This window comes from Mustela lutreola, chromosome 9 (assembly GCF_030435805.1).
Source record: "Mustela lutreola isolate mMusLut2 chromosome 9, mMusLut2.pri, whole genome shotgun sequence".
In the NCBI taxonomy this organism is placed as follows: domain Eukaryota; kingdom Metazoa; phylum Chordata; class Mammalia; order Carnivora; family Mustelidae; genus Mustela; species Mustela lutreola.
The window spans coordinates 14,784,641-14,922,750 of NC_081298.1; the positions used below are offsets into that span (position 1 = coordinate 14,784,641).

At 50.0% G+C, this 138,110-nt stretch overlaps 8 protein-coding genes across 13 annotated transcripts; 4 read left to right on the forward strand and 4 right to left on the reverse strand.

Annotated features, from left to right (window-relative positions):
• The first annotated feature begins 8,977 nt into the window (after positions 1–8,977).
• Positions 8,978–11,798, forward strand: SPINT3 (serine peptidase inhibitor, Kunitz type 3). The gene is made up of 3 exons (XM_059133041.1): positions 8,978–9,057; positions 10,962–11,177; positions 11,681–11,798. Exons 1-3 carry the CDS (start codon positions 8,994–8,996, stop codon positions 11,689–11,691), a joined length of 291 nt encoding a protein of 96 aa, XP_058989024.1. The 5' UTR covers positions 8,978–8,993; the 3' UTR covers positions 11,692–11,798.
• Positions 11,799–17,726: 5,928 nt separating this feature from the next.
• PIGT (phosphatidylinositol glycan anchor biosynthesis class T) lies at positions 17,727–26,860 on the reverse strand. Its single transcript, XM_059133034.1, has 12 exons — positions 26,631–26,860; positions 25,901–26,078; positions 23,951–24,078; positions 23,514–23,614; positions 23,314–23,400; positions 22,693–22,780; positions 22,474–22,571; positions 22,218–22,383; positions 21,365–21,565; positions 19,291–19,456; positions 19,104–19,187; positions 17,727–18,384 (listed from the first exon to the last, which is right to left on the reverse strand). Exons 1-12 carry the CDS (start codon positions 26,818–26,820, stop codon positions 18,132–18,134), a joined length of 1,740 nt encoding a protein of 579 aa, XP_058989017.1. The 5' UTR covers positions 26,821–26,860; the 3' UTR covers positions 17,727–18,131.
• Positions 26,861–33,074: 6,214 nt separating this feature from the next.
• Positions 33,075–35,407, reverse strand: DBNDD2 (dysbindin domain containing 2). Its single transcript, XM_059133037.1, has 3 exons — positions 35,269–35,407; positions 34,937–35,074; positions 33,075–33,740 (listed from the first exon to the last, which is right to left on the reverse strand). Exons 1-3 carry the CDS (start codon positions 35,405–35,407, stop codon positions 33,535–33,537), a joined length of 483 nt encoding a protein of 160 aa, XP_058989020.1. The 3' UTR covers positions 33,075–33,534.
• SYS1 (SYS1 golgi trafficking protein) lies at positions 35,276–71,844 on the reverse strand. 3 transcript variants are annotated; one of them, XM_059133040.1, is made up of 3 exons: positions 71,683–71,844; positions 70,002–70,069; positions 35,276–35,415 (listed from the first exon to the last, which is right to left on the reverse strand). In XM_059133040.1, the coding sequence occupies exons 1-3, from the start codon at positions 71,842–71,844 to the stop codon at positions 35,409–35,411; spliced, it is 237 nt and encodes a 78-aa protein (XP_058989023.1). In that variant the 3' UTR covers positions 35,276–35,408. The 3 variants fall into 3 exon arrangements, with proteins under 3 accessions (XP_058989023.1, XP_058989021.1, XP_058989022.1); XM_059133038.1 differs by lacking the exon at positions 35,276–35,415 and adding an exon at positions 67,545–68,798; XM_059133039.1 differs by lacking the exon at positions 35,276–35,415 and adding an exon at positions 69,762–69,819.
• On the forward strand, positions 58,374–65,682 carry TP53TG5 (TP53 target 5). Of its 2 annotated transcripts, XM_059133036.1 has the most exons (6): positions 58,374–58,624; positions 58,892–58,966; positions 59,126–59,256; positions 60,663–61,179; positions 61,874–63,320; positions 64,218–65,682. In XM_059133036.1, the coding sequence occupies exons 1-4, from the start codon at positions 58,577–58,579 to the stop codon at positions 61,156–61,158; spliced, it is 750 nt and encodes a 249-aa protein (XP_058989019.1). In that variant the 5' UTR covers positions 58,374–58,576; the 3' UTR covers positions 61,159–61,179; positions 61,874–63,320; positions 64,218–65,682. The 2 variants fall into 2 exon arrangements, with proteins under 2 accessions (XP_058989019.1, XP_058989018.1); XM_059133035.1 differs by lacking the exon at positions 58,374–58,624 and having other exon boundaries at positions 58,812–58,966.
• Positions 71,845–85,989: 14,145 nt separating the features above from the next.
• SDC4 (syndecan 4) lies at positions 85,990–105,140 on the forward strand. Its single transcript, XM_059133056.1, has 5 exons — positions 85,990–86,136; positions 97,672–97,807; positions 98,903–98,949; positions 99,800–99,998; positions 103,038–105,140. Exons 1-5 carry the CDS (start codon positions 86,068–86,070, stop codon positions 103,187–103,189), a joined length of 603 nt encoding a protein of 200 aa, XP_058989039.1. The 5' UTR covers positions 85,990–86,067; the 3' UTR covers positions 103,190–105,140.
• A 7,037-nt stretch (positions 105,141–112,177) lies between these two features.
• On the reverse strand, positions 112,178–119,872 carry RBPJL (recombination signal binding protein for immunoglobulin kappa J region like). Its single transcript, XM_059133055.1, has 10 exons — positions 119,668–119,872; positions 118,185–118,255; positions 117,899–118,014; positions 117,475–117,649; positions 115,220–115,357; positions 114,740–114,849; positions 114,288–114,440; positions 112,922–113,077; positions 112,698–112,801; positions 112,178–112,610 (listed from the first exon to the last, which is right to left on the reverse strand). Exons 1-10 carry the CDS (start codon positions 119,772–119,774, stop codon positions 112,337–112,339), a joined length of 1,404 nt encoding a protein of 467 aa, XP_058989038.1. The 5' UTR covers positions 119,775–119,872; the 3' UTR covers positions 112,178–112,336.
• Positions 119,873–120,820: 948 nt separating this feature from the next.
• On the forward strand, positions 120,821–133,712 carry MATN4 (matrilin 4). 3 transcript variants are annotated; one of them, XM_059133052.1, is made up of 10 exons: positions 120,827–121,200; positions 123,801–123,914; positions 124,812–125,381; positions 126,109–126,231; positions 128,142–128,264; positions 128,358–128,480; positions 129,769–130,182; positions 130,315–130,467; positions 133,166–133,272; positions 133,370–133,712. In XM_059133052.1, exons 2-10 carry the CDS (start codon positions 123,836–123,838, stop codon positions 133,427–133,429), a joined length of 1,752 nt encoding a protein of 583 aa, XP_058989035.1. In that variant the 5' UTR covers positions 120,827–121,200; positions 123,801–123,835; the 3' UTR covers positions 133,430–133,712. The 3 variants fall into 3 exon arrangements, with proteins under 3 accessions (XP_058989037.1, XP_058989035.1, XP_058989036.1); XM_059133053.1 differs by lacking the exon at positions 120,827–121,200 and adding an exon at positions 123,094–123,208; XM_059133054.1 differs by lacking the exon at positions 128,142–128,264 and having other exon boundaries at positions 120,821–121,200.
• The last annotated feature ends 4,398 nt before the right edge of the window (positions 133,713–138,110 follow it).

A 138,110-nucleotide genomic window follows, 5' to 3' on the forward strand; every position in this document is an offset into this window, starting at 1 on the left:
CATCTTCAGCCCTCTGTCCCCCACCTTCCCACTCCTTCTTACCCCTGTACCCCCAAGGCTCAAGGAGCCTCTTATACAAACTGGACTTCATTTTCTTTAAGCTCAGCGATTCTACTCACTGGCTGTGTGATTTTAGGTTAGAAAATTAACCACTCTGAGGCACAGTAGCTTAGTCAGTGAAGTGAGCAACCTCATAGATTTGTTGAGAAGATTAGAGATGATGTCTATGAAATAAGTAACAACGAATTATATTCAGTAAGTGTTAGTTATTTAAGTAGATATTCGATGAACTTGATAAATTCTAATTTAATGCTCCTTGTTGATATTCAGGCTATAAATAACCCAGGACAAAATTGTCCATGAAAAGCCCTTGAACCTCACCCCAACCCATCAAAGCACAATAGACTCCTCTCCAGCCACCCTCCACCCCAGAGACCAACACAGCCAGATTTTCCAATGGTAGCATAATGGTAGGATGCTTCTCTTTTTTTCTGCATCAGATTAAGTAAATGGCTTCCTTTTAAGGATTGCTATATATAGATTTTATTTTTTTTAATCCACACATATATTGTATGCCAGCTAAAGTTTTAAGATGTATTATCTATTCAGGAATTAGAAAAATAATTATCATATATTTTACATCTGAGTTATCAAAATGTATCTTTTTTTTAGATTTTATCAATAGATAAAATCTATTTGAGAGAGAGAGCATGAGAGGGGAGAGGCCAGAGGGAGAAGCAGACTCCCCGCAGAGCAGAGAGCCTAATGGGGGACTCCATCTGGGACTCTGGGATCATGACCTGAGCCAAAGGCAGTCACCCAACCAACTGAGCCACCCAGGTGTCCCCATAATGTAAAATATCTTGATGAATATTAAATCTTAAGTCTGAATTATTCAATGTGTTTATTTAGCGACAGACTTCTTAACCCCTTCAATAAACTATCAAGTCAATAGAGAGAAATTTCCCATTCAGAGGGCAAAGGGAAAGCTCTCATTTATGAGAAAACATGTACATCAATTTGGAAGTTGTTTCTGTGCACATGAGGGACCACAGTTCTCTATATAAAAGAAATATTTTTCTTTTTGATACTGGAAATCAAAATCTGATAAACATCTGTACTTGAAATCGGAAATGACTCCTATTCAGGTCTGAATGTAAAACTCTTGGGTCTCAGCGGATCAGGGCGGGAACTGGGGTGAGGCAGGATCAAGCAAGTCCAAGGGCAGCTCTTCTGTTTTTTGACAATGTTGATATTTTCTTCATAAAAGGCTTTTGGCATTAATTTTGATTTTCTAAACCACTGTATTCAAATACAACTTATCTGGATTATTAAGCTTTTTGGCTTCTCTTAGATTCTGTGTGAGAGGCAAGTGCCTCCCTCAGCTCACCTCTGGCCCAGCCCTGCTCCTGAAGTGAAGAGTAACTTCTCTCATGGTGGGTTTCATGAGCTGCATATTCTTTTTTTTTTTTTTTTTAAAGATTTTATTTATTTATTTGACAGAGAGCGATCACAAGTAGGCAAAGACGCAGGCAGGGAGAGAGAGAGGAGGAAGCAGGCTCCCCGCTGAGCAGAGAGCCCGATGCGGGACTCGATCCCAGGATCCTGAGATCATGACCTGAGCCGAAGGCAGCGGCTTAACCCACTGAGCCACCCAGGCGCCCCATGAGCTGCATATTCTTCTGAGAGTGACTTGATAGGGACCTAGAGGGAAGGTGGTACCAGGTGCCTGGTTGTGGGGGCTGCCCGGCAGAAGAGAAATGAAAGGGAAGGTTGTGGTTCTACAGGACAGCCTTAACCTGCTTTGTGGCTCTGCCTGGCACTGCTACCGTCTCCTCTTCACCTTTTGATGAGTGAATCAATTCAATCACATCCATTAAGAATTCAAAGTAGAATGGTTTCTCTGTGATCTTTAGGTTGTAGGGTTTGGAAATCTTTATTTTTTTATATAATTTTTTATTTTTTATTAACATATAATGTATTATTAGCCCCAGGGTACAGGTCTGTGAATCGCCAGGTTTACACACTTCACAGCACTCACCATAGCACGCACCTTCCCCAATGTCCATAACCCCACCTCCCTCTTCCGACCCGCCCCCCACCCCACCCCCAGCAACCCTCAGTTTGTTTTGTGAGATTAAGAGTCTCTTATGGTTTGTCTCCCTCCCGATCCCATCTTGTTTCATTTATTCTTTTCTTACCTCCCAAAGCCCCCATGTTGCCTCTCAACTTCCTCATATCAGGGAGATCATATGATAATTGATTGAAAATCTTTTTTTTTCACGATTTTCTTTATCTTCTAAGTTTTCTGTAATGAACACTTAACTGCATTTATTATCAGAAAACAGAAAAGGAAAGATGTTTAATTACTCACTTGAGGAACAGAATCATTCCCAACTAAGCAAGATATTTGTTTTATTCAAGAGAACTGGATAGACCGAGGGAGTCACGTATGTCCACATTCCATCACTGTTCGCCTGGACTATTGCAGTATCCTGCAATATATGGTCTGCAATATATGGCAATATATCCTGCAATATGGTCCCTCTGTCTCTGCCCTTGGGCCCCCCTAGACTCCACTCTCCACTGCAGTCAGAGGGATCTTGTTATCACTTTAGAACTATTGGATTGCTCCTACATCCAAATGCTTAGCAACTCCCTGTCTCTCCTTAGAGCCAAAGTCTGAGTTCTCATAAGGTCCTACAAGACTCTGCACAACCTGCCCACAGGACCTCTTTGTCCTCATCACAATCACATTCCACTGTCCCACCCCACCCGCTCAGTTCCAGCCACCCTGACCTCCTCACTGCTGCTCAAACACACCAGGCAAGTTCTTCCCTCCTAGTCTGCTTCCTGCACTGTTATTCCACCAGCTGGTCACCTGGCACGCTCTCATTTCCCCCCAGCTCTGCTCAAACATCTTTTCACAGAGGGTTTCCTTGACCCGTCTACAGTATGGGCATCGCCTTCTTTATCCCTGTCACTCCCTATCAGCAAAGCACTAGCCATGGCCTGCCCACTGACCCTCTTTCTCTATTGTCTGTCTCCCTCCTGCCGGGCAGGCTCTTTGTTGTGTTTGGTTTACAGCTGTGTCCCCACACCAAGAACAATGCCTTGTAGGTACCTGACAAATATTTGTCAGATGAATTCATCTCCCATCCCCTGTTCACACGGGTACACAGCCACTGAACAGAACGAATATAACGAGATTCCTGTTAATAAAATATCTGTTTGATCACGGGGCACCTCTGTATAATTAGGAAGCTAGCTCTAACATTCTGTATCCTCGGAGGATCACAGAATAATATCAGACACGGGCACACAGGGAAGGGCCTTGGGTTATTACTAATTTTCTAACAGTCTGGGAGAAGCACAGCCTTAGCCCTCTGGGCAAAGTCCCCGAGGCGCTGCATTTCTTGCTCTCTGTCTTCTCTTGCCTCAGGCACAGCAGAAGCTCTGTTCAGCTGCTCCAGGCCCTTCTGTTTCATTTCAACAATGGAGAAATAAAATGATTCTTTGACACCTGACTTATTTTTTCCTTGGGGAAAGGAGACAGGTAGACAAAGTCTTTCAAACTAAGACATCGTAGCGGATAATGGACATCATGGGCCATGAAGCCTTACTAAATCTTTGTATTCATGGTTGGTAATCCTTTCAAAGAACCTGTGTGGCAGGTACCCCCATACAAAGTTAAAAAAATCTGAACATAGGTGACTTGCACCAAGTCACATGGCTATTAAAGTGGTAAGGTCAGGACAAGATACTATTCCAAACCAACCCCTATAACAAAACCCCCGACTTCTGTGGGAAATTGTTAAAATGCAGATAACTAGTAGAAATGCAGATAATAGGACTTTGGGGGCATTGCCCACACCCGTTACTCCCCTGTCCCTGAGCCTCACCCCACCCACCAAAGCACAGGGATTAGTGAGTCTGGGTTTTTTCCCTGGCACCAAAGATGTGCTGTCTCTACCAACATCAGCCAGTTCTCCAACACCAACTGGGCGTCCTACAAGTCTATTCACTTCTGATGCGAAATCTTCAGAGTTAGTACAGACCCCACAGGTTAAGGGCTCAGTCCCACAAGACTGCCCTGTATTCGGGTGCCAGTCACAAGTCCCTGGGACCACCCATACTTCTGACCAGCCAGCTGTAAATTCAGAGCTTCCTTGACCACCGCTGGCCCAGGTTCCATAATTCATTAGAACAACTCACAGAACTCAGGAAAGCACTTTACTTACCATTACCAGTTGATTATCGAGGATAAAACTCAGGAACAGTCAAATGGAGGGCTGTATACGACAAGGGGGGGCTGCTGGGAGGACTCAGAGGGTCACCCTCAGAGCACCTCCATTTATCACCAACCTGGAAGCTCTCTGAACCCTGATATGTAGGAATTTTTGTCGAGGTTTCATTACATAGGCAGAGTTGGTTAAATCTTTGGCCATCGGTGACTGAATTCTCTAAGTAGCCTTCTCCTCCTCCCCAGAGGCTGGGTGAGGCTAGGGGCTGAAAGTCCCAACCCCCTAATAACCTGAGCAGTTTTTATGGACCCTGCACCCTCCAGCAGCCATCCAGGGGCTCCTTCCTGTGGCCATTCATTAGCATCCAAAAGACAGTACCTCCCAAGTGTTTCTAGAGTCTGGGCTGTAAGTGGGACAAAGATCTAAGTTATTTGTTTCATTATACTACTGTGGGGTTCAGGGGAGAGGCAGACACCAGGAACAGGGAATCTCAGAGATGAGGCTCAGGTTCTGGTCGATGAGCATTAGGCAGGATAATGTTTTAAAAGCTGAAAACGTGCTGATCTACTTTTTAGAGTCCTGAAAAGTCCCTGCCATTAAAACTTCCTGCCTTCCCTGAAGACATGCAGAGTGGTTTGGCTCCTCCCACAGAACTGCCCTCCTTTCCAGGCCCCAGCCTCCAAAGGACAGGTGAGCAGGACTTACTTGGGGAACAGGTTACTGATTTCATCCCCTGGGGGGTGCTGGCTACCAGGGGGCTCAGAAGAAGGAGGAGGACTGCCAGGAGACAGAAGGGGATCGTCTTCAAAGCCTTTGGAAGGGCTCCTATGGAAACCTAAGGTCTGACGGAGCTTTTCACATCCCAGCAGAGGGGTGGGGACAGCCGATGGGGAGGGAGAGGATTGGGGAAGGGGAGAACCTGGGGTCAGTCCTGTTCACGGGCTGCGTAACCTCACCACCTCCCCAGGCTTCTGCCTGCAGGGGACAAAATGCTCAGTAAATAGCCTTCTCAAACTTTATCATGCCTGTGAGTCACCTGGGGATCTTGTTCAAATGCGGATTCCTTTCAGCAGGTCTGGGGTGAGGCTGTCCAGGAGAAGCTGCATTCCTTACAGGCTCACTGCTATAGAATGTCCCCAGCTCCAGTTTCTTCCCTCTGAAATGGTCGTCAGAACCACACTTGGGTTCATCAATTAAGAAGTTCTGACTGCTTGGACCAATGGCACATTAAATTCTAAGTAGGCACAAGTCATAAAAAGCCTTCAGGGCAGTTTCCACTTTAAAGAAATCTTCTTGTTGTGCAAGGAATAACAGATCAATAGCAGATGGGAATCTCTGAAGCCAAAGCTGGAAAATTGGTGGGCGTGGGCCAAGCACCTTAGAGCTGTGAGAATGAATGCTCCCCACCTAAATCCAAGGTGCCTGTGCTAGGCTGAGTTGGTCCTGCCCATGTGCCTGACCACAGTAAAAACCCCAGACACTTGGTCTTCCGCGAGCTTCACTGATGGGCAACACTTCAAATGTGTTGGGCTGGGGAAATGAAACACATCCTGTATAACTAGGCTGGGGGAGGGAAGCCTGTACCTGGTTTCCTCCATTCTTCACACCCTATGCTTCTCTCCTTGGTTAATTTTAATTTGTACCCATTTGCTGTAAACTTAACTATAACGACTTCTGAGTCCCGTGAGTCCTTCTCATGAGTGGAATCTGAGTATGGTCTTGGGGACTTCAAACACAGGGAGTTTCCACTGTTATCTCCAAATAGAAACTGAAGTCCAGAAAGGTTAAAGAGATGAGCAGAGGTCGCACAGAATGTGAGTGGAAATGTTGATGTTTAAATTTGTCCGTCTCCAGTGGCCATACTTTTAACAAGTACTAGAGGACAAGTGAAGATAATCTCACACAATTTATGCCTCTTAAGTAGAAAACTCAACAGTAGGGACAGAAAAGTTATTAAAAGCATAACAGAAGAAAATTCCCTGCTCCATCCAAAATCTGTGTGACACCTGTGTGGCTCAGTGTGTTGAGTGCTCAACTCAATTTCGGCTCAGGTCTTGATCTCAGGGTTGTGAGTTCATTGCCTACAGCAGGCTCCACGCCCAGTGTGGAGTCTACTCGTCTCTCTCCCCCTGCCCCTCCCCCCACCTCGCACTCTTCCCCCCTCTCTCTCTCTTTCTCAAATAAATAAAATCCTCTTAAAAATTTGTAGATTTGGGGCACCTGGGTGGTTCAGTGGGTTAAGCCTCTGCCTTCGGCTCAGGTCATGATCTCAGGGTCCTGGGATCGAGCCCCGAGTTGGCGGGGTGGGGGGGGTCGTCTCTGCTCAGCAGGGAGCCTGTATCCCCCTCTCTCTCTGCCTGCCTCTCTGACTACCTATGATTTCTCTCTGTCAAATAAATAGATAAAATATATTTTTTTTAATTTGCAGATTTTTAGCACTCCATACCCCATTAAAAATTTAAGAAGGAAGCCTGGGTGGTTCAGTGGGTTGAGCATCTGTCCTCAGCTCAGATCATGATCCTGACATCCTGGAATCAAGTCCTACATCAGGCTTCTCACTCAACAGGAAGCCTTCTTCTCCCTCTGCCTCCTCTCCCCATGTTTGTGCTCACTTTCTCTCTCTGACAAATAAATAAATAAAATCTTAAAAGAAAAAAAAGATGCAGAATGATACCAAAATAACATTGTTAATTTACTGGATCTCAAAGAGAAGCAAAGAAGTCTTTAGACATTCCGGTAGGAAAAGAGTAACCCCTAAGGGAGAAAAACTTTCAGGCAACGTCTTAGCAATGTTCCATGGCAGAACCAGTGGAGCCAGGTATTCCCAGTTCTCAAGTTTTGGGAAAAGAAAACATAACCCAGGAATTTTTTACCCCATCAAATTTTCTTTCAAGTATTAAGGCAATATGCAAAAATTCTCAGAAAATAATACCTGCAAACTCTAATAGTTACTTTATGTGGTGGAAGTTCATTGTCCAATATGGTAGTCACTAGCCACATATGGCTGCTAAGCATGCAACATATGGCCAGTATGAATCATGAGGTGCCACAAGTGTGAAATACACACCAGATTTCAAAAGCTTAGTATGAAGAAAAGTAAAATATTGATGGGAATGGAAGTTGGTGCGGCCTCATTGGAGAACAGTGTGGAGATTCCTCAAGAAATTAAAAATAGAACTTCCCTATGACCCTGCAATTGCACTCCTGGGTATTTACCCCAAAGATACAGATGTCGTGAAAAGAAGGGCCATCTGTACCCCAATGTTTATAGCAGCAATGGCCACGGTCGCCAAACGGTGGAAAGAACCAAGATGCCCTTCAACGGACGAATGGATAAGGAAGATGTGGTCCATATACACTATGGAGTATTATGCCTCCATCAGAAAGGATGAATACCCAACTTTTGTAGCAACATGGACGGGACTGGAAGAGATTAGGCAGAGTCAAGCAGAGAGAGTCAATTATCATATGGTTTCACTTATTTGTGGAGCATAACAAATAGCATGGAGGACATGGGGAGATAGAGAGGAGAAGGGAGTTGGGGGAAATTGGAAGGGGAGGTGAACCATGAGAGACTATGGACTCTGAAAAACAATCTGAGGGTTTTGAAGGGGCGGGGGATAGGAGGTCGGGGTACCAGGTGGTGGGTATTATAGAGGGCACGGATTGCATGGAGCACTGGGTGTGGTGCAAAAATAATGAATACTGTTATGCTGAAAATAAATAAAAAATAAATTTAAAAATATTGCATTAGTATGTTTATTACATGTTGATTATACATTGCAATGGCAATATTTTGGATATGTTAAGTTAAATTAAGTATTATTATAAGTAGTCTTAGGATGCCTGGGTGGTTCAGTTGGTTGAGTGTCTGACTTATGATTTCGGCTCAGGCTGTGATCTCAGGGTCGTAAGATCAAGTCCCACATCAGGCTCTGTGCTCAATGAGGAATCTGCTTGAAATTCTCTCTCTCTCTCCCTCTGTCCTTCCCCCTACACACTCTGTCTCTCTAAAATAAAAAAAAGATATTTTTAAAAACTAGTCTTACCTCTTCTTTTTACTTTTTAAAATGCAGATACTAGAAAATTATACTGGAATGTATTTCATTATATTTCTGTTGCACAGGACTATAGTAGAATTTGGGGAGGGATTTGCTTCTTTTTACTATTCACTGTAGCTCGATATTTTAAAAATAAGTATGTTGATTTATATAAAACAATAAACTCATTGTTTCTAAATTAAATAAATAAAGCAGTGAACAAAGAGCTATGTTTTCTCTGCTGGGATGTCGAGACAACTAGCTGGAAAGATCTGGATGGGAACCAGTAATAACAGAATGGAAAACAGCTAAGTTGGTTTCTTAGTGACTCTTGTCCAACCCACTTATTTTACAAATAGGGAAACTGAGGCCACCTAAAGTCACTTCAGGTGACTGAGACCATCAGTCCAAGGTCACAGGAACTCAAGTCTGGAGTAGATGAGGCTAGAGACTGGCTTCCAGATGCTGCAGAAACACTGACTTAGGGCACTTGCCCAGTAGCCTCCAAAAAGCCCTCCAAGCCAAGAGGCGAGGCCTCCAGGTAGACACCCACTTCCTCTGGGCCCACACTCCTTGCCCAAGGTGCTTCCTCTTCCAGGTAATGAGAGGCCAGGTACTTCTCTCAATGCAGAGGAATAGGGCCCTTCTGCTTCAGCTGAAGGTATAACTTTAGCCTCTGGCCGGACCCTAGGAGACGGCTACTGGCACCATGAAGTTCAGACCGCTCCTTGTCTTCTGCGTCCTCTTCTGCCTGGTGAACATCACCAGCTCAGGTGAGCTGAAAGGTTAAATAGAGGATCCCTGAGACCCACAGCCTGTGACTGGGGTAGGGGAAATGTAGGGTGGGGAGGATGGCTCCACAGGGCCACCTAGTCACTTCCACCTTGGGTGGAAACCAGGGCCTAGGCTCGGGAAGAGGCTTGTCTATCTGGGGTCAGACCTCACAGATGTCTATTTGATTGAATTCAATCATCACCAAATTTAATTTTTATTACAAAGCAATACATGTGTTGGTCTTAAAAAGACAAACAAGGGGTGCCTGGGTGGCTCAGTGGGTTAAGCCGCTGCCTTCGGCTCAGGTCATGATCTCAGGGTCCTGGGATCGAGTCCCACATCAGGCTCTCTGCTCAGCATGGGGCCTGCTTCCCTTCCTCTCTCTCTGCCTGCCTCTCTGCCTACTTGTGATCTCTCTCTGTCAAATAAATAAATAAAATCTAAAAAAAAAAAAAAAAGACAAACAATATGGAAATGTGTGGTTAAAAGTGGGTCCCCTATTTTACAGAGCCCAAATAATCTTTCTCTTTCTCCTCCCGCCTCCTCCTCCTCCTCTTCTTCTTCTTCTTTTCCCCCCAAATAATCCTTCTCCCCCAGAATCCTACTCCATGGATTCTTATGAGAAAAACAAATCTTCATACTGCTTTAAAAAGGAGGTCAGGTTCTGAAACTTGGCTGTACTCTGGAGGCACCTGGGGGCTACCTGGGTCCCACATTCCCAGAATCTGATTTAATTAGTCTTGGGTAAAACCTGGGAATTTAAAGGATTCTAATGTTCCACCAAGATTGAGAATTGCTGCCCTAATGAAAGACCTTGAATTCCCTTCCTAGAATTCTAGCTTAGGGTTCTCCCAGGAAACGCAGCCTGTCCTATCAATTGAAGATTCCCAAAATGGTACCATGGAGCAGAGTTGACCCATGAACTCATTGTCTGAGGGATGCTATCTTTGTCAGGGAGTGTACACATATCAAGGCAGAGTATATTGTACCCCATGAAGGGATACATTGGGATCCACAGCCAATTAGTAGGGAAGGGTATGTGTGTGTGTGTGTGCGTGTGTGTTTCTGTGTCTGTGTGTACACGTGTCAGATAAATCACTTGTGATAACCAGAGCCAGATGTGAAAGGAGTTAAAATAACAGGTGTTTCGGTAAAATCGATCCATTTCTTTATTTTTTCATTATTCACGGATACTGAAGTTTTTTACTGTAAATATCTTTTTCCTAGTTATAAAAATTGATACTTGTTCATTGACATTTAAATGACACTAAAAATAATTAGAACATAAAAATCATTTGAAATTCCACCACCCAGGAAAATTACTACAAATATAATGGTGAACCACCTTCTAGTCATCACTACATGGGTTTATAGATTTATTCTACATCAACAGGACCATTCTAGATCTTGTCTTTTGAAATTTGATTTTTGTTCCACAAAATTATGAACCTCCCTCCATTTGATCAGCACTATGCTTATCAATGACTATATGTAACCTATCAATCCCCTGTTGATGAACGTCGATACCTTTTCCAAATTATATGCTTTTTTGCAATCATAAACAAAGCTACCTCAACTATCTTGAGTCAGGTTATAAGAAAGTGTAGCACGCAGAGCCTGGGACTTGAAATTGGAACTGGGTTTAAACCCCAGGCCTCAATGATTGGTTTTAGGAGCTTTGGAAGATGATCAAACCTCTCTGAAACTGTTTCTTCATTTGTGGGGTAGGGACAGTAATGTCCGCTCCAGAAAGTCATTTAAATCATGCAAAAAAATGGCAAGCACTAGCACAGTGCTTGGTGTAGAAGGTGTGCTTCTAAACAAACAAAAAAAACGAACAGCTTGTGTCAGTTCCTTCAAAGGACACCTAAGTGACAATACCTGTCCTTCCTCACTCCTGCAGCCCATCTCAAGAAAGGGGCTCCCTGGGAGCTGTCCCAAATTCTGCCTGCCCTGTGCCAGCTCCCCCCAGTGAGGGGTCCCTGCAGAGGCCTCTTCTACCGGTACTTCTACAACGACACGTCCAGTGAGTGTGAGCGTTTTACCTACAGTGGCTGTCAGGGCAATGCCAACAATTTTGAGACCACGGAGATCTGCATGAGGATCTGTAAGCCCCCTGGTGAGTCCTCTTGTAGAAACAGGAGAAGCCACGCTGGTGACTGGGGCAGGGGGTGCTTGCAGGAAGGGAGACGGCGTGGTGGAGGATGGTGGTGATGTCCTGATGATGGTACTGTGCGAGTGATGGGGGCGGAAATAATCAGATGCGCCACCAAGAGGTGCCTGCGTGTTTGGCAACGGGAGTGCTGGGGAGGAGACAGCAAGGATGTGGTTGATGGTGGTTTGGAGGGTGAAGATGAAAGCAGTTTTGGGGAGGAGTGAGGCTTTTCATGTAAGTGGTGGTGTTGGCCACGGGGAAGACAGCTGTGTAAACTTCAAGGGGATGATGGTGTTGACGGAAATGGTGGTGTTGGTGGCGGTGATCAAGGTGGGAAGTGAGAGAGCTGAGGAGGCTCCCGGGTGGTGTTTGTTGAAGGCAGTAGCTGAAGAGTCCGGCTGATGGCTCTGGCCCTAGGTCACCGATATGCCGGCCAAGAAAGAAACTGACTGCCATCTCCATTACAGAGACCAGGTAAAGGACAGCTGAAGACCAAGCCTGCATCCTCCCAGCCTTGTCTGAAAGCTACTGGGCCTCCCTTCCTGGGCTTGGTCCCTGCTCGGAACCCATCCTGTTACCCTCCAGGCCTGGATCAATAAAACATTCAAAGTTGGTGTGGCCTGAAGCTTTCCTATGAGGGCCCTGGGGCTCTCCTCATGAATTGCTCACAACCACCTCGGCTCTTAAGAGTGATCAAACCTGCCTCACCCCCACCCCTACCCCCTCAGGCCTCATTGTCCTGTGCCCTCAGAAGAAGGCTAAGGACTGGGGTGGCTGGGTGGCTCAATTGGTTAAGTGCTCAACTCTTGGTTTTGGCTCAGGTCATGAGTTCAGGGTCCTGAGACCGAGCCCCGCATCGGGCTCTGTGCTCAGCGTGAAGTCAGCTGAGACGAACTCCCTCTCCCTCTGCTCCTTCCCTGCTTCTGCGTGCTCTCGCTTCCTCAATAAAATAAATTTTAATAATATTAGAAGAAGGAGGAGGAGGAGGATGTGGAGGAGGAGGAGAACGAGAAGAAGAAGAGGAGGAAGAGGAAGGGGGAGGGGGTTGAGGACGAAGGACCTGTTTCCTACCACCAGGGACACATGGAAGCCAGACTGGATGCAAATTTGGGGACCTTGCATGTCTGTCTCCAAAGCCCGGCCACCTGTCCCTTGCTGCCTGGGGCTCTGCTGATAGGCCTACTTCCACTCTTCCTGTCCAACAGGAGGTATATCCTAGAGGGTGGAAAGGGCTAGAAAGTCAGGGAATCTTGGTCATTCCGGTGGGAATTTCCCTCCATGCACAGGGATCTTGGAAAAATGAGGATTTTATATATTTATATATAATATATTTAATTGTGGTAAAATATATACAACATAAAATGCACCATTTCAGGGCGGCTGAGTAGCTCAGTCATTAAGCATCTGCCTTTGGCTCAGGTCATGATCCCAGGGTTCTGGGATTGAGCCCTGCTCTGGGCTCCCTGCTCGGAGGGAAGCCTGCTTCCTCCTCTCCTGCTCCCCCTGCTTGTGTTCCCTCTCTCGCTGTGTCTCTTTCTGTCAAATACATAAATAAAATCTTCAAAAACAAACAAAGAAAAAAGCACCATTTTGCCCCTTTCTAAGTATACGATGGAGTAGGTCTTAAGTATACTCACATGGTGGTGCAAGCATTGTGACCATCCAGTTCCAGAACATTTTCAGCTTCCTAAACTGAAACTTTGTGCCCATTAGAACGAACTCCCCTTCCCTGTCCCCTTCTCCAGGCCCAGGTCACGGCCATTCTACCTTCTGGGTCAATTAACTGACTACTCCAGGTACCTCACAGGAGAGGGACCATACAGTAGTTGTCCTTTTGTGCCTGGCTTATTCCAGTCAGCGTAATATTTTCCAGGTACATCCCTGTGACATCCTGTCAGGATTTCCAGAATATTCTGGGAAAAAAAAAAAAAGAGAATATTCTGTTGTTACATAATTTTTGGAATGCTGGATGGCTTCTGCCCTGACCATCGCTGCCACCTACCCCCACAACCTTCTCCTGCTGCCCTACGTGTAGTCCAGCCACTTCCCCTTCCTTGAAAGAGACACTGCTGCCCAGGACCTAACAGAAATACTAGAATCCAGAACCTGGAATTCCCAGACTAGACCCCTGTCTTTGGTGATGTCATTCGTGTCCTTGGTGTGCCCGTCCCAAAAATATATCTACTTGAGAGAAAAGGTATGTTTCCCCCATTCTCTTTCGTGTTCTTAAACTATCTGAGAGATTGAGGTCTGGAAGACTAATTGAGGACAGCCTGTGATTAGTATTTGAAGTTGTGTCTATGCTCTGAAATGTAGGCATTTAAAAAATATGATTATTACAAATAATTTTAAAGTAAAAAATATAAATACACACGCGACTCAAGAATTTAATCAGTTGCTCAGATTGTCGAGATGGGACAGTAACTGAGCACCTTTGTGCGAGTCGTAATTAACCATGCATTTCTCTCCCTTCCCTGGGTTTCCTGGATCGCAGCACTTACTCCAAAGTGTTTTAAGTGTGTTTGTCTCTGCCTCCGGGCCGTGAGCAGCACAGGGACTGTGTGCAATGCATGTTTTGTAAAGAACTTAACGTATAGTAAGCAGTTAACCAGCAAGCACTGAATGAATCAATAATTTGTGATTTCATTCTTAACTGCCTGGGTTCGTAGAAACCACATGAAGCCACACCCAATCCAACGGTCTGTCCCAGACTCAACACCTTCTCCCTCTCTGCTGGGATCAGTCCAGTCTGCTCTTCCTGATACTCTCACCTCCTCGCTGGCCTCCCAGTGTCCGTTCTTACCTCCCACAGTCTGTGCTCTTCACAGCAGCCAGAGTGATCCTTTAAACAGCAAAACCTTTGCTACCACGTGCTATTTTTCCTGTTGGAGGGTAGGTTCCTGGGTCCTTACTGCACCGACATACATGCATGAGTAGGTAAGTAACACACAAAACGGGCCACACACGGACCCATGATGAGAGAATGATGAAGCAAGAATTATTAACCTAACATGCATCAGAAGGCCAGAAAAGTACATAAGCGAATAAGCAAATGCAAATCTGATAGTGTCCTTGCCTCCAGGGCTCTCTTCCTCCTGCCCCAGCCAACCTGTGCAAACTCACCCCAACCCCACCCCATCCCCAGCTCCAGCTACTGGGACTTCCTTGTTTTGCAGACACACTCAGTGAGCTCTTGCCACACGGTGGTTGCTCTGCTCTTTCATTGGATTTCATGTGATTTTCTCCTTCACTCTGCTTGGATCCCTGATCATTCCTTCTTAGAGGTCTTGACCATCCATTTCCTGTTCCCACTGCTTTCCTTTTCTTCGGGACTATCGTGCTACAAGGACATAGTGGGATTGCGCTATATACCTTTTAGTGCAGCCAAGTTTTTTTGTCTGCCTCCCTAGTTAAACTGTAAACACCACACGGCAGGGATTTCCTTTCTTATTCACTAGTGCCTAGAGGAGTACTGGGCACAGGACAGATACCTCACACGTATTTGCTGAATGAGTAGACAGATGGATAACAGAAGTGCCAGACAGACAGGTCAGAGGTTAGGTGAGTAAATGGATGAATGAATGAGCATACAGCCTCAGTGAAGAAGTGAGAATGGTCACAAAAGGGTTCCTGGAAGGAGCTCGAGGTCAGGGACAGAGGCAGGGGGGCATGAAAGGGAAGAACAGGCGACGAGGCAGAGAAGCCGGAAAAGACAAGGCTGATTGACTTTGCCTTCTTCCCCGCTTCCCAGCACCCCTAGCTCAGGACGGGGGACTCCGTCTCTCAACCCAGTTCTCAGTGAAAAACAAACCCTTTTGGGTCCACAAGGCTGAGGCCTCCCTGCCACCTCTCCAGATCCTGGTCACGGGGGATGGGGAAGGGGGTCGAGATCTGGGTGCCCCACTGCTCCTCCCTGAGCCCTCTGAAGGCACCAGGCAGGCCGGCAGTAAACCTCCCCCGGCAGCTGTTGCCAAAGCCTGCCTGACCCCCAAGCCAGCTGTCTCCCAGCCTCTTCCGAGAGGACCAGCCCTGCCTTGTCCCAGGTCTCCTGATACATGTGCAGTGACTGAGTGACAGTAACAGGGAGAGTTGGTCACAAGGAATTGTCCCTGGTGTTGAAGGAAAACTGGGAAAGGAGACTCGTTCTTCTGGGCAGTTCCACTTGTGCAAATCTCCTTCCTCTACTCATTCGCTCACTGCTTTTCCCGAGGGAGCCGTCAGAGGACAGAAGTTCCCTTTTCTACCCCCAGTGCTATGCCCACGGCAGTTCTTGTGAGGGGAAAGTGGACCTCACAATGCCCGGGGGGGGCCTGACTGGCCTGGCCTTCAGCACCTCTGGCCCTCCCCTTGGAAATGCCCAGGCCCTGAGTGCATGGACTAGGGAAGATGGTCCTGGTGCGGGCACAGCAAGAAGTTCAGGGCTCAGAACCCCGATGTTTGGGTGACCTGGCTTGCTTAGCAGTGAAAGGACTGCGTGATACTGGTGCATTCATGCACTCGTTCCCTCGGCAATTACTGGAATGCAGACCACATACCATGCTCTGTTACAGACACTGAAGCCACAAAAAGACAAAAATCCTTGTCCTTATGGAGCTTAATGATGAGTAAACAAGGTAAGTGAGACCCGTGGCATGTTGATGGCAGTGAGAGACATCGAGGCACAGAGAAGGGCAAAGGAGGAGCTCGTAGGGGGCACAGCGGCTTAAACAGGTGTGGCCAGGAAGCCCTCATCCACAGACGGCACAGGAGGGGGTTGGTGGGAGAGGAGCCGGCTTCTGGATTTACTTTGAAGATAGAGCAGAGCGGTCAAAAGAGCAAGCCTGACAGGTGAGCGAAGCATCAAGAATGGCTCTAGGGTTTTTGGCCTGGGCGACCGGGATGGCCAACCACCCGTGTGTGTTGGGGAGAGTAGGGGAGAGCGTGAGGATGCTTGGCTTGGGAGATACTAAAGCTAGATGTCCGTTAGATGTCCCAGTGCAGCCGGCAGGCAGGCAGTGGGAAAAATGAATCTGGAATTCAGGGAGGGGCACAAGACATGGTGTTGCCAGTGCACAGATTACGTATGATGTATATGACATATGTCGTGGCAGCGGAGGTGGTCCCAGTGCCCGCCCAGCTGGGGGTAGAAGGCACAGCCAGGCCACAACTCCATGCTCTCCGGACGTGGCAGGCATCTTGCTCCGGGCGGGAGCCTCAGCTATCCACCCGCCCACTGCATGCTCCTTATTTACACCCTGCCTATTCGTGCCTGGAAGAAACTCAAAAGAAAAGCATCTTGACCAAGTTGCCTTTGCCTGTGGGCTAGATGAGCTCATCACCTCCTTCCTACACACACGTCCCTCCTATGTCCTGGGAGCTCTTGGAAAACCCTCAGAGGCGACCTACCAATCCCATCTATGCTGGCTGTGAGGACGTTGCCAGTACTATCGTGCTCAAGACTCTGCCCTCGTACTCGTGGGGTTTCTGGGTGCTCCTTGCCCTTCCCATTCCTACCCTTGAACTCCAGACTCCAGGCCAGAATAGCCTATACCCAGTCATAATGTCCTGAGCTGGATCCGGTCCAGATGGAAGACAGCCCCTGTGCCTCCGGAGCTTAGAGTTCAATGGAAGATAAAGAACAAGAACAACGAGGGTGAAAGGAACCTGTAAAGGTTAAGTCCAGGGAGCTCTGGGAACAGAGGGAAGGGGCACCTACAGCAGCTTGGTGTATCAGGGAAGACTTCCTGGAGGAACTAACTCTCTGGTTTTTAAGAGTGGTTTTAAGAGTGAACCAGGCAGTAGAGGGCAGTCTCTGGCTGGGGGAACGGGCATTCTAAGCCGGACTCTTATGATGGGAGAGCTGGGAAAGGGATGGGCAGATGGCAAATACTTACTACACTTAATGCCAAGTGTGCCAGAGGCAGAGACAGAAGATGGGGGCGGGGAGGGGCATCTACCTAAGGACCTACCACAGGAATCCAGGGTTTTATAACCAAAACGGGAGGTGGGCAGGGGCAGGCCTTGATCCAGTGGACCTGGCTTCAATGCCTGTGGGAGGTCTAAGGAACCACTCAGAACACAAGCTCATGAAAAGCCTGACGGAAATTCCAAGTCTGGGCTACACTCAGACCAACTGAATTCACAGGCTCTAGACCCCAGAAATCTGCATTATTTTCACAAGCATCTCAGGGAATTCCAGGGCACAACACAGAAAACCAACACATGAAGCTCTTCCCCCTCCCTAGCTCTACCCCTGGTGATAGGGCACTGGTTCCCAGGGCTCCTGAGAGGCAGGAGGATGGTTCACGGTCATGGTCATGGTCATGGATACACTTCTATAAATACTCCCAGCCAAACCCAGGGAGCTCTGGGAATCCCAGTGGGGAGGAAGCAAGAGAGAAGAAGAATTTTTAGCAGTAGGAAGAGGAGATTTATCTGTTGGGGTTTTGGGGGGCAATGTGGGAAGTCTTACGCAGGTACCCAGGAAACAAGCCCTAGCTCCCTCTTCCTGGGCCTCAAGGACAGGAGGCAAAGAACCAAGGAAGCTGCTTTTATTCCACAACCGGTAAGTCCCAGCTACCACAGTGATACAAGTTCTCCACAGCATATCTGGGTCAATCCTGTCCTAGAGCTTTCTGCTGTGATGGAAACGTTTGTCCACACTGTCCAAGAGAACAGCCACGAACCACTTTGGTTACTGAGCACTTGAAATATGGCTGGAATAGCAGAGGAAATGAATTTTTAAATTACTTTAAATTCAAATGCCACACGTGGCTCAGGGCTACTGAACTAGACAGCACAGCTATGCCCCGGCCTCAGCCAGGGCCAGTTTGGTTTACACGCCAACTCTGGAGAGAGCAAGTGGCAGAAAGAGCCCTTGGGGCCACCAGCAGCCCTCCCCAGGGAGCAAGAGCAGCCCCGCTGTGCAGGGGGCAAATCTCAGAGTGGGGGGACACCACGGGCACGCCGGATGAGGTTGGCCAGCCGCTTGGCCAGGCCGCCCGTGCTGGGCTCCTCAATGTGGAAGGTTCTGGTGAGGAGATTGTAGAAGGAGCCATAGCACACGGCCACCACGGTGCACGTGAGGCAGATGACGTTGTAGGGCATGCTGAAGTCCGGCGTGGGCAGGTTCACCAGCAGCGGCTCCGTGTACAGGCGCACAAAGTAGCTAGAGCTGTCCGAGACCGGGTACCTGGGAGTCAGGAAGGAGAGGTTAGGGAGGCAGGCCTAGGATGCTCCCCTCGCCAGCCCACCCCGTCGCCTCGCCAAGCTACACCGGGCCCATTCCCGGTGGGAAGGGTATGCAAAGCCTTGTCAGCCTCTAAGCCTTTTTGAAAGAAGACATCTCCGGTCGACACAGAAACAAGAGGTAACACGGAAACCTGATCAAAGGCGAGCCGCCTTGTGCTGAATGAAGGGAGGGACGGGCCCTGCCTTTGCTGGCTGCTTCTTCCTTAGCCTCTGGTCTCCACCTCGAGGCTGTCTCCTCAGAGAAGCCCTCCTGAATAAGGCCCTAGATTACTTCCCAGCACCCCTGACCCCATTACCCCAGACCAAAATCTCCCCTCCAGCCTCTTTACACGAGCAGGAGAGGGGCAAAGCTGTCCTGTGTCCTGTTGTACACCCAGTACTCTCTGAAGAACCTGGAATTCAATTAGCGCTCAGTGAAATATTCGTGACGAGAAACAGTGAGTACGTGCAGGCTCTAAGTACAGCTCTTCTTGCCTCTTTCTTCTTCTAGAACTGCTTCAGAATCATTTCCCAGAGTCTGGACAAATATTATAGACCACTAGGATTTTTACTGGGATTGAGTTAACTCAGCACATTGCTTTGGAAGGGGCGACACCCCGCCTTGACCTGGTTACCCACATGGCTGCCCACCCCGAAACCGGCAGCAGAGGTCACACTTACAGGGACCTGAAGAGGGGGCTTTCCTCCCAGTCCACGGGCTTGGCTGCCACCATGCTGGGTACAAGGGCACTGAGGACAGATGGGCTGTGGAGAGGCAGAGGGGCATGGGTGTGTATGGCTCCCTCATCGGCGCGAGCGGCATGGCGGGCGGCCGGGAGGCTGGGGGCAGACTATGAAGGGAGCCCACCTGACATAGAAACCGTGGTTGGGGTCCGGGGTGTACTCGGTCCACTTGAGCAGCGCCCGCTCAAACTGAATGGAGACCTTGGTGGCCGAGTTGGCCGGCAGCTGGATCAGCATCTCCAGGAGGTGTGGCTGTAGCCGGTCCTGCGCAGGCTGGTAGTGGACGTAACCTGGGGACAGACAAGGGTCACCCACCCCTTTCTGCGGCCGTCACACTACCCGCACCCTCGTCCCTACCCCTTGAGGCCCGAGGCTCTGGGTCACAGGAGCCAGGCAGGTTCAGGGAGGGGAAGCAGGTTCTCGGGAAAGGGCAGCTGTCCCAAGGGCACGTTCAACCCATTAATCCTATCATCACAGAAACTGGGGCGCCCAGCATCAGGCGCCTTATGTGGCACAATGGGAAGTTCACAGAACCACCAGGAAGTTTCCTGGCCAAAATGTGGAACCTGAATCTCATCAAGTTTCTGTATCTAAGCACCAACACCCCAGAAATGCAGGGGAGAGAAGGCCCAAGGAGAGATTCAGGGTGTAGAACATTCCATTCCATACAACAAATGACCAAGTTTCTTCACAAATAGATTCAAAAAGAGAGAGAGAGAGAGAGAGAGAGAGAGAGAGCTGGAACTACTATAGATCATGAGACTTAAAAGCAAACAGCCCAGTGCAAGATGTTGTTCTTGGGGAACCTGAGTGGCAGGAGAGGGAGAGGACACAGAACTCTGTGCTTTCTGTTCGGTTTTCTCTAAACATAAAACTGCCCTAAGAAAATGAAGTCTATTAACAAGATAAGCAAATGCAATACGAGGACCCTGTTTAGTTCTAACTCAAATAAACTATCAAGCGTTACTGTTCACTGGGGCGAGTGGGCATGATAAGGACGGGCGGTGTTTTGGGGAGGCCCTCTCCCTGTTAGAGACGTAGACCGAAGCACTGAAAGGTGGATCTGACGTCTAGGATCAAAAGAAACTCCAGCAGAAAAGTAACAAAACCGAGAAAACAAATCAAGGGCAGAGATGACACACGGAGCGGGGGAGCGAGAGACGGAAGCTGGCCGCGTGGGAATGTGTCACGCTCCCCCACGTGGGTGTGTGCTTGACACTTTCCAGAGCCAAAGGTTAAAAAACAAACCAGAAAAGCCTACAAAATACGGGCGTAAATGTTCGAGAAGATTCTGAAGGGGACGCAAACAGTGGTGCTGAAGGTAAGGAGAACAGCCCAGGTTGGAAAGTGCAGGCAACGACGGGGTAGTCATGGACAGTGAGTCTGGGTGTTTGGAATGTGCCAGAACCTCTTCCTGACAAGTCCTCTGGGTTAGGTCTCCCTCCACTCCAAACCACAATGGCTTTGGCGCTATGCCTGCCACCTGACAGAAAGCACGCAGTAAATACTAACTCCTCTCCAGAAAAATCGTGGCAAATAAAAATAAATTTTTAAAACAACACCTCTTTACCCCTCCCGAAGAGGCAAAATCCATCTACTCCAGTTTTATCTTTTTGGTTTCCGATACCGTTTTCCTTGCACAGCTAACCCATTCTCCACTGCAGGCCTACCAGTCGGCACAAAAGGACGTGCCCGGGGCACCAAGGAAGAAGGGGCAAAGAAATAAAAAAATCGGGAAATCACTGCTCTCACGAAGTCCTCTTAAGAACCCCCAGTCCTGGGGCGCCTGGGTGGCTCAGTGGGTTAAGCCTCTGCCTTCGGCTCAGGTCATGATCTCAGGGTCCTGGGATCGACCCGCATCAGGCTCTCTGCTCAGCGGGGAGCCTGCTTCCCCCTCTCTCTGTCTGTTGCTCTGCCTACTTGTGATCTCTCTCTGTCAAATGAATAAATAAAATATTCAAAAGAAAAAAAAAATAACTCCCAGTCCTGTGTGTTTTAATTATCTCTGCTTTACAAATTACTTCCAGGTCTGGCACCGTAGGGCTACCCTCCCCACATTTCAAACTCTTCCAAATTCTGCCTATGTGGTTTTTTGAGGTACGTGAGGAATCACTGCCCTGAGAAAGGGGGGTGGGAGATCTGGAGGGAGAACAAGACGGGGCAGGGGAGGGGCGGCAGCTGCGGGCCTTGGCGCTCACTCGGTTTGTTCTCCTTGCCCTTGGAGGTGATGGTGAGAGTGTGCACGTAGAGCCGCAGGTACCAGGGCACGGTGTCCAGCAGCAGCACGGGGAAGGCCCGGTACGGGTGAGTGTTGTACAGAAGCGTGTTCAGCTCCCCGCTCTGCAGCCCGTAGCCACTCACGTATCGCTGGGCGTGCAGGAATGGCACCGGAGGGGCCTCTGTGAAGACGAGTCCACGGTTAAGAGCTTCTAAAGGAAAGGGTCACTCTTCAACCCCGCTTCCCCGCTTCCTCAACATCCAGAGTCTCACAGCCAAGGAGGTGACGGGAGGCCATGGGGAAGAATGTGGCCACCAGAAGTGTGCATCCCGGAATCATTCCGGTCTCCCCCCCTCCACCTCCGACAGCATGACAGAACCACTCTTCTGTACTAAGTACCCATACATGCCGAGCCCTGTGCCCCTCCAACCCAAACCAGGTGCCCTCATGATAGTCTGCACTTGGCCTCGGGAACACTGAATGCGATAATTGTTCCAGACCTGCCTCAATCGACAGACATTACGTCTCCTGAATGCAGGGTATCCTCAGTCTTCAAAAAATATTTGCTAATAATTAAATGAATGTGTGAATAAACTCTGTGTTTTGCATTAATAATCTCATCCAATCTGCTGGGTAATTATGTCCCCATTTTCTAGATGAGGCAGTGAGGTTAGGAACCTGCCCAAGGTCATAGAGCTTAGAAGATGTGGAGTTAGAATCAAGACATCGACTCAGGACCTAGGTCAAACCACATGCCTCGCATCCCAAGCTAGGAGTCTCCCCTGAGACGGAAAGCCCTTAGCCCAGGGCCCTGCCGGCCCATGAGCGCCCACCATGCTCGGGAGGGCTCCGCCACTTGAGTTGGAGGTTGAGGTTACGGGAGTTGTTGATCACGGCTGTGTCAAGCAAGTCGTAGACAGCGTAGGTCTTCCGGGTCCCAAGGGTGACGTCCTGGTATGTGGTGGTTGGGGGCGGGTTCACCTCCAATGTCTCATTGTCCTGGGGGCACAAGGGCAGGGCTGCGAAGTGAGCAGAGGCTCAGACTGGCCTTGGGTGGAGGGGGACGACTGCGACTGGAGGTGCGGGTACCTGGTTGTGGCCGGTGATGTCTACATAGACACGGCTCTCTGACGCCAGGGGACAGGGCTCTGTGAGGGTTCGGGAGAACATCCGGAAGAGGGACCAGTCTGAGGAGCGAAGAGGAGGGTTGAGCAGGGCTGAAGACTAGGCCTGGTCGGCAGACACAGGGCGGGACACAGGGTGGGACCCATGATGGTGGGTAGCCAGCGAGTTGCGGAGGCAGCCTACCTTTCTTCCCCTGTCCTGTGACGAAGGCATCGTACACCACAGAAAGGGTCTGCCTCAGCTCCCAGGAGATGCTGGTACAGCGCGCGTTCTACCACAGGGGCCAGACAGCAGCAGTTGGGACGCACCCATCCCCTCCCCCAACACACCGCTGCAGGTACTCCTACTGGGCTTGCCCCTGGTCTGTCATGCGCCCTCCCACCCATCCACTTGCTGCCATTCACTGCTGAGCATGCGGCCCTGTGCCAGCAGTGGGACGTGCACCAGCTGGAGAAACCGCCACCGCCACCCACAGGCACTGGCACTCCTGTTATTCTCACTTGACAGATGTCGAAATCAGGCTCAGGGAAATGAAACGAGGTGCTCGAGGTCATGCCTGCGGAGTGACCGGGCTGGCCGCTGCACGCACAGCTTTGTCCTCCACCACGATGCCCCATGACACGGATTTACTGAACGCCTGCCAGGCAGCCACTCCATTTCCATGGTGTGTCCCAATGCCCCAAATAATCGGGATCCCAGCTAACGCTACTGGTGTGGCCCGCAAAACACACCAGGCTACGTGCTTCAATGGCATGTTCCCTCAGAGCCGCCTGAGGGCACCTGCCCCCGCTCCCCATGACTTACTCTGCACACAGGACGGATGTGCACCGCCTGGGAGTGGTAGCTGGTGTGGAACAAGCGGTCAGCCTTCAGCAGCACAGACAGGCCTGCCTGGAGGAAGCAGGAAGAGAGGAAGAGTCAGGGCCCCTCACCGTGGGACACCTGCGCAGGGGCCTGGAGGTCAGGCAGGGAAGCGGCGGGTGCTCAGAGCGCTCTGGCCTCACCTTGGAGCTACAGGGCAAGAGCTTCTTCCAGGGGGTGAGGTTCTCCGTGCAGACGACCTCCCGTGGCAGCACAGCGTAGCGCAGGAAGGAATGGTCAGTGCCTGAGGGAGACACAAGTCTGTCTGGGGCGGGCCCTGTGGCCCAATAATTCAGGAGCCACACTCCTAAGACAGTGGGAGAGGACCCCCTCCTACTCGCCATGCAGCTCTCCAGTACCACCACCCTAATGGTGCTGGCTGGGGGTGGGACCCCTCCACCCCTCCCCTCCTTGGGAGAAGGCAAGTTAGAGACAGCATGGTCTCAGGAAGCCTTCCTCCGGGGTCTGCACACCCAGGGGATTTAGGATCCGGCCCAGCTGAAGGAGGAGGAAGCTGAAGATAAAAGGAGGCAAACGTTCGGGCAAGAGGGAGAAGGAAAGGGCCACGGGGCCATCTCACCATTGGCCAGCCCCAGAGGTTTGAAGGAGGCAGTGGGAGTGACCGTGTTGGTAGAATCGATGAAGTTCAGAGAGGCGCAGAAGATCCCCGAGAGGACATTACTGAGCTCCTTCCAAGATTTATCCACACTGGATGGAGACACAAACCCACTCACTGGCACTGGGCTCCCTCCCTCCGAGCCTGCACTTAACAGACTGGCTAGCTGATGCAGCTGCCGTGCCCCCCCTGCCCTGCTCAGCTGCCTCCTGGGTCTTGCCCTACCCACCACTTCCTCCTTACTCTCTTCTGGACATCCCGGCATCCCCATAAGTCTCTGCTCAGGTGACTCTTCCTCCTGCCTGGCAATGCAATACTCACCCCTCTTCACTCACAGTTAAAGAGGCTCCCTCCTCTAGAAAGACTTTACAGCCTTCCACACCCACAGCCTCCTCCTGTGCTGTCATCTGACTATCTGAGCCTCTCCTGAGGTCCCTCCTGGGACATGTCGAGGGAGCGGCAGCCTCTTGTTCTAAGCATCTCTTCTCCTCAACTAGGCTATGAGCAACCTGGGGATGGGGAACAAGTCTGGGTCACTTATGTATATCCTACAACACCACGTAAAGTGCCCACATCTTGAGAGGCTTAGATCAGCCCGCTGATCCACTCTGAAGTGTGCCCAGCTAGGCAAAAAAGACAGACTTTCTGGTGCACACACCCTGGCCATGAAAGTAAGTCCTGCCTCTACCCTCAGGGCGGGAAGTCTTACATCCATAAAGGCTCACTGAACAAGGGAAAACAACCATTCTAGTACCCTACAAAAATATCAAATTAAATTAGAAAGAAAAATATCACAAAAGATTTGCTCTCCATATTAAGTACAGAAAGTATAAAATCAAAATTCTAAACACCAGCACCATGTTATAGGAAATTATGAGCTGAGGGGAGACAGTGATAGCCAGGCAGAGGGGGACGTTGGTGGGGAGGGGGACAAAGGAGTTAGAATTCAAGCAAAAAAGAAAGACTCAGCAAATCTAGAAGTCACAGCTTGCACCTCATTTTATATCATCTTAGCATTGTCCTGGGGTTTTCTGATAACCCTCTGTTCAGAACTTTTCAATTGCTCCAATAGTTAAGCCTCATGTAAAGACTGCAGAGTTGAGGCTTGAAAGCTCTATACAAGCTGTAATTATGTTTCACGTGGTAAGGACAATACTGACCCATGCCGCTTTTCTTACATTTTGAAATTACTGACTGATATTTAAGTTTGCCAAGTTTCACCCTAAAATCCAGATTTCTGGCATCTCTTGAAAATGAGATTACCTGATGACAGTAGGCCTCTATTCCCAGATGGCCACAATCCACTGGGGGTGAGTAACAGCTGTTGTGTTAAGCTCTCTAGCCTGCCAGTCCCCACCACTCCCTATTATGTCCCCCTTTTAAAATCATGTTTGTCCTACAGATTTCTCATAGTGGGATTAAGAGCAAATTGTGGTACAACGTGGTACCTAAACCTGTCCCTTTCCCAAACAAAAGTTAGTCCTCCAGTGCCGAGATCTGGAATCCTATAGGTCAATTCTAGCCCACAGATGTTTTGTTTGGCCCTCATGGTACCATCATCTTCATCATCATCATCATCATTATGTGAATGTCTTTTAAAAGGTGATCCAGTTTGCCACAGACTTCTACTGCCTTACATCCAAGTAAGCTTCAAATTATCTATCACCTGTCTCTGTAGATACATCCATGTGCTACCTGAGGTCTGGAAGTGTCAGGGAAGTGAAAAACACCAAAGTAAAGAATGCCACTCAGTAATATGGTAGTATCGTTTCTTATTTCCGATGCCGCCTTTACCCCCCAAGGAATTGCTGCCTGCTGGAACTGCTGCCCCCCAAGAGCAGTGGCAGGATGACAACACCGGCCGCAGCCACATTCCCTCCATTGCCTGCAACAGGACTCAGGGTGGGCACTCACTCAGTGACGGTGTCCTGGAACCAGACCCAGAGTTCTGCACCTGATGGGGCCTGCAGGAAAGGTGGCCCCCAGTACCGAGTCCTCCAGAAGCCTTGTGTGAATGACAAGTGCAGCTCTCGAAGAGAATACTTGGAGATCAACTGCCCCAGGGCTTTGGGAAACAGCCTATAATGAGACACTGGAAAAGGGGAGTAGGTGAGTGATGACCCTCGAGGGCGGGGTCCCAGCCACCCCAAAGCAGCAACAGACCCTGAGCTCTGAGGCCAGGGAGATCTGAATGCAGGACCAAACTGCCACTCACTAGCGATGTGATCTTGACCAAGTGCCCTTATCTGTCTACATCTCCAACTTCTTCCTCACAACCTCTTACAGAACTTAGCTCTGTGCCTAGCTCCCAGGCTAGACGGCAACAGCGAACAACATCATCATCCGAGTTGTCGACAAAGGGCTCTAACTAAAGGATGGGAGTGGCAGCCCAGACCTGAGGAAGAGCACCTGGTCTAGAAGTCTGGAGGAGTCAGTGCCCCTCTCAGGGCCTTAGTTTCACCACCAGTACCATGGGGTTCTTCAGTAACTATCCCATGTTCCCCAAAGAGCTAGTTTATCCAGCCCCACGCTCAGGGGCCAGAACTCCCCCCGCCCAGGGACCAGGCTCCGCCCCCGGGATCCTGCCTCCGCGCTCCCTCCCAGCAGGTGCCACAGCTGTCTTTCTCCAGTCTCATCCTCTCACCTTCTTCCCGCTGCAAATCGGAATCCCACCGTGTGCGGAACTGGAATGTGGCGGCTACGTCCCCAGACGGCAGCGGGGTGATAACAAGCTCCTCCCGCAGGGTGTCGCGTGGGGGCTCTGCATGGCCCCTGCCCCCCCGCCCCAGGAGCAGCAGCAGCCCGAGCACGGCGAGCGGCAAGGCCGCCGCCATGCCTGCGGCTGCTTCCGCCTCTCAGCGGTGCCCGCCCCCACGAAGGCCGGCCTCCAATAGGAAGAACGTAAGAGAAACGACTTCCGGTGCTATCCCGGAAACCGGGGCGAGGTTACCAGAGAGGTGGCCGGCCTGGGTCGTTCAGGGCGGGTGGGTTTGAGGGGGCACGAAGGGTGGTGGAGGTCTGGCACTACTGGGGGCTGGATTGAGGACCGCCCCCCACCCCACTTTGGGCTATTCGTGTCCATCAGAATGTGCTTAATAATACAGAGCGCTGCCGCTGCCGCTCTGCCTGTGTGATAGAGTTGAGGAAACAGACTGTCTTTCGCGAGGGTCACGTGGCAGGGCTGGTGTATGCGGCTTCCTCAGCTTCTAGGCGTGTCCATTTGCCCATTCCTAAATGGGGTGCAGAGCTTTCCTGTAAAACCCCCAAATAACTGGCCCCTTTATCATGAAATATGTCAAACATCAGCAAAGTTGGAAGAATGAGCCCCCGTTATAATGAACACCTATTTATTTCCCCGTCACATAGACTCCTCCATGAACATTTTACTATACTGGCTTTATCACATTTTGGTCTGTAAGTCCCTCAGTTCCTCTTATGTGCTGATACATGCCAAATTGCAGACATAGTTACATTTCTCCCCTAAATATTTCGGCATACATGTCACTAAAGAAAGCTTAATGTTTGTTTACATTTTGGTGTAAAATTTACACACGACGAAATGCGCAACTCTAAAGTGCACATTCACGGAGTCTGACAAAAGCATACACCCGTGTAAACCAAACTCCTATCAAGATATAGAACATTCCTAAAACCCCAGAAAGTTGGTTAATGCCCATTGCCAGCCGACCCCTGGCCCCTCCTACCTTCCAGAGGCGATCACTATCGATTTTTCTCCACAAAATAATCTGTTCTAGGGGCGCCTGTGTGGCTCAGTGGGTTAAAGCCTCTGCCTTCGGCTTGGGTCATGCTCCCCGGGTCCTGGGATCCAGCCCACATCGGGCTCTCTGCTCAGCAGGGAGCCTGCTTCCCCCCTCGCTCTCTGCCTGCCTCTCTGCCTGCTTGTGATCTCTGTCAAATAAATAAAATCTTTTAAAAAAATAATAATCTGTTCTAGAGTTTCATGTGAGTGAAACCATCATATAGAACGTGTATTTTCTTGTGTAAGAGTTCTTTCACAGGAATAATGTTTCTGAGAACATCCGTGTTCTGGCTTGTATCAGCATTTTCTCTTTATTGCTATGTGGTTTTCACATTGTAAGAATATACCTTAGTTTATCCATTCTCCTGATGATCAACACCTGAATTCTTTCAAGTCTTTATTTTGAAGTCGGTTGCTGTATACCTTATTGTCCATTGGGTAAATAGTTAGGAGTGGTTAAAGGTCATAGATAATGTTTAACTTTTTAAGTAACTGCCAGATCTTTTCCCCAAAATGTATCATTTTATACTTGCACCCACCATATATCAGAGTTTTGGTTGAGCCCTATGGTATATGTAGTGGTATCTTACTGTGGTTTTATTTTGCATTTCCCTGGTACCTAATGATGTTGAGCATCTTTTCATATGCTTATTGGCCATACATATATTTTCTCTTGTGAAGAGTTGAAATCTTTTTGTATCCCCCACGATTTATACTAGCTTGTTTGTCTTGATACTGAGTTGGTGGAGTTCCGATGTTAAATTCCTTCTTTGGGTTTTCCAGCTGCCCTACGAGGAACACATTCATGAAGTATTTTGCTCATTGTCTCTTGGTAAAACTCACAACCATACTTCTACAAAGAGTCAGATTTGGTTTTGGACAGGTCTGCTGAGATATACCCCAACCAACCAAAGAAGAAGTGTCAAAAAATGTCTTCCTGTCATTATGCCCTCATTTTACTTCCAACTACTGTTCTTCTCCCACTCAGCATGGAATAAAGGCCATGAGTTCAGATGTCAGAAAACCCCCCAGACCAGCTTCTAATCCACAGGAGCATGAGCAATCTGAGGATCGCTTTTCTTTTGTAAAATGGATGAACCTCCTTTCAGCGTTGTTGTGAGGACTAGAAATTATGTATATGTAGGACCTAGAATGTAGTAAGTACTTAATAATATTGACCATCATTGACTCAAACAGTTCTTGGAGGTGTTCTCCATTTTGATCTCCATTTTGCAGATGGGAAAACAGCTATAGAAACTCAGATGTTGCCTAAGATCACAGTCCGTCATGAGCCAGGACTAGAGTTTATTCTATTGACCTCAAAAAATAATAATAATAATTTAAAAAAAAAAGAGGAGCTGCCATCATTATGATTATTTTATATTTTTATGCTTTGTCTTCTTTTGAAATTGCCTGTCCCCATCACTGAAGACCCAGCCGCCTCCAGACTTTGTACTGTTTTGCAGTTTTCTGTGCACTTCTGCTACAGTCCGTGTTCTCTTTCTGTTATCTGTGGCCACATCCACTCCTGGGAGAGCTCCTGGTCACCTTCGTATTCCTGTTGCCTAAGCAAGAAGGCCAGCACAGACCAGGTGCTCAAGAATGTGTGGCTGAACAAGTCACAGCACAGTTCATACTGTCCCCACACTGCCATGCTGTTCCCAATGTCAGGTTCTGTGCATTCTTTAGGGACTACAGTGTGCACCTTCCAGGGAATCTTCTCCCAAGCTGTGGTCCCTCCTATTTCCTCCACAGATAGGATTCTAAGGGATGAGTCTGTCTTCTTCCCTCCTCCCCAGAGTCTGTGACAAGCCCACAATAGCCACACTGTGGCTTGGAGACTGAAAGCTGGGCTGCTTGCCTCGGAGCTGGCTCCAGATCATCCTCTCCTCTCCAGGGGCACTGCGTGGCCTCAAGAAATAGTCAGCTGGAGCTGCTGGCTCTGAAGGCTGGCCAAGCCCCTGTGGTTTGGCAGAAGAAGAGATCATTGTCCAAGCAGGAAGTGGTCCTGGGGTCTCCGCTGACCCTAGACTTTTCCAGGCAGAGCTGGGGCTCATGGAAGCTGACCTGGAAGCTCCCCAGAGGCTCACATACAATTTTGCTTCTCCAGACAACTGGAGATCCCTGTCCCCAGGCAGGCACCCTGCCCCAAACCTCACAGATCTTAGCATCATGTGCCTGGAGTACTAAGAGATTTGTCGACATATTGACAGCAACCAAGCTAGTCTAGCTTCCCGTCATTTGCCTTGGAGGGGAATAGGGTGATCCTGGGAGCTGAGAAGCCCGGTAGAGCAGAGATACGGACTTCACAGGCTGCAGCCCAGAGAAGGCTCAGCCACAGTCAGACAGGTGGTTGAGCTTTGCTACTCCAAAGGCAGGGAGAAGGAATAAGGGCAGGGCCATGTCTTTTATGTGCAGCAAAATCAAAAGCAACCCAGAAAAACTGCAAAGTTTCACACGAGACTAAGCCCCGGCCCAGTTTAGTAGATGATCTCAACTTGGACACAGAGGCTTTTAGACAAAAGGAGCACAAAACTCCCACAAGTTTCTCACCAGCGCTAGGAAAAGCACTTCAGAGCTGTCACTTACCATGGCCTCCTACAGGGGTGGAAGCAGGCTGGGACTACGGGAAGACTGCAGGCCCTGTCACTCACTCAGCCTGGGTGGCACAAAGAACTTTGGGATTTAGGCTGAAGGCCACTGATCCCATGGGTTGTGTTTGATGTACAAAGGGAGGTGGAATGGTTTCTTTCTTCTGATGTGAGAAATGACTAGACGCCCTTCCAGGCTGGGTCCTAGAACCCTCCTTTCTCCTTCCACTCCCCCTCCCTCCCTGGGCACGCACACTCTCTCTCACTTACCACCTACACACTGGTTGCTCCCCTCTATTTATTTTCTCAGCCTAATCCTCTCTAAATCCAACACTCCGAGTGCCTGCCTAACCACTAACGTGTCTTCCTGCAGGTCTCGGAAGCACCTCAAGCTCACCATGGCCAAAACCAAATGTGCGACCTTCTTCCAAGACCTGGCTCTGCCCTGCACTCCCCATGTGGGAGAACAACTCTCCACATCATCCTGTTGCACAAGGGAGAAACAATGGTGGCACCCTGACCTCTTCCTCTCACCTACCTGTCAAATCTTTTGGAACCTGTCCCCTAAATCTCTCTCTCCGTTCCTTCCACCGTTCTACAACCCGCCCACCTCCGTGCTAGTCCGTTACCCCGCTATGTAGCTGGCTGCCACCCACTCCTGGTTCCCAGGCATCCAGGCTGGTGCTCTCCAGGCAGCACTCCATGAGGAGCCTCCCCCAATCCCCCCTGCCTCCCTCACTCCCCTTCCTTGACTCCTTATCCTTCAGGGCTCAGCTCAGATGCTATTTTCTCAAGGGAAATGCCCCATGACTCCTCTTAATAGGTTATTAATTCCTTCCTCGCACTGGTCAGAGTTGCAGTTTTGCACTTGGACCCCCACTAGACTCGACTCCCATAAAAGCGGCACTTTCTTTTTTCCACTCTACATTCCTCACTCTGTGTCTTACAGATGTTTAACATTGACATTTAATTTAATAAATATTTATAGAATGAATGTCATTTATTTTTTATAGCCTGCCTCAACCCAGTCAAGCTGATCATTACCATTTATCTCTCGCACGGGAGTCCTATGTTAGGTGTCTATCCTGAGCCTGTCCTCTTCCAGCGTATTCCCTACACCGTGGCCAGAATTACCTTTGTAACAAGCCAATGCAACCACCTGTAGTCCTTCATTAGTTCCCATAAAGTTCAGATTCATTAACGTGGCCTCTAACATGTCAAGTGCCAGTTACCTATCCAAAGACTATTGTCCTCTTGTTCCTTAGAAACATAACCCTGATTTTTATCAAGACAGCAGCATGCTCTACTAAAGGCCCATCCCGACCTCTCCAGTAGCCACGGTGCTTCTGAGAGGTTTGAAAGGTAGTCAGAAATCAGATGCACTGACTCAAAAAGCTTATTGTCTTTCCAAAGGCCAGAATTTTCTTTCTTCCAGGTAATGTTGTGTCCCTGTGTCTATAAAACATCTGTGAGACGTTGTTCCCGTTAGCAAGCTCTAGTCAGTGGGATGAAAGTGGACGCCACTGGTTAGAACTTCCAAGGACGCGTCCTGAAGCGGAAATCGACAGCAGGTTGTGCTTTGCCCATCCCCAGTTTCTCTCCCACTTTCTCCCGGTTTCAAGGACACGATGGGCAAAGCTTCAAGAGCTACCTCAGACGGGAGCCGCCGTCAAAGGGAATTCGAGCCCTGTGGCTGGGACGGCTGAGCAAAAAGAGCCAAAAAGGACCTTGGAGCAGCCACACAGCCCTGCACTTTGGACTTCTTTATTTTTTTTAAGATTTTATTTACTTATTTGACAGACAGAGATCACAAGTAGGTAGAGAGGCAGGCAGAGAGAGAGAGAGAGGAGGAAGCAGGCTCCCCGCTGAGCAGAGTCCGATGTGGGGCTCGATCCCAGGACCCTGGGATCATGACCTGAGCTGAAGGCAGAGTCTTTAACCCACTGAGCCACGCAGGCACCCCTGGACTTCTTTAATGTGAGGAAATAAATTAAGCCTCTTAAACCTTTTACTAGCAGCCAAATTGAAACTTGATATAGGCTTCCAAGTATTTCACGAGTAACCTCGGTCAGTGTCCCCTCTCTCACCTACCTCTTGTCCCCAGTTGCAACAGGGCAGCCCTGCTGAACGTCTCTCAGTTCCTCAGAGCTATTTCTCTCCATTTACCGTCTACCCAGGCTGCTCTTTCTGCTGGGATTACAGCCCCCACTTGGCAAACTCCTACTCAACCTCTGGATCTCAGCTTAAAAATCAGCTCTTCGGGGGCCAGATGAGCTATCTTCTGATACCAGAGTTGTTCTTCATCATGCTACTGATTACCCCGTGAACCGTGGCGTTTACTTGGTTTTCTCCGCCAGAGAGAGAGTCAGGTCCTGAAGGCAGAGGTGCAGACTGTCTTGTTCAGAACTGTTTTCCAGGGGCGCCTGGGTGGCTCTGTGGGTTAAAGCCTCTGCCTTCAGCTCAGGTCCTGACCCCAGGGTCCTGGGATCAAGCCCCACGTCAGGCTCTCTGCTCAGCAGGGAGCCTGCCTCCCCCTCCTCTCTGCCTGCCTCTGCCTACTTGTGATCTCTCTCTCTGTTGAATAAATGAATAAAATCTTAAAAAAAAAAAAAAAAAAACTATTTTCCAAATGCCCGGCACATGTATTCAAGACATATTTCCTGAAGAGCTGGAGGGATGGTGTTGGTTAGACAGAGTGGGTCTGAGATCTCTGCAACATGACACATGAAGGGGAACGGTTGGTGGATTCTTTTTTATTATTTATACTGTGCCCTTTTCCCAAACAGGATGTGGGGGAGCAGGACAGCTGGAGTACCACTACTCAGGGCATGCTAAGGAGCTCACAGCCACTTAGAGACACTGGTTTAGGAGACACTATCAGAAGATGGCAGGATAGTGTGGGGAGGGACGGGTGCTAGGGAGAGCAGTAGCATCTTGTCCTGCCTCATGTCCCATCTCCTCGCCTGTAAGCCCTACCTCAGGGGGAAGCCAAAAACTGGTGGGAGGGTTGTAGCAGGAAAGGTTAGCAGGGAAGCAGGACAGTTAATTCCCAGAGAGGTGCGTTATCCCGCTGTCCTTGCCTCCCCCTGGTGCCGACTGCAAGTAAAGAGTCTGGTCTTCTCCGAAGGGCTCTGGCTGGGCCTACGGTCTCCTGTGGAGAAGAGCCGGCTCGGTCAGTCTGTAGATGGAGCCCACCGCTAGCTGCAAGCTCCAGGCTCTGCCCCTCCATCAGCCCCATCCTCTTCCTCATCAGACTGTGCCAAGGGCGTGTCCGCCCCGCCGTCACTGGAATTTGGGCTGTGCAGGTGGGTGGAGTCGTCAGAAGATGACGAGGACGTGCGGGATGCAGTCCTGTCAGGCGTCGGCATTGGAAGGCTCAACTCCTCTGGGTGCTCATCCAGCCCTGCCCAGAAAGAAGAGATGGTCAGGGCCACAGACAGGGCTTCAGGGCACTCTCGGAGATGGTCTGGCCAGGAGAGGCTGAAGCCCAGAGAAGGGCAGGGGAGTGACCAGCCACTGAGCCAGTCCACAAAGAGCCAGGTCTCTGGACTCCCAGTTCCTTCTACTTCACTACACCATGTCTAGGCCCTAGAGTCAGGTCGATCAATCCGAGTTCAAGCTCTACCGATGTCACCTACTTGCTACCCAGGGGCTATGAGCAAGTCATTCTCCCCCTCAAAGACTGAATCTTCTCTAAGAATGTGATAGGCACCTATATTCCAGAAGAGTTTTGAGGATAAAACGAAGAATGAGTATAGAATATCTGGCTTGCAATAGGCCATCTACAAGGAGCAGCAGTTTAAATAAGAGAATATCTATCTTACTGGCTCAAAAGATGGTCTTCGGACTGACACAACCATGGTCTGAACCCAGCCTTTCCACTTTCTGGCTGTATGACAATGTCTGAGTCTAATTTCCTCCTTTATAAAATCGGGATAATACCACCTGCCCTAATAGGACATTGTAAGGGTTGAGCTAATGGACCATTGTATTAGCAACCTAAAAAAAAAAAAAAAAAGTGCTCAGTAAATACTCATAAAAGAGGACTAAGATGGCTTAAGTTAGCTAATATAAAAATTTATATTTTATATTATTTTAATTACATTAATTAATCAGATTAATTTCACAAACGCAAAATTAACAAAGCCTAAATGGGGCTGGGGCATTCCCAGAAATTTTAGATTGGAAATCTGTCACGCAGTTCTCCTTGGGATCAACTTCCCTAAAATCAAAACAGACAGCTGTTTCACTGGTAGAAACATACATTTTGGGGCACCTGGGTGGCTCAGTGGGTTAAAGCCTCTGCCTTCGGCTCAGGTCATGATCCCAGGGTCCTGGGATCGAGCCCCACATCCAGCTCTCTGTTCAGCGGGGAGCCTGCTTACCTTCCTCTCTCTCTCCCTGCCTCTCTGCCTATTTGTGATCTCTGTCTGTCAAATAAATAAATAAAATCTTAAAAAAAAAAAAAAAAAAGAAAGAAACACACATTCCCAGCCCCTACGAGTACACTTCCCCAGCCCTGCCTTGCAGCCTCACTCCAGAGCCTGCCACCCGGTTCTGGCTAACTGGAGCCCAAGTCCTCAAAGCCAAAGGCCATACCAGACGTCTGGGAGGCTGGTGGAGGGTCCTCACAAGGCAAGAACACATCTGCTCCATCCTGGTCTCCAAGGTCAATAAGTTCTACCTGCTCCAGGGCATCCACGTTCACTTCCATGGAGGAGATACTACCTATGGGGGCTGCAGATCAAGAAGGGGACAAGTCAGGAGGAGGCAGGCCAGAACCCCTCCAATGGTCAAGGATATATGTCAGGTCCAGAGACAGGAGTCTCGAGGGCCGGAAAAACAAAGGGAGGAGGTTCCCAGGATTCAGGACCTATGAGACCTATCCCCCCACCCCACCCCAGTCCCTCTCCCCAGGACTCAGAGCTTACGTCTCTGTGACTCGAGATGCAGGTGGGACAGGGGGAAGACAAACTCTGTCTCCGGCTGTAAAATTTCCTCAAAGAATTTCTGCCGCTCCCGAAGGCGGAGCTGCTGGCGCTCCAGGGCTGCCCGAGGATTTGGGTCCATGTCAGCTCCTGGAAGGTGGAAGAGCACATTCAGCTACGAAGTTGAGCAGGAACACAACGGGAGCCTGGGCTCGGGGAACCTCTCTGCAACCAGCATCCCGGCGTGGCAGCCTGGACACCACCGCACTTGGCCACCTCCTTCCCTCCCTTGAAAGAAAGTCTGTTACTACAAACTTCGAGTCTCAGAGAGAGGCAGGGCTGAGCCTGGCCCCACAAAGGGGATGCTGGTTCCAGGCACGGCAGAAGAAGCTCCTCTGTATTCAGGGAACGGGGCCAACAGCCAAGTCTCACTATCATGGCCTTGTGAGAGGGGTTGGAAGGATTGGTCCAGCCTCAAAGAGGGAGGCACTTCCAACACACCCAGCCTCCCCTCAGAAGGCCATGGAAGACAGTCAGATGGGGATCTCAGGGTGCTCAAGTGTTGCAACTCTGGTTCATGCCCAGCCTTCCAAACCCACAGACTAAAGCAGCCCCTCTCCGGCCAACACCCCATCACCACCATCCCCTCCAAACCCTGCTCTGAAGTCACAGACCTGACTTCCAGACTCAGCTCTGCCCCTAAGGAAATCATCTTTCCAGCCTCAGTCTTCCCATCCGAAAATGACTTACTAGTGCTACCTGCCTCAAACACAACCCAGCAGTTGCTGGAGCAGGTGCTCTGTAAAATGTAAAGCCCGGACACTGTGCTCTTCTGAGCCGACCCCCCACCCCCATCTCTTTCTTCTCCCTACTCCCCAGCCCTTTATTTGAGCACCTCTCTCCCCTGACACATCTCAGGCTTCTATCCCCATTAGTCAGTGAGTAGCAATTGGAAGGGCGGGTCCTGGGTCCAATTTAGACCAGGCCCCCTGGGGACCCCGGGGGTCTCTCTTGCGGAGAGCTTTCCAGAACACCAGAGCTCTGGGCCAGCCCAGGCCCTATACATCCACTTGCATTCACTCCATCTCCTTCCGGCGGCGCGCTCTGAGCCCATCACCGGAGGCAAGGGAGCATCTGGCTTGAGGACCAACTCGTCATCCTCTTTAGCCTGCCTCCCTCGATTCCTGGGACTCCGTGTCGGAGACCCCGGCCCGCGCCACAAGGCGCTGCTGCGGACGGCGAGGGATTCAAACCCAACTGGGCCAGTCAGGGCCAAAGGCAGTGTGCTGAGACCGGGTGGCCGCCGGCTGGCAGCGCGGGGGAGGGAGGCGCTGACGCCGATTCCTGGGAAAGGCTCTCCGAGCTGCCGCCCAGGTCACAGCGCTAAAAATACCCGGGGCCCCTGGGGCCGTCTGCTCCAGCGGCCCGGCGGGGGAGGAAGAGGACGAGGGTGGGGGCACCCACGGGCCGGGGGTGCCAGGACGCCCCCTCTCCCCCTCCCCCTAACCCCATCCATCTCCCGAGACCTGAGGGGCTGTCCCCAGGAGGTAGCAGAGCCAGGGCCGGGGAGAGGAAGGGAGTTGTTTACGCGACGAAAGGCGCTGGAAGAAGGGAGACGAGGTCTAGGGAGCCCGGTGAGCCCCACAAATGCAGAGCGCCCTGCCAGTCTCCGCCCCACCCGCCCTGGAGTCCACGGGAGCGAGAAAATTCCCTAAAAAGGGCCGGGGCGCCCCCGCGGCCGGGGGAGGAGGCAGCCGAGGGCTCCCGGGCGTTCGGCTAGTGCGGCCGGCCCCCGGCCCTGGTCCGCCCGCCGCCTCTGCGCACCCGCCGCCGAGCCCCTACCTGCAGCGCCCCGCGCCCCCGCTGCTTCGGTCGCTCGGCTCCGGCCAGACGGCGGCGGGGGCGTGGGAGCGAGCCGCGCCGGCCGGGGTGGGGCTGCGCCGCCGGGGCTCCCGCGGGACGGCCGGGCCCTGGGAGCCGGGAACGAGGAAGCGGCGGGCGGCGGAAGTGGGGGAGGGGCGGCGGCGGGCACCCGCGCTCGCCTCCCTCCCGGCGGCCTCGGGGAGCCCCCTCGGGCGCGGCCGCTCGCACTTCCAGGCCGGGCGAAAAGTTCCCGGCGCGCATCGTTGCCCCGCAGCTGGCCGCGCGCGTCCGCACTCCGCCCGCTGCCGGGGCGCTCGGCTCCGCACGCTCAGATCCACTTGCTGCACCGCGCTCAGCCGCGCAGCCCCGCCGCGGGGATACGCGCTGGTTCTCGACCCACGCGCACTTGCTGCTCGCGACTCCCGGGCAGCCCCGCGACAAAGCACCCGCACCCGCACCTTGGGCGAGAAGGCGCGGCGGGGAAGGGGACCCGCTGGAGCGGGGAGGGCACTGACCCGGTGCCGCCCATCAGGGCAGGTGCGCCGCGGCGGAGGGCCCGCCTGACCCTGGGACTCACCCGGCAGCCCCGGATTCTGGCTCCGGGACCGCACCGAACCGCCGCCCAGCCTTCCAGCGCGCTGGGCGGGGTGGGCGCCCGGACGGGGCGGGTCAGGGCTGCAGGGGTGGGCCGCCGCGCCGCACCCCGAGACGCCGGCGTGGAGCCAAGTCCTCCAGGGCGCGAACAGGGGCGCAGCGCGTCCAGGGTGGCGGGGGTGGAGGGGCGAGGTGCTGACTGCGGGCCGACAGAGGAAACTCTTACCCGCCTCTCCGCGCCTCCTGCTCAAACCTGGGCCATAAGTGTCTAATCTGGCAGCTACTGTACTGAGATTCTGTGCCCATTCTTCTCCTCCTCCCTCCCACCCATCCACTTGTGCTCACAACTCCAGAAGCCGCGGGGGAACAGGACGGGGTCGGGGGTTTCTGTCGGGAATACCTCTTCCATGGGGTCATTCGTTCATTCACTCAACAAGCATCCGCGAGCAAGCCAGAATTCCTCCTTAGCACCTCCCTGTCCTGTGCTAAATACTCCTCCATTCCTTGTCGATTCTCTGCCCTAAATAACTTTTCAATCCACCATTCCTCGCCGAATCCACTACCCTCTCTCCCTTGGTTCCTCCGGTAGCCTTCGATCTGGGTTTCCCGTACTCGCTCTGGCCCTGCTACATTCCATCCCTCTCCCCTCCCCTCTTCTCCCCGCAACACACAGCAGTCAGTCACCATTTCAAAACCAAGTCTGCGTTCAAAACGCCCCCCCCCCCCCCGCTTAAATCCCTCCATTGTTAGAATAGAAATCTAAGTGCTGATATCTGAGCCGAGTCTTCAAGAAATGAGTTCAACAAGCAGAGAAAGGGGGGGGGGGGGTGGGAATGTGCAAAGGGATGGAGCCATGACACATGCGGGCTTCCCTGTCAGAGGACCAGCCCTGTACAAATAGCCAAAGCACTGCTTCTTCTATTGTTAGTGGGATCTCAAAACAACCCTGTGAGAGAAATACAGCAAGCAAAAAGCAAAAAGTTACAAGCAAAATGTTTAGTTTGTGGGAGGCAAGTGGTTAAGAGCACGGGCGTGGTAGTCTGACCCTCCAGGGTTGCAAACCTAGCTCTGCATCTAGCCAGCTGTGTAAACACTTAATTTCTCTGTTCCTTGATTTCCTTACTTATTAGGTAGGAATAATTAATCCCCACCACTTATGAGATAATTCATATAAAATGCTTAGTACAGGATGTGGGTACTTTGGAGATGCTCAATAAACATTAGGTGTTTCGATTGTAATGGGTTCTGAGAAAGGGAGGAAAGTGTTTTCTTCCGTGAATTTCTGAAATTATAGGAAGTACACCCTAATAGTACTTCTACAGAGTTTGTTGAATATCTGTTGCTATTATAAGTGCTTTGTATATATTAACTTTTAATTGTCTTAACAGTTTTGTGAGGTAAATACTATTATGATCTCCATTTGACAGATCCAGAAACTGACAGACTGAGAGGTGAAGGGACTTGTCCAAGCCATACAGCAAATAAGTGATGGAATTCAAATCCACATAGGCTGCTTCCAGAGGCTGTGCTTGTAACCACTGCTCCCAGTCTGTTCCCCTTCTGTCCTGTTGCAGTTTTCATCTCCCAAGAAATGTTTTAGTCAGTTGGATTCTTATTCCTCATTAATGGATGAAGTAGATTCTTGGTCCCACTTCCTAGCACAGAGGAATGAGGCCAGCTCAGTAGTATGGTGGGTGAGAGCTCAGCTCCCAAAGCCACTTCCTCTCCCCGTTCCGGGCTTATCCCTAGGAACAGAACTCCAAGGATTATTTTGACCTGTCTTCAAGATGGTGACAGATTTGGAACCTCCATCCCTTCTCTTTGTCTGATAGTTGCCACATGAAGGGGTAGAAAGAGAAAAGCATCGAAGCTAGAGATAATTCAGGGGGCTAAGCTGGAAGGGCATCAGGCAAGAGAAAGACCCAGGTAGCAGCCTCCAGAGCAGATGGCAAAGGAAGTGGAGGGAGCCATGGAAAAGTAGATGGCTGAGACTCTGGCTTCCATCCAGGATGCAGAAAGCTGGGAAGTGCATCATTGCCACACTAATCACAATTTAAAAAAAATTGTTAGGTAGTCTATAAAATTACAACTTTCGTCAAACCCATCAGAGAGCTGAGGCTGCAGAGCAACCAATTAACCTGAATTCCAAAGAAGGACAGGAGCCTCCAAGAAGAAATGGGACGCAGGCACTGGCCCACTTGTGAGGTGGGAGGAAGACGGGGCCTCCATGCAGAAGGGTAAGGAAAGTTCATTTCCTTATGTAGATCCAGGTTTTGCTCTGGTATCACATTTTTTCTGCCTCCAGAAAGATCTACATAAAGAAGTAAAGATCTCTGGAAATGAACAGAATAAAGGTAAACAGAAGAGACAGTTTTCTGTTTTTAATCACGTTGTAAGACAACTGACTATCTAAAGACAACCGACTATCTAAAGACAACTGACTATCTAAAGTGGCCACACACTACTCTTTTGTGTGAGAAGTCACGGGGATGGAAAGTGTAGCACTGGGAATATAGTCAATAACTTTGTGTGGTGACAGATGGTAAGTACATTTATTGTGGTGAGCATTTTGTAATGTATATAATTGTTGAATGACTATGTTGTACATCTGAAACTAATGTAAAATTGTATATCACCACACTTCAATTTTAACAAGTAGCAATAGGTTGTGGATAGATAGCATACACTAAAGTAAAATGTATAACAATAACAATAAAAATGATGGGATAAGGAACTGGAAATAGACTGTTGAAGGGCCCTCTGCTATGTAAGAAGTGGTAATAACATTATTTGAATATTGACTTTGATTAATTGAAGATATATAGTAAATGCAAGGGCAACCACTAAAATTTTTTTTAAAGTATAAATAACAGGCCAATATGGAGACAAAGTGGGATAATAAAAATATGGCGAGGCATTCTCCCTGAGCCTTTTTTTTTTTTAAGATTTTGTTTATTTATTTGACAGACAGAGATCACTAGTAGGCAAAGAGGCAAGCAGAGAGAGAGGGGGAAACAGGCTCCTTGCTGAGCAGGGAGCCCAATGCGGGGCTCCATCCCAGGACCCTGGGATCATGACCTGAGCCGAAGGCAGAGGCTTTAACCCACTGAGCCACCCAGGCACCCCTCCCTGAGCCTTTTCGTGTTCAATGTGTCTTACTGACTATGTCAAGATCGCAAGGATCTGACTTCTCTTTCACATGGGCCCTTGCCTAGGAAGCTGATTGTTTATAGAGCTTGAGAGATCAGATCATGTCTTTCTCAAATCAAGGCAGGCTTGCTTACTGCTTGCTATAAAAGTTCTGGGTCTGGCTCCTCAGCCAGAGTGTAAACCCACTGTGTCTGTCTTGTGCATCTGGGACCACCATATCAGTTGTCAGACTTGGGGCCAAAGGAACCAACCAATGAACACACAACTGTGCTACTGTTCATGTTGCTTGGTGTGCTATGAGTAATCAACTGTTTCGATCAAATGCAATAAGTCTTATTCTCTATTTTTGGTACCCAACAGATGGATGTTTTTCCCTGAAAAAATGTAATTATTCCAAAGTAAGGAAGAACAAGAGAAAAAGTGAGGGGGAAAAAAAGATGTTAACTATAAAACAAATAGCAGGATATATGTTTTAAATCCAACTGTCAATGAAAGACAACCAGTTGAAAGACAGACTAGTAGAGTGGGAAGTAAAGCAAAAGGCAATAATGTACTGTCTATAAGAAACCCAATTAACTATATAGAAATATATGGGTTAAAAATAAGTGAATGGAGGGGTTCCTGGGTGGCTCAGTGGGCTAAAGCCTCTGCCTTCGGCTCAGGTCATGATCTCAGGGTCCTGGGATCGAGTCCCACATCGGGCTCTCCGCTCAGCGGGAAGCCTGCTTCCCCCTTTCTCTCTCTGCCTGCCTCTCTGCTTACTAGTGATCTCTGTCTGTCAAATAAATTAATTTTTAAAAAAAGTAAATGAGTGGAATGAGATATACCATACAAACAGTAATCAAAGTAAATTGGAGTGGCAGTATTAATACCAGACAAATGTAAACTTCAAAAAGACTATTACCAATGATGAAGAGGGATATTCATAACAATAAAAGATTCAATTCACCAAGAAGATTCCACTATTATAAATGTGACTACATCTAATAACAGAGTTTCAAAAATAGATGAAGTAAAAACCAATAGACCTAAAATAGAAAGAGAAAAATCTATATTTCAGTTAGAGAATTCAATACTGCTCTCTCAGTAATCAATAAAACAAGTAGGCAGGACAAAGAAAGGAGCATAATAGGAAGCCTGAACACTATCAACTGACTTGTTCCAACCGACACTTTTAGAACACTTTACCCACAACAGTAAACTTTCTTTTCAACTGCACATAAAACATTCACCAAGATCCATCATGGTTTAGGCTACAAAACAAACCTCAACACATTTAAGAGAGTTTAAATCATATAAAATGTTGATATGACTATACAAGAATTGAAATATAATTATATAACTAATAAAGATACCTGGGAAACACCCCCAATACTTGGAAGTAAAATACAACACTTCACAATAACTCATGAGTCAAAAATGAAGTCCAAAAGGAAATTAGAAAAATATCCTGAATTGAATGAAATTGAAATGCAGCAGCCAGCCACCCAAATAGCCCCCAGGACTCAGTGCCTTTTGTTAGTCATACCTTTGTGTAGTCCTCTGCTACACTGAATCAAGGTTACTCTGGGTGAGCAGTAAGAAATGATGGTGGATCCTGTCCAAAATTAGGATTAAAAAAAAAACAAAAGACCACAGCTTCCATCTAGGGTGTGTGTCCTCTGTTGCTTGGATCCGTCACTCTGGGGGAAGCCAGCTACAATGTTGTCAACAGCCACGAGGAGAGGCCCACGTGGCAAGCAAGAGAAGATTCCGGCCAACATCCAGAAAGAGCAGAATCCTGCCAGCAAACGGCATGAGTGAGCAGGGAAACAGATCCACCAGCCCTGGTAGTGCCTTGGGAGGACCGCAGTCCTGGCCAGCAGCTTGCCTGCAACCTCGTGAGAGACTGAGACTGGGGCAGAGCCATTTCAGGGAGAGCATTCCTGGATTCCTGCTGCCCAAAGCCTTTGTGATACTGAATCCTTGTATCAAACTGCTAAGGTGTAATGCCATGTGGCAATAGGGCAATAGGTATGGTGCAGAGACTTTGGTACTGGGGTAGAGCGCTGCTGTGTCAGCTCCAGAGCGCGGCAGTGGCGTTAGAACTGGCCACAGACAGAGAAGAGTGCTGTCAAAGGGCTTTGGAAAAGCTGCTGAGAGAAGCCTTTAATAAGGCCACAGCCAGGACAGACGGGAAAGTGGGTAAATGCTCCTGGAAACCGTGGGAAGAGGAAGCTCATTATGTCAGGACCCAGAGGTTAACAGACCTGAGCCTCGCAGACCTGTGCCGGCAGGAAAGAGGAGAGCAAGGAGTGTGCCCAATGAACTGGGTGATGGAGCTGCGGACATGGCCAAGCAAGGTGGTCAAGGTGCCACCTAGTTTCTTCTTGCTGCTGACAGTAAAATGCCAGCAGGGAGAAAGGAATAAAGCAGCAGTTCCCAAGTGACAGCAAGGCCACTTCCCAGGGGGGACATTGGCAATGTCTGAGACACTTCTGGTTGTCAGAATGGAAAGGCTGCTACTGACATCTAGTTGGTAGAGGCCAGAGATACTCTTAAATATCCTCTAGTGCACAAGACAGGCCCTCTCACCCCTGCCCTCCAACACAAACACTCATCCTGCCCTGAGTGTCCGCAGTGCCAAGGCAGAGAAACCCAGAGCTCAAAGGAAGCATTGTTGAATTTGAGGGAATTGGGACTTCATGCTACAAAATTCTCAGCCACTCCAAATGGCAAATGATCATAACATTAAGTGGTTTCCTAGCAAACCTCAAATCCAGGGCATTGAAAACATCCAAAACAACATGGTCCAAAAATGAAACTGAGGGGGCGCCTGGGTGGCTCAGTCTGTTAAGCATCTAAGCTTAACCTTCGGCTTAGAGCATGATCCCGGGGTCCTGGGATGGAGGCCCTCGTTGGGCTCCCTGCTCATCGGGGGAATCTGCTTCTCCCTTTCCCTCTGCCCCTCCCTTCCCTTGTGTTTTCTCTCTCCTCTCCCTCTCAAATAAATAAATCTTAAAAAAAAAAAATGAAACTGAGACTATGGCTACAAAATCTTGAGTTTACATCTCAGGGAGATTAAAGGCAATGCCTCAGAGTACTATTCAGTCCAGATAAAAGATCGATAAAGAAATTATAGGAGTGCCTCACTAATCCTTTGACTCAAACAACAAGGGTTCTAGAAAGCTTGGGGGAGTTGTCCTTAGCCATTCCAGCAGAAGCCTAATGCAGAGAAGGGTTTATTTCAAAGAAATTGTGGGCATGGCTTTTGTCTATTAGTGTGCCCTGAATAAGATTGAGTGACCTACAAGTTCTTAAAAGGATTATAGATCGAGAAACATCTCCAGCTTGGATATATAGGGATAAAGAGAGTATAAAATAAAAACAGGATTTTTGGTCATGAACGAAATGGAGTAGATGCATTCCTCTCTATCCATCCCACTAAGTACAGCTTAAAATGCTGGTCGTTATACCTCAAACAAACATAAGAAGGCAGATCAATCAGGAAACCTAGTAGGTTTCCTTTTTGCTGGGTTCTGGAGAAGACTGCAACCTGGAAATGCCAAATAGGCACAGGTAAAAATTGTCCCCATGAAAAGCCTGTTTTCTCTTGTCAAAGGACTGAGAAAGGGGCACCCTAGCAAGACAGAAATCTTCTCACATTAAATGTCCTACTCCAGCAATACTAGAGGAAAAACCATTCCCAGCCTCGACTAACAAACAGGGGAAAACCAGACTTCAATATTTGTCCTGTAACAAAAGGTAACAGGGCAACTCCCCCACTTCACCTCTGAGTGGTGTGAGAGCTTGGAGACCAGGTGAGAGACGGCTTCATCACTGCCGAGCAGTAACAAGTACCCTTCCCCAAAAATCCCTCCCCATTTCCATGGTGTCAGAGGAGACCATGTGCAGAACCACGCTGCCATCCCCATCCAGCAATAATGAGGCAACACTCCCTTCCCCCAGTATAAAGGAGGCCAAGTGTAGAGCCTAGATGTCAATCTCTGCCCAGCTATAATGAAATAAACCTGCCCTTGCCCTACTGGGTGGTATGAGTGGGGTCACGCACCTAGCCTCAATTTTCACTCTCACCTGATGATAAAGAGTTGGTGCCCCCCGTCTCACTGGCCCAGGTCATCTGAGCCTGCTAAAACAGAAGATTTAAATGAGATCCCAGAGTCTCATAACAAAACTTCCAAAACGTCTAGGTAATAACTGAAAATAATACATCATACCTTGAACCAGGAAAATCTCAATTTGGGTAAGAAAAGACAAACAACAGATGCCAACAGATCACAGCGTTGCTGGCTTTATCTGACTCTGATTTTAAGATAGCCACTATAAAAATGCTTCAACAAACATGCCTGAAATAAATTTAAAAATTTAACAAAACTCAGGAAAAAAATAGAAGACATAAAGAAAATAGAAATCTTAGAACTGAAGAAAAAATTACTGTGCTGGGTTGAATAGCGTTCTCTAAAAATTCATGTCTATTCAGTACTACAGAACATAACCTTATTTGGAAATAGAGTCTTTGCAGAAATAATTAGGTAAAATGAGGTCATACTGGATTAGTGTGGGCACTAAATCCAATAACTCGTCTCTTCTATAGGAAGACTATGTGAAAACACAGAAAGATACCCAAAGGAGACCAACATAAGAGAGGGAGGCAAATACCAGGATGATAGGTCTGTCAGCCAAGGAACACCAGGGATTGATGGCAATCACCACAAGCTAGTTAGCCTTGGGGCAGAGTCTTCCTTAGAGCCTACAGATAGAATTAACACCTTGATTTTTGGACTCTTGGCTTCCAGTACTGTGTGAAATAACTTCTACAGTTTTAAGCTGTCAAGCCAGTTGTTACAGCAGGTAGGTCTAGGAAATTAATACAGAAACCAAATTTTAAAACAACAGCAAAACAACAAAAACCTTACTGGAGAGGCTCAGTAGAAGAATGGAGATCATGTATGAAAGGATTGGTGAATTTGAAGAGAGAACAGTAGAAATACACAATCTGAAAAAGAGAGAAAATTATATTAAGAAAGAAAGAACGAACCAACAGAGCCTGAGGAACCTGGAAGACAGTAACAAAAGATTGAACATTTCTGTCGCTGGGGTCCCAGTGGAGAGGAAAAGGAAGTGAAGCTGGAACAACATTCAAGAAAATAATGGCTGAAAATTTCCCAAATTCAACAAAGACCTGAACCTCCAGGATCAAAAAGCTGACCGAATCTCTAACATAAACCCAAATGAATCCATGATGACACATACCATAATCAAACTTTTGAAAACCCAAGTCAAATGCTATCTTACGGAGATAGAGAAATGCTGTCTTACGGAGAGGAGAACTACAGTTCAGTTGCAGCAGGTTCTCATGACCCATGGAGGCCAGAGCAAAAGTAGCACAAGAGTTTGAAGCAGTGAAGGAAAGCACAGTCAATCCAGAGTGCTTGACAAAGACTCTCTCCTTGACCAAGCTCTACCCGGGCTCCTCTGAGCCCTCTTTTTGACCAGGCCTTAACCTTGGTCTATAAAGATTTAAACAAACACTAACATAGTTTTTAACAGCTCAAGACTTAATTCCTAGGATGACCCCAGACCCCTTAAAGTGACTGCCTGAGAAAATGCAAGACTGCCAAATGAATTCACTGTTTGTTCCCGCTAACCCCTGAAGATAGGACCCCTGTCTGCCAACAGCAAGATACACATCTCTGTGGGAGGGTAGGAGCCTAACATCAGTAGTGCCAGTTAGCAAACCTAGATGGGTTTCACATGGCCCAATATCCCCTTTCTGCTTTCTGTAAATTTTCACTTCCTTAACTCTATAGCACCTCCCTCAATCCGTCCCTATTCCCAAATTCCTTAAGATGCTGAGTCATCTCTGTACAAATCAAAGTTGACTTCAGTTCACACTGGGTTCTTTTTCCTATTACAACAGTGTATTTTTTTTCTTAAGATTTTATTTATTTGACAGACAGAGATCACAAATAAGCAGAGAGCAGGCAAGGGGTACGGGAAGCAGGCTCCCTGCTGAGGAGAGAACCCGATTCGGGTTCTCGATCCCAGGACCCTGGGATCATGACCTGAGCCAAAGAGGCTTTAACCCACTGAGCCACCCAGGCATCCCTGTCTTTCCTACTTTAAATAATTTGTTTATCTCTGACATGCTATACCCAGTGAGAAGACCTTTGAGGAATAAGAAATCAAGGCATTCTCAAATAAAGAAATATTAAGAGAATTTGCTGTCTGAAGACCTACCCTAAAAGAATGACCAAAGAGGGCCCCTGGCTGGCTCAATCCATGGAGCATGCAGCTCTTGATTTCAGGGTTGTGAGTTTAAATTACTTTAAAGAACAAAATCTTGGGGCCCCTGAGTGGCTGAGTGGGTTGAGCCTCTGCCTTAGGCTCAGGTCATGATCTCAGGGTCCTGGGATCAAGCCCTGAACTGGGCTCTCTGCTCAGCAGGGAGCCTGCTTCCTCCTCTCTCTCTGCCTGCCTCTCTGCCTACTTGTGATCTCTGTCTGTCAAATAAATACATAAAAGCTTTAAAAAAATAAAGAATAAAATCTTAAAGAAAGAAAGAAAACACCATAGATTAAATAAAAAACGGAATCCTAAAAAATGTTTGAGTAACACAGGAAGGATGGAAAAATGGAACAGAGTAATGAAAAGCAGAGGAAACAAACAATAAAATGGCAAATGGAAGCGCTAAGACACAAATAATTATATGAACAGGAAATGGCCTAAATACATCATTTAAAAATGAGAGAGACCTGTAAAATAACATATGAAAAAATGGCCCAAATAAAAGCTATCAACAAGAAATTCACTTCAAGTATCATGACATACGTAGGTTGAAAATAAAAGGATTGAAAAAGATATGCCATACAAACAGTAATCAAAAGACAGCAGAATCTGCCATCTTAAAATCAGATAAAAGAAAATCACCAAGAAAAGAGGTTACATTACGTAATGATAACAGAGTCAAACCATGAGGAAGACAAAGCAATCCTAAATGTATAGACACCAAATTGAGAGAACCGAAAGGAGAAACAGACAAGTCCACTCCCAGAGTTGGAGACTTCAACACATCTCTAAAATACTGATAGAGGGGCAACTGGGTGACTCAGTCAGTTAAGCGTCTGTCTTTGGCTCAGGTCATGTGTCCTGGGATCGAGCCGTGCATCGGGCTTTCTGCTCAGCAGAGAGCCTGCTTCTCCATCTCCCTCTGCTGCTCCCCTGCTTGTGCTCTCCCTCTCTCTCTTTCTCTCTCTCACTCTCTGTCAATAAATAAATAAATAAATAGATAGATAAAATCTTTTTAAAAAAATAAAACAAAATACTGATAAAAATATTAAGCAGAAAAGCAGCAGAATACGTAAGAACTTAACAAAACCATCATCCAAAAGGATCTGACTGATATTTAGAGAACACTCCACCTAACATCACTGAGATACACATTCTTTTCAAGTGCCCATGGAATATTGACCCCAACAGACAATATCCTAAGCCCAAAGACGACCTCAAGAGACTTAAAACAATCAAAATTATGCAGTGTGTGTTCCCTTGACCACAACGGAACCAAACAGATCCAAGTTAGTAACAGAAAGGTGACAGGAAAATCCAAACATATGTAAATTAAACAACATACTTCTAAAAAGTCTGTGGGTCAAAGGGTAGATCTCAACAACACTTTTTAAAATTTAGCTGAATGCAAAGTATCAAAATATGTGGGGCACAGCTAAAGCAATGCTGAAAGAGAAATTTACAGCACTAAACGTTTACTTTCAGAAGAAGAAAGACCTCCAATTAATAATCTAAGTTCTTGCCTTAATAAGAATCAGAGCAAAAATCCCAAAGAACTGAAAATAGAAAAACAATAGAGAAAATCAAAGGAACAAAAAGCTGGTTCTTTGGAAAGATCTATAAAATGGACAAACCTCTAACAAAATTGAACAAAGGGAAAAAAAGGAGAAGACCTAAACTATCAATTTCATGAGTGCAACAGAGGATATCCCTACCGGTTCCCAGACATTAAAGAGATAATAAGGGTCTACTAAGAACAATTATACACACACAAATTTGGCAATTTAGATGAAAAGGACCAAATTCTCAAAAAGTACAAACTGCCAAAACTCACCCAACATTAAATAGATAATAAAAATAGCCCTATAATTATTACATTGAATTTGTAGTCAATGCAAAACACACACACACACACACACACACACACACACACACACACACCTCTTGAAAAAGAAATATCCAGCACTAGATAGTTTCACTGGAGAAATCCACCCAATATTTATTAGAAGAATTAATACCAATTCTACACAATCTCTTTCAGAAAATAGTATAGGAAGGAACACTTCTCAGTGTAATTTCAAGAGGTTAGTATTACCAAACCCAGACAAAGACAGTACCAAAATAAAACAAAACACAACACAATATAAACATTTCATCTACATTATCAAATTGGAGGGCATGGAGTTGATCCTGGTATTCCTTTATTATCCTTTTGCTCTTCCTAGGATCAGTAGTGGTGGCCTCTTTTAAATTTCTGACATTGCTGGTTTGTGTCTTCTTTTCTTTTATCCTTTGTTAGGTTGGCTAGAGTTCTGTTGATTTTATTTACTTTTTCAAAGAACAACTTGTGGGGTTCATTGATTTTCTCTACTGCATTTGTTTTCAATTTCACTGATGTCTGCTCTAATTTTTATTTTTCTTCTTTTGCTTGCTTTAGACTTAAACTGCCCTTCTTTCTCTAGTTTTATAAGGTGAAAGCTTAAATTAATCTCTGATCTTTCCTCTTTTCCAATATAGGCACTAGTGCTATAAAATTCCCTTTCTAAGCACTGTTTTCATTGACCCTACACTTCAGATAAGTTGTATTTTCACTTTCATTTAATTCAAAAAATGTTAAAGATTTTATTTACTTATTTTCAGAGAGAGAGAGAGAGCACGCAGAGGGGGTTGGGGGGTGGCAGAGAGAGAGAGAGAGAATATCTCAAGCAGACCCCTGCTGACAGCAGAGCCCTCCGTGGGGCTCGATCTCATGACCCCGAGATCATGACCTGAGCTGATATCAAGAGCTGGACACTTACCTGGATGAGCCACCCAGATGCCCTAGTTCAAAATATATTTGAGGTTTTTTTGAGATTTCTTCTGTGATTCATGTGTTATTTAGTAGTGTATTGTCTAATCTCCAAATATCTTGAACTTTTCTAGCTATGATTATTGGTCTTTAATTTAATGCCATTGTGGTTTGAGAACATACTTTGTATGATTTCTATTCTTTTAGATCTGTTAAGATGTGTTTTAGGGGCCCAGAATGTGGTCTGTTATGAATGTTCCATATGAGATTGAGAAGAATGTGTATTCTGCTGTTTAGTGGATGAAATATTCTATAAATGCCAGTTAGATCAGGTTCACTGACGGTGATGTTCAACTCTATACTTACTGATTTTCTGCACATTTGATTTATATATATTGAAAGAAAGGTGTTGAAGTCTCCAACTATAATGGTGGATTTGTCTATTTCTCCTTGGAGTTCTACCAGTTTTTGCCTCACATATTTTGACACTCTATTGTTAGGGGCATACATATTAAAGATTATTGTGTCTTCTTGGATTATGGACTCCTTTATTATTTAATGATCCTCTTTATCCCAGATAAAGTTTCTGGTTCTGAAGTCTGCTTTACCTGAAGTTGATATAGCTACTCCAGCTTTCCTTTGATTAGTGTTAGGATGGTATGTCTTTTTCTATCCCTTTATTTTTAAACTATCTTTGGCTTTATATTTAAAGTGGGGTTCTTTTAGACAACATATAATTAGGTCTTGGTTTTTTGTCCACTCTGACAGTTCCAGTCTCTTAATTAGAATATATTCAGGCCATTCACACTTAAAGTGAATATTGATAGAACTGCCATAACATTGATCATGTTTATAACTATTTGTTGTACTTGTTCTTTATTTTTTAAAAGGCTTTATTTAATTATTTGACAGAGAGAGACAGCGAGACAGGGAACACAAGCAGGGGGAGTGGGAGAAGCAGTCTCCCCACTGAGCAGGGAGCCTGACTTGGGGCTTGATCCCAGGAGCCTGGGATCATAACCTGAGCCAAAGGTAGACACCCAATGACTGAGCCACCCAGGCACCATATTTCCTTTTCTTTCTTCCCCTGTTTTTCTGCTTTATTTTGTTTTGAGCACTTTATGTGATTCTATTTTTCTCGCCTTTCTTAGCCTATCAATTACACTTCTTTAAAAAAAAAATTCAGTCATTTCCCTACAGTCTATAATATATATTTACAACTATTTTAAGTCTACTCTCAAGTAACACTATACCAGTTCAAGGGTAGTACAGGTACTGTATAAAGGACCCAGAGGCCTTACAAAAACAGACACAAAAATCTTCAACAAAATATTAGCAAAAATTCAATCCAGAAATAAACAAAAAGAATTAAACACCAAAACCAAGTGGAATTTGGGGTGCCTGATTGGCTCAGATGGTTAAGCATCTACCTTTGGCTCAGGTCATGAACCCAGGGTCCTGGGATCGAGCTCCGAGTCTGACTCCCTTCTCGGCAGGGAGCCTGCTTCTCCCTCCCCATCTGCCTCTCCCCCGTTCATGCTCGCTCGCTCACTCTCTCTCTCATAAATAAAAATTTAGAAAAAAACAAGTGGAATTTATTCAGGCATGCAGGCATAGTTCAACATTCAAATATAAATTAATATAATCTACCACAGTAATGAACTCAAGAAGAAAAATTCACATGACCATATAAACTGATGTAGAAAAACATTAGGCAAAATCCAATGTCCATTATTATAAAAACTCTCAACAAACTAGGAATAGAGGGTAACTTTGAACTTGATAAAGAGTATTTACAGAAAACCTACAGCTAACATCATATTTACTGATGAAAGATAAGATCAAGCCAAGGATGACTGTTCTCATCACCTTTACACAACATGGTACTGGAAGTCCTACTTAGCAAAATAAGACCAAAAGAGGAAATTAAAGGCATATAGATGGGGGAAATATTTCAAAGCAAGTATATTACAAAGGACTCAAATCTAAGATACATAAAGAACTCTCAAAACTCAACAGCAAACAAATAATCCAATTAGAAAATGGGCAAAAGACCGTTAATTCATCAAAGAGGATAGAGCTGTGGCAAACAACACATTAAAATATGTTCAACATAGGGGCACCTGGGTGGCTCAGTAGGTTAAAGCCTTTGCCTTCAGCTTAGGTCATGATCCCAGGGTCCTGGGATCGAGCCCCGCATCGGTCTCTCTGTTCAGTGGGGAGCCTGCTTCCTCCTCTCTCTCTCTCTGCCTGCCTCTCCACCTACTGTCTGTCAAATAAATAAATAAAAATCTTTAAAAAAAAATGTTTAACATCAATAACCATTAGGGAAATGCCAATTAAAACCAAGGTGTATCTACACCACACTACACTACACTACACGTGTAGATATCACTACACACTTACTAGAATAGTTTTAAAAAATAGTGACCATACCAAAAGCAGGTCAGGGTGCAGAGAAAACAGATCATACATATGTTGCTTGTGGGAATGTAAAATAATATAGTCACTATGGAAAAGAGTTTGTGTCTTCCTAGAAAACTAAACAGACACTGTATGATCTAGTGATTGCATTCCTCGGCACTTACTACAGAGAAATGAAAACTATGTCTGTGCAAGAACCTATACATAAATGTTCACAGCAGCTTTTATAATAGCTCTAAATTAGCAATGACTCAAATATTGTTCAATGAATGAATATTTAAACAAATTGTGGTACATTCCATACTGTAGAATAAAACTCATCTAAAAAAAAAGAGGGGGGACAAATCATTGATACATGCAACAACTGCGTGGATATTGAGGGCATTATTCTGAGTGAAAAAAAGCCAAACTTGTAATGTTACATACTGTAAGATTCCATTTATAGAACATTCTTGAAATAACAAAATTATAGAAAGGAAGAGGGGTTGCCAGGGGGTAGGGTGGCAGGAAAAATGGGTGGGTATAGAGCATGAAGAACCCTGAGGATACCACAGCTCTGCATCTTGATTGTGGTGGTGGTGGTTACATGGATCAACAAGTGGTTTTGATATTATAATGTAGTTGTGTAAGATGTTACCATTGTGGGGGGGGGGGATTGAGTGAAAGGTCATAGGACATCCATGCATTTATCTTCTTGGAATTTTCTGTGAATCTATAGTTATTTTTTAAGTTTATAAGGAACTATTGATACAGCAACAACATGGGTGGATCTCAAGAGCATTATGCTGAGTGAAAAAAGCCCCTCTCAAAAGGTCACATGCTCTATGATTCTATTCACATAACATTCCTGAAATGACAAAATTATAGAGAAGGAAAACAAATTAGTGGTTTCTAAGGATTAGGGATGGATGCAGGGAGAGGGGTTGATAGCACAAGGGAGATCTTAGTGATGATAGAACATACACACACGAGTGAATGCATGTAAAACTGCTAAAATCTGAATCAGGTCTGTGGATTATACAATGTCAGTTTCCTGGTTTTTGTACTGTATATGTTGTAAGGTGCCACCCTTGGAGGAAACTGTACTACCTTCGTAACTCCCTACAGATCTATAATCATTTCAGAATTTACAAAAATAATTGAGAAAAATTAAAAGAGGCCTTTGAGCCTCAAAATTTTATTGGCAGGAAGCATGTTGAGAAAAATGAGCCCAGGGTGGTGGGATCGAGCCCTGCATCAGGCTCTCTGCTCAGCAGGGAGCCTGCTTCCTTTCTTCTTTCTCTGCCTACTTGTGATCTCTTTTGAATAAATAAATAAAAGCCTTTGGGAAAAAAAAAAAGGCTCTGCACTGTGGAGTCCATTTATATGATAGTCTGGAAAAGGCAAAGCTGTAGGACCAGAAAATGCATCAGCTGTTTCCAGCGCCAGGAAAGGAGAAGGGGTTAATTGCAAAGAGATTGCACGGGGTGGGAGGGAACGTGAGGGGATCATAAAACATTCTATATATTGGGCGCCTGGGTGGCTCAGTGGGTTAAGCCGCTGCCTTTGGCTCAGGTCATGATCTCAGGGTCCTGGGATCGAGCACTGCATCAGGCTCTCTGCTCAGCAGGGAGCCTGCTTCCTTCTCTCTCTGCCTGCCTTTCTGCCTACTTGTGATCTCTGTCTGTCAAATAAATAAATAAAATCTTAAAAAAAACCACATTCTATATATTGATTGTGATGGTTTGCACTTGTCAAAACCCATGGAACTGTTCACTAAAAAGGACTAATTTTACTGAATTAGAAGATATCCCAATCAACCTGACTTCAAAGTTACCAAAGCACAGACTATGAGAGGAAACAAGAGCGGGACCTCACACCCTGTGGATGGCTGAGGAAGAAGAAGGAGAGCAAGAAGGAGGGGGAGGAGGAGGAGGAGAAAGGAAAGAGGAAGTGGAGGAAGAAAATAAGTGTCGGTGAAGATGTGGAGAAACTGGAACCCTTGTGTCCTGTTGGCGGAAATGTACCATGGTGCAGCCACTACAGAAAACAGCATGGCAATTCCTCAAAAAATTAAAAATAGAATCATCGTGTCATCCAGTTAGTTGTGGGTATATACCCAAAAGAATTTAAAGCGGGGTCTTAAAGAGATATTCATACACCCATGTTCCTAGTAGCATTATTCACAATAGCCAAAAAAGGTAGACGTAATCCAAGTGCCATGGATAGATGAATGAACAAAATATGGTATACAGTAGAAGATTATTCTGCCTTAAAAAGGGAAGAAAATTCCGACATAGGCTATGACATGGATGGACCTGGAGGACACGGTGCTAAGTGAAATCAGCCAGACACAAAGAGACAACTGTTGTACGATTCCACTTACAAGGGTTACTTAGAGCAGCCACTTTCCTAGAGGCAGAAAGCAGAAGGCTGACTTCCAGGGCCTGGGAGGAGGGGAAGATAGGGAGTCAATGTTTCATGGGTATTGAGCTTCAGTTTTGCAAGACGAAAACGAGTTCTGGAGATGCATGGTGGTGATGGCTGCGCAACAAGGAGACTGTGCTTAACTCTACCGAACTGTACACTTGAAAATGGTTAAGTCGGTAAATTTTATGTTATGTGTATTTCACCACAACTAAGGAGAAAAAGAGTGGTGGTTTTTCCACTCAAGAGCCTTGGAGTTGGTCCACAAGGCTGTGTGTCACTGGGTAAGGCTCCCTCCCCACCGGTGGGTTTCCTGTGTAGGTGGAAGGACCAGACGGGACGGAACATGGAAAGTGGCTGTGGGAGTCTCTGCCAGAGTAGAGTCTGGGCATGGAGAACTCCCTGCCCATGGGGGTGAAATGCTCAGACAGACACCGATTCTGAGGGAGGTGAGCACGTGAGGGGAAAGCGCGGACTAGGACAGAGTGGCAGGGCCAGTAGGCCAGGCCCCCAGCACCAAATCTAGCCACTTTGCCTTGGCTGCCAGAGCCCTTCCAGAGGGTCTCTGCAGCCTCGGGACAAACTCCAAGTCCCTTGGTGGGAAAGCCCCAGCCAGCCAAGGTACTCTGGGCCCCTTCTTTCTACTCTAGCAACATATAAACTGTTCATAATCCTTTTCCACACCTATGTTTTCAAAATTCCCTCTTTAGAGAAAGTGCAGTCTAGCTCACATCCCTTTGCCCGGCCAACTTCCACTCCTTCATTCCTCGTTACCGGGTCTACAAAGACTTGTCAGCCTCCGTGGGCTGGTCTTCTGGAGTTCACCAGCCCCTGGGATTACCTTTGTCATTGGTAATGCTGTTTACTTCACTTTTTCAAAAAATCCTTATTGTGACCTACCAGGCTCTGGGGGTTTATCAATGAATAGAACAGACAAAACTGTCACTGGAAAGCCCATATTCTAGCAGTACCTCCCTCCGGGCCCATGAACTTCCTGAGAGGAAGCCTGCTCTGCCTGCAATGTTGCTCTCCCGAGTGTGTAGCACACAGTGGGACCCCAGGCCCTTGACGCCTGGGCGCTGAGTGGCCGTTGTAGAGGGCCCCGAGGCAGCCCACCAGAGTCCACGTGGTAAGGGCTGAACTCATGCTGGCAAGAAGAGGAGCCAGGAGTAGTGGGTTGGACAGAAGGGAGAAGGGGAGAGGGAGTGTCCCCCACTCTTGAGTCACCTCCAGGCTTCTCCCTTGGGTCACAGAACGTTACCCTCCCCTGTTCACCCTAATAATAAAGGACACTGACAAGGACAAAGATGTTCTGTAGCCTAGGCTTGATCTGTCACCCCTAAAAGGCAGGGCTAAGCGGCCCCTATGCCTACACACCCCCCTGCCCTAGAGGTGGTATGGTGGAGAGTAGTTCTCACTTGGCTGGGCGTCGGACTGGCTGAACGACTTGGGGCTGGGAAGCTGTTTTCCACAGGCTCTTCTGGTTACCCATGTGGCCAGCTAGGCAGGTCCTTCAGAGCAGCCCTCCTCTGCGCCAGCCCTTCACCGCACCGCCACCCCACCCTCATGTCCTGCTGCTTCCAGTCTGCCTTCAGGTCCCTGCTCAAATCTCATCTGGTTGGCAAATGCGGACCATTCCACCCTTTTTAAAACAAGCAAACGTTTTACTTTGCTCTCCCTCGGCCCTCTGTCCTGTTTACGTTTCTCCCCACACTTATTTCCCTCTGCCATGACAGTGGTGTGCTGGAACTGACTCATAAGGGCTTGTAAAAGCCTATTATGCTTCCACGAACTCCACTGACCAGTCATTAAGCCTAGCGATCATTAAGAATTAAATTATGCAAACTTAATTTAATTAATGATGTTAAAAACAAAGGTGAAAAACGCTCAAACTCATCACTTTCCAATTGCTTGCTACCTTTTGCTACTGTCTGGGTTCTTGAGAATCTTCCCATCCGTGGGGCGACAGTGGGCGGGCGGTAGGCTACTGCGCGTTTCCATTCAACTGTGTTTTCGGTGACATTACGCTGGTAGCCGGAAATCAGCCCTGGTAGGCGTTTTTAACCCCAGAGAAACAGGTACTTGTTATAAATCAGGTTTTATTATTTTATTGATTGTCTACACCAGGGGTTGATCATGGGCCAAATTCACTCCAACTCTTCTTGTAAATAAAGTTTTATTGCAACACAGCCATGCCTACTCATTTGCTAGCATCCGTGGCGGCTTTCACACTCCAGTAGCAGAGGGGAGCAGCTGTAATGATATGGTCTGCGAAGCCTGACATACTTATGATCTTGCCCTTTACAGAAGAAATTTGCTGACCCCTGGTCTAGCCTTAAGAAACAACGGAGAAAACGTTAATAATGCAATTAACTGTAAACACGTATGTCCCGTCTGTAGCTAGTCCACTATAAACAGTGCACCGTGAAAAAAAATCTGAGAAAATATACTTTTGGTATTTGAAAACTCTGATCCAATATAGCAGATAAGTCAATATGTCACTGATGAATGAGTGAAATTCGACCATTTTTATTCTTTCACTTTTGTACCTTCTTCCTGTTCAGTGTAAGTGCAAATGTCAGCATTTATGTTGGAGCTCCACTTGTTCGTGCTCTGCAGCCATAGGGGGGTTATGGATGGGAGTTGGGCAAAATCCAAGAAAAGTATACTTTAAGAATGAACTGGGGGCACCTGGGTGGCTCAGTGGGTTAAAGCCTCTGCTTTCGGCTCAGGTCATGATCTCAGGGTCCTGGGATCGAGCCCCGCATCGGGCTCCCTGCTCAGCGGGGAGCCTGCTTCCCCCTCTCTCTCTGCCTGCCGTTCTGCCTACTTGTGATCTCTCTCTCTGTCAAATAAATAAAAAAAAATTAAAAAAAAAAAAAAAGAAAAAGGATGAACTGGAGCACCTGGGTGGCTCAGTGGGTTAAAGCCTCTGCCCTCGGCTCAGGTCATGATCTCAAGGTCCTGGGATCGAGCCCCACATCGGGCTCTCAGCTCGACGGAGAGCCTTCGTTCCCTCTCTCTCTGCCTTCTGCTCTGCCTACTTGTGATCTCTCTCTGTCAAATAAATAAATAAAATCTTAAAAAAAAAAAAAAAAAGAATGAACTGGTTCTTTGGAATTTACAACAAAGAGTGTTGTAGAATTTTATTATTTTAGATTTCTATCAGTAAAATTCATAATAAACACACACACACACACACATATATTTTGTTTCAGAGAGCCGAATGTAAAAGTCACAAGCACACCCACTATTTCGTTTTCCCCCACTAGAATGTATGTTCCTTGAAGGTAAGAACTGTCTTTTATTTCAGTGCTTAGAATAACAAATGTAGCAGGTGCACGGTCAACATATGACACGAATGAACAGATGGGCATAGTTGGGAATGCCTGGTTTCATGTGTTGACGGCCAGACCTTAAATTTCCAGCTCCTTGTGTGGCCTTGAGTAAATTACTTAAACTCTTTGAACCTTGGCTTCTTTATTTAAAAAGAGAAGATAATTCTCCTACCTCACAGGGAGGTGTTGACAGTGTGTGCCTCTGTCTGGTACCTACTAGGTTTTTCCACAGATGGGAGTTTCCTACTCACCCTCCACCCCTGCCACCCACGTACTCCTTGGAGACCCAGCCCTGCTGCTGTCACAAATTTCAGTGATGTCACAGCTCCCCGAGCTGGAGGCTCCAGCAGAGCCACCCTGATGGCCAGCCTGAGTGCTGGCCCAACTGAGAGGGGCAGGGAGCAGGTGGTGCCTGGTACCAGTCTTGCTCCATCTGTTTTTGAGGTCTCACAGCCCCAGTATGAGTCCATCAGCAAAGAAGAGGCCCAAGAATAGAATGGTTTCCAAGGTTGGACTTAGTGGACACAGAGGGGGCTGGACCACACACAGAGCAGGGGCTATCCAGCCTGGGGTGGGGGAGAGGAAGGAAGAGCTGAAGGGTGAAGGCAGGTCAGGAGAGTTAGAATGGCCTCCCCATTTCCGCCCCCAAACCAAGGTGACAAAACTCCCAAAGGTTGGTCAATCCATGCTCAGCCAAATGGAGAAGCACAGTAGAGGCCTTCGGGGCGGGGGGTGGATTTCTCCTACGTTCATGCACTCTCCCTTGGTCTCTCAGATACAAGATGAAGAACCACAGGACAAGATACCACAACCTGTCAGCAAAGTAATCGGCCGGAACCGACTTAAGATGGTGAGGTGCCCCATTTTGGTCTGGGATTGCCAGGCTTGTAGTGACCCGGGAGTCACCAGGCCCAGCATGGAACTGAGTTGAGCCAAAGTCTAGTGGGGTGTGGGAGGCCACCTCAAGAAAGCTGAAGCTTCTGTTTTCCTGGTTTCTCAACCCCGGCAGGTATTAAAAAACTTGTCGCTCTTGAAGCTGCTCAAGAGCTCGAACCCCCGGATCCAAGAACTGCATAACCTGGCCAAAAGGTGTTGGAATTCACTGCTCAGAGTTCCAAAGATCCTTGGGATCTCCACTGGGTGAGCTCGGCACACCCCTGGCCCCCAACATGGACCCAATGGCTATCTTCACTGGGAACAGGCACTGTCTATGCTGACAAATTTAGAAAACCTGACTTTCACCAGGGATCTATGATAAAGGCATCTATCAGCCCCAGCTCACTGATGGGGAGCTGAGACTCAATAGAGGCAGTGACTTGTCCCAGCTAACTAAACCGGTAAGTGGCAGAGCTAGGATTTGAAGCCACTCCCGTGTAGTATCAGAGCTGTGATCCTAACCATCGTCACAATCATCCAGTTATGGGACTAACCACTAACTGGGTACCACCCAAGCAAGAGGGGCCACTCCTCCTCCTCCTCCCCACCCTCAAATGTACACAACCCAGAGATTCACCTGCAGACCAGCCATCTTGCTAAGACTCCGCTTCCTCATAAAACATGTCAGAATATTAAGAAAGTTGATATTTATTTAGGTATCTGCTAAGTACTTCACAAGCATTTCCTGTCTAGTTAATTCTTCATAGCAGTCCTATTAGGTGAACAGAGATATCCCAGTCTGACATGAGGAAACAAACTAAAGCTTGGAGAGGTGAAATTTCTTGCCCCAGATCAGACAGGCGGTAAGAGGCACAGGCAAATTTGAACCCCGGGCTGTCGGTCTTGAAAGCCTGAGCTCACCAAGCCATTTTTCCCCTTCACTGCCTGCTACTTTGTGGGGCTGGTGTGAGGGTCCCAGGCCAGATGCACTGCAGACATTCAGTGGTAGCAATTATCATTGGTACTGCCATAATGTTGAGCCTGAGTCTTCACACACTCAGCTAGGACAATGCTGCCACTTTACAGAAGACTTAGTCTATTACACACACCCTTGGGGCAAGTCTCCTAGCACTGGAAGGTTAACGCCCCCTCTCAGAGCTCCTCTCTCTGAGCTGGCCTCCTAGACACAGGCAGTCAGTTAACACTGGGCTGGATGGATCAGGCCTCTCTCGTCCCATAGTTTTCCAAACTATTTAAAGCAGCAGACCCTCTCTTGGAGTATCTTTCCTCAGGCCTCAATTGTGTTGGGCAGAAAAGGATTCTACCCTCCCCCTGCCCTTCCCCACAATTTGAAAACACTGGACTAGTTCACCCCATCAACTGCAATCCAGAGAGGCAGAACCCTGGCCAGCAGCCCACACAGATGACATCTAGTCCTGGGTGTCCTAACCAGGGGTCACTGTCTCTCATCTCCCCAACCTCTTCTGGTCTTTCACCAGGCCTTAGCACCTCCCCTCCCTCCAGGTACAAGGCCTCTGGTGGTGATGTTTCCTTTCTGGCCCTCTCTAGCTTTCTCCCCTGAGCTAGTCGCATAGCAACAGTCTCAGGGCGCGGCTGGAAAACCAGGGCCTTCACCCTGCTCTGCTGACTGCCTTTCTTCCCTGTGCCAGGAGCAGCAATGTCTGCGATAGAGTGGAACAAGGTAACGAAGAGCTCCAAGATGCTGGGTGCCCCAAGAACATCCTGGAATCCAAGAAATTAGAGTCCACAGGGGAGCCCAAGGTGGGGCTGGGGGAGAAGAACAAGGCCCAGCAGTCACCCAAAGCAGCGTGCCAGAGCAAGGCGCAGGTGGAGCCCGAGCTCCCCAGGACATCAAAGGACCATGGCCTGACCACTTGCCCTGGAGCTCAGGGGAGGCAATCACCCACTGGGGACCCCCGCATCATCTTCCTGAAGACCTACCAGCATAGAACTCCCGCGGGGGACAAGCAGCAGCTGGAAGCAGCTGACCAGTGGATCTGGTTTGAGGGGTTGCCCACGCGAATCCACCTCCCAGGGCCCCGGGTGATGTGCAGACCATCTGCCTTGCGCTGGGTCAAGCGCTGCTGTACCCGCTTCTGCTCTGCATCACTTGAGCTACCCATGTGCCATCTATACAAAGTGTGACAACACCACGGCCCGGCCAGGGTGAGACACGGGCCCCGAGCCAGACGTGGAGCTGGGCCCCAGAGTCAGAGGCCCAGGATCCAGACTTTTGGGAGCTATGGCTATCTAGCAGTGCTAAGGGGACTCCCCTCCATGCCCCGAGAAGGGGAAACCATGGATGGAGGCAGGGTGGTCGCTAGGCTGGACCTCTCAAGACCCAAATAGAGGTTCTGGGGAGGGACACTGGAAGTAGGGGTTCTGAGGTGGGGTGTCTCCCTGCCTGGAGGCCTCAGGAGGGTCCATAATTGCTAAGGCTCAGAATCTCAGTCATGAATCTGAGTAAAGGAATTCAGGATTTCCAAATTCAGGGGAAGGCAGTCAAGTAGAGCTCTGCCATATCTCATCCCCTCTTAGACCAAATCACCACCCCACATTTGTTTCATTTATTTATGTTTCAAAGATTTACTCTGAACAAAAAGTTCCTTGGGGGTGGGGGAAATAGAAGAAAGAAAGAAAACAAAATACTCCACCCTTCCATGAGAGAACCGAGGTCCCAAGAGAGGAAGGGATGGAGGGCTTGGGGGTCCTGCTGAAAGGGAGGTTTCCCCTTCACAAAACCCAGATAGATCTCCAACACGCTGGACTTGAGCAGGTCCTGGTCCCTGAGCCCTCTCCCCGGACGGCAGCGCCCCCTGGCGGCCTTCTTTGCTCCTAACACCGAGGTCTCTGCTCACAGGTGGCGCGACCTGGGCCGGGAGCCAGACGTGCGAGGCATGGGCGGGCAAATTCACGAGTCTACGAATAAAATCTCCCTTTGGGAACTGATGAATACTACCGCTGCCTCTGCCTGTTGGGGACAGGAAAGGATGGAGGAAAGAGGCCCTCGACCGAGGTGGGGAGGAAAAATGTGCATCACGATTTTAGGTTTCTTCCACCCCATTCCCAGGCCCCCTCAGGTCAGCCTAGAACGTGGCACACAGAAGCGAGCAAGCTGCACCCCTCCCCACCCCTGCAAGCTGGCCGGCCCGCGAGTGCACTCTATGCGGTCACAGAAGGGACTTTCTGGGTCGTTTGTCAGGTACTTTCTGGATGCCAGATGCTTCACAATGGCCCCGCAAGCCAACGAGATGACAGCCTGTGGCGCCGCGGAGGCGGAAGGGGACTTGGCCCACACGACGAGGAACTGACGGGGCCAGAGCTCCAATCTCGAACTGCGGGCTGTTCCCCATTCCATTTTCCGAAGGAAGGAAAACGGCACAAAAGCGCGCACCCATCCAGCCTGTCATTCACGCGCATTGTACCTCGGTCACTGCGGCGTCGGGGGTCAACACATGCGTGTCAGATAGGCCTCGAAATGTCAGGCCTAGTGTCAGGGCTTGGGCTCTACAGCTCCCGTGGGACACGACACGCCCTCCCCCCAACCCCAAGGCCCCGTAGACCCCATCCAGTCAGGGTCGCCCTCAGTCGGCAGGAGACATAGCCCTGAACGTGCAGTTGGGAAGAGGGAAAGCCCAGGGTACCCGGGCTATCTGGGGATCTTCCCCTGAAGGCAGGTGCGCGGAGTGGCACCCTGAAGAAAGCGGCACAGCGACCAAGGGGCACAGAGCCCTCCTGCGAAGACCCCAGGCGGTGGAGCAGATGCCTGGCGCGGGAGGGAGGAAGATGGCAGGGGTCTCTCCAAACCTGCCCGCTTGCACCCTCTTCCTCCCCGGAGCTCTCGGCTCTGAGACTGCTCCTCCCGGGGCTGGCGGGGCCGCAAACGCACCGCGTTAGCCCTGGGCAGCGCGGCCAGCCTGAGCCTGCCTGCGCAGGGCCGCTCGCTGCCGCCCTGCCCCGCTGGGCTCCTGCGAGCCTCCGCGCGCCTCCCCCGCGCAGCCGCCTCCCCGCAACCTCCACTCGGATCCGAGCTGTCTTCCCGCTCGGCTCGCACCCCGGCCCACTCCTGGGTAGTCGCCGTTTCGGTTTCCTTGCTGGCCATCATCAATCCCACCAGTCTTCGAAAATCGCCCCCCTCGCCCTTCCACCCCTAGCACCCACCATTCCATCAACCTCCGCGCGAACGTCAGTCTGCGCGCAATCAGGGCAGCGCGCGCCAACCAAAACACACCGGGCTCGCGACCCCCTGCACTAGTCTTCCTGGGAGCCTGCCCCGGGAGCCCCAAGCGAGGACCTGAAAGGCGTGGGTAAGATTGGCAGCTTCCACTTTGCCGCAGAGGGAGCCAGAGTTGGGCCCAAGGACAGCAGTTGGATGGGCCGTGCCTGTGTGCTGAGGCTGGTGAGGCTGGGATCCCGGGTACCGCTGGGAAGGACAAGGATGCAGGCTGCGGTGTGAATGGCTCCCAGCACTGCACCTGAGCTGGCGCTTGAGCCTCAACCTGTCTCGCACAGTCCCACAGCTCCACAGCTGAGGTCCTCCCGTTACCACCTTCCCTGTGCTTGACTATTTCAAAGTGAGGCTCCTCTTCTGGGCTCAGTTAGATCCTGCTTTGGGCAGGAGTTAGCAACAGATCTCAGCCTTCAGAGGACACCACCCCCAGAAGGCTCCCTAACAGTTAACGGGGGGCAGGGGGGGGGATTGAAGTATTTGATTCAGAGTGACTTTTAAAAGAAGTCTGAGGGGGCGCCTGGGTGGCTCAGTGGGTTAAGGCCTCTGCCTTCGGCTCAGGTCATGATCCCAGGGTTCTGGGATCGAGCCCCGCGTCGGGCTCTCTGCATAGCGGAGAGCCTGCTTCCCCATCTCTCTCTCTCTCTCTCTGCCTGCCTCTCTGCCTACTTGTGATCTCTGTCAAATATATAAATAAAATCTTAAAAGAAGTCTGAGCTCTCTGAACCTACTTCATCAGTTTATAAAATAGGGATACTAATATCCATTCCACAGGGCTTCGAGCAAATCAGGCTTGATGTACATTAAGCCAGTTTGTGCGACGTTAAACAAAGGTCTGTCCTCTTTCTCCTGCCTTCTCCGGGCGCTGTGCCCCGATAAAGCCCCTTGTTTCTCACTCACGAGCACCAGCCTAACTGCTCACCTTTATGGGAATTAGCTGCTTGTTAAAAAACCAGTCTTATGTTCACATTCACAGCCTTTTGTTATAAAGACATCTGGATTCCAGAGACTGCCCCTCTCCTATTCCGGAGAATAGAGAAGACATGAAACATGATTGGAACGTGCAAGGATGAGGCTGTTGAGGCAGACGGGCCTGGCTTCTCATCGGCTGTGTGATGTAATGGCAAGTTGTTTACTCCTAGTCTTCAGTTTCTTTGTGGGCAAAATGGGAACATAACGGTGTCTATCCCACTGGATTAAGTGAGAATACACAGAACTCACTCTGCAGTGGATGGCACTTAGGAGCGCACACAGTACTTGGTAGCTGCATCCCGATCAAGGGCAAACCTGTCCCCCATCTAACAGCTGAGAACACTGAGGCTGGGGAGAAAGGTGTCTCTGTAAAAGGAGGAGAAATGGGGCAGGGGTCCAGTAACTAGAACTGCCAAGATTTCTGGATCACTTCCTACCTGCCATGCACCGTGCTAAGTACTTTACTCGAAGTATCTCACTGAATCTTCACAACACAGGAACTGCTAGCTTCTCCCCATTTTACAAACAAGGAAACCAAGGTTTCCTTGTCAAGCAGCTTATCTAAATCCTCACAGCTAGTAATGGGACCCAGGATTTAACCCTGCACTCCCTTGTAGCTCTCTCAAGTCCTATGGGCCCTGCAACTCATTTTTTTTTTTTTTTTTTTTAAGTAGGCACCACACCCAGGATGGAGCCCAAACAGGGCTTGAACTCATGACCCTGAGATCGAGACCTGAGCAGAGATCAAGAGTTGGACACTTAACTGACCAAGTCACCCAAGTTCCCCATGCCCCCTACAATTCTTTGTTGGCCATAGAGTAGCAGGACAGGGGTCCAAACTCTCAGCAACCCCTACCCATTCCTGTCTCAATGTTGTTTTCACCACCACTTGCTACTTTCCTACAAAAAATCCTCAAGCAAGGCTTTAATTCCCTCTACACAGAGGGCCTCTCTTGTGCCCTCAGTCTGCCCATACTGCACCTGCCCCTGAAGCTCTGTGCTCCTTGGGCTACAGATACAGGGAGGAGATCCATGTCTGTGCACGACTGCCCCCTGGGCCCGCTAGAGGAAGCTACTCTGATCTGGGAGGTCACTGAGCAGCCGAAGTGCTTCCAGGGGAGCATGGTTGAACTGTGCACCCGACAGGATTCATGTGGGCCTTCCCACCCCACCCCCTGGCATCGGTTGGCTGCCACCCCAGCCCCCATTTGGCTCTGATCCAGACAGGACTGCCCAGAACTGGAAGCTAGGGGCACCCTCTGAGCTAGACATCCCTTTCTCCTTTCCCATCTTGCCTCTGGGTCATAAACTATTCTGAGCACCAGCTACGCACTAGTGTCCCCCTCCTCCAAATGGAAGCTGAGGTAGTAGGGGGCTAGGGGGTGGGGAATGAAAGGAGGTCCACGCTTCAGATCCCCTAGAAAGTCAAGAGATCCACCAACTCGGTGGCGGGGTAGAGCTAACTTTCCTTTATCCTTTGGAAATAAAACCATTTCCTATATTCACTGGGGACACTGTGGGGCTTGTGGTTCACTTGGGACTCTGTGGCCATATTTAATATAGTCTATCAGTTCTTCTTGGAAAACTCAAGTGTTTACAAAGCACTACATATCCTTCGTATTTAAAAAAAAATAAATACAGTGGAAGGCAGAGGTGAGAGGTGAAAGACTAAAACTGAAGAACTTGCACATCCTTTAATGTTTTCAGAATGAGTTGGTTAGAACCAGAGCCCAAATCCTGGGTCTGACAGTTCCTAACACATAACCTGGGGCAAACGCCTTCGTGTCCACATCTGGAAGATACAGATGGTATTTCCTACTTCTGAGGGTTGTTGTGAAGATTAAGAAAACAGCATGTAACGCACTTAGCCCACTGCTGCACATCGATTAAGCCCAGCTATTTATTACTAAAATGACTAACGGGGCACTTGGGTGGTGCTGCCCGTTGGGCATCAGACTCTTGCTGTCAGCTTCGGTTGTGATCTCAGGGTCATGAGATCAAGCCCCACATCGGGTTCCCTGCTCAGCAGAGTCTGCTTGGAATTCTCTCTCCCTAAAATAAATAAATACTTTAATAATATATATATATAAAACAATGAAATAAATAAAATGACAAACATGTCCCTGCCACTGTCCAGTTCTCTCTGGAACTTGCCTCTAGACACTGCTTTTATTGTTATTTTAGAAAATCACAACAATTTCGGGGCAGCTGGGTGGCTCAGTCAGTTAAATGTCTGGCTTCAGTTCAGGTCATGATCCTGGGGTTCTGGGATTGAGCGTCACATTGGGTTTCCTGCTCAGTGAGGAATCTGCTGCTCCCTCTGCCTCTCCACCTGGCTTGTGCTCTCTCCCTCTCTCAAATAGATAAAATTAAAAAAAAAAATTCACTAAGGTCACACATTTTTCACTCCTGTCACCCGGCTCTGTTATTGTATTGTTGGAGGAAAAAAGTTGGCTCCCTTGACTTCTGGCAGTTTCTAAAAACCAAATTACCACTCAAGGGGCAAAGTTTGTCTTTACAGAAGATAGGCAGAACAGGCTCAGGTCTCTGAAGGAAACTCCCAAAGATGTGTGCCAACCCAGCTGGAGCAACCAGCCCCCGGCTGACCAAGGGAGACAACAGCCACATGACTTGTGCTCTGGTGACCTTCCCCAAAAAACATTAGCCACATGCCTTTATGGTTTGTGGTGTCTGGGGGAAATCCACTATCCCAGGGGAAGTCACCTCAGTTGGCTTTATCTGCTAGACTGTGCAGCCAGGATTCAAGCCCCATTAACAAGCTGCTTCCTTCCAGCTCGGCCAGAGCACTGAGCTACTATAGTGCCGCATCCTAGTACCCTCCCTGTCTCCCACAAACATGTTCACTCTTAAACCTTCATCATGTCAGCCTCACCTCCCTACTCTGCAGTGCTGGGAGCCAGGAAGCTAGAAAGGCTTCGTGGGCAGAGAGCAAAACTCATCTGTGAAGCCTTAACACTGCAAAGCTGAAAGCTGACCACACTCTTGGCAGACTCCAGAGGCCCGAAGAGGAACACTGATGGTTTCAGTACAGAAGTGGGTCTAGACCAAGTGTGTTCCACCGGACACATTGAGAAATCACTGGCTAGGAAAAGGAAACTCAGTCATGGCAGTTCACCCAAGGCAGAGCAGAGGTGGCCGCAGATGGCGGGGTAGGACAGGAATTCCCCGCACTTCGTATTTTAACCAAATGGAAGAACAATCTGGGGTCTAGAAGAGGAGGAGGTGGCCTAATCATTCTTTATAGCTACCCTGTCTGGCTGTGCAGGTCTCTCACCGGCCCAGCCACAGAAGTACAAAGTAAGCACAGGCAGAACCGTGGAAAATACTGTATTTATGTACACAGGAGGGACAGCTGCAAGCCCCTCACAGAAGACATGCCTCCCCAAACAGAAATCTTAGCAGCAAACTCCTATTTGCCTCAGCACTATCAGCACAACCCAAGTTGGAAGGCTGGCCTTCCCGTCTCTGGGCACCCATCACACCCTTCCCACTGCAGAATTCCCAGGAAGGCAGGAAAAAGGAACTATTGCCAGAAGTGAGGTCCAGTGGGAGCTGGGGTGCCTAGTCATTCCTAGAGAAGAGGCAGTGACTCTGTCATGAAGGGTGGACCAGGAGCGATGCTGGGACTCTTCTCTGGGTCCTGTGGCCTGCTCTGTCGAAAGCTGGCAGCAGATGGGGACCCGGTAGAGAGAACTGGAAGAAAATTAGTCATGGGTTCATGGGTGTGTGCACACATGCGTATAGCAGGACACAGGCTGTGCATTTTCCTTGTGCTTGATGCCTCCATCTGCTGTGCTCTCCCCGACCGCAGCCTAATACTTTGTACCTCTGTCTCTTTCTGTGGCTACGGATCCAGAAACTGAATGTTTCTCCAAACAGAATAGCTGGCAGTTCAGCAACATGGCAAAGGTAACAGCTGTCCCAGGAAGGTAAGACAGATGACTAGAAGAGTGGTTTGCTCCAATCAGATATCCTTGATTTGGTTCTTTTTTTAAAATAACAGGCTGGTGACAGGTATGGTGGCTCAAGAATGACATGGTTCCAATTCTGTTATTACCCTGACAGAGGTCCCCTTGCTGACCTCCCAGACAGCCAGGCTTCAGCAGACAGAGGCCATTCCTGCAGCTGTGATCCTGGCTGCTACCTGCCTTCTTGACGCGGCCTCACTATCTCTCCCACACCAACAGAGACTTCACATTTCCAGGGTTCCCCTCAGACCTGGGCTGGACCTCGTCTGGAGGATCTGAGCAGCCCAAGGTGTTGGGGGAGTTAGGGTGGGAGGGTGGGGCCAAGTGCCCAGTCAGGCGTCCAAAGGACCCAATTCTAGACATTGGATTTAGGGGCTGAGTTGAGGGGGATCTCCTTGAGCTCCGTCCGCATGCACAGGTACTCCCCGATGACAGCCATGAGTGCAATGCACACGGCTTGGACCAGCCACCAGGTCAGCGCCGAGGGGAAACGGGAGCTGTAGAACCAGCAGCCCAGGAGATGAAAGAAATGGACAGTGACAGTGAAATCCAGACACTGCTTCCCTCGCCGGATGAAGTACAGCAAGCCCAGGGCACTGTGGGGAGAGGACAGCAGTGAGTTATCACTGGGTTGTCCTGGCCTTAGATCATTTGGGGAGTAGAGACAATCAAGATAACGGCATAGTGGTCAGAAGCAAGCAAGAGAAGTGTGAAGCAAGGGTTACATTGTTAGATGCCTAGAGAGAGCTGGCAGGTAATGCTGGGAGGGAATCAGGCTGAGTAGAAGAAAAACAAAAGTATAAGCTTGATAAGAAATAGTAACTGTCCCTCAGGGGAATCCTAGGGACTGTGGGGACTGTGGCACCCTGAAGCATACACGGGCCACTGAAAGTGGGGACAACAAGCTACTTGCAGCTGGACAAATCCTCATATTGGAAGGTTGGCCTGGAATCAAATGATCTTCCCATTTTTCAAAAGAAGCCAGAAATCTGGCTTTTATATATAAAACATCCTGACTTTCAACTAAATGGAAAAATATTTTAAACACTATTTGTGGGATGCCAAACAGAACATATCCAGGAGCCAACTTCAGGTCATAGTCAGCCTACCCATTTTCAATCTCCGGTGTAAGGTGAAGAACAGTAATGTGCAAGGTGTTGTTCCAAGTCCTTCCCATGAATGAATTCATTCAACCCTTACAACTATGAGATAGGTAATATCATTTGCCTCATTTTACTGATGAGGAAATTGGGGCCTAGATAGATCAACTGTCCAAAGTCCCTAGACTAGTGGGAAAGCTGAGATTCAAAGCCAAGTGAGTCTGCCTTCAGAAGCTGAGATCTTAATCAGTTTGCCAGACTGCCTCTCAAGAGGCAGGCAATGGTCACAAGTGGCCTTAAATGTTACCCAGTCAAAGCTCTCAGGTGTACTGACGAGGAGCCCGAGGCCTAGAGAGGAAGGAAGTAACGTGGCCCATGGCACACGGACCAAGAACAGAACTTGACTTCCCCTGACTACTGGTCCAAACCCTTCCTCACCTCGTTCCACAACAGGGAAGTGATCCGAGATGGAAGTTATCCCACAGGCAGCATGCGGAGTGATGTAAGAGCTTTCCAGCTAAAGCAAAATCATAATGGAAGGAGCCCTATAATGAAGCCAGTCCCAGAGCTGGCCTTTGCCACCCAATTTAGTCCATCACTCCCCAGGAACAAGTGCCAGCCTGTCTCATGTCTGAATTTAGGAAGTTAGTTCCAGTGCTAGGACCCCAAAAGCTGGAAAGCAAAACTGGTGATACTCACCAGGTGAGGGCGTTGAGGATGAAGGACATCATGGAGAGCCGGCCTGGAGGGGTGGAAAAGCCCAGGATCTGAGGGGGAATCACAAATGGAAATATGCTGGAAAAGTGACTTGGCTTGGCGGAGCTCCAGGCTCCAGGACCTCCTAAGGAAAACGCATTCTTCCCACAGCACAGAAGACAACAGGGCCCTGCATCTGCATGGCAGCCTATTTCCAACAAGGTGCTTTCACAGACACCCACTATGGTATCTCGTTTGACCCCCAACAGCAGCCAAGAAGAGACTTACAAAGGAAAAGCAAAAGTTCAGAGATGTTAAGTAATTTGCCCAAAGTGATACAGTAAGTAAACGGCAAGAGTAAGGACTAAGACAGGGTTTGGCAAACCGAGGCCCCACCAGTCAGACACGTAGTTTTGTAAATAAGGTCTTACAGAAACGCTACCACACCTATTTGCTTAGTACTGTCTCTGGCTACTTTTGCACTGCAATGGCGGGGTCCAGTAGTTGTGACCTAAAACCTTTACTATCTTGTCCTTCAAGGTCCACCAACCCCTGCTCTAGGATCCAGGTCATGTGTGTGAGACGGCTCTTCAACAACGCCCAGGATTCCCTAAGGCCCTTCCCAGGAGGACAGAGGCTCCTAATAGGCTACTACTGGGCACATAGTGTGTGTGCGACTTCCACCACTCTCGAGACAATACTACTGAATACCAAACATCTGCCCAGCACCGTCAGCTTACAAAGACCTCAGACTTCGATGATCTCCTGTTATCCTCACAACAGCCTCGCAAAGCTATTGTTAACATTACTGTTACCCCTTTTCGGATAATACCTTGCCCAAGCGCCACACAGAGAACAGCAGCAAGAGCAAAGATTGCATTCCCGATCTCCCGGCCCCCGAGAGCTGTGCTCATTTCCATACACCACAGCTGCCTCTCAAATGCAACCATTTCCTAGCCCTCCATTACTTGATAAAGCACTTTCACCTTCCTAGATACCTCCGGGGTCTCTGGGCCTCATTACATTGTGCTGAGAATGATTCCGCCCAGTTTCCAGGAAAGAAAACAGGCTCAGAAAGGTGAAGCGACTTGCCCAAATCCCCATGGATAGTATAGTTAGACCCAGATGGGACGCTGAACCTTTCTGAATCCAAAGTACAGGCTCTTTGTATGGCAATCCATGAGCTCTGCCATGCTTTTGCAGACAGGAACACGTTGGTTCAGAGGGGACAGCACTTGCCCCACATCACACAGGTAGTAAGAGGAATTTAAACCGAGGCCCAATTCCAAAGTCCAGGCTGTTTCCATAATACCTCCATGAATGCTCTTTCATCCTCTCTCTCTTCAATCTGGCACCTGAGAATCTGCAGGCGGGGAAGTGAAGTCACTTCCTTAGAGTGTCAGAAAGGAGATGCATCACGTTGCCTGGAATGCAGGACTGTTCCTTAGGATATCCAGGCCCTTTCCTCTGTACTAATAATCTGCCTTTGTTCTCAGTGCTTTCATTTTTATGGACGGGGCACCTGAGGCTCAGAAAGAAGAGGTCCCTTTCCCTGGGTCACAGAGCGAGATGGTGGTCCAGCCACGTCTAGATCCCGGGGTGGGGAGAGGAGGGAGCGGTGTCGGACCCACAAAGCACACCCCATGAGGCCGAGACTCAGACCGCGCCGTCCAGGGGACCCTACCTCGGCGTCGAACATCTGGTCCAGCGAGGGGCTGCTGCGCACCAGCCCGTCCACGAGCGCCAGCCACAGGCCCAGCGAGCCGTAATAGACGGTCTGCATGAGGACGATCTGCGACAGGATCAACAACGGGTCCCACACGTAGCTGCGGAACTGGCCCGCCATGCCGGCCCTCGGGGCCCGGCCGCCACCTGGGGCCTGGGTCAGCGCTGCCGCGCCATGGACCCAGGGCCGCCCTGGCACCTGCGAGGACACACGCCGGGCCTCAGCCAGCAGGCCGTCCCCATAGCAACACCGCCCCGCCCGGGAGGAGGGACGGGACTGAAGGGGCGAGCCCATTCCGGGAGGCGGGGTAGGGGCGGAGCGGACAGACCCATTCCCAGAGTGAGGGAAAATCCTGCCCATTCCAGCTGCTCGGCCCGCCCGTCCGCAGGCTCCTTCGGGGCTCACTCACCGGTGACCGACTCGACGGTCGAAGTGTCCGAGCGCGGCCCAGCCTCACCGGCTGGTTCCCCAAACAGCGGTGACAGACAGGACCATGGAGGAGAATCCCTACCGGCCTAGAGAGGCAAAGGTCCAACGACGACGGCGGCAGCAGCGGCGACGGCGTAGGAAGAAAGCGTTTCCGGGGACGGCGGTGGAGGGGGCGGAGCCTATAGTGCGCAGGCGTAGTGGGTGCAATCTTTGGCCCAGCCAACTCCACCGGTGTACGGCCGCCGGGAAGGGAAGTGTGCACATGCGCAAGATGAAGGGTGAAGGCGAACGGAAGTGAGGCACAAGAGCGGTAGAGCTTGCGTGCCCTCTACAGGGGAATCTTGAAGAAAAGAGGGGCGACCAGAAGAGTAGGGAGAGGGTAGGCAAGAGCCAGGTCAAGAAGTTTAGGAATTAATGAGTCTCTAAGTATAGGTTCTATTTTCTTTCTCCTAGTAAGAGTCTGGGATAACTTTAAATGAACCTGCTACTGGGTGCCAGGAAGGTTTGGACACGTACGACTGGGACAATCCCTGCCCTCTGACACAACCTGATTATTAGGAGGCAATGTAGTGGGTGCTTTATAACATAGGTATCCATTTATATTTATAGATACATATATATTCAAAATAGAAAAAAGGTCAGGTTCTGAAGTCATACCTGGAAGCACATTCTGACCCTGCCTGCCACAGTAACCGTTTTGTCTCCACCTTCTCCTGAGTCCACAGAGTGTACGCAGTCAGTAAATATTTGCTGAATGAGTCAAAACAGAAAGAGTAACAGCAAATTGATGAATCACTTTATTCCTGTCCCAGCCGACCCAAACCCCCCAACTTCATGGAGCCTAGATTCCCCTTCTCCAGAATGGAAAGAAGGGAAGTAACTGATTCCCGGGAAAGAATGTGGGTTTTAGAGCCAGCTCTACGAGCTGCGTGACGAGCAAGCCACTTCCTTCTTAAACCCCAGCTTCCCTGATTACGAAATGAGGAGTTAGACAACATTAACGTTTGCCAACATTCAGTCTACCCTCCACTAATTAGTTCCCCATTAAAAAAAACTTATCAAAGACACATGTAACTGCCAATCAGAACTCTGAATAGCATGTGATAATCATATTTATCACCTTGAGTTGATACTATTCCAGACAAAAGTAAAGAAAAGTGAGACTGTATCAAGAGTAAGTATGTGGTTTTCCTTATCGTTTAGAAATACCGTAAACAGTTCCCTTGAATTCCAGTTTGGAAGTCCTTAAGACCCAAAGATTTGAGGTGCTTTCCAGCTCAACCATTCTTTAAGGCGCCTCAATTTGAATCAACAAAAATATATTCAAATCCCTCTGGTCCACTGATGACCCATTTTCTGAAAAAACATCTTCTGTTTATCAAATACGTATGTGATCTTGTTTAATCCTCACGATCCGAGAAAGTGGGTATTACCCATCTTTTTTAAAGGTGAAGAAACAGAGGCCTAGAAAGGGAGTGTGACTCTACGTAGGTAAGGCAGCTCCTAAGAAACTGAGCAGGGATTTGAACCCAAGACACCATACTCCAAAACCCAAATAACCATCCCCAAAGCAGGGGTTGGGAAGAGCGCGAAATAAGTGGTGGAGTAGGGAGGAGCTCAGGAAAAGTACTTCAGAGGTTTGACTCAGTTCCCGCAAGCAGCTTGGTCTTTCAGGTTCGGGAATGTTTGGCTCCTCGTGAGTCAGGCTCCCCCTCAAATCACAGCTGGGCCCTCTCCACCCATCTCCTCCCACAGATGGAAAGCCCTCCCTAGCCATTCTCCCGCAATGGAAAACGCAGGTAGCCTGAGGCGTTAGGGCACTGAATAGCTGGAGTTTGACGTCATTCCTGGAGCCTAGAGCTTGCCTTGGGAAAGCCCCGTGGGCCGGCATGACAGCCTGTTGCAGTTTCCTTTTACCTGTAGGATTTCAGCTCTTGAATTCCGTCTTCCCAAACTTGGGAAATGGAGCACCATTCTCTGTCTTAATCTGGGTTACAACAAGGAAACCAAGAGCTGGGGAAAACCACAGTAACTCCCTTAGCCAAACTCCTTGGCCCATTTTGAGAATCTGACCACAGGAAGCCTAGAGAAGAAGAAGGATCACAAAGCCTGAACTAGGGCCCCAGTAACCTGCCATAAGACCTGGGGCAAGACCCGTCTTAGGATGCCAAAGTATAAAATGATGGAGGAGAACTTCCAAATGCAGTCCCTGGCCTTGTGCCATCTGAATCAGCTGAGGAACATATTATATTGTCCGATTCCCAGGCCTTGTTGCAAACCAAAATCTGAATCTCCAGAAGCAGAACGCAGAAATCTGGATGTATAAAGAGCTCCCCAAGTGATTCAGAGGTAGAGCCAACATTTGGTAATTACAGAACAAGATGATCTGTAATTGACCTCAAACGAAATCCTCTTCTAACAGAAAATTGCTCTGTGACCTTGCCATGTCCACGGCTCTCTTTAGGCCTCAGGGTTTTTTCCCATCTGTAATCTGAGGTCGTTGGACTAGAATAGCTGATCTCCAAGGGCCCTTCCCACGCTGCTGGGTTTGTGGTTCCAAACTTTTGAATGAAATTTTAAACTTCAGGTCAGAGACCCAATGACAAACAGCCACAAGCTGGGACAAACTGTCCTCCGGGTGCAGAGAAGAAGAGTGCCTCTGGTTACTTGGTCACTTACGTCATTTCCACACCGAACTCCCACTGTGGGTTTATAAGGCCAATTCTTGTTGGGATCACGTTCCGCATAAATCCCTTGGGGGATGTCCTCATACAGGTCTGTGGGCTTTGAGCCCCACTTATATTCAAATCCTAGCCCCACTACTATCTTGCTAGGTGACCTTGGGGAAGCTACTTCATTTCTGACTCTCAGTCTCCTTCTCTATTAAAATGATGATAAGAATAGTACCCATGCTTTGGTTTGTCCTGAGGATCAAATATGTGCTCACGCTACTACTATCTGATAGGCAGTCATCATTAGGTAAACATTAGCAATATTAATTATTATTTCTTCCCTTGGAATGCGGGAGTGGTAACATCTGATCTCTCAGATTTATGGGGAAGATCAAAGTGGGTGTCAGATAGCGTGAGCCCAGTGCCTGGTATACAGTAGGAGTTCAGTAAAAGCGGTGCCTTCCTTTCTTAATCCCACCCCCGTGCAGGGTTCTCCAACTCCCTCTCTTTTCTCCTTTCCTCCTTCCCTAGGCCACCCACTCCTTCCCTAGGCCACCACGTGATCCCTTTCAGGGAATGCTTGATGAAAACACTTCAGGAGAGATACTCTCAGGGACAGGTTATGCAACTCTGCGCTCACACTTTTCGGAAACTCCATGTGGGAGGTTGCATTTGGCTGCCTGTCCTCTGCATGGGTTCTGGCCAGTGATTACCTCTCTACGAAGAGAGACTGGAGAGAAAGAAATCATCGTTGTCTGCTTTCCCTCTCAGACTAAGAACACTTTGTGACCCAGAGTATTTTTTTTTTTTAGAGAGAGAGTGGGAGCAGAGAGTGGAGGGGGAGTAAAGGGGGGAGGGGGAGAGAGAGACAGAATCTTAACCAGGCTTCATGCCCAATGCAGAGCCTGATGCAGGGCTTGATCTCATGACCCTGAGATCATGACCTGAGCCGGTATCAAGAATCGAACACTTAGCTGACTGAGCCACCCGGGGTAGGTTAAGGGCTGTATGTGCCTCTGAGGAACATTTGCTGAGTTACCCACTGTGAGCCAGACACTTATATGATCTCACTTGATTCTTACTAAACTTCCAAAACAAGCTTGGAAATTGTAGATACAAGTCATGGTCCCACTTAACAGATAAGGAAGCCAAGGCTCAGAGAAAGGACACCACTTACCCAAGGCCACACGGCCAGCGAGTGGTAGAGCTGGAATGCCACCCCAGGCCAACCTGACTCCACATGCTCCCTCTTCCTGAGGCATAGTAGGAAGTGCACTCAACAGTATAGTTCACACAGGGCTTTCAGCTACATGATCTTCCTGTCGTCCCAACACTCTGGGGAGGTAGGTGTATACATTTTCCCCATTTCACAGATGAGGAACCTGAAGCTCAAGGGTCAGCGCTTTTCTGAAATCATCTCTCTGTGAAGGGCGGATGCTGCCAGGGATACAAGCAGGTGGCTGGGCCTCCGGGGACATTGTTTCTCTCGCTTTCTCTTTTTAAAAGATTTTCTTTTTTCTTTTCTTTTTTTTTTTTTTTAAAGATTTTATTCATTTAATTAACAGACAGAGATCACCTGTAGGCAGAGAGGCAGGCAGAAGAGAGAGGAGGAAGCAGGCTCTGTGCTGAGCAGAGCACCCGATGCAGGGCTTGATCCCAGGACCCTGAGATCATGACCTGAGCCGAAGGCAGAGACTTTAACCCACTGAGCCACCCAGGTGCCCCTAAAAGATTTTCTGTATTCATTTGACAGAGAGAGAGAGAAAGAAACAGAGAGCCCAAGCAGGGGGAGAGGGAGAGGGGGAGAGGGAGAAGCAGGCACCCAATGCTGGGACTCCATGATCATGACCTGAGCCAAAGAGAGATGCTTAACCGGCTGAGCCACCCAGGCACCCCAGTATTGTTTCTCTAAAATAAAGAACTCTTTTTCAGGGGTGCCCGGGTGGCTCAGTGAGTTAAAGACTCTGTCTTCAACTCAGGTCATGATCTCAGGGTCATGGGATCAAGCCCCACATCAGGCTCTCTGCTCAGCAGGGAGCCTGCTTCCTCCTCTCTCTCTTTCTCCCTGCCTGCCTCTCTGCCTACTAGTGATCTCTGTCTGTCAAATAAATAAATTTTTTAAAATCTTAAAAAAAAAAAAAAAAAAGAACTCTTTTTCAGGGATCGGTTACCAGGTCTAAGACACTCCCGGAGAAAGAGAAGTGAGATTTTTCTGAAAACAGTTGCTCCACTCCCCAGGCTTCCTGACTTACCATGTACTATATTTTCTGCTCCTTCCTAGAAATTATTCCTTGATATGACGTGAAGAATTCAGGGCTTTATTTTAAAAAGAAAAGCTGGGTTTTTTTCCACCTCCCTTTTCATCAATCAATCAATCAGTCATTTGATAAATATTCATTGAGCATTTACTATGTGCCAGAACTGAATAAAGTAAAGAAAAACTCTGACCTCATAGAGTATATATTCTCGTGTAGGAGAAAGACAATAAGTCAACCAACAATGTGAAACTTACCATCCAGTCGTGAGAAGAGCTATGAAGATGGGGGTAAAGGCATGAGAACAATGGATGAGGGAGACTGAGAAGGATTACTTCAGAAATAGCAGTCAGCAAAGACCTCCCCAAAGAGGCAGCATGTGAGCAGAGATGTGATGGAAATGAAGGATGAAGCCAACTTGTGTCTGGAAAGAACATTCCAGAGAGAGGGCTGGCAAATGCAAAGCCCTGAGGCAGGAATGAGATTGGCATGTTCTCCGAATAGCAAGACCAGTGTGGCAGGGATAGGGCAGCGGAGGTCACAGCCATCCACCCTTGCCCAAGAATTCCTAGCTTATAGTTCATCATCGCCTTACCCCACCCCTGGGAACTGTGTGGGGCGGGAGCGTGGCCGGGGGAGGCAAGAGGGGTGAGAGGAGGAAAGCAGATTCATTCATTCACTCATCCAACAAATATATACCGAGTACTTACTATGTAGCAGGCCCCCTGCTAGAAAACAAAGCCAGAAAACAGAATGGTAATGGTAGAAATAGAAGTTGTAGTGAATGCTGGGAAGGAAACCATGTCAAAGAAGTTGGGCAGGAAGGCAATTTGGCCTCAGGGGAAGGTTCTTCTGAGGAAGTGGTAAAAGTAGTAGACCGTGAAGATGAGTGGAGTTAGCAGGGACAAAGATGTGTCGGGGAAGGAGAGGTGTTCGTCACAGCCCCGCCGTCATGGGAGGATTCTCGTTTATTGTAAGAGGAAACAGTGGTGTGGGTGGACTGCCCAATGTCATAAGTCAAATGGCTGAGGAGGCTTTAGCTGACAACCTTTACCTCATTGCCCCATTTCTGCTGCACCAACAGCTTTTGCTGTTTGCAAAGAGCAGATTCTGATCTCTGTGGCATCTAGAAAATAGTTGCATTATCTCCACTTTGACTGGATGTTGGATGAAGGCCGGAAGAAAAAACCTCGAGGGAGGGGGGCAGGGAAAGTTGAGAGGAATGGGAAAACTCAGCTGGGTGTTGATAAAGTGGGGTTCAAAGCATCCTGCTCTGCTTCCCACGCTCCAGCCTCTGGGCTGCGGCATGCGTGTCCCATGATGCTATGCCTCCCACAGGGAAGCACTCAGATGATGCTCTCTGTCAAGGACACAGAAGAAATAGGGTGTCTGGAAGGAGCTCAGAGCTAGAAACCAAGGCATCTGGGTTTAGATGAAGCTTTGTAACCGGGACATCTCACTTCGCCTCTCTGAGCTTTATTTCCTCAGCTCTAAATTGGTTGTAATAATACCAGTCCTGACTACCTTCTCGGACAGTTTGAGGTGTGTAAATGCAATAACTTACACAAAATCCCTTTGAAGAACTGTCTAGGACTCTGTGAATGGTTGGGATTTTTATTATTTGTGCTTTTCTCTAGCTGCCAGAGTTGGGGACTACAGGGGAAGCTCAAGTTTAGTATGCAGGAGGTTCTCAGGAACACATCTCTCAATCTCTTTCCCAGCATCTTCCTCTCTGCTCCCAGGGATGAACACCTCAAAACGTTTTTGTGGGGACAATGAGATACCACCTCACACTAGTCAGAATGGCTGAAATTAACAAGTCAGGAAATGACAGATGTTGGCGAAGATGCTGAGAAAGGGGAACCCTCCTACACTCATGGTGGGAATGCAAGCTGATGCAGCTACTCTGGAAAGCAGTATGGAGGTTCCTCAAAAAGTTGAAAATAGAGCTACCCTGTGACCCAGCAGTGGCACTACTGGGTATTTACGCTAAAGATACAAAAGTAGTGATCCGAAGGGGCACGTGCCCCTCAATGTTTATAGCAGCAATGTCCACAATAGCCAAACTATGGAAAGAACCTAGATGTCCACCAACAGATGAATGTATAAGGAAGAAGTGGTGTATACATACAATGGAATATTATGCAGCCATCAGAAAAAAAAAAAAAAACGAAATCTTGCCATTTGCAATGATGTGGATGGAACTAGAGGGTATTATGTTAAGCAAAATAAATCAATCAGAGAAATACAATTATCATATGATCTCACTGATATGAGGAATTTGAGAAACAAGACAGAGGATCATAGGGGAAGGGAGGGAAAGACGAAACGAGAGAGGGAGACAAACCATAAGAGACTCTTAATCTCAGGAAACAAAATGAGGGTTGCTGGAGGGGAGAGTGAGTGAGGGGAATGGGGTAGCTGGGTGATGAACACTGGGGAGGGTACGTGTTGTAATGAGGACTGGGTATTAGATCAGACTGATGAATCACAGACCTGTACTTCTGAAACAAATAATATATTATATGTTAATTAACTGAATTTAGTTTTAAGAAACGTTTTTTGTGGGGAAAATAGGAATCAGAGCTATTAACTCAGTGGGACAACATAGTGAGACTGAATCAGAGAAACCTGATTTAAATCCTGTATCAGTCAGCTGTTGCTGTAGCCGCACATACAGAGAAAATGCACATAGCGCTGCCAGCCCAGAGCTTGGGATATAATAGGTCCTTAGCCACCAGTGGTTACTCTTCCCCGATCAGGAACCTGCTGGAGGGCAAGGGCAGTGTCTCATTCACCAGGATTTTTCAAACAAACCTCTCACACAGAAGGTATTCATTAAATGTTGGATAGATGAGCAAATGAATGAATGCTTATGTCTGAATCTCTAAGGACAAATAACCAAATGGCGTTCATTCATTTGTCTATATGACAAACATTTACTGGACACTAACTTGGGCCGGATCTTGGGCAAGATGCTAGGGATCCCTCCATGCACAAGACCATGTTCCCGCTCCCATGGAGCTTACATCTGGTGGGGAAACAGACGATAAACGAGGAAAAGGATAAAGACATGATGTCAGGTGAGGAAAGTGTCATGACAAAAATAAATAAATAAAACAAACCAAGGAGAAAGTGAATGGAAGGGGTGCGGCTATTTTTAGAATTCTTTACCATCCTTCCCGTGGGTGCTGACTCACTGTGTGGGCCTTGGTTTGCCTGACTTACAATGGGGGTGCTGTTTAGGTGAACGGTCTGGGAAGGTCGTTCCTTGTCCAGTGTTCCCGGGTTCTGCGGTTATGCAAGGCAGTGGCTGGACATTCCACGGCCTCTGGAAACTCCAGGCTGTCATTATCTGGAGCTGAAGAGAAATTTGCATGGAGTGAGGAAGACCAAAGAGGGTTGGCACCATTCTGGGAGAGAGAGCCCCACGCCCACTCTCTCAGCTGTTCTGAAAATAGTGACATGATTACCTGTTATTTACTTTGTGCGAGGAGCTTTTTGCAAGAAAGCTCCCCAACTCAGGACTCTTAGAGGGAGACCTCTGTGATCATAAAAAATGGGCATCCTTTTGTGGTGGGCGTTGTGCTAAACACCATACAACACCAAACACATGGCTCCCAAGTTACTAAAGAGAAACTGAGGCACAGAGAGGTAAAGTGTCTTGTCTTGGGTCACACAGCTAGGATGAGAGCCCAGATCTCTCTGACCCTGAAGCCTGTGCCCTTAATCTCCAACATAAGAGAGAAAGGCATGGTTTTCCAAGGAGAGGGACAGAGTAACAGGGGTCTCAGGGGGAGGGAGAGAGGGGAGCTAGAAGGAAAAGGCTAGAAGGTTTTGAGAAGTCTCCTAGGAGAGGAGCACTTAAGCTGAACCATGAAGGAGAGGACTAGTCGTGGTTTCTTGGGCTGGACATGTCTGGCTGCTCCAGCTGTGTGCCCAACCTTGGTGACCTCTGGCCTAGGAGGCCTGAGGAAAGGGAGAGGGTCAGGTTTACCCCAATTATAGGCCAGATCTCAGGCGCCTGCTGCCTCTTGACTCCCCGAATCACGTCTCTTTGCTTGAAAGGAAGCTGGCACCTCCATCAGAACGGATGAACACCCAACTTTTGTACCAACATGGATGGGACTGGAGGAGATTATGCTGAGTGAAATAAGTCAGGCAGAGAGAGTCAACTATCATATGGTTTCACTTACTTGTGGAGCATAAGGAATAACATGGAGGACATTAGGAGAAGGAAAGGAAAATTGAATTGGGGGAAGTCAGAGGGGGAGATGCACCATGAAAGACTGTGGACTCTGAGAAACAAACTGAGGGTTTTGGAGGGGAGAGCGGTGGGGGGATGGGTGAGCCTGGTGGTGGGTATTAAGGAGGGCACGGATTACATGGAGCACTGGGGTGGTATGTAAACAATGAATCTTAGAACCCTGAAAAAATAAATTAAGTTAAAAAAATAAATAAATTCAATTAGCCATCATTAATTTTTGATGAAGTGTTCAATGATTCATTAGTTGGGTGTAACACCCAGTGCTAATCACATCAAAAATAGGTTTATTTTGGGACGCCTGGGTGGCTCAGTTGGTGAAGCCTCGGCCTTCAGCTCAGGTCATGTCTAAGGATCCTGACATCTACCGGCATCCAGCTCTCTGCTCAGCAGGGAGCTTGCTTCCCCCTCTCATTCTCTGCCTGCCTCTCTGCCTACTTGTCATCTCTGTCTGTCAAATAAATAAATAAAATATTTTTTAAAAATATGTTTATTTTCACAATCCGTATTGAGTTGCATAGGATTGAGCAAAAGTCATATACCAAATTTTGAGTGTGCCATATGTGTAACCTATCAAAAGTATTCTACAATTATTCTCTATTTTTTATCTCTAAGGCTTGCAACAAATTAAGCCTTAAGCATCTGTGAAGACAAATAAATTTGCATGCAGTATCCTTAAAATTTTTTTTAAAAAATGGAGTTGTATAGAATAAATGAAATAAAGCCTTGGGAGCACTTTGTAAACTGTTAATTACCTTTTTTTTTTTTTTAAGATTTTATTTATTTATTTGACACAGAGAGAGAGAAATCACAAGTAGGCAGAGAGGCAGGCAGAGAGAGAGAGGAGGAAGCATGCTCCCCGATGAGCAGAGAGCCTGATGTGGGACTCGATCCCAGGACCCTGAGATCATGACCTGAGCTGAAGACAGAGGCTTAACCCACTGAGCCACCCAGGCACCCCTGTTGATTACCTTCTTTAAAAAAAAATAAAGAAAGAAAGAAAGAAAAGAAAAGAAAGGAAAGAAGCTGGCAGGAGGATCTGTGTGTGGCCCATGCCATCCCCCAGACTTCCTCCACCTCAGGGGTAGAAAATAAGGAAGCGCCATAATGTAGTGGGCATGGACTTGGTACCCAGCACTTCACCTTATTTCGTCCTCCTAAGTACCCCAAAAGGTAAGTCTTTTATCCCCCATGTCACTGAGGAGCAAAGGGACTTTCAAATTTCCTCTAACTGGCAAGTGCAGGACACAGGATTTTAATCAAGAACCTTTGACCCTTAATACAGGGTAGAGGGGAGGTTTGTTTGCTTGGTTGGCTTTTTGTTTTGTTTGTTGTGTTTTACTTCAGTACCACGTAGGGAATTGGGGACTTTAATTAAGTTCACTAAACCTTTGATTACTGCATTTTGATTTATGGAAGTCAAAGAAGAACCTATTAAGACGTCTTAAAAGGCCTTGTCTGTTCAAATTGTTTTTAGCCTCTTGGGGGTCAGGGAGAGAGAATCTGAAGTTTCGTGCCCCAGAAATTTGCATAGAGACACATACCCTACGGGAGTAGTGACCATCCATGTTTCCCCTTGTCCCCAGTCCAAGAAGCACCGGTTAAAACCCCACCAATCTACAAATAACCATATTCAAATGTATTTCATGCTTCAGAGAGATTCTCAGAAATCAGAGAAGGGAAAATCAATTCCTTCATTTCAGGAGGTTGGGATGGTTTTATGGAAAAGCTTCCGCTCTCTAAGCTGTCAGTAGTCATCTTTTTTGTTAGTGTGCTTCCCAAATGATTATTGAACAACTATGGACTTTCCTGCACATTTTTAAGTTGACAGCGAACCTTTTACCATCAAGAGTTTAAACAGGTACAAAGGCTGCAATTTCTGACATATTATAAATTTATACACTCAAAAACAAATGTTTATGTCATTCTTTTAAACATAAAATGTTTATGTCAGTTGAATTAAATATCCTAGCAATTTGATACCTACAACCATCCCTTTAAAAAAATACATGAACGGGGCACCTGGCTAGCTTAGTGGGTAGAACATGAGACTCTTGATCTCTGGGTCATGAGTTGAGCCCCATGTTGGGTGTAGAGATTACTAAAATCAATCAATCAATCAATCATGAATAGGCTCTTCTCTAATGATGGTTTCACATCATTCTTTTTTCTATTCAAACTCAAATTTTCACCCCATGTTTCACCACATTAAAATTTTACCATAATGTATTTTTTATTTTATTTTAAGTAGGCTCCATGCCCAATATAGGCAGCTTGAACTCATGACCCTGAGGTTAAAAGTCACATGCTCTACCAACTGAACCAGCCAGGCATTCAACCAATAATGTATTTTTTAATGCCTAAATAGCTTATTGATAGAGCTATCATATTTCTCTGCCTAAAAATACATATATGTCAATGGAATCATTATTTTACCTTCTACGACCATAAGACTAGCTTTAAAATTTTCAGTCATTATAATTATTGTAAAAATGCAATTGATCAAAACAGTGTAAATATGTTCCAAATTTTTGAAGTCCCTTGAAACGATTAAAAATGGTTTTTTGGAAATATAACTGAAATAAACTGCACATATTTAAAATGTGCAATCTGATATATGTCTACAGTGGTAAAACCAGTTCTAAAAATTTTGATAAATAATTATTAAGCAAAAAAAAGTAAAACTGGATAATGTTTCCTTCCCCATTAGTCCACGTGTCCCTGGAGGGCTACTGCTTGTGCAAGAATAAGACAAGCTTTAGCAATAATATTATTCCAACTTTTGATTGTTTATAGCTGTCAAGCAGTGGTGTACCAGAGTCAGATTGTACTGCTTCAATTTTTAGGAAATTTGTGGGTGATCTAGGCACCCACAGAGGCTAGGTACCTTAGGGTACATGATTATTACTAAAAATGAAATTATGTCAATTTACAGTTATTAAAAACAAAGGAAATACTTTGTACTCAAGACTCATTACTTCCTAATTATTTCACTATGTCTTCTTGTTATCTGTGCTCTTGATATTATTGTGCCTATTATTTTGCACTGTACATGGTAGAAATATTGCTCATCTCTAACCAACTCCATGTTCAATGACATCACACTGGGAGCTTGAAATCAACTAAGTGGGAGTATTTATACCACAGACTTGGCAAATGGTACAAATTAGCACTTCCTGCCTCCCCCAACTTATTGTTAAACATTTACTAGCACACCACTGGTTCTAAGAAGTTGGTAGGAAGAAAAGGAGTTTTGTTACAGCGATGTGTTGACAGATAACCAAAATCGCATAGTGATCTATCATCAAAAATTATTTTAATGATCTATGTACTGACAACTAGATTAGGCCCTCCTTCAATTGTGTGGAAGGCAAAGATTGCAAAAAACCATCTGACTTGCGAAAGGCTTTCTTATTCTGAGATGAAATTCACTCATTTTCTCAGTTTATTTCTCAATCCTAAGGGAGTAGCTGGAAAAATTTGCTTACGTTTAAATCCGTGGGGAAAAGTATGATCGGCATTTGAAGCTTGCTTTACTGTCAAGGATCTCTGCAGCTTGAGATTTTCAACCTTTGATAATAATTAAGGGAGGGAAGAGGAGAGATCACTCCCAACTCTTTACTCTGCGAAGTGTGTGAATTCACAGTTAGCCAACAAAGACCAAAATACTCTGGTTATGAAACCATGCCCCTGCCTTAGAAAGATACATATAATACAAATCAGTCAGGGTGAGAGGTAAGTCTAGGCACCTTTGGTACTTTGATTATCATGGGAAGCTCCCCCTTAATAATTCCAACAATATCTGTATCTGGGAGCCCCAGAGGATTCCACCTCCAGCCCTTCCCTACTGCTTGGGAGAATAAGGGGTAAGGCAGGGGTAAGGCAGGCATACAACTTTCTTTTACAAAGGGTGGAAGCAGATCTGAGACAGACTTGCAGACCAGTTAGAGAGATCACACTTTTTCTTAACTTCAAAATTTGGAAAAAGAATCCCATAACACAGAGGTCAGCCATCCTAAGACTAAAAAGGCTTTTGCGTTTTTAAATGATGGACGGGGGTGGATCAAAACAAGGATGATATTTCGTGACATGTGAAAATTACATGAAATACAAATTTCAGTGTTCCATAAATACTCTGTTATTAGAACACAGCCACGTTCTTTTTTTAAGTATTTATAGCTGCTTTTGAGCTACAATGCTGGAATTCGAGTCAAAGTATTGTAAGAGATTGAATGGCCCGCAAAGATGAAAACATTTAGCTCTTTAAAGAATAAGTTTGCTGCCCTCTTAAAGCTACGCACGTTCACGTCCCATGCAGAATGTGTTCCGTACCCGCAGAGGGGAGCGCACCGCGTTTGAGGAACGCGGGTCTAAAAACTGAAGATCCTGGGCAAGTCCGTGTCCTCAAGTTCCCCAGGTATAAGATGGGCTTAGACACAGTGATCGCTCGGGGCCTGCCTGGCAGGGCATCAAAGAAATAAAGGGGACAGGGACTCGGGGTAGATCTCGAGCTCCAGGCGCGCGCCGGACGGATCCCTCGGGGTTTCCAGCAGCGTGGGCGGGCGCAGCGCCCCGAGGCCCAGCTTTCGCAGGGGAATTCCGGGCGGGGTGCGGCGGCGGGGCGGGGCGGGGCCGGGGCGGGGGCCGCCCACCGCCTATAAGAGGGGGGGCCACACACTGTCCCCGGTCATTCGCCTGCGCGCTCTCTGCGGACCGCGGTACCATGGCCACTGCCCGCCTGCTCGCGTTGCTGCTGCTCCTCGTGGGCGCCCCCGCCGCCTCTGCCGAATCGGTAGGTGCTTGGAGATCCCGGGGGGGGGGGCGGTGCCTCCTTTGTTCCTGGGGGCCTGGGATAGGGGAGCTCGGGGGGCCGCGCCTCCCCCAACTGGACGCCGAGGCCGGGGAAACTTGCTGGAAACTTGGCTCTGGGGTCACGGGGAGGCGCCGGGCCGGGGTGGCTGCCCCGCGCGAACGTGCGCCTCAGCCTGTTGCTCTTCCCGCCTCCACTGGCCTCGGCCCCGCCGCGCGCTCCAGGCTCGGACGTGACTAAGCCGGTGTCACCTCTTCTGTCCCCACACTCGCTCCCTTCCCTGGTGATCCTGGGGCAGGCTCCGAGTCCTGGATCCCCCTGCTCCTCGCCCTCCGTAAGAGGCTGGAGTGGCGACTCTAGAATCCTTCGGGGCCTGGGGACGAGGGGGCTGCGTGTACTGGGAAGGGGGAGGGGGGCCGGTTGTGCGGGGGGGGGGGGGCTTGTTTCACACACCAGGGGGTGAAGAACTGAGCCCTGACGGGTCTGGCCCCAGCCCTGTCAACTGGCTTGTGACAGGGCAAGCCTCTGCCCCTTCTGAGTGTCAGTTTCCCTATCTGCACATTGGGCTTGGGGGAGCGCAACTGGAGATGACCAGTGCTGCTTTAGGGTCCGCTCTGATCCTTCAAGGGCGGAGGGGAGGGATGATTTGGGCTCAGCACTTCACCAAGAGTTGAACCTTAGCTTTCTGCGAGAATTCTGTTTATTTTTGTTGAACTGCACACAGGAAGTCGGAGCATGCATCTTGAGTGGGGTAAAGGGGGCTGGGGGAGAGAAGGCCTCAGTGAGCCCCGAGAAGCTCTCCTCTCAATGCCTGGTTGTCCCTGTCCTAGTTTACAAAGCCCTAGGCCACCAGAAGCTCCATTCATCCCAGCAGCCAGTGGGGGAGGAGGGTGACAATCTGATCTGGGAAGTTGGGGGAGTGGGAATTGATGCAAGGGGCTATCTGGCCCCCAGGGACCCCAGCTCTGTGCCCTCTTCATGCCCGTAAGCCCCCCATTGTGGGGGAGAGAAAGTCTGTGGAGTTTAATCATTGTCGAATTCTTTATGGGGTTCCTTTCTCTTACCGGCTTCGGGGAAAGTCCTTTCTGCCTGGCAGGCTTCTGTTGAAGCCTGAGTGAGTGAGACCCGGAGAAGAACCTGCCAGCATGATTGCAGGCAGGCAGTGAGGAAAGCAAATATTTAGCACTTATGGTGTGCCTTATGGTGTTCTAATAGCTTTCTAATGGCTATTCTAATGGTCTGTTAAGTAGCTTAATTCTGACAACCCTGCAGTTTACTGTTCTTAAGTGGGTCCTGAGGCTGAGGAGGTTTGCTAACTTACCCGAGGTCGCACAGCTAATAAGGGGCTGAGTCACTCAAATTTAGGCAACCAGGCTTCCAAGTTCCTGCTCTTAATGATAAGCCGCATTCTGATGCTTTCTGAGTGGCTGTCCTTGTGTCCCATCCTCAGGCCTGGCCAGCCTCAAGGAATTCTGAGGTGGAAGGGAACAGGGACCCAGAGTGAGGGGATGACTTCCGCAAATTAAGGGCAACCTGATCGGAAGGTTAGTGTCCGAGCCGGACCCCAGCCTACGCCTGCTGCTCCCTAGGCCCCCGAGAGATGTGTTGGAGTCAAGCTGCTGGGGAGACCATTGAAGTCCTGTCAAGTTGGGTCCAGTCACACAGCAGTCCCCGGTTCAGGGGTTGCTGAGTCGGCAGGTGCTTCATGGTGAGGAGCAGACAGCTGGGTCCTGGGGGCAGTTGGAAGGATACGGTTTGGAGGAGCGCAGCTGTGTCAGCCCTGTGCATGGTGACCCACCAGCTGGGGAGGAGTAGGCCCCGAGCAGCTGCTTCCCTTCCACAGAGTGGTGTCCAGAGAGGTACCTGAATCTCTTATCCTGACCTCAGCACTCCCCTTCCTGGCGAGTGTCACAGACCTGCCACCTCTCATTGTGTCACAGGACTTCCCCTTTTGCCTCCCCTGTCCCCTTCCTGCCCAGGTTGTGGCGGGAAAAATCAGACCTAGTCATAGCTGAGTAGGTAATGATGGAGAGGCCTGCCTACTTTTTGCAGGTGGAGAAAACAGGCCCAGGGAGAAGGGGTTTGCTGATTGCAGTTAGGATTTGTTAAGTGCTTTCCAAATGCCAGGTCTGGTGCATTTTATCCTCATGAAAAGCCCAGCATGTGGGGATTGTATTATGCCTACTTTACTGATGGGGGAACTGAGGTCTCCCTCCAGTAGTGCTGTGGAGGCCCCTCTCCAAGTTTTAGGTTTAGCCAAAGGCCTGCCCTCCCCTTGGGTGGTACCCTACCCCTAACCACGAGGGCTTGGTGCCACAAGTTTTGGGAAGGGAACCCAGTCTGAGTAGCCAGCCTCTTCCCCGGTGGTGCTTTCTATCCCAAACCAGTTCTTCCTGTCCAGCGGGGAGTACTCCCCTGAGCTGCCTTCCTGCAATTCCTTCCCCAGCCAATTAAAGACAGCCTTGTTTTGGGAGCTGGACCCCCCGCCCGCCCCCCCCTCAGGTATTGCTGCCCAGGGGTACAGCCTGCCAATGTGGCACCAGGCCCAGTGGGTTCTGGGGAAGTGTATTTTAGCTTAGAGATGTTACTGGTCTCCGTGAGAATTCTCTCCCTTAACTGCACCAAGGTAGGAGTGGAGCAGAAGCCCAAGGGCTCTGGAACCCTTGAGTGGCCAGTGAGAACTCTTTGGAATTCTTAGAAGCCCAGAGAGCCACTAAAGGGGGATATTTGGGCCATGGTCTAGAGGGTTCTGTGAGGTTGAGATTCCGCCGTCTGTAAAACGGGGTTTGAAACAAATGACCTTGAATGCCCTTTTCAGCTCAAGTATATCCCCATCCCCACCACACATAACCACTTCCACCCATGATGGAGGGGATTCTGCTCTTTTCATCTTCAGTGAAATACTGGTCCCTCAGGACTCAGCAAATGTTTGTAGGAATCAATACATGTATGTACGAATGAATTCATGTATGTAACGTCATTCTGAAAGGTGCGTGGAGTTTATCACAAATAGGAAGGTCTTCCAGGGATACCGTGAGGTAGGTTATATTACCTCTATTTTTATACGAAACTGATGCTCAGAGAAGGATAGTGGCTTGCCTAGGTCAGAACCGGGTCTCTCTGATAATACAAAGAGTCTGATTGGAGCATCTTCAGAGAACATTCCATATGAGGAAATTGGCTGGGTTTGAAGGCAGATACCTTGAGTTCTGCCTCTGAACTGCAAGGTGACCTTGAGCATATGAGCCCTATCTTTAGGTCTCTGTGTCCTCAACTCTGTAACAAGCCCACCTTGTGTCCTCAACTCTAACAAGCCCACCTTGGGCTAAAGCCCTCCAAGGGTCCTTCATGCCCTGAAAACACACCGCTGAGGAGTCAGGAAGCTTTCTGGGCCCCCTGGGTGAAGATCCTAAACAAGAGAAGCTGGGGGGTGGAGACATTCAGCTCTTGCCATCCCCAGCTCCTGGAGACAGAGGGCTTTTCCAAGGACTTGGAGTGCTGGGCCGTCCTGAATGCGGAGCTGGGAGAGCCAGGCTGGGCTTCCAGCCGCAGTTCCCCCTTGGGAGGAATTGGCTCCTGGTTGTTCTCAGCCTCCTGGACTGGTGGGTGTGATTTCCAAATGACCTCTTAAAATTGGGGGAAGGGGCTGGACAGGGCCTGTGATTCACTGGAGGAGAGCAGTGGCTGGCCTGAGTCACCCATTTCCTGGCAACTCTTGGCTAGTAGGATGACTCTGGTGGGGGTGTTGGAATGGGCTCCAGAGTTTTACCTTGTCCTCTGAGACCCTATTTGAGATAGTGTCCAAGCACCTCGGGCTTTGAGGGGTACAGGAAATGCCAGCCCTAGGCCTCGGGCCTTCCAGTGCCTTGTGGATGGGTGGCCTCTGACAGGGTGCAAATCCAGCCAGCCTTCAGAATTGGGCTTGGGACCTGTGCAGAGCAGGTAGAGCTGTTTGCCGGAAAGTTCTGAGCAACAAGAGCAAAGGTGGTGCAGTCCAGATAGGACGGCACCCCAGGAGGCTGATTTTTCTGACGCCCTCTCCTTGCTACCTGGAACTGGCTGGAGAGCCCTGGAACGGTGGTTTGGGCCCAGACTGACCTGACTTGCAGGGGTGTGAAATCCACCTCTACTAGCTACAGGGCGGTGGGCACGTCGGCCAGTCTCCCCGGCCTCTGCTTCCTGGGCGTTGGGGTGAAGCTGCAGGTAAATCTTAACAGTGTGTGGCTGGTAGGGAGGTTGCATTCTTAGTGACAGGACACCAGGTGGTCGTGTACCTTGGAGTATCCTAGTCCCAGGGCCCCTGAAACACTCTCTGCCCTCCACTCCCTCCCCCTCCAACAAGGTGGGAAGTGAGGAGTCCAGGGTGGGGCGGATGGAGTTCAGGTCTCCTGTTTGTTTATTTTAGAAGTGGGTTGTTCGCTAATTATTCGCTGGGTTTATATTTAAACAAGAACCAGTTCTCAGCAGCCGCACCCCTCCTGCTGGGATCTGTAGGAAGCCCTAGCTGAGCTGTTTGCCAGCAGCCCTGGAGAGTGGTGGGGGTTTGCTAAGGGTAGGGGACCACCTGGACAAAGCCCCATCAGGTCAGCCTCCCCAGTTGGAGGCGCAGAATTTCTAGGCCAACGGAGGCTGAGTATATTGCAGGTAGAGCGCTCTGGCCTTGGAGAAGGGGGGTAATGGTAGAGGGGAAGGTCCAGTGTCTTGAAAAGCCAGCAGACGTTCAGTGCCAGTGCCTGGAGAGGGATGAGAAGGCCTCTGTGAACAGTTGGGGCCTGATTTAACCCTAGAAGGACTGGAGCCTGACTTCTTGGGCTGGTGACCTTCAGGCACGTCCCTGCATCTGGCCAGGCCCTTCGGCCCTGTCTGGTAGAGGCAGGGTGACTGGAAGTGGGTCCATTTCACAGCCAGAAAAACCCGAGTCACCATCACAGCTCTGCTGCTCACCCCGGGGCATGTAGTTAGTTAATAAGTCACTTCGCCAATGTGTCCTCAGTTAAACACCCGGTGTGTCACTTAAGGGTCATAATCGGTGTTTGACAAACTTGTAAAGTGCTGGCGTGATCTTAGTTTATTGTGAGCAGATCGAGGAGGGTTCTTCCCCGGGCCAGATGTTGGCTTCAGGGAGGTGGCATCTGAGTGCGTGCTGAAAGTGTAAACCGATGGTTACAGTTCTTGGGGTTCAAAACTTGGCTATCCTTTCCAGAGGGCTCCAGGAGTCCCCATGAGATCGCATTTTGATTTGTACAGTTCTTCCCAGCTTAAGCCTTTTACAGTCCCCACACCTATCCCTGCTTTCACCCTGTCTGTGCCCCCAGTTACTCACCACCTCCACCCCCTGGCCAGTCCCTCTTACTTAGCCCCTCCCCCTGCCCGCTTTTAGTCCGCCTCTCCCCTCCCCCACTCTGTAGGCCAGGAGCTCTGCTGCCCCAGTTTCCTCTGGCACCGTACAAGAGGCTGGCTAGTCAGGTGACACCTGGGGTAATGGAAAGGGGAGGCAGGGAGAGGCTGGTATGTGTGGAAACAGTGACTTGGTGGAGCCTGCTCGTCGTGGCCAGGCCTGTGGGACTGGCTGTACCGCTCGGACCTCAGGCCATGGGGGCAGGGATGCCCCGTGGCCGGTCACAGGGAGAGGGACACTCCTTGCCCCGGGAAAGACCGGCTGGGAGACGTCTGGGGGACAGACTGACCGGGTCTGGAGCAGTGGCTTCCCCACGTGGGTGTGTGTGTGTGGAGAGGGGAGGCTGGGAAGGGGCAGGAAGCCAGCATCCAGGGCTGATCTAATCAGCCGAGAGACATGGCTATCGACTCTGCTCTGGAGAGCATGGGAGGCTTGTTTACCTCCCGCCCATGGATCCAGCAGGGACTTCGGATCTGCTGCCTAGATTACAAGTCCCAGCTTCAATACACCTCTGTCTCTGTGGCCCTCAGGGAGCCAGCCCCCCTCCCGGCTGTCTCCAGCAGTAATCGGAGCAGTGCCCAGCTTGGTTACCAGGCCCTGAGACAGAGGGAGGCTTGTCTCTTTGAGAAGCGTCTTTGACAGGTGGGCAGACTGGGGGGCAGTGGAGAAAATCCCCATCACCTGCTGGAATGTAGGAGCCCCCTCAACCCCCATCCTAGCTGGCACCCCAGAATCCTGGAGCCCTTGCTGTGGAGTGAGTTGCCCTGGGGGGTTGGTGAAAAGTTGGCTGCTGGCAGTGCCAGGCCTGGCTTCTCTCCTGAGTGATTGTGTTCGGAGTAACCCGACCTTGGAGTGGGCAGAGCTGACATTCGAACCCCAGACCTGCCTTAACCCTTCAGATACCAGAGCACCAGGCTGTGGATTAGTGTGTGGTTTCTTCTGCCTTTGGATTTTTTTTTTTTTTTTTTTTTTTTTTTTTTTTTTTTTTTTGGTCCCCAAGGCAGGTCAGGAAGTACCCTAGGGGGTACAGGTCCCCAAGTAGAATGTCAGGTGTCTCTGGTCACTGCTATTTGCTGCTTTTTGGAAAAATACCACTAGTTTTCTCTGCTTCATTCTTACTAGAACGGGGACTCCCCAGTTGTATGGACCTATCTCTAGGTTCTTTACAGTTTCAAGGGACCTGGTTGGTTGTTGAAAAGTCTGGTCCCAGAAACAAAGTAAATTCATTATAGGTATTTATTAACTATTTGCAAAGCACACTGCCCCCACCCCCATCCCCTGACCACTTTCTAGCAATGGAACTGCTTCTACAGCTTTTCCCTGGTCTCTCTGAACCCTTTGAGCACTAATCCCTTGAGCCTGAATGAAGACAGGTGGGGATTAATAATAGCTGCGACTCATTGAGCACCTGCTGTGTACCAGGCCATATGCTGGGTCCCTTGCACACACTGATGCATTGCACTTAATTCTCCTCATCCTGCAGGGTACTCCTAGCCCTGCTGACCAAAAGAGAAAGCAGAGGGTTCAAGATGGGACATATGCCCCAAGACTCTGGTAGTTAGAAAGTGGCCAGACTCTGCTTTGCTTGTGGGTAACCACTCTGCTGGCAGATCCTTCATTTCTGCCGGAGTGTAGAGCTCTGATTGTGGCTCCCCAGTTTGCTCCTTCCATGGGGTACCTGACCCTTTTGAAGGGGGGATGGGGGAAGACAGTGATTGTACCAGAGGCCCCTTCTGGGGAATCTCTGGTCAGAACCACTCTGGTGGGTTCAGGAGTCAGAGCCCAGTGTCCTTGCCCCCCCACCCCCACCCCACCCCCTTGAATTTGGCTTGCAGGATGGTCCTTCTGGTCTCACCTCCTGAAAGAAAGGTCAGGTGTGTCCCTGGCCCTACCTCTTCAGGGGAAGGAGCCTGAGGGCAGAGTTGGGGGAGGGGGAGGCTCTCCTCCTTCTTTTCCTCCCACCAGCTGACCAGGCCTTGACCCTGAACTTCTCACTGGTGCCCCAGCCAAGTTTTTGTTCTTTTGTTCAAGCAGTATCACTTTCACCTTTGTTTGCTCCCTGGTGGAGCCTGGCCTGGCAATGTAGGGTTGGGGTGGAGAGGTGACGCGTGGGTGGCAGTGAGAAATCTGGTTGTGGCTGAGGCATGGTCTTGAGAAAGATCTGACTTCAAATGCCTGCTCCATTGCTTTCAGTTGTGTGACTTTGAATAAATGACTCCGTTACACCTGCGCTCCCTGCAGAATGGCCAGAGCATGTTTCAAGAATATTGGGCTGGACAGATGAGCTCATAAAGGGGAGAATCCAGCTTGGTTCCTGGCACGAAGTGGGTATTTGAGCTGGTCACCCCAGACCCTGCGTGTGCTTTTTCCCTGAGGACTGAAGCTTTAGGACTCTGGGCTTGGGTTGGTGACCTTTTCCTAGCTTCCTGCCTGTAGTGTAAGGACTGGATGTGGAAATGTCTGGAATGACAGCTGCAGCCTGTGGGTTCGCTGAGACTCTTGGTTTTGCTGTCAAAATCCTTGAAGTGGGTGGGGCGGGGGGACGACTCCAGCCTCAAGCACGGAGACCTAGGTTCTAAGTCCAACTCAGCTGCCGAGTGCTTGGCCGTCCTTGGCAAAGTCCTTTGTCTTTTAATACGTTTGCCAGGTTATAAAATGAGACCATTTTATAACCAAGCCCAGGCCTTGGTTACCTTGTGGTGGCAGGTATTAGTTCCTTTAGAACAGAAGTGCACCTCCCCCCTCTTCTGTGGCTAATCTGGGGAGGCATCCAGCATCTCAAGCCCCCCCCCCCCCCCCCCCCGGGCACCAACCCCAGGTTCCCACCAGCCCCACGGCAAGCAGGGTCTGTGGGACCCAGGCCCACTGACCTATTCAGCTGGTGATTTCTGTTGCGGTTTGTGAGAAAGGAGACCCGAGGGCCCAGAGAGGATGCCTGTGTGTGCACACGCTCCCCCGTGAACACACAGTTCGCAGGCAGGGATGGGGGTGAGTAGGGAACAGATGGGTAAGCTCCGCTGGGAGCACGGTAGGTCCTCTCTGGTCAAGGCTGGTTCTGGCTGCTGAGTGGCTTGGTTCTTCAGACCCACCCCAGCCTGAATGGGCCTTGTCTGCAAAGCGGGTGAGGCAAGGGCCGGCTGCTGGCTTGCTCCTCACCCCCATCCGCACAAAGGGAGGCTTGCCCATTGCTGACCTAGTCTTAAAGGGTTCCCGTTTGGGAATTTCCCTCTTGCCAGGAGTCGGGGGCAGAGAGGAGCAGAGAGAGGGTGCTTCTGGAAGAGGGATTTGCTTTCCTGTGCCCTCCCAATAGCATGCCCCACAGAGCGGCTTCCACACCCTGGGACTTGCTGGAGGAAGGCGCATTGGCCCCGCTAAGGTGTCCCCAGTGCCCTGGGATAGGTGTCTGACTGGGTCGACAACTGGCGGTGCCGCTGACCCCTGGTGGGATCTTAGCCGAGCCATCGATCCTCTCCAGGAACCTGGTATAGCAAGGAAAGGGGAGGATCACCAGGCAACCCCTGAGAGGGCTGAACTGCCAGTGAATCTGGGTTTCAGCTCTGGTTTCGAGACGGCCAGTCCTCTCTCCGTCTCCATCTGGCTAATGAAAAACTGAGCGAGTAACTCCCAGCCAATCAGCATGCTAATTCCGTGGGTTGTTTTGAAACACCCCTTAGCACTTTCACATAGTAAAAGAAGAGCAGGAGGAGTAAACAACATTCCAGGGCTCTGGGGGACAAGAACATTACCTGAAACTGCCCAGTGTTGGGACCCCAGCCCCTTTCTGGGGGACTTGGAGCTGTGACTCGCACAGGTGGTCTGGTCTCCGGGCCAGGTCAACAAGTGGCCAAAGGACCATTTTTTTTCCTCCTCTGGGCTGCATTTGACCTCCACTCGCTAGGGCTCCCGGCTAGCTTGGGTGGTTGGGCATTCTGTATGCTCGTGTGTTCCTGCAGGTGTTCGTGCGCGCACGTGGTGAAAGGCTCAGGTGACCTGTGCCTCGTTCTGGTCCAGTGTGGCCGCTTTCTGCCAACGTGACCTTGGGCAAGCCACTTAACCTTTCTGAGGCCCCGGTTCCACTTCTGCACAGGATTTATCAGGAGGATGTACTTCGTTTGCTAAGGGCTTGAGAGGTCCTGCTCTTTGAGATTTAGAGCCTGGGGGAATTCTGTGCTGGAGATGGGGGCGGGAACACAGGGACCTTGCCCCAGGGACAGTTTCGCAACCGCTGTGAGGAGCGTTCCTCCCCGGGCTGCCAAACCGAAGCCACAGGCACGGGGCTGTTTGCGGGGGCTGGAATTCCAACACCAGCAGCTCAGCAGCTCCTGATTCCCAAGTCATGAAGTCATCCCCAACCAGGGCTTAACCCCTTCTGGCTCCCCACCCCCACGTGTGCCCAGTGTTCAGCAAAGACTGTCCCATCCTGTGGAAGAGGGCTGCGTGCCCGCTGCCTTCCCCCTAACCTGACCTTCCTCCCTTCCCGGAATCCAGCATCTATGCTTCCGGGGGTGGGGTGGCGGGGAGAGGGCACTGGAGTCAGATCCTGCCCACCTACTCCCCGGAAGCCAGTGCAGGAAGTTGACGAGCCTGGGCCTCGCCTGCCCAGGATATCTTGTTCTAGGAACAGATATCCACCCCACCCCCCCAACTCCGGTCACTGGCAGTCTCAGCTGGCTGAAGGGACAGCCTGGGGCAGTCAAAAAGACACTTGGCCTCTCCACTCTTGAATTGTCTGGCTGACTCAGTTTTGTGACCTTAGGCAAGTCACTCCCCTGTCCAGAGCTCACATTCTCTACAATTCTGGGAAATGAGAGGACGGGCCCTCCCTGGCCTCTGTAGCTGGTATTCTGGGGGTTGTGAGCAGAGCCCCTAAATAGTAGGCACTTTAGTATCTGAGTAAATGGTGGGGGGGGGGGGGGACTTTGCTCAGGGTTGTTCTTTGGGAAGCCTTAGCCCCAGAGCTAAGAGAAAGGTGGTAAGCATTTTGAATGTTTCCTACCCTTGTGAGCTCTGGGAGATGGGAGCAGTGTAGCTGATGTTCTTAATCAGACCTTGATACTTTTCCCTTTGAAAGCTTCTTGGTGGAAGTGGACTTAAGATTCTGCTGTGATTGGGCGCCTGGGTGGCTCAGTGGGTTAATCCGCTGTGTTCGGCTCAGGTCGTGATCCCAGGATCCTGGGATCGAGTCCAGCATCGGGCTTTCTGCTTCGGCGGAGACCCTGCTTCCCCCTCTCTCTCTCTCTCTCTGCCTGCCTCTCTGCCTACTAGTGCTCTCTGTCTGTCAAATAAATAATTTTTAAAAAATTTAAAAAAAAGATTCTGCTGTGATGTGATGAGCTGGGCCCCCGTGGGGTAGGGACGGAGGACATTTGTGGGTGCCGGAGGGGATGGTCTGTCCACAGGTGCCTCTTTGTGCCCCCTCCTGGGCTGGTACAGAACAGATCTGTGGGAGATGCTGGAAAACTGAGTAGTAGAGTGTGCTAATGAACTTGTGAGTCACCAGGTCTGCGCAGTGCCTGGCTTGAGGCTGCCCTAGGGTGTGGGTGAGCCAGCTCTGTCTGTCCCAGCCCAGTCTGAGTCAGCGGGGAAGGGTGTCTTAGACTGGGCAAGACCAGGGCTGGCAGCCCTTTCCCCGCTTCAGGTGAATCAGCTGTGACTCCAGGAGCATCCTGGAACCCTGGAGTGTTATACCCTCCAGCCTGTGTGGTTCTGTCGTCAGGCAGCTTGATGCTGAATCTTCACGCTTCCACCTGCTGCTGGTGTGAAAAGGAAATGCCCAGTTTCCTCAGTTGTAAAATGAGGTTAAATATATGCCTTAGGTGTTAAGAACAGGGACTGACATGTAATAATTGTTTAGTCAGTGGTAACTAGTAATATTTAATGTTGAGTTTTAATAAATAAAACTTGATGAGTTTTATTAGCCCAGGCTGGGAAAGAGATTTGCCTAAGGTCACACAGCAAGTTGGGGACCAACTTGGTCTCCAGGGTCTGGTCTGATTACATTCCAGCACCCCAGGTTATCTTACTGAATGCCCACTTCACTGCGTTTTGGGGCTTGGGGGGTGTTACAGAGCACCGGGGGCTACTGATGGGGCTGATGTGACTTCCCTTTTTCATTCTAGATCCGAGAGACCGAAGTCATTAACCCCCAAGACCTAGAAGGCCGATACTTTTCTGGAGCCCTACCAGACGACGAGGATGTTGGGGGCCCTGGGCAGGAACCCGATGACTTTGAGCTGTCTGGCTCTGGAGATCTGGGTATGGAGGGTGTGTGGTGGGCTGCCTGGGGTCCTAGGGCTGGAGGGAAAGTGACCTCACCGAGCATAGGGTAGTGAGCTCGCCTGGAAACTTGGATTTTGGTTTGGGGTGGATTCCTGCAGTGCTCCTCCCCTCTCAAAAAAGAGGAAACAAAAGTAACTATCAACCCTTTTCCATTCCTGGCAACCCTCCTTGGGCAAGTTGTTTGTTGCTTGGAGTTCATTTGTAGCTCTAGGTTTTCTGAGCACCGCCTGGACCTGTCCGCCTGTGGCTGGGGGCCTGGTGGCGGTGGGGCTGGAAAGACCTGACAGTGTTTTCTTCTGAAAAGGAAAAGGACCTGCTCTAAGGCCTGGGAGCATGTGTGGGCAGGCAGAGGAGCGGGTGGGGAGCCAGGAACAAGCTTCTGCTTCGGGGTGGGGGGGAGTAGGTGAAGGGGCCCCGGCTTCTGGGCCCTGGACGATGGGGAGCTAGGGCTGTTCCTGGTCTTCTGTGACTCCCTGGCTCCTCCAGAAGCATCCTTCCTGGGTACAGAGGGGTGTGAAAGATGGAAAGTTGGAACTTCAGAGTCACGTAGTCTTGAGTTCATGCTACCTCCCTGTGACCTCTGAGCCTTGGATTCCAAATGTGTAAATGCTGTGAAAGATAGTCTAATATATTTTTTTAAGATTTTACTTATTTATTTGACAGAGAGATCACAAGTAGGCAGAGAGGCAGGCGGAGAGAGAGGGGGAAGCAGGCTCCCTGCTGAGCAGAGAGCCCGATGCGGGTCTCAATCCCAGGACCTGAGATCATGACCTGAGCCGAAGGCAGAGGCTTTAACCCACTGAGCCACCCAGGTCCCTGAATCCAAGAGCAGGAGTTACAGAGCAGGGGTCTGGATCTGCTCCGCTCCCTGCCCAGCATTCTTGTGAAAGAACCAGGGAGCCCATTTTACAGATGAGGTAACTGAAGGTGGGGTACAAATGGCCACTTGCTGTACCTTGAGCATAGAAAGGTTGTACATTAGGACTCCCACCAGCCGTGGCTGATAAAGGGGGAGGTCCTTTATTAAAGGGGAAGTGACCTCAAACTCACACAGCCTTTCTGACCTTCCAGATGACTCAGAGGACCCCCAGATCCTTCCCAAAGTAATCCAACCCCTGGTGAGTAATTCATGCTTTTTTGCCTCTCCCCTTGAGCTCCTCTGTAACACCCGTCGGGAGGGGTCCCTAAGTTGAGGGTCTGACCTCCTGCTGCAAGAAAGCTTTTATTTGTGGCCTCAGCTTCCTAGGGGCAGGCACAACTGTGGGTCATGGTGGGCCATCCTTCCTGCAGGGATAATCACTGTCAACACTTAGATGTGTTTCCAAGGTCCTTTCTGTGCATTCCTAGGTATTTCCCAACATAAATATCAAATTGTAGATAACAGTTGTGTGTGCTGTATTTTTCACTTAAAGTGGTCAGGAGTTTGAGTCTGTTCGCCCACATAATTAAATGCACTTCCTAGGCATTTATATAGGCTGCATAATCCTTGTTCACTGTTTTTCCCTTATTGATGAAAATGTTATTTATAATTTTTTGACTTCCTGAAATTATAACACTAAGCAGGCGTCTTTCACTCAAATCTCTGATTAGCAACTTGGGACAGAGTCCCATAGGCAAAGTTACTGCCTTAAAGGGCAAGCAGTTTCTGCCTGCAGCTTGGCCACACTGCCCTCCGAGTGGCGATTCTCAAATCCGCACTAACCAGCAGTGAATGGGAATACGTGTTTCCTAGCACCCTGGTCCCATTATTCATTCCCCACTTGGGACAGATGTGGAAAGGTTGAGAGTGGGCATTCGATGGCAGAGTGGTTGAGAGGTTGGTTGGTGCTGCTTTCTGTCCCAGCACCACCTGGTTCAGCCAGCATGATGGCAGAAGCAGACTCCCTCCCTGGCCGGTTGTTCCTGTCCCCTGCCCGGGGTGTGTCCTGAGGCCACGCTGAGTGTCTCTCTTCCTTCCACCCCGTCCAGGTGCCTCTAGATAACCATATCCCTGAGAGTGCAGGGCCTGGCAGCTGGGTGCCCACTGAACACAAGGAATTGGAGGAGAACGAGGTCATCCCCAAAAGGATCTCGCCCTTCGAAGGGGACCAGGACGTGTCTAACAGGGTGTCTATGTCCAGCACTGCACAAGGCAGCAGCATCTTCGAGAGGACCGAGGTTCTGGCAGGTGAGGTTCTCACTAGAGACTTTGAAGGGGGAGAGGACTCCGGGGAGATGGTGCTGCAGACACAGATGCCTTGGGCTTCTTGGTGCCCCTTCCTTCCCACCACAGGGTACCCTGGAGACTCAAGGACTACCCCTCCCTAGGGGGTGGGTCTGACCTGGCTTGTAGCCTGCTGGAGGGGGAGGAAGAATTGCATATCAAAGGCTTCTGAAGAACAGCGTGAGATTCGTCACTTGCTTTATTAAGTCCTGTCTTGCTTTCAAAACGTTTGCACAACCTGAGGGGTGGTTGGTACTGGGGAGTTAATTATTAAACACTGACTTCCCTTGAAAGGCCCTTGAAAGCCCCAAGACTCCTTGGATTGGGTTGTCTCCCCATCCACCTGCTTGGTCACTTGATGGCCTTATGACCTAGGCTGAGAAGCTTTCCAACCCCATTGGAGGAGGAGAGCCTCAGTTTCCTCCTCTCTGAATGGGTACAATGCTACACCTTGGTAGGTGTCATAAGTCCTTGAAAATTAGAATCTGAAATTATTTGGGCACCCGGAAAGCACTTTCCTGATTTGTTGGTACAAGCTGTCATTGAGTCCTCACTGACTAAATTCTGGGTGGCATATCGAGGTCCTTCCTATGACAGATTAAGACACCGAGGCCTGGAGAGAGAGGTTCAGGGTTGGCCTGACGTGAGAGCCACAGGGTTCTTAACTGGTGTGCTATTGTGGGAGCTCTGCCCCAGGGTGGGGTTTTGGGCGTGGTCTTCATCTGGGGAGGCGACTGCTCCCTTTCCCACTCCCTGGCAGCTCTGGGTTCGCCAAAGCTGGGGCTGGGTTGTCAGAGGGAACTGTCTTTCTGGCCAAGTCTTAATAGGCCAAGGGCCTATCTGCATGAACCAACCTGGTGAATGGGTGCCCCGGGCCCAGGCTTGGTTACTCCTGTCTCTTGGCAGCCAACTGGGCCAGTATCTCCCAGGAGGCTTATGGTGCAAGGAAAGAGCCCTGTGCCCTGCATTTTGCAGATAAGGCTCCTGGGAGAATATAACCCCAGCTGACCTTGGGCCCGGCTCAGCCTTGATCCTGGCCTCCTGGTTGCTGTGCCATGTAAGAGGGGTAGTGGGTGCTGTTGGAACCAGAGAAGCCCTTAGAGACCTTTTCACCTTCTAAGCTTCTGAATATTTGGTAAAACCTCCCCCACCTTTACAACTACAGAGTTTCGCTTTTAGCTGGCGTACGTGGGATCAGCATAGGGTTTTTTCTTGCACCAGCTAAGGGTTTTGCTGCTTTTAAAGAAAAATGTTAAAACCACTGATCTAGTCCAAGCAAGTGTGTCTTATAAATGGGAAGACTGAGGCCCAGAGAAAGCAAACCACTTGCTTGGGTCACATAACAAGAGACAGAACCAAAGCGAGGTCATCTCTTAAGCCTTCCAGTTGAGAATTAGACATGCGTAAGATCTTCATGTGAGAAGTAGTGTAACTGTTGTGCTAGTTGGGGTGAGACTGTCTATTCCAGTAACATCCCGGTGGCACCTGGGAGTTTCTCAGGTGCTTGCTAGATGCCTTATGATCCATGTGCCTCCCTCACTGGGTCCGTTCAGCCCGATCAGACAGGTACGTCTGGCTCTCTGGAAGCTCAAGAGAAGCCAAATCACATGTCCAGAGTCACAAAACTAGCCCTGGTATTTGAACCTAGGACCACAGTCACTTTTGAGACTGTCCTTGAACCTTGTGGAGAGAGAGGCCCAGCACAGACCAATGTCCTGATAAGAAGAGCCAGGAGGTTATCAGAGGGGAAAGGTGATAAAAAGCAGTCATGGAATTGAAAGCTCATTCCATGTGCTTTTTCTGTATTTTTTTTTTGGGGGGGGTGTCACTTTGTTGTTGCTTTTTCATAGAGTTTTAGCCAAGAAAGAACCTTCCTGGGCCCCTCTGTGCCACTCAGCCCCTGTTCTGTGCATAGATTTGGAGTATGTGCAGGGATGGGAAATTAATCTCCTTAGCCATAGTAAGACCGAATTAGGGGACTCCGTCTGCCCCAGCAAGGATTCTGTGAGCTATCCCTGCCCCCTCAACAAGCAGGATAGAGCCCTTCAGGCAGCCTGGCATTCTGCAAAACAGCTGTTCACCTTAGGTCAGCAGCCCGCGTCTGCCTGACCCCAGCAGGCACCTTTGGCCAGTGCTCTGCTCTGAGCTGAATGAGGAGAGTCATTTCTTAAGCATATCACTGGGGGCGCCTGGGTGGCTCTGTGGGTTAAAGCACATACCTGGCGTGCCAGGCCCAGTTCAGCGTGCTGGGGACTCACGTAAACACCTGAGTTTACAGTTAGTGAGTACTGAGCCTCCGCCATACGCTGTTCTGAGTATTTGCGGTGGGTTAATTTATTTAATCCTTAGGATCCGTGCATGAGAAAGGTCCTCCTGTTTCCATTTTGCAGTGAGAGAGATGAAGGCACTTGCCCAGTCGTACAGCCAGCGATGAGTAATGGGAGTGGGTTGTAGGCTCAGCCCTTGAGCTGCACACAGAGGAGAGGAAACCACAATATGTCACTGCCTGTGACACAGTAGCATGGCCCTGTGTTCGCATGCATGGCCCCGTGTTCGCATGTCCGAGCTGTGTCTGGTAGCGTGCCTGTGTGTGGATGGAGCACTTTTGTACCTGTCCGTGCAGGTGTGCGCACACAAGAGTCTGCTACACAGTGCGCCATGCTCAGGCCTGGCGGGGGTGGGGCGAGTATGTAAGGCAGGTTGTCGCAGCCTGGGGGTTTGCTGGCTCCCGGCCAGTTGGTGCTAAGCTGCTGCAGGGGCATGCCTGGCTGTGGGCTGCCACAGGTGCAGGTTGGAATGGTGGCTTTGCCACGCTCACCCAGTGGTCTTCAGTGACTTAACAGTGACCCCACCACCACCACCACCACCCCCAGTCTTGTGAATGAGGTCGTTCTGAGCATAGGTGACAGCAAGGGGGAGGCTAGATGTAAGAGAGCTGACAGGGCGGACTTGGCAGTGTGCCCAAGGTCCCGACCTGCAGTTCTTCCCACTCTTCCCCTGCAGCTCTGATCGTGGGTGGCGGCGTGGGCATCCTCTTCGCCGTGTTCCTGGTCCTGCTGCTGGTGTACCGCCTGAAGAAGAAGGACGAAGGCACCTACGACCTGGGCAAGAAACCCATCTACACGAAAGCCCCCACCAATGAGTTCTACGCCTGACGCGCCCGCGTGGGCACTGGTTGGCTTGGACCTCCACGGTGGGGGGAAGCCGAAGAACTTGGAAGGGTGGACGTTAGGGTAGGGGGAGGGCTACCTAATACTGACCTTTCAGCATCTCCAGCTCTGATAATGTTTCAAGTGTCGGAAGAGACGACATCTTCTGTTCCTGCCTCTTCTTGATTCTCTGGGCCTCGGTTGTCCTGGCAGAAAAATAGGGTTACCCTTGGCCTTGCTGAAGGCAGGTCTGGGATTGGATCCTTTCTTGATCTTAAACTTAAAATGTGGGCCCAGCTTACAGCCTGTCCTGAACCTGCCTCACCCAGAGCCCCTCTGAAGCTGGGACAGGAGTCCTGCTGGAGCTTTGCCCCCAGCAGCCTTCTCCTCTTGTGAAAAGGAACCAGGAGAAGGAACTAGAACCATCTGCACCTTGAGACGTGTCCATCCAAGGGCACTCGTGACCACACTACAGGAGTCTGTGGCATACCTTGGGCCATTCTCGGCTCTTCCAAGTTGACTTTTTGGAAATCAACCTTTTTTATTTGGGGGAGGGCGTGGGGAAGGAGGGAGGGTGGGGAGAAGATTTGAAGTTCATACTGGAACAGATTTGCAGAGTATTTGCAAATCTACCTTAAGCGGGGTAGGTTTTTTCTGATTGGTTCATTCCTTGGTGTAGGGCCTCTGCCTGGGCAAGAGTGTGCCGATGCCGAGACATTCTCCGCTCTCTTGCACTTTCCATAGTATCTGCGAAGTTTGTATTTAATGGCTTTTTTTATTTTTGTTTCTCGAAAATGAGAGAAGAGATGGAGATATGATTTTTATTAATTTTTTTTTTTTTACTATTTATAGCTTCAGATAGGGCCCTCTTTCCTCCTTTTCTTTAAATATCCTTCCCATTATTTTTTTTTTATACTTAACACTCCCCCTGCTGATGACCTTGGCCCTTTCTGAAGCTGCTTCCTCTTAGGAGTAGCTTTTGCTGAGACAGTTTTCTAGCAGATCCCAAAATATAATGTAGGGGATGGTGGGATATCTGTGTCTCTTTTCTTGTAATATATTATTATTCTTCCTTGGTTCTAGAAAAATAGATAAATATATTTTTTCAGGAAATAGTGTGATATGTCCCATTTGAGGTTGGCTGGATGGTTGAGTGAGTGGATTTTCATGTGGCTGAGTGGGTTTTTGCCTGCCTCTCTCTCTCTGTTGCTCTGTCTCTCTCTGTTCCTCGTGCCTTCTCCTGATTGGGCTGGAGTAGTTGAGGGTAGGCAGTTCTGCCTTCTTTGTAGCTTCTACCTTGAGCCCAACTGGTGTTCCTTTGCTGTTCCCAAATTTTCGAGAAAATTGGAGAGCTGTGCTATCCACTACAGTGGCCACTGGCCACATGTGGCTATTCAAATCAATGAAAATTGCATAAAGTGAAAAATTCCTTCCTCATTTACACTAATGACATTTCAAGTGCTCATTTACCATATGTGACTCGTGGCTGCTATGGTGAGCACGCAGGTAGAGACCATGTCCACCTGTTGAACCACAGTGCTAGAGAACGAAACTGACTTAACAAGTCCCAGCCCCAGCCTTGCGGTGGGGGGAAACCTTATCTCCCCGGGGCAAACCGGGAGGATGGGGAGGGCTGATGGGGCCCTGGCCCTGGAGCTTGTTATCGGTGGCTCTGCTGCTCCACAAAGAAGAGGCCTGGTGGCCTAGCCTGGGCAGGCCGCCTCTTCCTGTCCCCACTGGCTGGGGTACAGGGGAGTTGCTCTTGCCTCCTGCATCCTTCACCCCTACAACCTGGGGTCCCAGCTGGCTGGGTCCTGTGCACTGCCCTCCCCCTCGCCGAGTCCTTCTCCCTCTGGCTATGTTGGGAGTGAGCACATCTTACAGCCACCTCACACTGTTGTCTGTTACTTAATTTTTTTTTTTTTTTTGATAAGATAATAAAACCTGGTACTTTCTAGATTGCCTGTCTGTGTCATTTTTAAAGTTTGTAAGAGGTCATCCTTTCTGGGTTCTGTATCCCTTGATAGCCGTGGAGCCTGAGAGAGTTGGCCTGACCAGATCTGGATCCCATTCGTGGGGCCAGACACCAAAGGCAGAGATGTCAGAAGCCAAGGAAGGGCCTGGAGAGGAGGAGAAGCAGAGAGTGCAAGTGGCGGGCTCCCGGGTGGCTCAGCTGCTTGGGCGACTGCCTTCGGCTGAGGTCACGATCCCAGAGGCCTGGGATTGAGCCCCACGTTGGGCTCCCTGCTCAGCAGGTAGCCTATTTCTCCCTCTCCCTGCTCCTGCCCTCACTCACTCTCCGTCTCTCTTCAAGAAATAAAGTGCACGTGGCAACCTGTGGGCTTGTCATGCCTGCCTTGGTGTTTTGTTCAGATGGTTCCTTGTTTCAAACAAGTCCTTGGAGTAGGTGTCAACTATAGAAATGAGGGTGTTTCCCCATGTAAATCCAGATTCCCCACTACTCTGGGGGAAAACTCAAAAGATTGGGCTCCTCTCCAGCCATATGGCCACAATTGGAAGTTGCTCACAGTCAGGATCTGTCTAGACATGGGTTCTGTGGGTTGCCATAGTCTTGGTCCACCTGCTGTCACTCGACTTGACCTCTACAGGCATTGTGGTAGGCAGGTCTGGACAGAACCCATTGGTGCCTCTCTTGATCCTGGTAAAAGCCCTTTGCCAAGGGGGAACCTGCCCTGAGCTGGTCTGCAGAGTTAAGCCTGAATTCCAGGGCTTTGGGTTCTGGTGGTCTAACCTTGGTGCCATGTGTCCCAGTGCTTAGCTGGGTCAGGGGAAGGGCTCAGAGGAACTGGCAGTAGAAGCAAACCCTCAGGTCACATGCCTGTGCCAGAACCCGCTCTGCTTCACACCAGCACCTGCTTCTTTGGCACAATTCCACAAAGTGGGTGCTGTCAGTGTCGCCGTTAAACAGATGGGGACGCTGCCGCTAAGAGGTTACAGGAGCTAACCAAGTTAGTTACACAAGCTAACCAAGTGTATAGGTGAGATTTGAACCCAAGCACTTGGGCTCTGGAGTCCACACACAACCACATTGCCCATCAGAGCTTTTAGTGGCCCAAGGCCCCTTCACTGGAGGCTGCTTGGGACTGTTAACCCCCTCTGAAGCAGCCAGCCTGGCCTCAAGTCCCAGGTGGCTTGAGCAGATCTCTGTTCCTCATAACCGGGTTCTCGAAGAAGTTCCTCACATCTGTGAGACCTGGTAGCTGGTGGCCACGTGGCTGTTTCAGTTGAAAGTAATTTTTTAAAAACAAACAGTTCCTCATTTGTCCCAGCTGCATCTCAAGGGGTCAACAGTCACGTCCAGCTGCTGCCGCTCTGGGCCGTGCAGACACAGGAGAGCATTTCCACCGTTCCAGAAATCTCCGTCAGGCCTGTGTCGGGTGATGTGAGACGGTGGCTCGGGACCTCTGAACTTGGATTTCAGCTTTTACAGCTGTTACCTTGTGTGCCAGCAGCCTGCAGAGGGGAAGGTCAGAGCCAGGGACCAGAAGGTGCTCAACAAAAGGCGCCCTATTCTCCTCATCAGCGCCATCCTTTGGATAAGCTTAGCTCCCAAGAGGCCCCTCTATGACCTATCGCTGTACAAAATTACCCCCTGATGGAGGGGCTAAGGACCACTATCTCGCAGAGTTTCTGCAGATCAGGAATGTGGGAACAGCTGAGCTAGGGCATGTGGGGCCTCACGAAGTTGTCGTCAGAATGCTGACCAAGGCAGCAGTCATCTAGAAACTTGACCCGGCTTGGAGGATCCACCTCCAAGGAGGCTCACCCCCATGTCTGGCAAGTTGGTGCTGCAGGCTATGGAGAGGAGGCCGTAGTTTCTTGCCATGTGGACCCTCAAGGGCCGATTGTGCGTCTTCATGACACGGTGACTGCCTTTCCCCAGACAATGATCCATGAGAGCCAGGTGGAAAATACAATGCCTTTTATGGCCAAACCTCGGGTCCCTCACTGTCACTTCCACGAAGCAGCCTCTTGGTCCCACAGGTCAGCCCCATTCATTGTGAAAGGAGACTCCAGGAGGCAAGACCCCTCAGAAGCCATCTTCAAGTCTGGATTCCATATATCCTGGCTGCCGGCCAACTCTGGACAGGGCTTAATTTCCCTAAGTGCTAACTCTGAGTGCAACTTGGGATAATATTATTTCTGAGGATTGGGCACAGGATGCAAAGTAGATTTGAGACAATATTGAGCCATTTTGTTCATGATCTTGCCATTTTCCTGAAGCAGTAAAAACATGGATTCCTGTGTGGGGTAATTCCTCCATGGGACATGGGGAGGCCTATAGGCCAAAAAGATTCCGGCCGGGAATTTGCTATGTAGTTTTGGGGCGTGAGAGAGTCAGACTTCTAAGGTGGCCCCCGATAATTCTGCCCCCTGTTGTAGACACCTGTATATTCTTTCCCCTTGAACGTGGGCAGGACCTGTGAACATGATGGAGGCCACTTCTATGACCAGGTTACATTAGATAGGAAAGGCAAAGGGGTTTTGCAGAGGTAACTGATGTCCCAAATTAGTTGAATTAGTAAAATGGGAGAGTACCTTGGGCGGGCCAGGCTTAATGATTTGAAAGCACAGATAAGAGGGTCTGGAACCTTCCTGATAAGAAAGATGTTCTCCTGTTGGCCTTGACAAAGCAACCTTCCATGAGTTCTACAGCTACAAGGACATGAGTTTTGCCTACTGTGAACTTGGAATAGGATCCTTGGCCTCAGACAGACTGCCCTGTGAGCTCTGGCTCGCACCTTGATTACGGTCTTGGGAAATCCTTAGCAGATGACCCAGCTAAGCAATTGCTTGGACTCCCAGTCCATGGAAACTGTGGGACAGTAAACAGGTATTATTTTCACCCATTATATCTGTGGTAGTTTGTTACATGACATAGAAAACTAATACAGGAAGGTCACCTGCCTCTGGGTCACCAGTTTCCCGTCCGTGAAATGGAGGGGAGCACAATGTCTGCATCACCTCTAAATGTACTTCTGGAGGAATGACAATGACAGCAAGCCTCCCATATAAAGTGGGGACAGTGGAGGGACAGTGGGCCAGGTCCTGTTGAAAGTGTTTTACATATTTTGGTTATTTTATTCCTCATGACGCCTTGTGAAACCAATACTTCCCCCTTTACAGAAGGGGCAGCAGAAGCACTGAGCGTTTGAGCGACTTGAAGTTTGCCGAACCTGCCCAGCTTCAACATAAAACTTGACCTCCAAGATGGCTGTTGTCTGGAAAGCTACCATTTGTATTCCTTGATTTTAAGGTGATCCCTCTGAAAATGCATATGAATCATTAAGTGTGAGAAGGGAATAGATATATGTGTATCAGGACAAAATCAGCCAAGCCCAGGATACTTTTTGCCAGGATGAGGTGTGGACAGCACCCTTTCAGACACCAGCCAGGGCTGGGGAGGAGAGGGGGACGGTTTGAACCAGATGGGGGCTGGGGCATGAGTGCTGCAGAGTAGGCTCCCCATTAGCCCTCTATCATCAAAGTGAATCCATAAAGAAGTTGGTCACAAGGCTTTGCCTTCCCTTAGAACTTTGCCTGCCTTGGGGGCTCACAGCCAGCTGGAACAGGTGTTTACCCCTTCGGCCCCTGAAAGCATTATTGTGCCACTACTGCCCCCCCCTGCCTTTACCCCTGGGGTTTGGGAAGAGAGCCAAGTCTGCCTGGAGGGCCTTTTTTTTGGTGAGTGTGGTCAGGGATGACTATTACAGAACTTAGTGGACATTATCTAATTGGTTTCATTCCCCTTGAAGCTGTTTCCTCCTTCTCTTTGCTGTCTTCGTGGTCTGTGCCTTCAGCAGTCTACAGTCTTCCCCAGGGAGGAAGGTGTCTGAGAATTCTACCCACACTGTGGTTTTAATAGTTCCTCTGAGAAAACCCCACTTAAAAGAAACAAAAGAGAGAGAAACCCAAGAGTCAATGCTGAAGCCTGTCGACTAGGTTGGTTATGGCGGAACCTCAGGCAACATGAGCTGGTAAGCTAGGAGATTTTAGAACCGAGATTTTGACATTATTCTTGCTCTGAGAACCCCAGAGTCCCAGATTTAGCATCAAGAGTATAGTATTTAAATTAGGCTCTGCCATCAGCCTGTTCTTATTTCGTGGGTGGGCCTTCTCTCTGAGCCTGTTGCCTCCTCTGTAAAACTTGGAGAAATATGGACTAGAGCAAGGATTCTCAACCCTGGGGTTCTGATCCTGACAGTGTGAAAATGTTAAGATTAGGTTTTAAGACCCGAATAGTTCTTGAATGAGAAGTAAATGAAAACTTAACTCTTGGGCGGGAAACAGTGCCACCTGCTGGCCTCACTTTGCACTTGCAAATCTCCTAATTGCCAATGCAACGCACAGCTCTTGGTATTTATTGAGCTCCACTCAAAGTTCAAGGTACGCTAGTGTGCCCTCTAGGACACAGCCATGAGCCTCTTTCCCCAGGAGCTCACAGTCTAGAAGCAACAATCGACATGTACATAAAGCCCTTTGATCCAGGGTGGGTGGCCACAGGGTCCCAGTGAAGTTCTAGGGAAACACGAGGTGGGGCCAGGGTATGTGAATTGTACAGTCATTCAAGTCTCCGTACTTAGCAGGGCCTGCCTTGATTTTTATGCTCCGGTGTCACTGTCTTAAATTCTTAATGTTTGAACAAGGTGCCATACCTTTTCATTTCTCCTTTTTCCCCCCTACATACTTTTTCATTTTGCACTGGGTCCCACCCGTAAGGTATGTAGCTAGCTGCTCCTCCCCTGGGGAAAGCTTAGAAGACGTGACCTTTGAGCTGGATTTGGAGAACAGCGTAGTAGGTGGAGGGAGAGGAAAGAAGAGGCCTATTCTAGTGTAAGAGACACGGTGGACAGGTGGAGCCCTTAGGCCTCCATGACAGAGAGGTGTGAGGGAAGTAGCTAGGGGATGGGTTACTAGGGGATGGGAGGAGTGGACAGGGAGGGGACAAGATGTCAGAGGGATTCAGGTTCGGGGCTAGAAGGACCTCCAAGCACAGAACAGCAGCTGGAACTCAAAAGACAGGCCAGGACTGGAGCTGTGAGGTCACTGACTTCCACGTGGGCGCAAAGCTGGGACCAAGGGCACCACTGTTCCCTGAGGGGAGTACAAAAGAAGACAGCTGCACTGCTGGGCCTGGGCTCTCAGGCCAGTCTGGGATCTTGGCTTCCAGGACTCCTGCCCTGTGGAGTGGCAGAGGAAGTCCTTGAGGGTAGAGCTGAATGGGCCCTCGTGCCCCAGTGCCCTGTGGGTGCGCTGTGAAACTCAGTCTCCTACAAGTGGCTTTCCTTCTTCAACAGCATCATGGGGCCGTGAGAGCAAACTCTCGTGAGGCAGGCTCTCGAGTGAGGGCCATTTCCCATTCAACTTGTTCGCTGCATTCCTGGGCCAGGATGAGTTCTCAGGGGCACGAGGGCCCTTCAACAAGCTTCTCCTTCCTCGCCATAGCAGGTTTTAGCCGGCTGATGGCAGATAACAGAGCTTCCCGAAGACTTTGGGAGGTTTAAAGAGCAAAGGTCATCTCTTCCCCTTGGGAAATGGGCCCTTGCTCACAATTCAAGGAAGGGCCCAGAGGGGTAAGAGCTCTGAACCCGAATTGCAGATCAGTTGTTGCCACGGGGCCGCATGGGGACTGGTTGCTGTCTCTGGCACCCAAGGTATATCTATATCCTTGGTTCCAACAGCCAGAGCCAGGACCCTGCCTGGTTTTTCTGCTTCCCTGTAAACCACAGAGTTGACAAAGTAGGGGCAGGTGGATCAGGATGGACTGTGATTTGGTCCCCAGACCCCATACAGAGTGGCCTGGTTTTTGCCCAGTTGATCCCAGGAGTTCTGCCCGGAGTTGTCCTGTGTTTTGTATCCTGTGTTTGCCCCAGGCCCGGGGAGCATCTTTGCATGGATTGGTGGGGGTGCATAGCTAGGAGGGTAACTCATCCCCAGAGTCAGCAGGTGGGCCCTGGGGCAAGGACAGGAGCTCGGGGATGCTAGCTTCTTCTGAACACCATTGTTTCTCCAGAAGAGGTCAAAAAGGCAGGCTCTCTGTTCCATCAGAGTTGTGGTCCCTTCTTCTGTGGGTGTGAGGGTGGGAGGAAGTACCCGAAGCACCCCACTCCTTGGGGAGATGGGTCATGCAGATCAGACTCTCCCTTGGCGTAGAGGAATCCCCTGATCTGCAGGATTGCATCCCGCTGGACTTGCAAGACAAGTGCCTGTGGGGACAGTTAAGATGGCAAGACCTGACCACTGTCCCAGGCACTGAAGGCAGAGGCCAGAGAGCAGACACAGGCAAGGGTACTGTGCCTGGTCCAGCCATCGCCAGTTCGAGGAGGGGCAGATCTTTGGGTTCCAGGGTGGAAGCCGGCACTCAAGGGCAGGACCCTCACGCTCCAGGAGGGGCTTGATGCTTCCCATGGGATCCAGTGTTCAGGATCGGACCTGGTGGTCCAGCAAGCACCTGCGCCAGGTGGGACTGCGTGTGCTGGGGGAGCCCAGTGCTCCAGGGGAGACCTGGTGCTCTAGGAGTGACCTACTGCTCCAAGCGAACCCCAGAGCTCCAGGCAGTTCTTAGTGACCCAGGTAAGAGCCAGTGCTGTGGGCAGGCCCCGGGGCTCGAGGCAGTTGGCATTCCAGGGCAGCTCTAGCACTCCGGGTAGGAAACGATGCTCCAGGGAGTATTTCAGGAGCCCACGCTCCATGCCTGCGTGGATGACACTACGTGTCTTCTCTTCAAGAGGAGACGCAACCGCTTGGGGGGTAAACACCCCAGACCTGACCTCTAAGAGTGTGTGAAATCCTAGTGAGACTTGGAGGAAGAGAGAGAGAGACAAAGTTGGAGCGATAGGGACACACAAGTAGGGAGCCGTGCATAGTTACTCCAGGAGAGAGAGAGAGAGATTGGTTGCTTGATTTAAAGAGAGAGTCGGACAAACACAGGAAGAGCCACACTCGCGTCTGGACGCAGACACACAGCATCACTCAGGTCATGTCTTGTTGTATAGATAAAGATGAATGAGTGACAGTTTCAATGGCCAGAGCGTCCCCAGACCCAGGCTTTGGCCTTCACTTGGCAGCAAAGGAGCAGGGGCCAGGGCCAGGGAGCCAGAACACCGGCCCAGGCCGGCTGTGGGTGGGGACCTAAGTCTGGATGAAGAGGTGGAAGTTGGTGCGCGTGAACTCGTGGTGGATGCTCTCCAGCAGCGCGTCGGCGTCGGGGGCGGGCTCCGGGGCGCCCGGGGGGCCGGGCCTCGCGCTGTACTCCGGGGTGTAGGTGAAGGAGAAGGCGCTGGGGTAGAAGAGGCCGTCGGCGCGCACCAGGCTCACGGGCACAGTGATGGGTGTGCGCAGCCAGCGCCAGTCGCTGCCGAAGGCGGCTATGTCGGGCACAACGCACACCAGGGACCGCGGGCTCCTGGGGGTGGCACCGAGGTTAAGGCCTCAGGAATTCCGATGACGCGCACCCCCGTCCTCCGCGGCCCAAGGGAGGCGCCCGCTGTACCTGTACATGGTTTCCGCCTCCACGTCCCCGAACCAGACCTTGAGCCCCGAGTGGAAGTTCTCACCGTGGAGTTCCAGCGTGGCCACGTCGCCCCCACCGCTCAGCTGGGGGAGGAAGGGAGCAGGGTGCGGTGGCCGAGAGCCTGCTGCTCTCCCTCGCCAGCGCCTCCGCCGCACCCGGAGTCAGATCCCCGCCCGCCCACGGCCGCCAGCGCCCAGAGTCACCTCCAGGGTGCTGAGGAGGGGCACCGGAGTGACCGGCTCCCGCGTCCACGCCATGCTGGTGCTGAAGGAGAACTCCACCGCCTCGGTGCCGATGATGGTCCAGCAAGAGCTGTCGTTGAGCAGCGCCCTGTTTGCCTCCTTGGGGCAGGGGGAGGCCTGCGAGGAGACGAGGGAATGGTGGTCACCCGCATTGGGGGAGCCAGCATAGTGCCTGAGCCTTTGCATTCTGGGGTCCAGTCCTAGGCTCTGAGCTTTACCTACCCTGTGAGCTTGGACAAGACCCTGATGTTCCCGGAGGCAAATAAGTTCGCTGAACTAGCTAGTTTCTAATAGTCTATTTTCTTTTCTACTTGCTTATTTTATTTTTAAAAGATTTTATTTATTTATTTGACACACAGAGAGATCACAAGCAGGCAGAGAGGCAGGCGGAGAGAGGGGGAAGCAGGCTTCCTGCTGAGCAGAGAGCCCGATGTGGAGTTCTCTGCCAGGACCTTGAGATCATGACCTGAGCTGAAGGCAGAGGCTTAACCCACTGAGCCACCCAGGTGCCCCATTTTCTTAGGATTTTAGAATGTTATTTTTTAACATTGTGCAATTCTACTCTACATTTTATTTATTTATTTATTTATTTATTTATTTGACAGAGGGAGTGAGAGAAATATCTCAAGTAGACAGAGAAGCAGGCAGAGAGAGAAGGGGAAGCAAGCTCCCCACTGAGCAGGGAGCCCGATGCGGTGCTTGATCCCAGGACCCTGGGATCATGACCTGAGCCGAAGGCAGATGCTTAACCACTGAGCCACCCAGGAGACCCCCCACACCATTCTACATTTTAAGAAAATTCTTTGGGAGGGATTATTGCTCAATAATAATGTTATTTTCTACATAATTATTTTATTTCAACATTCTATGACAATATTATTTTGGAAGTTATACTGCTTAATAATAATAATATTAGCAGTAATAATAATAGTAATTTTCCACATTCTATAATTCTACATTTGATCTTAGCCAAAAGGCCGAGAAGTGATCATTCTATAATTCTATGGCTTAACATTTTATGATTCTGATGCTCTCTGCACAATAATACTCAATACTATTCCTTATTGTGAATTTAAGTTTCGTTCTATAACCTTATCTCTAAACATTCTATGACTCTTAATATTCTCTGGGAAGAAGCATGACTCGATGATATCATTACTATTTTTTCTTCATTCTTGGATTCTGTCCTGATAGTCTGCGGTTCCAACATTCCATGGGAGGTAGTGTTGCTCAGTAAGCAGCAGCCGTGATGGTGATGATCTTATGACCTATGGTTCTCTGGGTTCTGGCTTTCTAGGATGCTTGGTGCCAGTACCCTACCCCTCACCTGGAATTGCACCACCTTGTCTGTGGCCAGGCATAAGTAAGTGCCCACCCCTCCGGGAGGATCACCAGGAAACTGGAATGCACACTTGTGCAGTTGGGAGATGGGCTCGTCCACGTCAAGGAGGGCGCACTGTTTGGCTACTTTGCGGATGATCTACAACGGAAGGGGAGCAGGGCAGTAAGGTGCTTGGATGGCCAGAGGCTGCCCTCCCAGCTAGCTTCCCGCTATCCAATAGCCATGCGGTCACTGGTAGGCTCCTCCTACCCTGCTCCACGCCCCGCCCACCCTTTACCTCCATCCCGCTCCACAAAGCCCGGATTATGCAGAGTGAGAACAGGTGTCTTTAGGCCTTGGGCTCTCAGCCTCTAGCCCTGCCCTTGTGGGTCACACCTTCCATATGCACCTGTGGGGATCCTTCCCTCTCCCCCCAGGAATGCCCTCTGTTCTCATACCATTGGAGGTAGTGTGATGCCTGTGACAGTACAGACAAGTTGCACTAGGGAGCCATAGCGGACGTAGCCTTCTCGAGGCGGAAAGCCCCCCTGAGAACAGTGTTCATCAGCTGGGGTGAAAAAAAGGGAAGGGAAGAAAATAAGGTTTCAAGATTTTGCCCCCAACCCTGCCCTCCTCGCCTCTAGCTCCAGCCCACTTCACACATGGGTCTTATGGGTGGGGTCGGCATGCATCCTGGAGGGGTCCTCTGTGGCTATCTTTAAAAATGTTTGCTCCTTGCTCCTCCTGCTTGAGAGGAGAGGAGAGGAGAGGGCTGGACATTGGAGCCAGAATGGCTTGGACCAGTCACAGACTCACTGGGAATTTGGGGCAAGCCTTCATTCCATGGGCAAAGTATACTTTTCTCAAGGGGTTATAGGGAAGGTGGAGTGAACTCATGCATGCGAAGTGCCCAGCCCCGGGCCTGCTGCTGTGGTTACCCAGGTGGAGTGTGAAAGCAGCCCACTGGCGTGCGCTGGCCACAAAAGCCCCGTCCTCCACAGAGAGGTAGCGCGTGGACACGGTCTGGGAGCGCAGGCGGTTGAAGAGAGAGACCTTTGAGCCCGAGGATATGCACACTGTGAGGGGAGGTGAAATCAGCACCCAAGCCTGGCTTGGTTCCTTGTACTTGCCAGACAATTTCTGGTCCCCTGTCCCCTGTGTCAGTCCCCTTATATGCTCCCTGGCCTAGACACACTGGGCTGATTTTATGGTCATTTACCTAGCACCTGTGGTAGTCCTGCTTTTGTGCTTTTGTACTTTTGCCTGTTCCTTTTTTGCTGCCTGGGTATCCCAGCTCAGCAAGTAATATTACCAACTGTTCAGCAAGTGCCTTCTTTCGGGCGGGCACTGTGCTGGGTACTGGGCACCAAAGGGTGAATTAGACCCAGTTTTGCTCTGGAGGAGTTCACGTTCTCAGAGAGGAGGGACATATATATATATAAAATTTCAAAATGATGTGGTAAGGCTGGGTGAAGGAGGGCATCCTGGAGGAGGTTATACTCTCAGCTGGGGAGCAGGAAGTAGGTAAGGGTTGCTGAGGGCCTTCGTAAGCAAAGACCATGTGGTGTGAGACAGCAGTGTGATCTTTCCAGGGCTTAGCACTGATCTCTTCCTGCTTATCACTCATGCTTAGAGCCATGGTTTTGTTTTCTGATTGAGCTCTGACCACCTGAGGAGAAAGCACTGGGTCATCTCCCTCTCTCGCCTGCTAGGCATACCGTAGGTGCTCAATTTATACTTAGTCCAAGTTCCCATCCATTGGATAATGATGATAGCTAACATTTGCTGTGTGTCAGGTACTGTTTTAAATGCTTTATACATGCTAGCTCACTTGATTCTCTCAACGGAGCTCTGGGGCAGACATTATCTCCATTCAAGAGAGCTACCTTCTCCACATCGCAAGGCTGGCTGGTGCTTAGCGGAGTCAGGATTCAAACCCACCCATCCAGCTTCAGAATCTGCACTCCTAACCACCACACGATAGCACCTACCTGATACCAAGGGCCGGACAGAGCCTTGCCTGGGTCTGAGAGGTTCTACGGGGTTTTTTAATAGACAGAAAGTAAATATGATGGAGGGACAGGAGCTGGGCTCTGGAGGCACACTGACTCAAGTTCAAATCCTGGCTCGGTCTCTTCCTAGCTGGGCAATCTTAGCCGAGTCACCTGGATTGTCACCTGAATTGTGATAGGCCCTAGGAGTTCATAGGAGTTCATTACATGAATGGATGAATGTCCCAGAGCTCCTTTTCCTCATCCCTGACATAGGAACAATGATAGTACCCACTTCAGAGGGACACGATGAATATCAAATAGGATGATTCGTCTTAATGTTGTCCAGGAGAGCTCCACCTTTCCCTAGGTCTTCCCCCACCTCCCTGCCAGGGTAGAGGTGATGTCGTCATTGTTATTCAGCCCGACCCCCCTCTCAAAGCCCCCAGCCCTGGGATTTGTCACTTGGCATCTAGGGCAGTGCTTATTTCAAACTGTCTCTTTGAGAAGCGATGTGTGTCCTTCTCCCCTGCTAGGCGGTGGGTTCCTCCAGAACAGACACTTGTCCTTTCTTTACAGGGACGCGGCAGCTAGCACAGAGCCAGGCCTACATCAGGCACTGAATTGGTACTTTTGACTAAATTTCCGTCACTTTTAATTAATTTGTCTTGGGGCGCCTGGGTGGCTCAGTGGGTTAATCCACTGCCTTCAGCTCAGGTCATGATCTCAGTGTCCTGGGATCGAGTCCCGCATCGGGCTCTCTGCTCAGCAGGGAGCTTGCTTCCCCCCCTCTCTCTGCTTGACTTTCTGTCTACTTGTGATCTCTCTCTGTCAAATAAATAAATAAATAATCTTATAAAAAAATAAAAAAAAAAAAAGTTCACCTTTAATTAATTTGTCTTTAGCTCAGTACCTGCCGGCCATTTTTGTCTGCTCTGGACGCCCGCTCCCGCCCCCTTTCCCAGGGTCTGGGCTCTGTCCCCTTTCCTCTCTGCTCTTGCTCGCCTAGTCCCCTAGTTTCTCTTTCTCGGACCTCCGCCGCACCTGCTCCCTCAGACCCCGCCCCTCTTTCTGCCCAGGCTCCACCTCCCCCGCTCTGGCCCCACCCCTCCAGTCTAGGCCTCCGTCCTCCCCAGTTCCGCCGCTCCAGACCTGGTGGCCTATCCCCGCCCTGCCCGGCGCTCACGCCCCGCACGGCTCACGGTCGGTGTTTTTCAGCGACTGCTTCTTCTGCGAGGGCTTCGAGATGACCTTGATGAGACGGCTGTGGAAGGTGCCCAGCTCTCGGCCCCCTCTGTGCACCAGACGCAGCACCAGTCGGAAGTGCTTCCTCTTGTCTGCGTCCGAGATGTACAGGGTCTTGGCGCAACCGAATTCCTACGGGGTGTGCGGGCGCGGGACCGTCTTGTCCCAGCTCTCCGCCACCAGGTCTGCCCCATCAGACGTGACATGAAGCCCCACGATCCCAGCTCCCGGGCTCACCCTCGGGGCAGAACCCCGGTTCTCCCGCCTCTCTACCTATCTCTTGGCTTCTTCGGGGAGGGTGATGGGTGCAAAGGACCCCTCCTCGCCGAGGGAGGGGCAGGGATGGGAGCAGGAATCGGCCCTTGTCCCGTGCGCTCTCACCCTGGAGTCCGGCTGCTCTTCGAAATTCAACTTTTGCGTCTCGGCGGCGCTGCCGGACGCGCCGTCCAGTCCCATGTAACCGCAGACCGTGGGCCCGGTTTCCCCTGCCTGGTGGGCTGGAAAGGGACGCGAGCGGGCTCAGGAAGGACTCAGGTGGCAGGCAAGCTGAGTCCTCGCCGCCAGAGGGCGCGGCGACACTGCGCCTGCGACCCGCCCGGCTCCCAGGCCCCGCTGTGCAGTCCCCCAGCAGGGGGAGGCGCCGGGCAGCTCAGGAGTCCGTCCTCACCTTGGCCCTGCACTGGCTTCACTCTCCAGCCGGGACCTGCGAGGTAGACACAGGGCGGGGGGCAGAAGAACCTGCGGAGACATGCAAACAAGCGCAGGACTCGCACGTCCGTCCCCCACTTGACCTTCTCTAGACTTCTCAAAGGCAGCATAAATGGGGCAGGATCCTTGATGGTTCCTCCAATTTTCCCACCGCCCTCCCGGGGCTTCTCCATGACCGTGGACCCCATTAACATCTGAACTTTCTTTTATCACTTCTTCCACTCAACCCATTAATCAGCCCTGTCTCCTCCACATTCAAAACATATCCAGAGGGGCGCCTGGGTGGCTCAGTGAGTTAAAGCCTCTGCCTTTGGCTCAGGTCAAGATCTCAGGGTCCTGGGATGGAGCTCTGCATCAGGCTCTCTGCTCAGCAGGGAGCCTGCTTCCTCCTCACTCTCTGTCTGCCTCTCTGCCTACTTGTGATCTCTGCCTGTCAAATAAATAAATAAAATCTTAAACACACACACACACACACACACACACACACACACACACACCCAGAATCCAAGGGTCTCTTACCACCTCCACCTGAATCCCAACAGCTGTCAGTTTTGCCTGGACTGCAGCATCAGCCCTCCGCGGCTCTCTCCCCTTCCACCCCCCACCCCAACCTGCTTTGCACAAAGCAGTGGCACCGTCTTTTCCTTTCTTTAAAAGCCCTAGTCAATCATGATGCTTTTCTTTCTAAAACCCTTCGGTGGTTTAAATTCAAACTCCTCACATAATGTGGCCCCTGCTTTACCTCTCTGACTTTAATCCCTGTAACATCCCTCTCCTTTTCTATTTCCAGCCCCTCTGACTTCTTTTGCACCAGAATAGGCCAAGCTGGTACAGCTTCAAGGTGTGCGCATTTTCTTTTCTCATTAATGGGAGCACACTTCTACTGGATTTTCTCCAATCTGAGTCTTTTTTACGTTCGTCTCAGGTCAGCTGTCACCTGCTTAAAAGGCCTGCCCACCATCTTGACATTTCTAGCTCAAGTGTCCCCCCCGCCCCCGCTTCAGTTTCTGCTACATTATGCTATTCTATCACTCTTCTAGCTTTTCTCACGATCTGGAAGGATCTTGATCACTGATCTGTGGGGAGTTTGTGGTCTGTCTCTTGCCCACTACAGTGAAGATGCCTTGAGAGCAGGGGCTGTACCTGGCACCTGGAGATGTTAGGTGCTGGGCCCAGTGCTGTCCAGCGAGTCTGGCACCTGATAAATGCCCACTAAGTCCTTGGTGAATGACAGAAGGAATGAATGGATGGATGGATGAGTGAGTGGGGACTGTGGAATCACAGGAGGTTCCAAAGTGGGAGCTAGTAGGGGCTGATGAAAAAGGCTAGTGATTGGCCAAAAGTTGAGCCCCGAGTCCTCCCCAGGGTTCTAAAAGGCACCAAACTGGGAGGCAAGTATAGAGTGGAAGGTGGCCGCTTGGAGGGGCTGCTGAGGCACCTACCGCTTCTCATTTCCATAGGACTTCTGGGCTACCTTGGCGTGCAGGATCCGCACAGTCTGCGCACCCTGTTGCTGCAGGCACTGGCGCACGCCTTCCCTCAGGACCATCACGCGCTCTGGGGAGGACCTGGGAGTGGGGGCAGGCCGGCGGGGCAGCAGCGATTGTTAGGGGAGAGCGGGCATGGACCCCAGCAAGCAGGTTGAATTCAATGCAATGCATGGGGGCAAAGGACTAATTTAGTTCTGCTTCTGACCCCCCACCCCACGCCCTCTTCACTGGGGATCAGGGAGGGGAAGCGTTAGGCAAGAGAGGGGATTTGGGTGTAAGTTTGGGTGTAAGTCATGGGTTAAATTCTTAGGTTGCCAGGTACTCAATGAGGCCAAACGGAACCCACCGCCCACCAGGACCACCCAGGCACCACTCCGCAGGTCTGGCGCTATGCCCGTGCCCCGTGCAGCCTGAAGCACTGCGTAGAAGCCCCAGCGGCACAAAGGCCACGCTGTGCCCACCTTGGGATGGAGACTGAGTATGGGAGGGTGCATGGTTTCCTTCCACTTTGAGGGGGCCCACCCCAGTGACATCTTGATGCGAGGGAGAAGAGTTTTGCTGGACCCCCGGGGCCCAGAGTGCTCTCTTGCTTGTCCTCAGAAGCTTGGAAACATGGAAGCCCCCCATCCCCCAAAGTGTCCCCAGGATTTTGGGGGGGAACATTTGAGTCCTTCAGGGGTCAAAGCACCCCTCCTAACCCCCTTTCTCCCAAGAGGAGGGGCCTGTTATTGTCGTAGCCTTCCTTCCCTTAATTACAGGACCTCCACAATCAAGGGACTGGGCCAGCCAGAGTCCAGCGGCCTGGGGGGTTTGGGGAGCGAGGGTGGTGGGCTGGCCCAAGGCTTGAGCAATCGCAGAGATACGATGGGGGAGTCTGCGGGGGCAGAGATTTGAGGGACCACCAGCGGATGGGGCCTGGGGAGCCATGCACCCTGCGGCCGCCCTTCTGAACCCTTCACCCTTGCGCAGGACCGGAGTCCGGGGCTTCTCCTTCCTCCTGGAGGGGGCAGCGGAGGGCAGGAGCCCGGCCGCGCCCTCGAAAGCGGGGCTCGGCAGCCGGCCGCGGGAGCCAGGCCCCGCTCCGCCCCTTGGGGCTCTACTCCGGGAAGGGCCTCAGAGGCTTCCGACACATTCCGGCGGCCGAGAACGGAGCCGCCCAGCCTCCCGCTGGGAGCCGAATTCCGACCCCGCAGCTCGCGCCGCCGGCTCCCGGGGTGGCAGGCTCAGGGGCGCCGCGCTGGCCCCGCCCCAGCCCTCTGAGGAAAGGGGAGCGCTCGCTGCGGGTGGGAGGGGTCGCTGCCCGCGCTCCCCCTCCCCACCGCCAGCCCCGGGTTAAATGCGGCCGCCGCCTCGGCTCGCTCCAGCCGCCTGGCAGTCCCCACCTCCGGCACGCTGCCTGCGCCGTTACCTGGTCCAATTGCCCGGGAGGCTCCGCCCGTGGGCTCCGCTCTGCGGCCGCGCCTCCGAGCTGTCCGGAAGGCTCAGGTGAGTCAAAGGGCCTGGGGGCGCTGAGGGGTCTGCGGGGGAGCAGGCGTCAAGCCAGACCGGGCAACCGTGTTTTACCGCGCTGTACCACTGACGGAGCCCCCATCTGACTTGCGGTGCCCTTCGTCATTTCTGTGGGGTCCTTAACCAAGTTCAACCTCCACCAACAAGGCCACCATGGGTAGGGGGACTTCCACCCAATCGCCTCCCTCGAGGAACCGCCAAGAACGTCCCAGCGGTGTTTATTCTTCAGCCAACTCTTGGGGGGTTATTCACAGACCTCTCCTCCCTTTCGAGCCTGGTGTCCGCACCCTCAGGCATTTCTGAATCTTCCCAACTTTAGGATTAACCCCTCAGAGAAGCGCAGGGCTCTAGTGTCAGACCTGTCACTCCACTGCTGTGTGGCTTTGGGCAAGACACTAGTCTCTGGACCTTACTTCCCCCTCCGTGGAATGAGAGGGTTGGGAAGGTGATGGGCTTTGAGGCAGTCGCTATTTTAACTCTCTAGGATTTCTGGGGTGGTGGTGGTGGTGGGGCGACATGTGGGCTCAGGCCAAGAGCAGGATAAGGGGGAATCTTAATCAAGATTTGGGCCCCCGAGGCTTCTGCAGATGGGGAAGAACGGGAGGTGACAAAGGTCCCTTCTCTTGGGCCCCTCACGCCCCAGAGGTGCTGGCCCTGGCTATGGCCCAAGCTAGGGAAGGCCTTCCGCACCCTCCAGTTTCCAGCGGCAGCTGACACATCTGGCTTACTCAACCTCCCACCACGGGCCCTGCCAGAGGGATTTTTGTTCTTCTACTAGGCCTGAAAGGCGAGGGCGGAGAGGATCTGCGTCGGAAAGGCCGCCTGGAGTGAGCGAGCTGTAGGCACCCGACCTTGCTCAGAATAGGCCCATTCACGGAATTGGGGGAGGGGGGTAGAGGGGCTGCGGTTGGGTTAAGGCAGCTGATCCCCTCTGCCAAGAAACGAGCAACAGAAAAACGGCTAAGGCAGGGGTGCCTGGGTGGCTCAGTGGGTTAAAACCTCTGCCTTCGGCTCAGGCCATGATTCCAGAGTCCTGGGATTGAGCCCCACATTAGGCTGTCTGGCTGTCTGCTCTGCAGGTAGCCTGCTTCCTCTTCTCTCTCTCTCTCTCTCTCTCTCTCTCTCTCTCTCGGCCTGCCTCCTGCCTACTTGTGATCTCTGTCTGTCAAATAAATAAATAAAGTCTTAAAAAAAAAAAAAAAGAAAAATGGCTAAGGCAGCTTCAGCATGGGGCGGGAGTGAGGCGGGGTACAGAGCAGTAGGAGTGGGGTACAGAGCAGTAGGAGGAGATGTAAGGAAGAGAGGTTTAATGACTCCGAGGAGTCAGGTTGCTAGGCAGCCAGGCAGCCCAGAAGGGAGAAGGGAAGCCAGGAGTCCCGGGTTCTAGTCGCAGGTTCCTTTACAACTTGGCGGGCAGTCTTCTTGGGCCTCAGTTTCCCCATCTGTACACGGAAATCCTTCGGGATTATCAAGGGCCGTCGCCAAGGGCAGTGGAAGAGTGAGCGCTCACCTGTTGCCCGTACAGGGTCCATGGCCACACTCGGGCCCCACTCACCGCCCTCCGGGCTCATCCAATGCAGCTGTCCCCGGAACTCTGCGCGCCCCTGCTTCTTGGCCCTTGTGCGGGATATATCCTGCCCCGGGCTTATCTCCAAGGCCTCCGGGCTGCCGGCCACTGTTTGCTCTGGGCAGGGGCACCTGCTAGGCAGATGTGGGCTTCCCACGGCCACCTAGCCAACGCAGCCAGACCCAGGAAGACGCCCCCTGGCGGCCTCTCCTGAAAGCAGGAGGGAAGCGGAGGCGCCAAACTTGGTGGCGGGGTTTGGCCCGGATCGGTGCTGCGGATCCCCAACCCTCACTGACCCGTGAAAGGGCGCGGCTCTCCCCGGCGGCCTGAGGCTTGGCGATGCATGTTTGAGTGTGTACATTCGTGTGTGCGCGCGCGTGCGTGTGTTGGAAGGACGGCCACGCAGAAGTGCCGTAGGTGAGGAGGGGAAGGGGGCGAGGAGGGGGAGTGGCTGGCTTTCGTCTGCAGAGGTTCTCCCGGGAGGAGGGCGCGCGGAGTGGAACACGCCGCTGGTTTGGGGAACCGCTTCAGCATAGGACTGTACTGTGGTGAACCACTTTCTTGCCAAGCGACTTTTGCCGGAGTTTACCTTTTCTGTGACTGTTTCCTTATCTGTACAATGGGAACCGTATATAGAATTGCCAAGAGGATTAAATGTCCGAGTGCATAAGAAGCATTTAACACTGTGCTCGGTATTCAGAAAGGTCTTTTTTCTTTTTCATTTATTTTTGTTTTTGTTAATTTTTTGAGGGTCTTTTCTTTTTAAATGTTTTATTTTTAAAATCTACTTTCTATTTATTTACTATTCTGCAATTCGGCAGACTAGAATTCCTTGTATTGCCCAGCACTGTAAATGCAATATTTTTTTATTATGACAAACTTCAAACATACACAAAGGTAGAGAGATTAGTTAAAAAAAATCCATAATTCTTCTCCCCCTCCAAGTGCCCATCACCCAGAATAAGAGTTCCGTAAACATTGCTTTGCTTTTTTTCTTTGTACCCTCCAGGCTCCAACACTTCTGTTCCCTGCCACTCAAGCGCCATGAGGGGCCTTCTGTGCTCGCCACTGCTCATGTTGCTGCTTTTTCTCCAGCCCTGGGAAACCCAGCTCCAGTTTGCAGGTGAGTGGGGCTCAGCCCTCACCAACAGGGGGAAGGGAGCAAAAACTGTTTTCCCTCTGCAGCCAGCTAGGTCTGCTGGGGAGAGAAAAAGCAAAGGTTCTGAAATCATAAAGGGGCTGGGTTCTAGTTCACAGCTTCCCCTCTCTGGGACTCAGGTTTCCTTACCTGTAGGATGTGGCTTAGAGGTGACAAAGTTGTGCTCACGCAAAACTGCCCATTGGTGTTTAATTTAATTTAATTTAATTTTTAAAAGATTTTATTTCTTTATTTGACAGACGGAGATCACAAGTATGCAGAGAGGCAGGCAGAGAGAGGAGGAAGAAGCAGGCTCCCTGCTGAGCAGAGAGCCCAATGTGGGGCTCGATCCCAGCACCCTGGGATCATGACCAAAGCCGAAGGCAGAGGCTTTATTTAACCCACTGAGCCACTCAGGCGCCCCTAATTTTAAAAAGTTAATTAAAAAATCAGGAGACTTCACATACAAATCCCGATTTGGGACTTCTCTTGAAAAATCCAAGGATCTGTTAACTTGGGGTCCACGTTTGGCCGTAGGAGGGATACGGGTGTCCGCCAGCCTAACCCAACCAGTTCACTCATTTATGTTACCTGCCTGATCCCTATAGACATTCGAGATTGCCATATCCCTTCACCTACTCCCGAATTGTAGAATACCTCTTCAGAACATCCCTAAGAGCTGTAGGATAGAGAATTGGGGGAAATCTGGCCCAGGCCCTTAGCAAATGCTAAGTGAATGTATCTAACTCGCATCTGCTAGGTTAATTCTGCGCTAAGCGCTGTGACCCCTGGGATGGCACCACTTCGCCCTGGGTTTCTTGGGGATCTCCTCCAAGATGAGGTTTTGCAGACCTAGGAAAGTCCTTCCTGATCTTCTCGAAGGTCCCAGGTGTCGGACGGGACCCCTGGATTTGGTGTTCGTGATTGACAGCTCGCGCAGCGTGCGCCCCTTTGAGTTCGAGACCATGCGGCAGTTCCTGGTGGGCCTCCTCCGCGGCCTGGACGTGGGGCCCAATGCCACGCGCGTTGGCTTGATCCAGTACTCGAGTCAAGTGCAGAGCGTCTTCCCACTCGGCGCCTTCTCGCGACGCGAGGACATGGAGCGCGCCATCCGCGCGCTGGTGCCGCTAGCTCAGGGCACCATGACCGGGCTGGCAATCCAGTACGCCATGAACGTGGCCTTCAGTGTGGCCGAGGGCGCGCGCCCGCCGGAGGCGCGCGTACCGCGCGTCGCTGTCATCGTGACCGACGGGCGGCCCCAGGATCGCGTGGCTGAGGTGGCGGCGCAGGCGCGCGCCCGGGGCATCGAGATCTACGCGGTGGGTGTGCAGCGCGCCGACGTGGGCTCCCTGCGGGCCATGGCGTCTCCCCCGCTGGACGAGCACGTCTTCCTCGTTGAGTCCTTCGATCTTATCCAGGAGTTTGGCCTGCAGTTCCAGGGCCGGCTGTGTGGTGAGTTAGGGGAGCCCTGGAGCGAGGCGCGCACTCCCCAGCCGCTTGGATGCGCCTTCCCTCCATGTAAATAACATTCCGTCCCGGGAGGCACCGCCCACTCCTGCGTTAGCTCCGCCCACCAGGTGGTGGCTAGGCGCCGGGCTGCCGCAGGCTGTTTCAAATTCCAGCTCTGCCCACTTTTGCTTAGGCTTCGCCCACAAGAAACAACATTTAGTGTGCCTGCTCACCCGGATGAGCTATTGTGGTTTACCACAGGCCTAAGGTCAAACTCCAAAATCGCCCTCGACACAAAAAGCACTGCCTTTCGAAGCTGAGAACAATCGCCCACCCGAAAGAGCCAAGTCCCGCCCACATGGGCATGGCCCCGCCCACTGACACTTTAGTTCCTCCCACAATGCTGCAGGTCTGGCCTAGTCACGCCTTGAATTAATTCACCCACCTTGATTTAGTACCTCTCCACCTCCTCTGTCTTGTCCCTGAGCATTCCTGCCCTCTTTCACTGACGCATTTAGCCCGGTGACCCCTTCTGAGCCTATTCAGGGGAGCTACACAGGCCCTGTTCTTTCTCTAAGCCCTCCCATCTGGCCTGGCCCTCTCAAATGAGACTTGTCCCCTCTAAAGTTGTACTTGTGTTTGGTGCCTTCCTCTGACCCCACCCAGCCTTTTCTTGTTGGAGGGTTCTGCCCATCTGTCCCTCGCTGATTCTACTGTTGTGTGTCCTCAGGAAAGGATCTGTGTGCTGAGGGGGGACATGGCTGCCAGCACCAATGTGTCAGCACCCCGGGCACGTTCCACTGTGCCTGCAACCCTGGCTACCAGCTAGCTGCAGATAACAAGAGCTGTTTGGGTGAGAGCTGCCCCTGCCCCGAGTCTTCTGTGGCTCCCTATTGCTCCAGGATTAGACCAATGAGTCTGGAAGGGCTTTTGGAAGTAGAAGTTCAGTGCCCTTACTTTATGGGTCCAAGAAAGGGACAGTATTGCCTGCAGCCACACAATTCCTTGATGAAATCTTGACCCACACAGTTAAGTGTGCTTTTTACATCATTCTTTCCTTTATTTCAGCCTTGTCTCCTCCTGGCCTCCCAAACTTGTTTGTGAATTCTCACATGGATATCTTCTTACTGTTTCTGTTACTTAGACACTCCCTGGTGCGGTCTTCAGTTAGGGTCTCCATACTCCTCCCTACACCTCTATATACACTGTTCATTTCTGCTTCTGCATCTCAGCTCTTTCTGAGCTGCCCTTGCTACTTCTTTCTGCAAATGCTTCAAGGCTTGGTTCTTCATTTTTGTCTTCTGAAAAGCTATGGCACACTATGCCTTCCTTAGACAAATGGAATTTGCTTTTTTGTGTGTATGTGTGTCCACTCCTTTGATCATGATGGCAGCTACCATTCACAGAGTACCGATTCAGTATTAGACAATGCACTTGAAGCTTTCCATATATCAACTCTCAGTCTCATGACAACTGGGGAAAAGAAGTCATGTGTTCCCAATAATGCAGATGTCAGCTGGGGTCTTCTTATTTCCAGAACTTAGAAAAAGCTGCCGTGAAGCCTCATGTGATGACTTTTGAACATTTGAATCATTCCCCAACATCTCTGGGAATTCCCCAAGTGCTTACATTCTATGGTCACCTCTCGTTCTGAACTTCTGGGTCCTCACTCAATTTCTCAACCCGCACATGCTTTTCTTGTTTTATGCATGTAAATCAGCCTCTTCTTTGATTTGCACACTCGTGCACACAAGGACACGTGTGTGTACATGTAAGTTGTGCATATGTCCATTTTACTAAAGATGGGGGTGGACAGAGGTGTGAGTTACATCTAAGTAAATTCAAACATACACACATGAAACAAACACCCACTATTAATAATTAAATATTAGACACCCTTGATCCCCAAAGTCCTGTTGCCCTATTAGAAGTGATTTTTCACTGGCAACCTCAGCCCATGCAGGAACTCATGCTCACTCTCTCTCTGTTCATCCTCTCTCCACTCCCATCTTTTTTCTAGGAACCCCAAATTCTCACTTTTTTCATGCACGACAATCTGTATCTCCCCAGTTCCTATTTTCCAGCTCAGCTCTGGGCTATCTTTGCACATCTCAACCATCAAGATACTCAGCAGGCAATAATAGTTCACCCTCCTTAGAAGGAAGTTGTAAATAGCAATTGTTCTCTTCCATTATATTCCCATTTTGCAGATGGAGAAATGGAGGCTCAGTAGGTAGTGGCAAAGCCTGGTCCACCTCTGCATCAGTGAGCATCTTGAGGGCAGGGGCTCTGTCTTCTGCAATTGTCAATTCTGGTTCTTATGCCTGGCTTAGTAAGGGGCACATTAGGAGGCAGCTGGGTTTTGAGTCAGGAGAGCCACCTGGCCCACTAGGAAATCGGAGATGCCTGGGTACCACCCCAGATTAATTAAGTCAGGATCTTGGGGGGTTGGGGTCCAGGCATAGGTATTTTTTTGAAAAGCTCCTCCAATGACTGTTCTGTTGGGGCTGAGAAGTGCAGCCCCTTCCAGGGCACGTGCTGACCTCACCTCTTCCTCAGCCGTTGACCTGTGCGTTCAAAGGACCCACGGCTGTGAGCATCACTGCATCAGCTCCCAGGGTCCTATTTCTGTCGCTGCCGAGCTGGCTTTGTACTCCAGCAGGACCAGGGAGTGAGCAAGCCCCACCCCTTGCATCCTGGACTGAGGTCCGTGATGGCTCCAGTCAGAAGCGACACCTTGTTCTTGCTCTTCCTTCCCACCAGTCGTTGACCACTGCAGCTTTGGGAACCACAGCTGCCAGCATGAGTGTGTTAGCACCTTTGGTGGGCCACAGTGCTACTGCAGAGAGGGCCACGACTTGCTGCCCGATGGGAGGAGCTGTCAGGGTGAGGAGGGGTCTCTTGCGTTTGTGCAGAGGGGCAAGGGATCTTGGCTGGCGGAGTCCACCTTGATCCATCCTGACTCATCTCTCCTTGAAGCCCGGGACCTCTGCAATGGTGTAGACCATGGATGCGAGTTCCAGTGTGTGAGTGAGGGTCTCTCTTACCGCTGCCTGTGCCCTGAGGGCCAGCAACTCCAGGCAGATGGCAAGAGCTGCAACCGTGAGTGATGAGTGGGAGGGTGTTCTGTCTGCCCCCCCCCCCCCGCCTTCCCCCACCCCCCTCTCCCCGCCCACATTATGAGCATCCTTGATTCTGTGGCTCAAGGGTGTGCTGGGAATGTGTGAGTGTTGGTGATGGTGGGGTGGGGGGTGGAGGGCGTGCTGTATCCGGCCTCCATCTCTTTCCCCTCAATCCTCTACCCTGCTGTCATGGTTAATATAAAAAATACACATTTGCTCCTATTTCCTCCTCGCTCGAGAGTCTTCTGGGCTTGCCAGTGCCTGCCCCTGGATGCAGATGCCTTATCCCTGAGTTTTTCAGATGGTGGGTGCAGACACCTTAGTGAATAATGAAATCAAATTAAATTTTTTTAAAGGAGAAAACAGCTTACTGCATGTGGAAAGAATAACTATTGTTTCATGAAATTTAATTATACGTGCGCATCCGAAGGGTATCCTGTTGTACTATTATTGAGACTGTGGGGTGCGATCAAAATTTTGAAACCACTGCCTCGCCTCATCTCAACCTGGTCAGCAGGTCTCCTAGCACACCTGTTCCTCCTGGAAGAACAAATCAGATGTTACCACCTCCATGCAACCTTCTTGCCCAACTCCAGGAAGAGAGAATTATTCCTACCTTGGGCTCCCTAAATGCCCCTCTTCTAGCACTTTCCTTGGCTGTAGCACAGGGCATGTCTGACTGCTCTGTTCTGGCCTGATTTCCTTTGGATCCCAGTTATGTTAATTTGTTGTTGTTACCCCCTTCAGGGCCTAGCGAAGTCTCCAGTTCAGAACAGGGGAGGTAACTTTGTAGAGTGATTTAGGAGCATGGGTTTTGGGATCAGACCGAGCTGGCTTCAAATCCTGCTCAGTCACTATTAGCTATGGAGTCTGGAGCAAATTATCCTTCAGAACCTAAGGTTATATAAAGTGGGGATAATACCTAAGATTATTGGGAGGATTGAGAAAAAAAATATATGAAGCACCTAGCCCAATTCCTGGCACACAGTAAGCTGTCGAATAATAATGTTTTTGTTTTTATTTATTGTTGTGATTGTTTATATATTAACAACATATGTTTTTCAATGTATATTATTTTGATAAATTTATTATTGTCATAAAGTTTTATTAATTTATTATTATTACCATTATTATCTAGTATAGTGCCTGGCACAGGAAGGACTTCGCACATGGTACCTGTTATGTAATAAATGTGAATGACCAGGTGGGTAGAGGGCAGCTGCCAGCACAGGATCGGGCCCCCAGTTGAAGCTCTTCTCACCTTACAGGGTGCCGGGAAGGCCACGTCGACCTGGTTCTGCTCGTCGATGGCTCCAAGAGCGTGCGCCCGCAGAATTTCGAGCTGGTGAAGCGCTTTGTGAACCAGATCGTGGACTTCCTGGACGTGTCCCCCGAGGGCACGCGCGTGGGGCTGGTGCAGTTCTCGAGCCGCGTGCGCACCGAGTTCCCGCTGGGCCGCTACGGCACCGCGGCCGAAGTCAAGCAGGCGGTCCTGGCGGTGGAATACATGGAGCGCGGCACCATGACGGGGCTGGCGCTGCGTCACATGGTGGAGCACAGCTTCTCCGAGGCGCAGGGCGCACGGCCCCGCGCCCTCAACGTGCCTCGCGTGGGTCTGGTCTTCACCGACGGCCGCTCCCAAGATGACATCTCGGTGTGGGCCGCAAGGGCCAAGGAGGAAGGTGGGCTTGCGCGGGACGCACTGGCCTGGGGTTAGATGGGATGTGGAAGGCGGTCTTAACTGAGGCCTGGGGCGCCCCCTGTGTCTCTCCACCCCCCCCCCCCACCCCGCCCCGCAAACCCCGACCCTGTAGGCATCGTCATGTACGCTGTGGGCGTGGGCAAGGCGGTGGAGGAGGAGCTCCGGCAGATCGCCTCGGAGCCCGCAGAGCTGCACGTGTCCTACTCCCCTGACTTTGGCACCATGACGCACCTGCTGGACAACCTCAGAGGCAGCATCTGCCCGGGTGAGCGCATCTGACTTCTCTCAGTGCCCAGCCTCCTAGCTTCCTCTCTCCTATCCAGCCCTGTTCCCTTGGTAGAGTTATAGCTAGGGGTCGGACTCACTAGTTAGACTCCTGTTACTCCAAGTGTGGTCCCTGGACCAGCGGCAGACTTGTCACCTGGTGGTTTGTTAGAACCGCAGCATTTCCAGAGCTCTCCAGACCGAAAGAATCAGATTCTGTACTTTAACCAGACCCTTGGGTGATTCCCAAGGACGTCAGAGCTAAGCACTAGACAGGGCTGGCTTCCTGCCCCTCACATTAGTGGGTGTTCACAGTAGTCTGAGGAAACTTTTTCCAAGGCATGCCAGAGTCCTTGCTAGCAGAGTCACCTCACATGTTCTTTTATGACGTGTTGGAATTCAACTACAGGGAGCCGGAAAAGTGACAGGACTGAGTGTTCCAAGTCTGCAAAGACATGTATTTTTTATTTTTTAATTTTTAATTTTTTTTTACAATATCGCCCATAAATTCAGTCCCTCTACTTCATCTGGTGCTCAGTTGAAGAAAAAAGGACCAACTCTCTATGTGGAGGAGAAGCGGGCTGTTGAACCTGTGTACTGTACTTCACAGATCATATAGGGAACTTCTCGGGGGTAATTTTCACCACAGAGTCTTCAGACTCTAACCCAGGCCAGATGTGACTCTTTCACATTACCAGGCCCCTCCAGAGCTAGGTTCAGTAGCTGGCCTAGTTGGGCTGGCCTAGAGAATCTGTAGCTAAAAAAAAAAAAAAAAAAAAAAAAAAAAAACCTTTAAAAATATATATGTACATACACATACATACATTTATAAAATACATATGCATATACATATACATAAAGTATACACATGTAAACACCCAGGTGTATGTCTGTGCATATACATAATACACATACACACCTACCTCCCTCTGTCCCTCTTCCTCTCTCTCTCCAGGCTAACTCTAAGAATTCGCTAGAGTATTGTGGAAGCACTGGATTAGCTGCTCTGTCAGGGCCCTTCCAGTCCTGACGCTTATGTCCCCTGCAGTGTGACTTTGGGCAAGTTACTTAACCTCCACCCCTACCATAACTTCCCTCTCCTGCAACAGGGGTGCCCTGGCTGCCCAAGCTTGCTTCCAGCTCTAAAATTCTAAGAGAAATCTGGGGTCCGTGGTAAGGCTCTTTACCAATTGGCTGTGTGATCCTGGGCAGATCTTCCCCTTTCTTTGGCCCCTGGTTTCCCCAGCTGTGAAGACAGGCATCTTTGCAGGACCTTATCAGTACCATTGATACAGCAATCTGCTAAGAGTCCAACTAGACTAAGAAATTGCTCTTAAATCATAAGAACAACTCTTTTATGAAGGTATTGTGCTGTTATATGAGAAAGGGCACCCATTTACAAAATTTTGGTGAATCTAAGATACCGCCCATTATGACTTCCCATTATTTTATATATTGCTAAAAAACAAAACAAAACAAAACAAAACAAAACACAGGTGCCAGATTTAATTGTAAGGCACATATTTTGATTTCAGGAATGTTGAAGTGTGTGCGGAAATAGAGTTGCATCACTGGTTTTTGTTTGCTTGTTTGGGTCAGTGGTTTTTATTTTTATTTTTTTAAAGATTATTTATTTACTTATTCGAGGGAGAGAGAGAGCACGAGTGAGAGGTAGACACAGGGGGAGAAACAGTCCTTGATGATCAGGGAGCCTGATGCAGAGTTCGATCCTGAGATCATGACTTGAGGCGAAGGCAGATGCTTAAAATAACCGACTGAGCCACCCAGGGACCCCTGGATCAGTGTTTTTTAAACATCAGTGTGGAGGGTTTAAAACACCATTTGCTGGACTCCAACCCTAGAATTTATGACTCGGTAGGTCTGAGGTGGAGTCTGATAACTTGCATTTCTAATAACTTTCTAGGTGGTACTGATGGTGCTGGTCCAGGGACCACACTTGGAGAATTACTGGTCTAATTGAAATACACAATAATGTATATACTTGAACTAGGCAATACACTAGATCTTCTCTCTCTAATAAGGTGGAAACACGTGCCCACTTAAATTACTTTTAAAAGTTCAAAATTTTAGTTCTTTAATCACATTAGCCACATTTCAAATGTTAAATAGCTGCACGTGTTTTGTGGGTATGCACTGGGCAGACCAGAGACAGACGATTCCCATCACCGCATGAAGTTTCATTTGGAAAGTGCCACTGTCATTTGGACTCTCCCTACTCAAAGTGTGGTCCCCAGACCAGCAGCACCAGCATCCCTCGGTAGCTAATTAGAAATGTGGAGTCTCAGCACTTTGACCATTCAGAATCAGAATCGGTATTTTAACAAGATCTGGTGATTGCACAGAGCACAAAGGTTTGAGAGATACTCTTCAAAGATGTTCACACACGCGCGCGCGCGCACACACACACACACACACACACACAGTCACACACCATAGAATCCTCAGCACCACCAATAAATAGGTTTCCCACTGTACCCATTTTTACACACAAGGAAACTCAGGCTTAGAAAGGTTGCAGTATTCACGCCTGCCTAGCTGGTATTCACCCCAGGTCTGTTTGAATCCGAAGCCCACATACTCAGCCACAGGCGGGTGCAGGTGTATCCGAGGCCCTTGCCAGGGCCGGCTCGTCCTCCTGCAGATTCTCATTCCCCTGACTTTCTGTGCCCTGCTGGCAGAGGAGGGCATCAGCGCGGGCACAGAGCTTCAAAGTCCCTGCGAATGCGAAAACCTCGTGGAGTTCCAGGGCCGCACGCTGGGGGCGCTCGAGAAGCTGACGCAGAACCATATCCTTTGAGGGCGGAGGGGAGGGGAGGGGGGCCGGGCTGGAGCGCGGGGGTGTAGGAACCCCCGAGACCCCCAGCGGCTTCCTTAACCGCTCACTGGCCCAGCTGACGGCGCGCCTGGAGAATCTGGAGAACCAGCTGGCCATCCAGAAGTGAGGGCCGCCGGTGGCTGGGAGCCGGGCAGGAGCGCGGCCCCGCGGACTGTGCCTTCGGGGCGCCGTCGGGGCACCGGGGGGAGCCCCCAGGACTTGGGCTCTCGAGAAGGGGGCGCTGGCGGGCTCCCCGGCGCTGCGCTGGAGCTGGCCTCGCCTGGACCAGAAGCCGGACTGCGGGGGACCGAGGGGGCGCTACGTCCGCACGCCCTCGCTGCGTGCTGCGCTCAGTTCTTTGTTGGATTTCCTTTATGTTTTTTCTTTAAAAAAAATTTTTTTTGTTGTTGTTTTGTTTCCACCGGGTCGGTTTGTGGGTCTTGCTGGGCCGCCAGGGGGAGAGGAGGACAGACGGAGCGCGCTCCGGCGGCGCCGGGGCGGCGGCTTCTTGGAGAAAGGCGCATTGTGCGGGGGTCGGGCTCGGGGGCAGGGGGCTGAGCGCTGCTTTCCCCCTTGTTTATTCAGCGGCGAACAGACGGCTCCTTATGTGGGCTGCGGGGAGGGCGGAGGGGCTCAGCGCGCACCCTTGGGGTTTGAGCAGGACTGCGCCCCTCCATCCCCCAGCGGATGGAGCGCTTCTTTCTCTGGCCGTGCTTCTCTACTGGTGACTCCAGATTGGGCTGAAAAACTGCTAGAACTGGGTTGGGGAGTCGCTGAACTCCTAAATGGACGGGATGGGCAGTTAGGGTGAGTGTCGCTTGGATACCTCCTTCCTCCACTACGAAGGAAGAAGAGAAGGTATCAGCCAGGATTTCTAGCCAGAGCAGCTGCTCAGGCTGTGACCCGCCCTCTTCACCCCTCCCCCGCACCCCATAAACAAAAACAAAAGCCAACCCTCTATCAGGAGAGAGCCCAGGTGCATATAAGAAATTGCTAAGACTAAAATACTCCAGTTCTCCAGATTTTGGCCATTTACTCTGGGTTTATTTCCTTATCTGTAAAATGGGGCTTGAAATTGTTACCCCCAGGCATGATGGTGAAATGGAGGAAATTATTCCAAGGCATCTGAACTGTGCCTGGTACGTTAGGCCCTCAATTAATGGTAGCTATTAATCTTAACAAGAGTTAACATATTTTGTCTTGGGCATTACTCCAAGTGATTTGCAGATGTTTCCATTTTATCCTCAGACAACCTTATGAGATAGGAATTATCGCCTTTATTATCCCCATTTGATAGGGAGGAAACTGAAGCATAGAGAACTTAAGTAAGTTTCCCAAGGTCACAGAACTACTAAGAAGCAGAACCAAGGTATATTAGTTTCCTGTGGTTGCCGTGACAAATTGTCACAAATTCAGTGGCTTTACACAACACACATTAATTACCTTATAGTTCCGGAGTTCAGAAGTGTAAAACAGGCAGGCAGGGCTGCATTGCTTCCGAAAACTTCTGTTTTCTTGCCTTTTCCAGCTTCTAGGAGCTCCCGATTTCCTTGTTTTGTGGCCTGGTGTCACCTCACCTTCTGGCATCACACCTCCTTCTGGGACTCTGACCCTCCTGTTTCCATTTTACAAGGACCCTTGTGATTATACCCAGATAATCCACACTCTCTCCATCTCAATCTTTGACTTCATCACTGCTGCGAAATCCCTTTGCCACATCAGGTGACATAGTCACATGTTCCAGAGACTAGAGTGTGGACATCTTTGGCGGGGGAGGAGTGGTTGTTATTCTGCCTACACACGGGTCTGAAGCCCCACACATTGACCTCAGAGCAGACCTCTGAAGCACGTCGATGCCCTGCACATTGCTAGGCTTGAAGGGGGGGAGAAACATAATTGAGAAAAGCCCATGGTGGGGACAGGTAGCTCACCCCTGAGGCAGTGAGGTGCCCCCGACTATCCCTGCAGCAGAAGGAGGGACCTTCAGGTGAGAACATGGAGCAGGTGTGTAAGGGCAGGTAAGCTGAAAGAGATCCTGGAGGAGGAGGCCCGGAACCCAGACCAAATTCATGGCTGGAGTTTCTGCATGGCACACGCCGGTGGGTCAGGGGTGACTGGAGTATGGGGGAGTAGGATGACTGAGATCTTCCCCACAGGTGAGCTGAAGTGGCACAGTGCCAGGCATGTGCTCATTGGCACACCAGATCTAGAGGACGGGATTGCTTGCCCAAAGTCACGCAGTGAGAGAGCCCCAGCCGGATGAGGCAGGAACCTGGGGATTTTGATTAGAAGAGAGTCCTCAACAGATGAGGGGAGCACTGAGGGCACAGGGTGGCTCCCTCCTTTACTCCAGCCCAGCACCGGCCAGGACCGCCTTCTCTGGCTTTTCTTTCCTCCCCGGCTCTTTCCCCCTGTAGTCTCCCTAGTGGCCACTGGATGGCGCCCGGAGCTCTGACTTGGAGTTGGGTCTCAGAGCCCTAATTGGCGCTTGGCACCTGGCTCTTGGCCTGATGAACCGAGCCTGCCCTTCCATAAGTTCCTCCTTTCCTCTAAGACCTCTTCCTCTCTCTGGAAGACCCACAACCCCAGCCTAAGAAGCTGCTTCTGTTCCTCAGGCATTGGCCATAGACCGGCCCGACTACTCACCAGCTGAGTGTCGGTGTTGACAGCTGTTGGTTCCCTTGCCCATCTCCCAACTCGCCCTCTCTCATTTCCCTTTCCTCTTCTCCCCTCTACCCTTTGGATAAGAACAAATGTCCCACAGATGGATAACTAGCCCTTGCTTCTTTGTTTGCACCTGCCTCCTTTAAAGGATCGAAGACTTACAAAGGGCTCATTGGTTCAGCAAAACAAATATCCATCAACCCAAGAACAGAAAATAAGAATCCAAGTAACACTGGAGGGAGAGAAACACTGCCAAGCAAGCTTAGGCTGAGAAAAGTCAGGGAGTCTTCCTTGATTCCAGGCGACCAGGGAGGATATGTGGTTCTCAGAATCTGATAGGACTGGGTACAAGGCAATTATGTGTGTGTGTTGGGGGGGGGGGGCTCTTGAGCCCAGGTGTCCTGCAGGGAACTCAGAGCCTGCAGCCCTCTTGGTTCCTTCCAGATCTGAATGTTTAAAAAGGACAGTATCTTCTGCAGAGGTTGGCCATGGAGCTGTTTCTTATCCTTGGTAACGCGCACGAGACATGGTCTCAGATGGGAAAGCCAAGGAGGGCAGGAAAGGCTGCAGCCTCAGCCAGTCCCCCCATCCCCTTTCTGAATGCCACACCTCTCTCTGCATTCTCTGCCTCTCTGGTTCCCCATGATTTTTGGCATTTCTATCCTATTCTGGCTCAAAGCTCTTCTCAGTTTCTCTGGTTGGCAAAGCTGCTCTCTTCAAGGGCTATCTACTCTTCTGGATCTTTGGACCCAAAGTAGCAAGAAGAGGGAGAGAAGAAAATTATCAATCACAGAACACCAACGTGCCAGGGACCATGCTATGCTTTGCACCTGCATTGTCTTGTTTAAACTCCTCAACCTACAGAAGGAAAAACAGGTTCAGAAGAGCCCAGTTGTCAAGGTCACAGAACTTCAGAGCTAGAGTTTGAACCAGGTGTCCCTGATCCCAGAGTGTGCCCCACTTGTATTTCTACCCTTCAAGCCATCAGGGACCAAGTTGAACTTTTTCAAAGAAACTTTTACTGGGAAACCCACAAGCCGGACAAAAGCAAAGCCCAAGGTATGGAAGGGAAGAGGGGGCAAGGTGGTGGTTCTTTGTTGAAGGGTACATCGAGCACATTTAAAACCCGCAGGTCCGGGGCACCTGGGTGGCTCAGTGGGTTAAGCCACTGCCTTCGGCTCAGGTCATGATCTCAGGGTCCTGGGATCGAGTCCCGCATTGGGCTCTCTGCTCAGCAGGGAGCCTGCTTCCCTCTCTCTCTCTCTGCCTGCCTCTCTGTCTACTGTGATCTCTCTCTGTCAAATAAATAAATTAAAAAAAAAAAAAAAAAAACCCCGCAGGTCCACGCCATGAGTCACTGCTCCCTGCTCTTTGCTCTGCTCTGGCCAGTGCCATCTCCACCTGCCCCCAGGCCCTGCTCTGCCCTTCCCAGGTCCCAGAAGAGTCTTTTTCCTGAATAAAACCTTCCGCAGCTACCCTGGAACTCCCCTGCCCCAGCAGGGGGCACAAGGCAGGTGAAGTTTTTTCCCTGGTAGCTGGGCAGGGGTGGGGATTCGTGGAAGGGGCTGGCCGAGGAAAGTAAGAATGCCACCATACAACACACAGAGGACAGTCAGGTCCATTTTCTCCCAGATGAACAAGAGGATCTCAGGGTGACCTCTGTCGCTATTCTTGGCAGGTGCTTGAAAAATACCTTCCCAGTGAGTATTTCTTGAACATCCAGTTCAGAGATACGTTAACTATTATACCAGGCAATGGGGGTGCGGTGGTAAGAAAGAGAATCGTACTCCTCGTCTTCCATTTCTGTTTTAGTAGGGGAAGGCGGACAACAAACAAGTAAATAGATAAAGTTTCAAATAGTGATTGATACTAAGAAGATAATAAAATAAAGGTCGGAGCAGTGCTGTCCAGGAGAATTTCTGTGGCATTGTCAAGTGCTCGCTTCGGCAGCATGTATATATCTGCGCTGTCCAATATTAGTAGCCAAACATGGGGCTACTGAGCCCTTGCAATGGGGCTTGTGTGGCTGAGGAATTGAATTTTAAATATTGTCTTAATGATTCCTTCATTAATGAATTACAAGTTAAACAGCCCCACGTGGTTTTTGGCTACCGTATTTGGCAGTGTAGGGAGGGAGAGAGGGG

What these genes read in the sequence shown, in the direction of transcription:
- DBNDD2 (XM_059133037.1), bottom strand. Translation starts at nt 35,407, where the DNA reads ATGGACCCAAATCCTCGGGCAGCCCTGGAGCGCCAGCAGCTCCGCCTT. An exon ending in GCATCTCGAGTCACAGAGAC is followed by an intron (nt 35,075 to 35,268) that starts GTAAGCTCTGAG and finishes CTTGATCTGCAG; the next exon opens with CCCCCATAGGTAGTATCTCC. An exon ending in ACCAGCCTCCCAGACGTCTG is followed by an intron (nt 33,741 to 34,936) that starts GTATGGCCTTTG and finishes CTTTCTGGGCAG; the next exon opens with GGCTGGATGAGCACCCAGAG.
- MATN4 (XM_059133052.1), top strand. Translation starts at nt 123,836, where the DNA reads ATGAGGGGCCTTCTGTGCTCGCCACTGCTCATGTTGCTGCTTTTTCTC. An exon ending in CAGAGGCAGCATCTGCCCGG is followed by an intron (nt 130,468 to 133,165) that starts GTGAGCGCATCT and finishes CCCTGCTGGCAG; the next exon opens with AGGAGGGCATCAGCGCGGGC. An exon ending in TCGAGAAGCTGACGCAGAAC is followed by an intron (nt 133,273 to 133,369) that starts CATATCCTTTGA and finishes CTTAACCGCTCA; the next exon opens with CTGGCCCAGCTGACGGCGCG.
- TP53TG5 (XM_059133035.1), top strand. Translation starts at nt 58,814, where the DNA reads ATGGAGAAGCACAGTAGAGGCCTTCGGGGCGGGGGGTGGATTTCTCCT. An exon ending in GCCGGAACCGACTTAAGATG is followed by an intron (nt 58,967 to 59,125) that starts GTGAGGTGCCCC and finishes CAACCCCGGCAG; the next exon opens with GTATTAAAAAACTTGTCGCT. An exon ending in ATCCTTGGGATCTCCACTGG is followed by an intron (nt 59,257 to 60,662) that starts GTGAGCTCGGCA and finishes TCCCTGTGCCAG; the next exon opens with GAGCAGCAATGTCTGCGATA.
- PIGT (XM_059133034.1), bottom strand. Translation starts at nt 26,820, where the DNA reads ATGGCGGCGGCCTTGCCGCTCGCCGTGCTCGGGCTGCTGCTGCTCCTG. An exon ending in TTCCAGGACACCGTCACTGA is followed by an intron (nt 24,079 to 25,900) that starts GTGAGTGCCCAC and finishes GTCTCCATCCAG; the next exon opens with TGTGGATAAATCTTGGAAGG. An exon ending in ACCTCTGGGGCTGGCCAATG is followed by an intron (nt 23,615 to 23,950) that starts GTGAGATGGCCC and finishes TGTCTCCCTCAG; the next exon opens with GCACTGACCATTCCTTCCTG.
- SDC4 (XM_059133056.1), top strand. Translation starts at nt 86,068, where the DNA reads ATGGCCACTGCCCGCCTGCTCGCGTTGCTGCTGCTCCTCGTGGGCGCC. An exon ending in CCGCCGCCTCTGCCGAATCG is followed by an intron (nt 86,137 to 97,671) that starts GTAGGTGCTTGG and finishes TTTTCATTCTAG; the next exon opens with ATCCGAGAGACCGAAGTCAT. An exon ending in GTCTGGCTCTGGAGATCTGG is followed by an intron (nt 97,808 to 98,902) that starts GTATGGAGGGTG and finishes CTGACCTTCCAG; the next exon opens with ATGACTCAGAGGACCCCCAG.
- SPINT3 (XM_059133041.1), top strand. Translation starts at nt 8,994, where the DNA reads ATGAAGTTCAGACCGCTCCTTGTCTTCTGCGTCCTCTTCTGCCTGGTG. An exon ending in GGTGAACATCACCAGCTCAG is followed by an intron (nt 9,058 to 10,961) that starts GTGAGCTGAAAG and finishes TCACTCCTGCAG; the next exon opens with CCCATCTCAAGAAAGGGGCT.
- SYS1 (XM_059133038.1), bottom strand. Translation starts at nt 71,844, where the DNA reads ATGGCGGGCCAGTTCCGCAGCTACGTGTGGGACCCGTTGTTGATCCTG. An exon ending in ACCAGATGTTCGACGCCGAG is followed by an intron (nt 70,070 to 71,682) that starts GTAGGGTCCCCT and finishes ATTCCCCCTCAG; the next exon opens with ATCCTGGGCTTTTCCACCCC. An exon ending in ATCCTCAACGCCCTCACCTG is followed by an intron (nt 68,799 to 70,001) that starts GTGAGTATCACC and finishes CTCTCCCCACAG; the next exon opens with TGCCCTGGGCTTGCTGTACT.
- RBPJL (XM_059133055.1), bottom strand. Translation starts at nt 119,774, where the DNA reads ATGGTCCTGAGGGAAGGCGTGCGCCAGTGCCTGCAGCAACAGGGTGCG. An exon ending in GAAGCCAGTGCAGGGCCAAG is followed by an intron (nt 118,015 to 118,184) that starts GTGAGGACGGAC and finishes GTCCCTTTCCAG; the next exon opens with CCCACCAGGCAGGGGAAACC. An exon ending in AAGAGCAGCCGGACTCCAGG is followed by an intron (nt 117,650 to 117,898) that starts GTGAGAGCGCAC and finishes CACACCCCGTAG; the next exon opens with GAATTCGGTTGCGCCAAGAC.